Below are 141,734 nucleotides of genomic sequence, written 5' to 3' on the forward strand. Positions count from 1 at the left end.
TCCCTGGCGAGCTGCCTGGCTGGGCTTCTCCTAAAACTAATCTATCTTTCCGGTAGGATTAAAATGCTGCCGCTGCCACCCCTCTTATTGACAGAGCTTGAACCCCCCTGGGCTTGTACAAAAATCTTCCACGTGTAGGCCTACACGTGATGAGAAAACTGATAGCTGTTGAGTGCTTGAGGACGCTTTTGCACCAGAGAAACGCTCTTTCTTGAGTTAAAAACCAACTCTGAGAGGCTTGTAAAAATAAAAGAACAACACAACAGCAACCCAGTTTTATTCACTTACTACAGACTGCTTCCATCAGAGGCTTTTAGCTTTTAAATACACTCAAAAATACTTAGTAGGTTACAAAAATAGGTTGTCTTGGGCTGCAGTTTCAAGTTGCATTTAGGCACGCTTAAAAGTTTAAAGAGTTATTTATTTATTTATTTATTTATTTATTTATTTATTTATTTATTTGACACATTTCTACACCGCCCAGAACACAGGTTCTCTGGGCAGTTCACAAAACAACAAAAACAACCAATAAAAAGATCAACAAATTTCAATGCCCTAGGTGGATTGAGCATAGGCTAGTGTATCTTATTTTAATTACATTGCAGGTAAACAATAATAGAACAGTATCAGGAATATGCAAAGCACACACACAAAGAAATATGTTTCTAATGCAAAATCTGACTAACAAACTGTTCCCTGTGCTGAATTCCCTTTTCCTTGAAAACTCACCCAACACCTGATGAGAATCAAGCTTCCTTCAATCCTGTCTCTCAAGGATCCGCAGTTATTCCATGTGAAAAACCTCCACGCTGGCTTTGACTATGAGGGAGCAAAACCTCCATGGGAGGTTGACTATGAGGGAGCAAAAGCCTTTCCACACACGCTACTCTCCAACAAAGACTGCCCTTCTTATTCCAGAATTCCCAGCAACTGCTCTCTAGGTCCCACCCACCTGGTGTACTAATTGGCTGCCCTGGAGTTCACCAGCCTGTCAGTTGAGACAAGGGTTCACTCTTGTCAACTCTTTAGAGGGAGGGGAGGCTGATCACTACACAGGTATAACCTGTATTTAACCTCTACTTTTGAAGGGGGCCATATCAAATTCATAGTCATCTTCTATTCAGGTAAATATGGTACTTTTCTGAGTGGGTGCTTGGCCCCCTCACCCCCTCCTTTGGAGCTGCCAATACCAACAACAAACAAAAACAAACACCAACAATAATCAAATGTATTATGGACAGCACACCCACCCCACTTTAATCCTAACAACAACAGGGTTGTCAGGTCCAGATGGCAAAAAAAGTTGATATCCATCTCCAAAGTGAAAACAGCGGGCACTTTTCATCCCCAAAAAGTCTCCAAAAGGCTTGCATAAAATTTGCATATGTTTATTGGTATTATATATGCATATTTTAATAAAAACTGGATAATCTGAGAATAAATACATCTCACCACTGTGAAGCAGATGACCAGAAGGTGAGCTGTATGTCTGCTCAGTCCTCTGTCTAGACTCAGCCCCTAGTCTGGGTCAACATACACTAACCACTACTACGCGTTCCCTTCTTGTAGCCACGCAGGGCAACTCCTAGTATTCTGCCTGACACTACCATGCTCAAAGGTAGATTTAACAAAGTCCTGTTGCAGAGAGATTCTGCCCGCGCAACTCAGGAGCGATTGAAACAACAGAGCATATTGTCACTTTTACAGGGACATTCACAGTATGTATATTACCCCATATTTATCTAATCTTCCGGGCTGTTCTGATTATTTCTACATATGTCATCTTTTATCGGTCCATGATGACAAGATTTCTTATGTAGTCACCAAGTTCTGCCTAATTGCTAGTAGAATTTGTCAGACCATGTTAAGTAGTTCAATGGTCCAGTACTGCTATCTACTGAAGATATTAATTATCGTCTGAGTTGAGTTTTTTCTTTTTCTTTTTCTTTTGTAATGTCTTTATTAATTTTGTGTGTCTGTATTTTTCTGGTCTGTGACCTACTGCTACTGCTATTCTGCCTGGGAAATGCGTTCTGCAAATGTCGTAGGGGTCAGACATCTCTCTCAATTAGAGGAAACCGGAAAAGGATACTGTCTTGAAATGGGACTTGACGGTTGCTTTTTCTTAAGATTTGAGTTAATAGATCTGAGCAATAACTCAAAGGTCCTTGAAAAAGTTTCTGAATAGCTCTCTTATCTCCCCGGCCACCTTTGAAGGCAGCTGCCATTCGGAAACTGGTAAGGGCCATTTCTCCAGCCTCTCAGCATAGGCTCAGACTCAGCTTTTTGGCAGAAGTTCTCCAAATGGTTGACCCAGCAAATGGCATGAGGAAATGATAATCTTTCTTACACCTTCCCTAAGGGATTGTGTTCTTACAGAGGTTTTATTACATCAGGGATTCTCACTCAAACTTGGGTCCCCAGATGTTGTTGGACCACAACTCCCATCATCCTGGGATGATGGGAGTTGAGATCCAACACATCTGGAGACCCAAGGTTTGGAAGCCCTCTGTTATACCTGTTGTAACATGATTCTACAGACATATGGGGTGGAGGGAGCGGAGCAGGGGAGGAGCAGCCACTCAGCCAGAGTTTCTGCCAAGCTCACGAGTTTCCTTTCACATTGAACTGTCCAGCAGGGGACTTTACTGGGAAAGTCCCTGGGAAAACTGGCAAGCCAGTGCCTGGTTGGACCTGTACATTTCCCAAAGGCCTGAGGTCCTTTGCATAGATTCCTCCTCAGCACATAGCCTACCCCAAACCCCTTCTGCTGTGTCCAGGCTGAACAATTCCGACACATACAGTAGGAGGGAACATTAGGGTGGGTGGGCAACCGGGTCAGGGCAATAAAAAACAGCCTGGTTGTTTCCTGTCTCTTTCACAGAGGCTGGAGATGTGGAAATCAGCAAGGGAGCCTTTTTTATGCCGTGCCACCAAATACTATTTATCTATTATAATATTTATATCCCATCCCTCCAGCACTTTCTGGAGAGATGAGATTCTGTAGAACAGTTCACATTTAACTGTTTCGATGCTATGATTTATGAATTGAATGTTTTTGATATTTCAAATTTAAAAACTTAGCCGGGGGGGGGGGGCACACAAATAAAGCCAGATTTAAAACTCAGTAGAGGAAGACAACAAATAAAAACACAAAAAGGAGGGTCTTCAATTGCTTTCTAAAAACCCTAAGAAAGGGAGCCCGATGCAGTTCGTCTGGGACCTCATGGGGCTACAACTGAAAAGACCCTGTCCCTATCTCTGCCAGCCGAATCTCAGTCAGTGGCATGGCCCTAGTAGATTCCTATGACCAAATGTAATCTGACTTGCTCAAAACAGCAGATCAAGAGACAATCTGATCAACAAGAACCACAAGAACCCTCCTTTCCTCTGCATAAATTCCTACTCAGATTACATACCACAGTTAACATTGCCCTCCTGTGGCCATTCCTAGCATATATACAAATTGCAAATCCAGCCTTTCAAGTGCCAACCCCATTGAAAGCAACTAGAGGGAGAAGGATTTCTCTCTACCCACTTTCTCTACATCAACACCATGCATGATTTTATAGACCTCTATCACGTCTCCCCGCAGTGATCTTTTTTCTAAACTAAATAGCCCCAGGTGTTGTAGCCTTACTCATAAGAAAGGTGCTCTAGGCCCCTGATCATCTTGGTTGCCCTCTTCTGCACTTTTTCCAGTTCCACAATGTCCTTTTTTAGATGTGGTGACCAGAACTGTACACAGTACTCCAGGTGTGGCCGCACCATAGTTTTCTTTAAGGGCATTATAATATTAGCAGTTTTATTTCAAAGACGACTGTGGGGAGACATGATAGAGGTCTATAAAATCATGCATGGTGTGGAGAAAGTGGAAAGAGAGAAATTCTTCTCTCTCACACCTAACACTAGAACCAGGGGTCATCCCATGAAATTGACTGCCAGGAAATTTAGGACCAGCAAACTGAGGCACTTTTTCACACAACGCGTAATAAACTTGTGGAATTCTCTGCCACAAGATGTGGTGACAGCCAACAAGCTGGATGGCTTTAAGAGGGGTTTAGATAACTTCTTGGAGAAGAGGTCTATCAATGGCTACTACTAGTCAGAGGGCTATAGGCCACCTTGGCTCCAGCCTCCAAAGCAGGATGCCTCCGAGTACCAGTTGCAGGGGAGCAAGAGCAGGAGAGAAAGCATCCCCTCAACTCCTGCCTGTAGGCTTCCAGCAGCATCTGGTGGGCCACTGTGTGAAACAGGATGCTGGACTAGATGGGCCTCCTTGGGCCTGATCCAGCAGGGCTGTTCTTATGTTCTTATTTTCAAGTCCCTTCCTAATGATCCCTAACATGGAATTGGCCTTTTTCACAGCTACTGCACATTGTGTCGACACTTTCAACGAGCTGTCCACCACGACCCCAAGATCCCTCTCCTGGTCAGTCACCGACAGCAAAGATATCATCAATGTATACTTGTGGAAAGCTTTAGTCAGAATGAGACCCTATGGGTGGACAACACACACACACACACACACATCCATGTTAAGTGAGCAGCTTTGTGTCCACAACAGGCACTCATAACTGGGGAGGGGGCAGCAGCAGGTGAATGTTATGGAGGAGGGCTGGTCAACGCCCCTCGACTACTACTATGACGAATATTTATATACCACTCTTCAACCAAAGTTCTCAAAGCAGTTTACATAAAAATATAAATACATAAATAGGATGGTCCCCTGTCCCCAAAGGGCTCACAATCTTTCAAAACCCCATAAGGCAGATACCAGCCACAGCCACTGGAGTGATGCTGTGCTGGGGATGGACAGGGCCGGTTGCTCTCCCCCTGCTGAAGATAAGAGAATCACCGCTTTGAAAGGTGACTCTTTGCTCAGTTAGCAGGGGGTTCCTCTTGCACTGGTGACTGCTTGGCCATGATCAAGGGGTGCCGCTGACTGACTGGCAGGCCCAGAGCAGCTTCTCCATTCAGCCTTCGGGCCTTGGCTTTTCTTGGCTTCAAAGCTTTTCACAATGCGTAACAGACATGGAGGCCTGCCATGCTCAGCTGCCCCACTTGAATGCCTGCCTTTTGTGCCGCGCGTAAAGTAATCATTCCGAAACTGACAGCCAAGTGGAAGAACAGTCAGTGCACCGCAAGAAACCAGTTACATAATTTTTCGGCAAAGACGTTTTTCTCCAAGTCCCTGGCCCACAAGGAGGCCAATCGGGGTGCCTCACTCTGCATGAGTTGCTGCTCTCACTTCGCCTCCTTCTGGTTCGCCTCTTCTAAGGGCAGAATGTTCTCTGCATCAGATGTGATTGGATCACTCAGCCTCTCCGTTGCGGGAAAGCTGCAGAGTTTATCGGCCCTCCGAGGAGGCTGTCTGTTGTCTCTCTGCCCTAGATTTGCCTTCTCCCCAGTCAGGAGGCAGATTCAGAACAGCAGCTCCCTTAAGGGCTACCCACTTGCTGAGACGTATGCACATACAGTTCTTCGCGTATGATGTTCAATGCACATAACAGCAGGACACAGCCTGTACCCTACATTTGGCAACTCCAGTCTCCAGAATCATTGGAAAATGAACATGTGTACAGTCATTCACACAAAAACATGCATATTTGTACTCTGTATGTTTTAAAAATACGCCTGTACTGGGGTGTTTATTTTATTTTTATTTTTTACATACAGCATGTTTTTTACATAGTTTTCACAGTACATCTGTACTGTTTTTACATACTGCTTTTAAATACATCTGTACTGTTTCTGCATACATGTTTTTTAAATATTTGTATTGTGTAACTGGTTAATAGTTTTATATTAAATGTTTTGTAAAGCGCCTTGAGATTTTCAGAAAGGCCATATTAAAAAAATCTAACAATTAATCAATCAATCAATCAAAGGGATAAACCCAGTTTAACCCCATGGAATTTGTATCTAAGGAGGAGTAGTACGCTTGTCTAGGGTGGTTTTCAAGGCCACAATCCTTATGCACGTTTCGCAGCAAATCCCATTAGAATCGGTGGGACTCCTTTCCGAAGTCAGCGTGCATGGACTCAGGCGGCACAAAACTTGTAAAATAACTCGATTCCGGGTAGACCGGCTAGCATATGACATTGCGCAGGTCGCTCTTGCCCTTTCAGCCCCTGCCTGGTTGCGGAGGTCACATCCAGCCTCTGCACACCAGAGTATGCAGATCTTGGGGGTTTCAGCGCGCCTCTGCAAGGCTCCCTATGCACCTACGGGTGCTAAGATCCAGAGCAATCCAAGAGGGTTTTGTATTTTTACAGCAATTGAGAAGCGACTCCAGAGCAGACACGCGCCTGCGCAAGCCTCTCCCCGTTTGTCATCTCTTCTATGTGAGGGTGGAAAGAGCTAATCAGCCTGTCAGGATGGCCGAGCGGTCTAAGGCGCTGCGTTCAGGTCGCAGTCTCCCCTGGAGGCGTGGGTTCGAATCCCACTTCTGACAACAGCTGCTTTTTTAATCGTGTTTTTCTTCAAACCAGTTTTTATGCCTGTGCTTTTGTCTTAAGAACCCCTCGCAGCTTCCCTACTCCCTCATCCCGCGGGAAATGCAATGTGCAAAGAGCAGAGCTCAACGGGCAGCCGAGCTGAGCGCTGGGGAGTAAGATCGCGTCGAACTGGAGGGGATTTAACACGCTTCGGAGGGCGCTGGGGGACACGAGGAGCAGGCGAGCGGGCTGGTCTCCATGGCTACCAGGGGCTGCCCACCTCTCAAGCAGTCCGTGGAAGCTGTGCATTTAAGAGCAGCCGGCTCTGCCACGAGAAGCCAGTGACGAGGATATGCAGACGCCCATTTTACCCGCACGATGTTCCCACGAGTCTGCTCCGCATGCGTGATAAGGAGGTCTTCGCTATTGCTTGGCAGAGGGGCCCAGGTGCAGACAGAGCAACTCCTCACTGGGAATGGGGCAAAAGGAAAGATTGAAAGAAGCTTTGGGGGATGGAAGATATGCGGGGGGGGGGGGGGGCGTTTGAGGATTGAAGTGGGGTGGAGTTAGGGCTGCCATCTGAAAAAGAGGGAGAGGTCGCCTTTTCCTTTAAGAGCTGCACATAAGTAGGAATTTCAGCAGGTGCAGCTTTTCTCTCCCCGGGCTGCACGACAAGCTGCACCTGTTGAAATTCCCTCTCCTGTGCAGCTCTTAAAGGGACAGGCGACCTCTTTCCCCTTGGCAGCAGTTCTAAGTTCAGTAAAATGAGGGCTGGCCTGGAACTCCGCAAGTGCTGGGCGGGGGTCTGCAAGAGCCAGCGCGCGCTCTCCCTCGGGGCTTGGGCCATCCGAATAGGCTCCCAGTTCGTCTCCATTCATGCCTTGCAAAGCGGCACCTGCGGATTCCTGCCGGCGTGCGCGTGCCACACGTGTTAGCTCCAGCGGCGCGGCTGCCCACCCAACCCGCTTGCCCTCTCCTCCACTGGTCGCCTGAAGACAGCTGACTTGGCGGCCCCGAGCCTAGACTCGTGGACTCAGAAGTCCGTCGCCTGTCCTCAAGACCGCGGAACTTCTTCCAGAATCCCCGGTCCGTGCCTAAGGGCTTAGTTAGCACCCCGCCCCCCGTCGTCCGGTCCTAAGTTCCTTGTCCTGCTCGGGAGGAAGTCCCAAGAAGGCGCTCGCCGGGCTTACTGCCTGCCAAGCCAGGATCCCGGGGCTTGGAGCCTCCTCCTCCGCGTTGGGCCCTCGCTTGGCTGTGGGAGGCGGACGGCGAGTGGGAGGCGAGAAATGGCGTGTGGCGCGCGGCGCGCGTGGGAACCCAACGCGCACGTGCGTTTGGCGAGTGGGGGCACTTGGGACAGAGCCAATATTGATTGATTGATTGGAACGACTCTGCTCCTGTGCCTGGCACGCACACATGCAGCAAGTGGGGGTCCCGCCGCACTGTCCTCACCAGGCGGCGGCTGCTGGCAGAGGAGCAGCAGCGGAGTTCCTCTTGGAAGAGGTGGCACTCCTCCTCCTCGTCCTCCTCCCCCGGCAGGCAGGGCTGTGCCCGCGCCGGAAAGGGTTAAGCGCTGCCGCTGCTTGGCGACGGCTCCTGGGGAGTCGGCGGCGGCGGCGGCGCTCCTGGCTGGCCCTGCCCTCCTCCGCCCCAGCGCGCAAGCCAGCGAGAGCGCACGGGCGGACGCGCCCTCCAGGCAGGCACCGTGAGCCGCGCGTGAAGGCGCAGCAGCTCCACCGCCGGCGCCCCTCCTCGCCCTGCAGAGCCGCGGCGCGCTCGCTCCCCCGGCTGCCCCCGCCCGCCTTGCGCCCCCGCCCGGCCAGCTCTCCCTCTCCGCGGGTGCCGCCGGCAGGATGCCCGAATTCCCGGCGAAGGTCAGCACCCGCACCAGCACCCCCGCGGGGGCGCACGGTGGCTCGCTCCCCGCGCTGCGCTCCTCCGCCGTGGATGTGGATTTCCTGCGCTCCCTCTTCGGGGTCTTGATGGCCGTGGAAATCGTGAGTAGGGCCAGCCCACGCGTAGGGATGCCTCTCGCCCCGGGGTGGAGTCGAATTCTCAGGCCCCTTGTTCTTGAGCACGTGCAGAGTGCCTGGCAGAGAAACTAGTAAGGACGGTTCTAGAGGAGAAGAGGCTGCCCCCCTCCCCAAATTTTTGTTGCAGACATCGAATATGTGGGACTCCGCTTGCCCACCCATAAATGCACTTTGCCTTGCCCCCCTCCCCCAGGTTCAGACTGGCCCATAGGTCAACAAGGCATATTCCTGGGGCACCCTACCCACGCGGTGCCCCTGCGCCCCAACTCTCACCCGTAATTACCTATTCTGCTCAAAACCTGGCACCCTCCCCACATACATTCCGGCGCCCTCTCAGTGCCCCCAGTCTGGCCCTGCCCCCCCCCGCCTCCGCCTTTTGGTGCTTCCACTGGAAACCTGATCAACAGAAATTATTTTAATGACTTGTATATCACTTTTTCTAAGGGGGTGGGAGGACCCCAAGGGATTCCCAAGATACAGATAGCTACACCCTTTCTTCCTACTAAACCTGAAAGGAGAGTTGAACAAAACCTGTTTCTTCCAAATTGTTGCCTTGGGGATATCTTAACTTTCTACTCCTGAGATGTAAAGGGTACTGGGCGTGGGGAGGAACTGTTCCCTAGACACCCCCCTCCCCAGTTTTAGCCCCTCTTCCCTGCATGGAGGGAAGAGACAAGTGGGGGTGTGTGTTGAGAATGGGACATGGCTACTCCCAAGCCTTGTTACCCCAAGGATTTTGGAGTGGGGCAGTTAGTTATTTCTATGCTCCTGTGGAGGACTCAGGATGGGGTTGGTCTGGTTCTGGGTCTCCCATCCAGACACTTCAGCGGAGGTGTTTGTATCATGTGGCCCCAGACCAGGCCCTGCTGGGATCCAGTGCTTTCCCCTTGAGGGCTTTCCAGCATAGAGGGGCCACCTCCAAGCCCCCCTGAAAATCACACAGGAAGTTTTTCACAGGGGGCTTTTAAAGCCCTTGAACTCGCATCTCCTCCGGAATGGAAGGGGGGGGCATTCATATATCGGCCAGATGTACCCTGAAATCCCTGCTGTGAGTTATCAGGGAGCAGCTCACACACAAGGGGGCAAAGTGCATGTATAGATGGGTGAGCAAGGTCCCACTTATTAGATTTCTGAAACAGACATGGATGGGGGGGGCAGCCACTCTTTTGGAGCACTCCCCCGCACCCCCTCTTTGGAGCCACCCTTGCTCCTGTATCTCTAAGAACCGGAGTGGCTAATCTGAAGTACTTCCGCTATGGTTGGACTACAATTCCCATCCTCCCCAGCTGAAATAACCTATGATCGGGGTGATGGGAATTGCAGTCCGGCAGCAACAGCTGCAGGGTCTCCAGTTGTGCACTCCTGTCCTAGAATCAGAGCAGATGTTGACAGGTGCAGCTCTTCTTCCCCCTTCATGATTGGCTACCTCTGCCCCAGTCCCATCTCTTTGGAGCTCTTTCTGCTGCGTTGTTGCCTTTGTCATGGGACCAGAAATGAAGAGCGTTAAGAGTGAGGGCTGGAGCTATCAGGACAGGAACACAGGAAGCTGCCATTTACTGAGTCAGACCATTGGTCCATCTAGCTCAGTATTGTCTACACAGACAGGCAGTGGCTTCTCCAAGATTGCAGGCAGGAATCGCTCTCAGCCCTGTCTTGGAGATGCTGCCAGGGAGGGAACTGGGAACCTTCTGATGCTCTTCCCAGAATGGCTCAGTCCCCTGAGGGGAATATCTCACAGTGCTCACACATCAAGTCTCCCATTCAAATGCAACCAGGGTGGACCCTGCTTAGCTAAGGGGACAAGTCATACTTGCTACCACAAGACCAGCTCTCCTCTCCATTGACTCCTCAAGACAGGTAATCTTGGGTGCTGGAAAGCTAGGAGGATTGGGGCCTTGGCCCACGGTTGCCAAGTCTCTGGAGGGGGGCTTCTGGGACGTTGCTGCTTCCTGGCCCTTCTCATGCTAAGCACTGGGTAGGGGTCGTAATGAGTGCTTCTGAGCATGTACAGAGTGCCTTTACTGCTCCAGTCACTAACCACAGCCGGCACCATGCACACATCCAGCATCAGGGGGATGGACTTGCAAAGCAAAGATTGTGAGATTGGTCCCGGATTCACAAAGTGTTGCTTCGTTGAACAGTTAAGTTCTGGTGACTGGTTGTGCTTCCTTCCTCTGAAGGGATAAGGCCCCTCCAGAGGAACAATTATATTCTTCTATAATTGTTAACTGGATATCTGTGACCAGATGTGTTTCTGTGCCTCAACAAGACAAGTTGTTCTAGGGAGCCATTACCCCAGTAGAGGATAGTGCATGTTTCAGAAGGGTAACAAAAATGTCTTACAGTAGGGTGCTGGTTGTGTTACTGACCAGAGTGGGAAAGGCCATCTGGACATGCTCAGAGGCCCTTGTTGTTTTATATGCCTTGTGCTCAGGACGACGGGCTGATCCAAGTTGGCCTGCCCACCGCACAATTAGGAGTGTGAGCACGTTCCACTCCCCCTACCGGCATCCATCCCGCTTCTCGTGTGTGTGGGTTGTGTTGTCTGAACTGGCCCAGTAGTCCCAGCCGGCTGATCCATTTGCATACAGTCCGCTGCTATGGACAGAGATCTGTAGATCGGGGCACTGATCCAGCACCAGCGCTGGAACAGGAATGGCACGGCACAGCTCCAAGCCCCCCTGGAAACCACACAGGAAGTTTTTCACATGGGGCTTTAAAAGCCCCTTGAACTTGCATCTCCTCCAGAATGGGCCAGATTTACCCCAAAGTCCCTGCACATTATGGTGGAGCAGTTCACACACAATTTGGATTTTTCACTGCGCATTAGAGCGTAGCCCGATTTATATCCGGGGTTAAAAAAATCCACTATTTATGTCAGTTTTTTGGGACAACTTTGAGGTCGCATTAAACCTTCCCAGTAAACTTGTGGTCAAGCCTGCTGTGTGTAAACTTCCCAGGGGAGGCTCATGAAGACAAAGCAGCGGTTCTCTCACAAATTGGGCTGTGATGGTGTGGTGGTGGTGGGGAACACACACACACACACACACACACACACGGATCCATAGGCAACCTCTTCTCTGCTGGACCCATCAGTCTTGTCTGGTGAGCAATGCATAGGAAGGTGCTTTTTACTGAGTCAGAGGGTTAGTTTCATCTTGCTCTGTATTGCCTGCAGTGCCAGAGATTCTCAATGTTGGGTCCCCAGATGTTATGGGACCAACTCCCATAATCCTCAACCAAAAGCCGGTGGGGCTTATGGGAGTTGAAATCCTGCTCTACACTGACTGGCAGCAGCTCTTTGGCATTTCAGGTGGCTGTTTCCAGATCCACCTGGAGATGCTGCCAGGGACCAACCTTCAAACCAGTTGCTCAGCCACTGAGCTCTGGTCTCATCCTCACAATGGGAAGCTGCCATAAACTAAAGTGTGCCGTCAAGTCGGTGTCGACTCCTGGCGCCCACAGAGCTCTGTGGTTTTCTTTGGCAGAATACAGGAGGGGTTGACCATTGCCTCCTCCCACACAGGATGAGATGATGCCTTTCAGCATCTCCCTATATCGCTGCTGCCTGATATGGTACCAGCGGGGATTCAAACCGGCAATAGCTCAGTATTGTCTACACCAGGGATTCTCAACGATGGGTCTCCAGATGTTATTGGACTTCAACTCCCATAATCTCCAACCAAAGGCCACTGGGGCTGAGGATTATGGGAGTTGAAGTCCAGTAACATCTGGGGACCCAACGTTGAGAATCCCTGGTCTACACTGCCTGGCAGTGGGATTCTCCAGAGTTTCAGGCAGGAGTATCTCCCTGTCTTACCTGGAGATGTGGCCAGGGACTGAACCTGTGACTTCGTGCATGCAAAGCAGATGTTCTGCAGCTGAGCTATGGCCCTTCATGGTGATGGGGAGGGAGGCGGCCGCCGGCCTGCCTCTGGATCCAGCTTGGTTCCTCCAGATGTCCCATGCCCTCTAAAACAGGCATATCAGGCAGTTTTCTGATTTTGTTCATGTTGTGTGTGTTCATGGGGGAGCATTTTAAAAAGTAATGGCACCCCTACCTGTTGTCCGAAGTGGTACAGTCCATTCTCCACCTCTAGGCTCTCATTCTGCGCAGAAGTAGATGGATGGAGCCCCCTTCACGGCTGCTTCTGGCAGGTCAGCTACCTTGTCACATCTAGCCTGAGAGTTAATGGCTGGAATCTGGACCAGTGAAGCACTTTGCACAAATGTGCTGTAGAAACACAAGGGTCTTGCACTCACTAGTTGTGCAAGGTAGTTGGGAACTGGCGCTGCAGAGTACTGGCTTTGCACTGGTGCGAGTCTCCCTGCCCTGGTGCAACAAGATCCACAACCTGTGGTGTGTCGCCTCCTGGGAAGTCTCTGCCGCCATTTACATGGCAGGGAATGTTGACGCAAGAGTGCATTTTCAGGATTTTGCACAGCTGCCTGTCTTGAGGGTGTGCAACATTGCACATGAGCTTTGTTGGTCTGGATGTCAACCCACTGAGTGGTTCATTGGAAGCTGCTTTATACCACGTCAGTCCATAGGTCTAGCTCAGTATTCTCTACACTGACAGGCAGTGGAACATGGGAAGCTGCCTTATACCGAATCAGACCATTGGTCCATCTCGCTCAGTATTGTCTACACAGACTGGCAGCGGCTTCTCCCAGGTTGCAGGCAGGAATCTCTCTCAGCCCTGTCTTGGAGATGCTGCCAGGGACGCAACTTGGAATCTTCTGCTCTTCCCAGAGAGGCTCCATCCCCTGAGGGGAGTATCTTCCAGTGCTCGCACATCAAGCCTCCCATTCAAATGCAACCGGGGCAGACCCTGCTTAGCTAAGGGGACAAGTCATACTTGCTAATACAAGACCAGCTCTCCCGCCCCCGTATCCTGCACCTGACTGCCTTTGAGTACAGGAGAGGGTGTGGTGGCTTTTCCTATTTACCTTATGATGACGTGTGATTTTTGTGTGCACATCCAAAGGCTAAAGTAAAGTGGCCTCACCTGAACCCAGATCCATCCTGCATCTGATTCTCGGCAGAGAAAGACAGGAGTCTCTCTTCTCACCCAAGGTGGGAAATAACAATCCTGACTGTCTTGTCCAGTCTGGCTGCCTTGAGAATTGTGGATGAGTGGTCAGGAGCCCGACAAAAGAATGTTTCTGTTTCTCGAGGCCTGAGAATGGTCTCCTGAATGGCAGTTCACCTGCAGGTATCTGAAGCCAGAGCTTTCATGAGGTGTGTATAATAATCAGTCTCTTTCTCTCCTCTCTCCCTCTGCACACATACTATATGTGTAGAGAGAGAGAGAGAGAGACTATTTTTAAAGTTGCAAACAGAACTCCATGGAAATAATATTTGGATTCTGGAACGATACAGTTAATAAAAAAAGAACAGTATAAGTTTATTGTTGATTAACAAAACAGAAATATAATGGGCAAGACATTTTGGCTTCTGCCTTCTTCTGCTGCTCTGATGATATAGGAAAGGTGTAGAGGCTACTGTATCTTTCCTATAACATCAGAGCAGTGGAAGAAAGTGGAAGTTGAAATGTGTTGCCTGTTATATTTTTTTGTTAATCAATAATAAATTATACATATGAAAAATCTGAGGATGCAGCTTTGGCATGTGGCTGACATTGTTTCCTGATTCCCAGATCCTTATTTCAGGAGTCCCCAACCATTTGGCCATTGTGGCTAGGAATGGTGGGGGTTGTAGCCCAACTGCATCTGGGGACCCAAGGTTGGGAACCCTTGCCTGCCTTGACACACCCCTGCCCTGCGTGAGCATCCTGGATAAGGAACTGAAGTTTGCAGGAGCATCTAAGAACGGGGAACAGGGAGCCAGCTTTCAAGACTGGTGCCCTGGCTGTTTTTGTAGGCTTGCTCTGAGTAATAGAGAATTTGTGGTTTAGTCTGTGCTTTTGAGTGTGTCGTTCCCACCCACCCCATCCCTCCATAAGTCACAGGGCAAGAGACATTGAAAAACACCACCACCACACTCTTAGAATTTCAGGAAAGGGACCCTTTCATTTCAGAAAAGGCGGCTTCCCGCTATGGCTATGTTCCTTCCAGCTTAGTTTCTCAACTACATCTGCTGTTGCGTTTTCAGTGGGAGAGCATCTGCTTTGCATGCAGGAGGTCCCAGGTTTGGTCCTTGGCAGCATCTCCAAGTCGGGCTGGGAGAGATTCCTGCCTAAAACCTTGGAGAGCTGCTGCCAGTCAGTGTAGACGGTCCTGAGCTAGTTGGACCAAGGTTCCTTGGGCCATAGTGCAGTGGCCAAACGAGCATTTGGGAGACCCAGGTGCCAATCCCTACTCGGTCATGAAACTCACGGGGTGACTTTGGGGCCAGTCACCATCTCTTGGCCTATCCGACCTCACAGGGCTCTTGTGAAGATTCAGCGGTGACAGGGGGAGGAACAACCATGAATGTTGCCTTGAGGCCTTTGAAGGAAGGGTGGGAGGTAAACAGAAGAGGAGGGAGAGGCATTTGCCAAGATTCAACAGCTGAGCTGGTCAAGGTACAGTTCCACTGTTCAGTTTGTGAAACTGCAGCATGAGTTGGAGGAAGGACTGTGGGATTTACAGGCACTCGGAATATGCCGGCCATGAGAGCAATCTGGAAAGGCAGAAATGAAATGGAAGGAAGAAAGAGGTGGACTCTTGGGAATGACGCGCAAGGTCACCTGAGCCTGTCTCAGCATGGGTGTGCTGGTAAGCAAGAGTTGAGAAGCACATGATGGGCCTGGTTGTTGTTGTTCCTAAATAAGCACCATATTGTTTCTTGGTTTTTAAACCTACTTTCCTTAAGGAAAACAAGCTTATGAGATCACCCAGCATTCTGTCCCTATCAACTTTGCAATGCCTGGACCAATATGAACCAAACTGGGTACAGTTGTAGAGACACCTCAGTTGGTGGTGATGCCATCCACCCTGCTTCAAGATGGCAGATGTCTGAACGTTTGAGGTGCAAACAATCTTGACCAAATTTAGTCCAGTTATAAGTCAAAATAGTCAAAAGAAAGTAGGAAGATTAGTTCTTACTAGAACTTCTTGTTTAAAAATTAACCAAGTGGTAAAGGTGCTCAAGGGAGTCCTTTATTTATTTATTGGAGGTTTGTCAGTAGGGAAGAGGAGGGTGGCATTTGTAGCCACTGTCCAATCTGTGTTATGCAGAGCTGGTTTCTGCTGCAAGCTAGGAGAACTTTAGAGCTCATTTCGAGTATTTGAAGAGCATCCTTTTTGAGCTGTGGTGTTAATGCTGAGCTGTGAACAACAATTTTGACAGCAAGTCAAAGCCGTTTGAAGTTATCCTTGAGGATGAAATTTTGAGAATTATCCTAGATTAGGATAAATCATTTTATAGTGTGACTATTAGTATAATGGATATTTGCTTTCTTTTTGTTTTTAATACTTTAATACAATTTAAAATGTGTTTTCAGGCATTATATGGGATTCATTTGGAGCTTCAGAATCACAAAAGAAATGACTTTTTATTTTGCTCTGTATAGATGTGTGCTGTACTCAGACGCCTTTAATCTAAATATTTCATATTGTTGTTAAACAAAACAGATTTGTTTGTGTTTGCATGCTTTGAAGGTTTGCAGTTGTCATAAGCACCTCTCCCTGCTGTGTCTTTGCAGACAGCTTGTGGTTATTCTTAAGGACCGTGTGTTCCAGTCTTTTAAAGTAACAGGTACCCCCTAACTTCTGAAAAATCTATATACCACCTCAAGGTTCCCAGTGGAATTTATATTTACAGTAATATGTGCCATGTGTTGGAAGAAGGGCTGTGTATATAGGGCCACAATATGACACATGTCCAATCTAGTGTGGGCACATAGGAAGCTGCCTTTTACTGTGTCTGACCATTTGTCCACTCACCTCAGTATTGTATACACTGACTGGCAGCAGCTTGCCAGGATTTCGGGCAGGAGTCTTTCCCAGCCCTGATGCTGCCAGAGATGGAACCTGTGACTTTTTGTATGCAAAGCAGATGCTGTACCACTGAGCTTACAGCCCCATTCCCAAAGGGGAGTAACTTACAGCGCTTACATGTGGTCACCCATCCGAATGCAAACCTGGGCAGACCCTGCTTAGCAACAGGGAAAGTTCATGCTTGCTACTGGCTCCCCACCTAAAGCAGCAATTCCCAACCAGTGGCATACCGGATGTTGCTAAACTACAACTCCCATCGCCTCCAGCTGCAATCTGTTGTGGCTGCAGATGAAGGGAGTTGTTCAGTAACAGCTGGAATACCACTAGCTGGGAATCCCTGACCTCGAGGGTTGCAGGGTTGTGTCTGGCAGGGATACACAACTTGAGTATATAGCTGGTGTTGGTCAAAAGTCGGAGGGCTGAACCCAGGGCTGCAGAAAGTGCAGGGTGCTTTCCAGATTAGACCCTGCAACGGGGTCACGTCAGATCTCGGAAGTGTGCTTCCACACTTCCTGCGTCATGACACCGCAGTCCCTATGTGGACAGCAGAGTGCTGTTCACATTGCCAATGCCTTGTCTCGCATTTAATTGCTGTGATATAGAGCTAGGATGTCGTCTATTTGGTGTGGGAAAGTTGCTGTTTTTTCAGGTTGTTAGTTCCTGCGAGACTGCTCCCCCTGCTGTTTACGTTTTCAGTGCAACTTACCCGAATGGAGGCATTTTGCTGCTGTTGAGCAGCTAGTCTGGAAAGCGCCCAGTATGCCCAGTTAGTCCACTCCCAGGGAATATAAAGTGTTGTACCAAACAATTTGTCATTGCTTTGAGAAGAAGAAGGGGTGAGAAAGAAGGAAAAATCGAGGCAGGGAAAATAGAGGGCCAGGGGGTGGGAAGGAGGACAAAGAGAGGAGATGTTTTTTAAAAGCAGTAACCTCACCATCCTCCTCCTCTGGACTGCCTCCCTTCTCCCAGGGATACCTGTACCACTGGTTGAGAAACTCTGGTTTAGGAGCACCTCTCTGGTTCTTGTGCTTAAAAAGCAAAAAGGAAGCATCAATCCACAGGAAGCTGCCATATACTGAGTCAGACCATTGGTCTATCTAGCTCAGTATTGTCTTCACAGACCGGTAGCGGCTTCTATAGGTCTCTCTTTGAGCCGAATCTGGAGTATCTCCATAAGCAGGCTTCCCGGTTCCCTCCCCTCACCCTGAAGTCTGCAATGGGGTCACTGGCCAGGCCTCTTGCTATCGTGGGCACACCTTCTGTTCTTCAGAGTCTTGCCTGACGTTGCCTCTGGGTAGGGCCCCTGTTGTCAAGACAAACCATGGGCTGTGCTTTTGGCAACCGTATGTGTGTGTGTGTGTGTGTGTGTGTGTGTGTGTGTGTGTGTTTCATCTATTGTGGGGGCTGGAAGTGGAAGATGAAAAAGGAGGCATTGTCCAGGCTGAAGCAATAGCAGAGCCTCTGGGAGCCGGAGCGTTTGTGTTGGAGACAAACAATGTTGTCCCTTTAGCCACACAGCATCGCTTTCACAGCCACAAGCGATGGAGACTTCTGTAGCGTCACCGGTGGTAAATCAAGAGGCCAGACAGCTGCCTTGACCAGCACCGCTCCCCTCCCTGCCCTTTCTGGTGTGCAAACAGAGGCGTGCCCCCCCCATTGCAGACACACACACCCCGTTGCAGACATGTTCCACCCCAGCTCCCCCACCCCAGTGTCTGCTCCCGGCTGCGTAGCCTTGCTTCTTGTCTGTGTGGCCTCCTCTGAGGTTTCTCGGTCACACTCGTGTGTGACGGTCTTGAGAAATGTCTTTGTGCATAATGCAGGGCTTGACAAATATCTTGTGGTTCCCAGGTGACAGGGAACCACAGGATATAGGGTTGCCATGTCCCCCGGATTTTGGCTCCTCCAGCCGGCCGCTACATTTATTTATTTATTTTTATTTATTCGATTTCTATACCGCCCTTCCAAAAATGGCTCAGGGTGGTTTACACAGAAAAAGAAAGAAAGAATGAATTGAATGTTAATTTCCACCTGGATTTACACAGATTTCAAATGTGCTGCCCGGATTGGCTGGATTCTACTCTGGATCCGATCACATGGGAGGGCAGGGAAGGAGGAGAAAGCATACAAATCAAATGGTGCTGCATATGCAAATTATGCATATTAGGCCACCTGGATTTGGAAGCTTGAATACACAGCTACACAGGAAGCTGCCTTTTACTGAGTCAGATCCTTGGTCCATGTAGCTTGGTATTGTCTTCACGGACTGGCAGCAGCCAGGTTTCAAGTAAGGTTCTTCAAAGGTTTTCAGCAGCAGTCTTTCCCAGCCCTACCTGGAGATGCTGCCAGGGATGGAACCTGGGACCTTCTGTGTGCAAAGCAGCTGCTCTAGGGAATGTTCTGAAATGAACGGCAGGGGATGCCCACTGAAAAGCCCTGGTCCTTCCGAAGAGCCATTGGCCACTTGGAAATTCCATGGCCCTTTGGAAGAAGCAACAGAGGAAGCTGCCTTCTACCGAGTCAGGCCCTTGGTCCATCTCGCTCAGGATTGTCTACCCAGACTGGCAGCAAGGTTCTTCAAGGCAGGAGTCTTTTGCAGCCCTACCCGGAGATGTTTCCGGAGCCTTCTGTGTGCCCGCCACGGTCATGGGCAGTGTCCCCCCGAACAGGGATTCCCCGATGTTATTGACAACAACACTCATCATCCCCAAGCAAAAGCCATTACAGCTAGGAATTCTGGGAGTTGTAGTCAACAACATTTGGGAACCTGTTAGAGGCAACACTGGTCATAGGGCAAGGCAGCGTCTGGCCAAGTGTCCTCTGTAAGAGGGGTTCTCAGACTACAACTCCCAGAATCCCCAGCTGCAGTGGCCTTTGGCTGGGGATTATGGGAGTTGTAGTCCACAACATCTGGGAATCCCTTTTTCAGGGAACACTGGTCTGGCCCCTTGTTTTAGGCTCTGCAATACCTTGGGGAGCAATATTTAATAAGTGAAAATAATTAGAATATGTAGTATTAATAGAGCACCAAATGTTATGCTCCTCCGTCAGATCAACACTCTGATATTGATATTCTTGTAGCGTTACTAAATTTTGTGCTGCTGCAGCTTTCAGAATCTGCAGATGGTGTGATGCTACTCACTAAGACAGGAATGTATTTTAAGAACAGTTATTTTGGAGTGCTTTCTAATATAGATAGATTTAGATTTGCTGCTGCATGTCTTGTGTTAATGTTACTTAAGATGCTAACGTGATTAAGTCCAAGTGCTGATTTATAGGTGTTTGTGGCTAAATGTTTAAAGATAATACTCAGAGATTGTTTAGTGATAATACTCAGCTCAGTTTTGGGCAGTATACAAATATGCTACTGCTATTTATATACTGCTTTTCAACAGAAGTTCCCAAAGCGGTTTACGTAGAGAAACAGTAATAACTAAAGATGGATCCCTGCCCCCAAAGGGCTCAGTTTCCAAAAACAAGCAAACAAACAAAACCCATAAGGTAGATACCAGCAACAGCCACTGGAGGGATGCTGTGCTGGGGCTGGATAGGGCCAGTTGCTCTCCCCCTGCTCAGTATGAGAGAATCGCCATTTTAAAAGGTGCCTCTCTGCTCAGTTCGCATGCTAGATAAATAAAATGTGGTGGATATTTTAAGCATTCGATGTGTAACTAATGTGCTGTGTGACGAATGCTGGCCGTTGACCATACTGAATTGGATGGATGTGAAAGCCCTGAGTATTGTGTGTTGACAGCAACAACAACCCTGCGAGGCAGCCCTGGGGCCTTGCTAGGTCTTTTAGAGATCCTGCTGGCAATGCAACTCGATCAAACTCCACCTTAAGACTAATTATACATCTTTTAAAAAAGTCTCTGATAATATAATCAGCGTCTCTGGGACGAGCAGGCTTGCAGCTCTCTCCCCTGCTCTGTGCAGGAGCCGCCGCTGCTGCTGCTGCTGCTGCGCTTCCTTTCTGGAAGAGGGCAGGGAGGGGTCCAGTGAGGTTCGGGGCTCTGGGCCTTGGGTTGGGGGCCCGTCATGCCCCACGGGCCACCCCCTCATGATGCCCCGCCCCTGCCTGTGGCTTGGTTAAGAGAGGCTGCTCCGTTGGCTCTGGGCTGAGGCGGGATTTGAACTGGGGGCGCCCCTCCCCGGCTATCAAACTTAGCCGCCAGCTGCACCAGGCGGAGGAATCGTTGTCTGTCTTCCTCCCAGCCAAGAGCAGCCGAATCCACCAGAGCAGCGACAGGCAGATGCTCTGCAGGGCCTGTGGTTCAGCTCCAGCCCCCACAGGCCGGCCTGACAATGGGGCCCCCATCTCCAGGGGGGTGTCGCATTGCTTGGAGTGGGTGGGTAGCCATAGCAACCGGCACCAGGAGGTGACATCCAGGCTCCTGGATACCCAGGTGCTTGAGAGAGAAACAAGAGCCGATTCGAGATGCTGCCTTCCCCCTCGTATCCTGGTATCCCCCTCGTATTGCTAGCTTTGAACTGCTGCACGGGATGGGGTGCGGGGCTGTCGGTACACGCTGGCTGTACCTGTTGAATTGCTGCATGGCTGGTTGTCTCTTGCAAGGAAGCCGTGTGATGGCAGAACTTAGCAACCAACCATGCCTGTTTTAGGAGGCACTAGGCAGGGGTGGAGCAGTTGCGGGGTGAGCCAAACAGCGGGCCCCCTCCATCTACACCCCCTGCGTGTGATGTCATGTCCGCGGGGGCGTGGCTTGGGCTCCAGAGGGGCCCCGAGCGAACTCCCCCCTCCCCCTCCCACACCCTGGAGAGGGAGAGAGAGGGAAATACGTCCGATCAGGCCGCCAGCGCTGCCTGAAATGACAAGCTGAGAGCTCGCTTGGGTTCTCAGGAGCCCAGGCATGGCAGCGGGTAGTTCCCTTGGGGCTCCTCCGCAGCCTGAGCCATGCCCCCCTGCACGCTTCGGCAGCCCCTTTCATTGGCGGCCCGGGTTCTTTGAACCCGTTTGCACAGTGGTGGCTCCGCCCCAGGCTGGAGCCACCTAATGCCACAGCAAGGGAATGACTTGTCTAGGAAGCCAGAGGTCGCCAGTTCGAATCCCCGCTGGTATGTTTCCCAGACTATATGTATTGGGCATCAGCAATGTAGGACAATGTTGGAAGGCATCATCTCCTACTGCGCAGGAGGTGGCAATGGTAAACCCTTTCTGTATTCTACCAAAGACAGCCAGAGGGCTCTGTGGGTGCCAGAAGTTGACACTGACTTGACGGCACACTTTACCTTTAGGCAGGGGTGGGCCACGTTTGCCCACCCTTGCAGACTAAAGCCAAGAGTTTTTTTCTTTTTGGGTTAGTGTATCCCCCCCCCCACACCTCAAAGCTAGAAAAGCGAGGGGGGATTTGAGGGCAGTGATGGGGATAGGGTTGTGCCCCCCCCCCCACTTCACACCCCCACTTATCCCGATGCCTTCTCCTAAAGTGGCTTTTTCTGATTTAAGAGAGTGGGGGATGTTCGGCTTGGGACTCTGGCTGACTTTTGTCTGCTCTTCTTAATTCTGCAGCTCTGATAATTTCAAGACATGCTGTTTCTGTCCAAATTAATGACCCCTAAAAGGGTATATGAAATTTTGGGGTTACGGGTGGTATAGTTCAAGTTAACATTTCAGAAGTTATTCAGGAACATAGGAAGATGCTTTATACTGAGTCCATCCATTGGTCTGTCTTACTCAGGATTGTTTGAACTGACTGGCAGCGGCTCTCCAAGGTTTCAGACAGGAGTCTCTCCCAGCCCTACCTAGAGATGCTGCCAAGAACGGAACCTGGGACTTTCTGCAGGCAAGCATGCAGATGTTCTTCTACTGAGCTGTAGCCACATCCCCTAAGAGGAATACCTTGCAGTGCGCTCACATGTAGTCTCCTATCCAAATGCAAACCAGGGCTGACCCGGCTTAGCAAAGGGGACAATTCAGGCTTGCAACCACAAGGCCAGCATAAGCCACTGGGCCCCCTGGAAGTAGCATGCTCATTGGCGTGTGATTTCTGGGTGCAAAGATGAAAAGGCTTAAGTTTGGATGGAATATTTGCTGCAGAGTAATCGGAAAGGCAGGGCGTTCGTATGTCCTGTTCTTCCACACCATTAGTGTTGTGCTTATGTAGTGCTATTAATGTACAGAACAACATAGCAAGGCAGGTCCCTGCCCCAAGGAGCTTACAGTCTAAACCTACAGTGGGGAGGACAACAGAGAGGAGGGAAGCATTGAGAGCCAAATTAAATGCGTTGAATGCAAGCATGGGCCATTATGTATAGTTCCTGCACAATCCCATGCATTCTTGCGTGGGATTCTGAATTCTCTGAACTCTCGGGGAAAGACTTGTGCCTTGTGGTGGTGTAACAGACACTATCCAATAGGTGCCCAACAAAGGCCATGTGCACATTCTGCACAGCATTTGCTATTCGTAACAGAGGTGTTTGCTGGGAGGAAGCCTATAACAGTAAGCTGATTGTTGGGGAAACTGCTATTTCACTGGGACAGAGCTGCTGCTTGCTCAAAGAAAGACATCTAAATTCTGCGCAAACACTTAGGAATGTAGGAAGCTATCTTTTACCAAGTCAGACCACTGGTTCATCTAGATCAATATTGTCTACACGGAGATGCTGCCAAGGCGGGAACTTGGAACCTTCTGCTCTTCCCAGGGCAGCCCCATCCCTTAAGGGTAATATCCCACTGTGCTCACACCTGTAGTCTCCCATTTAAATGAAAACCATGGCAGACCCTGCTTAGCAAAGGGGACAATTCATGCTTGCTACCACAAGACCAGCTCTCCTCCTGGGTAATAGCTTCACAGTTACTATATTTAGAAAACAAACATACAACCTTGGGTTGAAAAGACCTTTGGGTAGCTTGTCTCCTGGAACTGAGGGTCTGGGGTCGTGAGTTTGGTGATCAACGCTCCTTTCCTTTTGTGTCCTGCAGGTGCTGGGTTGCTTGGTGTGGGCCCTGATTGCAGACACCTACTACCAACCGTACCCTTCCTATGGCTGGGTGATGTTTGTTGCGATCTTCTTCTGGTTGGTGACGGTCATACTCTTTGGGATGTACCTTTTCCAGCTTCAGCTGAAGCTCTACATGATCCCTTGGCCGATCGTGGTGAGTATTGTGTCATTTTTAATAATATCCAGCCATCCCATTCCCAGCATGATTGTCTTTTCGAGTGAATCAGCTTGCATGATATGACCAAAATATGTCAGTCTTTGTTTAGTAATCTTAGCTTCTAGCGATATCATTGGTTTAACTCGATCTAAAATGTCCTTATTCGTCATCCTCGCTGTCCATGGGATGCACAACAGTCGCCTCCAACACCACATCTCAAAAGTCTCCATCCTTCTCCTATCTGCCATCTTCGAAGTCCAAGTTTCACAGCCATGTGTAGCTATTGGAAATAGGGTTGTGCGTTTTGTTTTTTTTCTGTTTTGTTTTTGGCCCGAATCCGAAACACCCCCATTTTGTTCTTTGTTCGAAATCAGCCAATCCGAAACACCCCAATTTTGTTCTTTGTTCGAAATTGCAAAATCCAAATCCAAAATGTTTTGGATTTTAAAAAATGGCCCCAGGGAAAAACTAGTGGGCGGAGGTGGTAGTGCCCAATGGGTGGAAACTACCACCCAAATTTCAGAAGAATTGGACAAAGGGCTGGTTTTTGGTGAATTTTTGAAGTATAGGATTTTTCCCATAGGGAAGAATGGAGGTTTTAGCAAAAGTATAGCTTCATGTTGGGGGGAAAGGGGTGGCCCAGAGTAGGGTGGGTGGTAGTGCCCAGTGGGGGCAAGGAAGCTGTCAGAATTATTTCAAAGGAATTGGGCAGAAGGCTGATTTTTAAAGATGTAATGGAGTTTACGCATCTGTAAAGTCCTTCCCCATAGGGAACGATGGACCTCCATAATTCCTGCCCCATAACTACACTTGGGGGGCACCAGGGTGGCCCAGAGCGAGTGGTGGTGTAGAGCACATAGGGTGCCAACCACCCCCATAGGTTGTTAACCCATGGAGTACTGGGTTCTGTTGTTTCTGAGATGTTTTGAGTGTAGATTCAGATTCTCTGGTAGCATATGAAAGTGGATTCATGGTTTGTCATTGAAAATCTCATATGCTACCAGAGAATCTACACTCAGAACACCTCAGAAACAATAGAACCCAGCACTCCATAGGTTAGCAACCCATGGGGGTGGTTGGCACCCTATGTGCACTATACCACCACTCACTTCCGGCCACCCCAGTGCCCCCCAGGTGGAGTTATGGGTCTGCTGAAACCTCCATTATTCCCTGGGGGGGGGAACCTTAAAGAAGCATAAACTTCAACAATTCCTAAGAAATCAGCCCTTTGCCCTATTCCTTTGGAATCTGGGTTGCGGCAGGCACCCCTTGGGGCACTGCCACCTAACCCACTGTTTTTCCCCTCAGGCCCTCTTTCTGCCCCGAAACTGCCCCAAAGACATTTCAACCAGAAATTCTTTAAAAATCAGCCCTTTCCCCAATTCCTTTGGAATCTGGGTGGCAGCAGGCACCCATTGGGCCACTACTACCTGAACCACTCTTCTGCCCCCAAAGCCTCCTTTCTGCCCCGAATCCACCCCAAATAACATCAACATCACACATCAACAACAGCAGAGCTTTGGAATAAAATCAGGCAGATTTCCAAAGGTCATGCACATCCACATCCCCCCTGCCCGAAATGCAATTGATCTACACACAACAGTGTGAAACAACAGCAATGAAATGCACACTGCCCCACTGGCCAATGAGGGTAAATGCACACTGCCCTACTACATCTAGCCAATGAGGGTAAAATTTACCCTTAAATTTGCCTAAAAGGAATAAGGAGGCAATTGCCAGCAGATCAGCTCATGCTTTTGCTGGCCAATCTGTGGGCTGGAAGGGCTGGAAATTCAAACAGATGTCAAAACTCAAAATGGAGACTGAAGGAGAAAGACTGTTTGCGATTGCAAAATGGAGTTCCAAAACAGCCGAAACTACAAAACGTTTTGTATCCAAAACGAAACGCACATCCCTAATTGGAAATATTATTGCGTTGACTAGTCTGCATTTGACTGGGAGACCTAATATCTTTGCTCTTCCAAATTTTACTCATGCTGATCACTGAGGTTCTTCCAAGTGCTATACGCCTTCTGATCTCAGGAATGACCATGGCGGAATTAAAGGAAGCTGTACGAGATAGGCGTGGAGTGCACTGATAGAGAGAGAGAGAGAGAGAGAGACACTAGATTGTGGCTGCCAGGGGTGCGAAGCTGCAGGGATGGGCAGGGACACAGTCCGGGCGCTCCCCTCCTCCAGGGTCTCAGCAGGGGCACAAAGCAGCCGATAGGGGGATAGGGGAGCCATCTCTTTCGCTTCTTGCCGCATTGTTTTTTTTACAGCAGCTTCGGCTTCCACGATCCTTTCTCCTTCCTTCTATTACTCTACTTGGCCGAGAAAGTAGGAATCTCGTCCCCACCGCAGCTGCCATTATGGTTAGCCCTTTGCTTTCTGAATAGAAATCGTATGCTGCTCTTGCTATGCCCACAGTTGGCTCCATCACTGAATATGGGGTCACGATTGATTTTATCACCACTCTTCCTGTCTTCTCTTCTGTCCTTCCCTTTGTGGTTGACTGTCCAGACTGCTCTTCTGGGTGAATACCCACAGCAGGTTCAAGTTCTGTAGGATGTGGAAACTAGCGTTGACTTCTGGTAACGGAACCTCCCCGTTTATTGCCTCTGTCTAAGTGAGGCTTGTAACCGTTGGGGTGGTCCGCCCTGGGCGGCGTGGCTATGGGGCTCTGTCCATGGAGAACTCCTCCTGCACTTCTGAGTTTGTGACCACACCACAGTTGAGGAGAGGCAGCCTGCTCTTTGGGGAGCCGTGTGGTTCTGCAGGAGCTTTTGCACACATGAGGCTCCAGTGCTCTCATGTAGACCCCATTACAAGGTGACTGACCCAAGAGCTGCTCCTCTTGGGTCAGTCAGCTTGTAATAAGCCTGTCCGCTAACCGGACAAAGAGTTAACATGGTGATTCTCTTCATTTAGAGGGGGAGAGTAACTGGCCATCTTAGGTTTCTTTTTAGACTATGAGCCTATTGGGGACTGGGAGCCATTTTTTATTTTATTTTCTCTCTCTGGTGGAAAAATGGAATATGAATATTTGTTCTTGTTGTTGCTCTGAGGAAGCCCTACATGGAGTCCTTAACTCTGCAATTCCCTTGTAGGCTAGGGACAGGGAATTTTGCCGGGGCCCGGAGGAATCAAATATCAGGAGTTTTGAACTACGTTTATCACATTACTTTACTTGGGATTTTTATTTTATGGTGTATTCTTATTCAGTTTAGGCTTTAGGGGCACTGACTAGTAAAGTGACCTAAATGCTGTGTAAATATTACCAGCAGCAAGCATCTGTGCTAGTTAGCCGCTGATTAAGCACCCCTGAAATCACTGAGACAAACTAAGTCATGATAAGCTTTAGTCTCATTCATTTCTCTGGTTGACATCCAGACTAAATTACTCCCAAGTAGTTGTGTTGCAAATAGTCTTAACGAGCAAGGATTCTCAAAGAGAGGTCCCTTGATGATGTTGGACTATAACTCCCATCATCCAAATGCCATTGTGACTGAGGGTGATGGGGGCTGTAGTTCAAGTTGGAGAACCCCTGCTGTAGAGCAACTCCTGAGTAATAATGTTGAGTAACTTAGTCTGGGTGTCCGTTAATGTGACTTAATAATTACTAATTCAATCTGAATGCTGCCCAGTTATGACACCAGAAACTTCCCCGAAAGGAAAAATCAAAGGCAAGCAGGTGACTTTGTAATCTTTTTTTAGCTGGTTCCAACAACAGTATCAACTTTCCATTTAATCGACCGACAGGCCTACCTACAAGTATGTGGGGAAGTGAATATGGTGAGACTCCCCCATCTCCCCCGCCCAGCCCCTCTGTTCTAGATGTATTACTTCTGTGTTCACCTTTGGCTTATCAAGAGGGGCTACCAGGATTTCAAGTGTGTTGGTTTTAGTTCTGTTCTGATTTTTTTTCTTGTAATCTTTCAATCGTCATTTGAGTGTGCTATAAGTTGCTTTGTGTATGCCTTGAAGCCAAGAATGTGACCGAGAAACTGGACAGATAAATCTTCAGCTGTCCCCTGTTCAGCAAAGAGGCACCTTTTTAAAAAGTGGTGATTCTCTTATATTTAGCAGGGGGAGAGCAACTGGCCCTACCCAGCCCCAGCACAGCATGCCTCCAGTGGCTGTTGCTGGTGACTATTTTATATTTCCTTTTAGATTGTGGGATTACAGGCATTTCCAACACTGTAAAAAATGTTAGGAAGCTGCCTCCTATTGAGTCTGGCCATTGGTCCACCTTGCTCAGTATTGCCTGCACTGACTGGCAGCGGCTCACCAAGGTTTCAGGCAAAAGTCTCTCCCTGCTCTACCTGGAGATGTTGCCTGGGATTGAACCTGGGACCTTCTGCATGCAAAGCAGATGCTCTTCCACTGAGCCACGGCCCCATTCCCCAAGGGGAATATCTTGCAGGAGACAGAGCTCATAGAAGTCACCCATCCAAATGCAAACCAGGGCAGACCCTGCTTAGCACAGAGGACAGTTCATGTTCATTACTGCAAGACCAGCTCTCCCCTAGTTTTTGTTCTTGTTTTTAAAGGAGTGACACCATTCAAAACAAAACAAAACACCCCAACAAATTCATCCTTAAACAGGCTTCTGCAGAATTTGCAATGTAATGCTGGCATCTGAACTAAGAGAAGTGTGTTGGCGTTGTCAGGCAACGAAGCAAGCTGAGAGTAGTGAGAGGGTTAATTTTGCAGAGAGGCCGCAAGCGCCTTCCCTTCGCCCAAGAACAGCAAAGCCCCTCCTAGTCCTCCTTCCATTGTGCCAGAGCAGAAGGCAGGCACCGGGCAGCAGTGACAGTACATCCTTTGTTGCCCTTTCATAACCAGTAGGACTAGAATTCCTACGGCCATCCCAGCATCCAGGCCTGCCAACATTCCCAAACCGAATAGCAGCCCTTTGCGGCTGTTTCAGCACTAATCAGCCGAGCGTACTCTGGCGGTGGCCAGAGAACCTCCTGTCCCAGAAACAGACCCACAGAACTTAGAGGGGATTGCAGGAGACGTTTCAGAGCACCCAAAGAGTAACCCAGACTTAATACAAAAGGCAGACTCGTGGCGACTTGTTCTCCAGCAAGGCAAACCTCGCGTCCTCCTGCCTGCACAGTTCAGATGATAAACACACATGCCAGTGAATCAAACGCCGGCTCAGTCGTCAGGCCAGGGAAAAGAGCTGGTCATGTGGTCACAAGCATGACTTGTCTCCTTAGCTAAGAAGGTCTGCCCTGGTTGAACAATAGAATCTTGCTCTAAATCTCCCTTTTCTCAACTTTGGGTCCCCAGATGATGTTGGACTACAACTCCCATCATCCCCAGCTACAGTGGCCATTGTGGTTGGGGATGATGGGAGCTGCAGTCCAACTCATCTGCACTAGGCTGAGCTTACACAATATCTTGTAGCGATTCTCACAGGATTTCTCTCTGGAACTTTAACCCTTTCTTTACATCCTTTCTGAACTGTGGTGCCTGGAACAGAACGAAGTGTTCCAAATAAGTGCTTATGACTTCCCAGTCTTAGACATTATTCTTTTGTTGATGCACCCTAAAATGGATTTAGCCTTTTATATTGCAGCATTTCTGCAAATCCATGTAAATGCCTGCTTGGGGTGAAGGCAAAAGTAGCACTTTAAGTGTGGCAGAAGTGGTTTGAAGTGCTTTTGCTGTATTGTTCTCAATATAATTGAAGACACATTTGAATCTCTTGGCGCAACCTCTGGAGAAAAAGGTTCTGCAATTCCCCAGCATTCTGGGGGAAGGCCAACTATGTCGGGTACATATTGGCTAGCACCAGTGACATCACAAACATACCACCCTCCTCTCTATTCACAGTTCTGCAATTTGCTTAAAATCATGCATGGGTTTTGTTTGCAAGAGGAAGGATGAACTTGTATGTGTAAACGCTGTTTTAAAATATATTTAGGGAAAGGGAGGCACCACACTTGAATCGTGAGAGGAGTAGCAAGAGTGAATGGGTCTTGCTGTCACATTGCTCACGCTGCAAGCGATAGCAAGAAGCAAATTATGGCTTTTCACTGAGGAATTCAGCCACAACACTGGGAGGTGGAGTCAATTTCACATCAAGGTTCTGGTTTGTGATCTTGGTTATTAATGCAAAAGAGGGGTAATACCCAGACAAAAGTGTAATACAAATACAAAAAGAATGATCACTAACAATGTGAAGTTTTAATATGGCGTAACGTTACAACTTCATAAAAGATTCGGAGTCATGAAATATATTGAACAAACAACAAAGAGAGAATAAAGATAATGACAAAAATGAATACGGTGGATGAATGAGTGCTGGGTTTCTCAAACTTGAGTCATTGTGGCAGGGGATGATAGGAGTTGTAGTCCAGTGTCTGGAGACCCAAGTTTGAGAAATCCTGAGCTAGGGTTTTGTTTTCTGGGCAGTGGGCGACCATTGAACAAAGAACCACATCCTTGTAGCCAGACTCTGGCCAGGTCAGGCTAATGGGGAATTAATCAATTTTACCTTTACAAGGTTCGAGTCCTACGGTGACAGCTGTTCGAAGTATTCTGCCCGTCATCACTTGTAAGTCCCACGCAGCACTGTAGAATGAATGACCATCTCTCTTTCCTCCCACTGCCCTCCAGCTAGTGGTATTCAACACTGCAGCTGCTGTCCTGTATGCTACGGCTTTCATCACGAGCGCCGCATCGGTCGAGCCCTTCTCCTGGCCACACTCGCCAGATTACAACAGAAGAGCTGCTGCTTCGGTAGGTAACCACTTGGGCCTGCCTGTCCCGTACGTGCAGATTTGTAGCCCTGCTAGAGGTGACCTGCTAGTCTCAGTGCTTCTGCTGAACCTCTTCAAATGACTTCTGGAGCCAGTGCTGGCCCATGAAGTTTTGGTGCTTGGCCCCTTTCCTTTCTTTTTAGTCTACTTTCCTTAAGGAAAGTTAGCTTATGAGATCATCCAGCTTTCTGTATATGTTCTATCAACTTTGTAATGGACCGATTTGGACCACATTTGGTACAGCTGTAGGGACACCTCAGTGGCGTCGTTTGTAATGTCATTCACCCAATTCAAGATGGCGGTTGCATGAACATTTGAGGCAGATGTGGGCTAACTTCTGAAGATGGCAGTCATCAATTAAGATTATAGTGAAAGGAAAGTATGCAGAGTACTTTCTTACCAGAACTTCTTGTTTGGTCTTAAAATCGCCCCTGCTCCCATTTCTTCCTTCTGTATGCCTGCCATTTCCTTCCTTCCTTTTTCCTATTGGGAAGGGAAGAGAGAAAGCAAAGAGGCATCATTTTGCCCGGCTTTCCTCTTCAGGGCATCCATGAGCCAGCATCTGGGGGAACGAATGCTCCTTGTGATTATTGACAAGCTCTACACTCCTAGAGATGGAAAGCAGGTGATAACATACGTCACAAGGCTTCCAGCTTTCAGTGTGTTCTCATGCTTTGATTGTCCTGACCTGCTGCAGCCATATTTGCCAATGGTGTGTTAAAAGCTTTAAAATCATAAAAAAAACCTACTGTAAAATTGTATTGATGTCAGAGTGTCTTGTCTTATGCTTTTATTGTCCTGACCATTGGGGTTGCAGCAACTCAATTTGCCATTTATTAATTCTAAGGAATGCTGTAAGCCACTCTGAGTCTTTTGGTAAGAGCGGGATGGATATAGAAAATTAAATGCTGCTTTAAAACCATTTAAACTTTTAAATGAAATGAAAATTGGCAGGAATGTCCTCCAAGGATTACTTCATGCAGAGTACAAGAACTTGTTCCTTGTTACCCTCTGTGCAAAGATGCCTGCAAATTTACCCTAATCGTTCAGGGGGATAGGGACCAGTGTTCCCTCTAATCTAAAACATCTGTGCACAGAATAAGTTTTGTTCTGGGCTGCGGTATCAAAACAGTGTGTGTGCATGTGCATTCAGAACAGGGCCTTCCTGATTCAACCTGAGCGGGATATAAAATTAACTGAGCGGATATTTTAAAAACTTGTGCGCACGCACCTAGAGGGAACACTGGTAGGGATAGAGAAGGGGTAATGACACACAGAAAGCGGCAAGTGCAGTGATGCCATCCAGGTTTGGCAACCGGTAAATGCTGCTAAAAATCACGATGAGCATTTGTCCCCGTGGGATGGTGATGCTGACCAACTCTTGTGGGCCCAGATCATGGCCCGGGCACGGAGTGGCTGGCTTGATAATGCTCCCTGGTAGGGGGAAGCCCGCCCCCCTCCCTCCAGCCACACTGGCATGGTCTGCAACCATTTGTCCCCACAACATTCTGCCCCCCTCCCTGCCACCAACTGTACAAAAAGATGGGCCTGTCTTTCGAGGACATCGTTTGTGCCCTCGGTCCCAGCTTGTGGTGCCAACAGTGAGCTAATGCCCAGGAGCTGGGACGGCAGCTGAGGCGACGCCATCCATGACATCAGGGGCGACTCCAGAACAGCTCGCTTGGGGGAGTGAAGGGCTGGCAGAGAGTGTTGTTCGGGGAGCGAGGAGCCCAACCACATCTGGGCTCCAGGATGGGGCCCCTCCCCGTGCCCCAATGCCTCTCCTCTTGTCTTTGCAGTTTTTTGCTTGCCTTGTGATGATCGGCTACGGGGTCACTGCTTTCCTCAGCTTCCGGGCCTGGAGAGGGTATGGCAGTAACGCGGCCACCAGCCAAGCAGCCGTTTCGAATCATGCCTGAAACCTGTGGCTTCCTTTGAATCAACGTGATGGCTCTTGGCGTGGCAGCTGGGGCTGGCGGGTGCATGCTCCTCCCTCTGGCTTTCTGTTCCCAGCCCCACCTTTAGCATGGCCTGTGCCCAGCATGCCTGCTCTCTGTGTGTGTGTGTGTGTGTGTGTGTGTGTGCGTGGTGTGTCTTGTAATGCCACCTAGAGCCAGTTAAGTGTCCACCCTTCCCCACCTCGCACTAATCCACGTCCTTCACAGACTGGCTGTGCAACAGAGACAGAGCACTTGGGAAGGTCAGCAAGGGAAGAGACGATTTGGGGCTGGAGCACTCCTTCAGGATTCATTAGTGGGTAGCCACAGCATAGCTTGCATGTGCCAGCTAGAACTCGCAGAGCATCTGAGGTCTCCCCACCCACCTGTGTTCACTGCTTTCAAACAGACCCAGTGTATGCACAGAGCAGCCTTTAAAGTGTGAACTGTCAAACAGTGTGACATGAGAGATCTGGCTGTGGTGTTAAATCGGCGTTAGCCTCTTCACATGGGCAAAAGATGGGTATTAAGGTGGTGTGGCCTGTAGGTCTGGTTCACATGGATATATCTGGCTTGATGTCTGGCAACTGTGTGTGTGAATGCCCTGAAAAGGCACTGCGTGTTCAGGGGAGAGAAGAGTTCTCTCAGTCAGGATTTGAATGCTGATGGCCTAGTCATGCCTGCGGTCAGCGTGCAGGCATGAGCCAGCCCAGAGGGCGTCTGTCTCCAAGGAGGGCCGCCTTAGCACACTTCACATTTCAGCACTAAATCCACTAAAAAGCCACCCCAGCACCCCTTTTGCCAGCCACTTTGCATTTATTGTGTAAATAATGTGTAATAATTAACACATTTAGTAATAGCAAGGATGCTTCGGGTGGAAGTATACAGCAAGTATTTTATTATTGATTTCTAAACGATGAACAATTTTGTTTAAAATAAACCTAAATCTGTCACTCACTGTTGACACTTACTAGGCTCTTATTTGGTTGCTCTGTGTGAACTTTGTCTTTGAGTAGGTTTACCCTACCGCTGGATAATTGGCTTTACTCAGCCAAAGCACCTCTGTCTTGTCTGGATTACGTTTCAGCTTGTTTGCCCCCCATCCATCCCATAACATCCACCAAACACTAGTTCAGGATATCAACCACCTCCTTGCTATTTGCTGACTTCATATGATAGAGCTAGATGCCAGCAGCAGGCTGATGACATGGCAGCCCACACCAGCCACCGGATGGCTTCTCCCAGAAGTTTCATGTACTGTATTTACCTGAATCCAAGGTGAGGTGTTTTCCACATTCTTTGATGTTAGAAATGCACCACCACCACCACCCCCGCCATTTCTAACAAAAAAAACCCACCTTGGAAAACACCTTGTCTTGCAGGTAACGGCAAGCATTTTATATGGAGGAGCATTTATCATGTGAGCTCCTCTCTGCATCCGAAGTAGTACAGACCATCTACAGATTTACCTCCTCAGCTGCTGCTGTTTGTTATTTACATTTGTTCTACTAGTTAAAAGGAAGTGGATTCTGAATTTAAGACTACCCCCACCCAACGTGGTCTTAAATTCGAAGTCTGCTTCCTTTTAAGTAGTAGGACATATTTAACCAATTTTAAGAGGGGGTACTCTTCTGGGACAGAACAGACCCTTGCAGTGCCCAAGGGGTAAGAAGAAGTCCAGCATTTGTGAGAAATGCACACAATTAATTGAACTTGAAGAGGTTTGATCTCTCACACACATCAATGTAGCATCACCACAGAATTTCCTCTCAGCTCTATTCTTGGTATGAAGCTAGCTTCAGAAGCAGATACACATTAATACACGAATACAAATAATGGCAACACTGAGGCTCTTGAGAGCAGTTGTTTCTCTACCAATTGCAGACATGATGCTTCCTCTGTAGTCCTCTGAGAATTCTCAAGTCTGTGCCATGCTCTTGAGGCATTGAAAATCCATTCATTCTCTATAAAAGCTAACCCGATGCACCTAGGCCACCTTGGGCATGGTTAGATGTCGCTTCCCGCCCTCCTGTTTCTTCCTGAAGAACCTGTGCCAGTCAGGGTGTTAAAATACCTTTGAAATTAAACTGGCATTTATGGTGCAAAGGAGAAGGGCAAGGAAACTTGGGACTTGTTACTGTCTTTTAGTCCTTGTTGCTCGAACGGAAGGACCAAGACTGGACTTCAAAGAGCAAACAGCACCAAGATAAATACTGCAGTTATTTTCAGCATGGTTCACTGGGACTGTCTGCAAATGGGCGACTTGCTCATTTCAAACTTCCCACTGGCAGCATTATCTTTCATGAAGGGGATAAGATGGTTCCTCATTTGCATAGGTGGTATTTGCAAGAACAAACTACAGCTAAAAAAACACCCAACCTACTTCTTGCAATATATCATTTGCTTTTGTATGGAGATCAGCATACAGTGCAAAAGCATTACAGAACACAACCCTGAAAGGGAAATATGCAAGAGAAACATGAGAGCAGAATTTCACTGATTTGGAAGCCCTTCTCTCCCCAGATGTAGTCCAAAACAAGGATTTGCCAGGCACAGACTGATTTGCACTGTGAGCTGCTCACAGAATCAAGGCAGTAGCTCACCACACTGTGAAAACCATTTCTTCCTTGTTGGAAAAGGAGGCAATGTTTGCCTTCCACACTGCTAGCGTCTTAGAGTCCCATGGTCCCCAACAAGGGAGGCCATGAGTCTTTAAAGCATCTGAGGCTTGCAATGTGGGGACATATCTACATGTTAAATGTAAGCTGGTTTAACTCTCATGGTCTTTCCCCAATGAACCTGAAAAGCAGAAGTTCTATGAAGAAGCTGGAGGAAATCTCATCACCTCAAAAAACCACTAATTCCCAAAATTCCTTCGAAGGAAACCAAATGACAGTCATACACTGACAGCACAGGAAATATGGTCCACACTAGAGTATATACTGTACTGCTGGTAGATGCCAGGAGATCCACAAACTGTGTTTCAAAAACCACATGGTTACTTTTGTAGCTCAGGTGGGTCAAATGTGAAGGTGACCCAAAGTGACACAATAAGATCTGAGGGGTGTGACACACATTTACCATTTCTACAGAACAAACAAGAGAGTGGCTTCATGCTAAATATATATTCATATAAAATACAAGCATTATTCCCTGTTAAAAGTCAAAAGGTGGCATCTGAAATCATACTAAAAGTGTCCTGCCAGGTCAGGGTGGTGCTGAGGCTTCGCAACCTCGAGGAGGCTGTGCAGGGAGAACCATTCTAGTCATGGTGGATTCGACACTTGTCTTCCCAGGAGAGCAAAGTGGATAGACTCACCAAACAGATGATGGAACTTATTGATCTCCAGGGCACAAAATCCTATTTGGCTGGCACAGAATAAGCCCAAGTGCGAAGAGACCATTCTCCTAACAGGGCCAGGGTGGTCTTTGCTGCTGATCATACAGAAACACTAATTCACATGGGCAGCTGAGAAGAGGTTTGGGCCTGTCATGAGCCTAGGCATCATGCTCGTCTCTTCTGTTGCCTTTAGAGTTTGGAACGTCCCAAGTGAAGACGACACCTCTCAGTCAGAAGCCAGACCCTAGAATCGCAGGTTGTTCTCAGCAGGAGACACATAGGACTTGCTTAACGACGTCACCACCAATCCACTGCTTAAGTCCAGACCTCTTCCTTCTTTTTCCTAGACACAGAGGAAGAAGCAGACACAACGCAACTTTAGTTCGGTGGCAGTTCTAAACAGCAGGCGTTTCGCTGAAACGGGAAGAGTGTTCATAACAAACATAGGGGTTTTAGTTTTTGCAATACTGTGGGCAAGAAAGCCCTCGTGGAATGTGGCACCTACTGGAGAAATGGAGGATTTCAACTCTAATTAGAAACAAACCAGGATTTTAGCCGTTCTGGGTTGCTGTGGGCAGTTTCGCCAGATCTGATATCTGGCACAGCTGCCTGCCATTCATCTAGGACTTTTATATCCCATTTCCTAGTCTCTTTTGGCCAACTCATTCTTTTAATTTTATTATTAATATTTATATACGGCTTTTCAGTATATAAATTCAGTTCTCAAAGAAGAAAGCCTCACTGAATCCAGAGAGGGTTACTCTCAGGTAAGTGTGCAGAAGACTGCAGTGCTAGCTCTCTGCCATCTGCACCACAGAATCCAAATAGAAGTATCCCTTTATTAGGTTCACCGTAGATGCACAGAGCCTGGTATCTCTCCAAACAAGGGAAAGCACTGCCCCAAAGGAAGTCCACTTGGAACAGAATATTAATGTGTGTAGGTATTAACTTGGTTCTTATTGACTATAATCAAAACCTGATGGATTACAGAGGGATTTGACGAGCGGGGTGGCATGGGTTTGGGGCACTGCCCCTGCTAACTGGGCAAGAGGCAGCCTTTGGAAAGGGGTTGTGCTCTGGTGTGTTTCGAAGGCAGAGAGCAAACCGTCCCAATTTAACCAGTAGCTGCTGCTGGTGTCTCCCTGGAGTTTCTTTTTAGATTATGATCCTTTATGGGACTCATTCCTTCCTGATAAGCCCATACAGGACTGAGCTCTCTTGTAAAGTAGAAGCAAGGTGATTACATACAGCATCTTTAGTAACTCTTAAGGAAAGAGTTTGGGGAGGAGGAACGGGACAAGTTTGGAGCGTGATCTTTCTACTTCTGGCTTCAGCAAAATCACCCTTTTTGAAATTCCCTGCTTGAGGGAATTTCCCTTGGAACTAGGGTCATTTCAAATGCTATTTATTCAGACAAAACATTTTTAAAAGACCAATGTTTTCAAAGATCCACACTAACAACACTTTTGAATGCTTAGAAGTAAGTCTGCTGTGTGTCAGTTTCACCAAACATACATTCATTTGGACCACAGTATTCCAGAGATTTCCCCATACTGGTTTCTTGAGTGAAACACATGAAATTGACACACAGCTAACCAATTAAATGGACCTTCAGATCTTTCTAGTTCAGAAGTAATGTCAGCCTCCATCGGGTGGCCTGGGGCATATCACTTACAGCCTCACTTTCCACATTTGTGCCGTGGGAAAAATAATAGCCCTTGCCTGGAGGGCACTTGGGAAAATAAACACACGCCCTTCCCCACTGAGAGCCTTAGGATGCCATATGCGAATTTGTTTCTGTAAGAAATATTGTAATGTATAAGACAGCCCTAAACGTCTCTTGAATTAGAGTTCAAGTTTTCACTCTCAGAAGGAGGCAGGAGCAGGGAAGGGGCCTCTGCTCTGTGCATGCAGAAGGCCCCAGGTTCCCTCCCAGGTAGCAGGCTTCTGCCCGTGAGCTGCTACCAGTGGTAGAACACAGAACTGCCCTGGATGAACTGATGGGTCCAGCTCTACACTTGGCTGCCATCCAGACTCTTCAGTACTTACAGCTCTGTAATCCAGGAACATTTCTTTAAATGCCAGGAAGTCTGTAAAAGTGAGAAGCATGTCAAAGATGTCCCCTGCTACTTCATCCTTGTGTTGCCTGCGAAGAAGGGATATTGGATTTGTTATAAACCTGAAAAGAAGCTCCAGATTTTAAAGGGCATCCAGGTTAGAGGGGCTGCAAAAGCTAAACTATGGAAAGCCAACTTAAAAACGGCATCTCGGCCTGAATTTCCCAGAACTGCATTTGTTTAAGTTCAGAAATTGCCATCTACTATATTTGAGAATGCCTAGCTCGCACGTAAATTTATCCACCTGAACGTGTGTACAAGGATGGTTGGGTGGTAGCAGACGGAAGAGAGAGCACCGTGTAAGCAGGTTCTTGAGTTCCAACCAAACATATTAAGGATCTATTTGCTAGAGGCACTGGAGATGACATCCTTAAGAATTCACCAGCATCATGATTTACATTCGCACAAATAATGTGGGGTTGCATGGATCCTTGATCCCCAGTGGTAACTGAAGACAGACCTCCTCAGATGACCTTAACGTGCGGTGGGGATCGTGCAGAAGAAGGCGCCCTCTAAGGTTCCTCTCTTCCTGGAATTAAGTTAACCATAGAAGAATATATGTCTGCATTTGTGTATGAGTTGTCAATTCCTGTATGTCACAAACATTTCAGATCCAGGCAGGCTATTTATCAGGGGCAGGCAGGAGATTGGGATCTACTAGTACAGGGCTGGTAGGCCACTTTGGATCTCCAACTGTTGTTGAACCACAACAGCCAAAAATAAATAAATTGAATAAATTGTGACTAGTAGATCAGTACTAGTAATTCTCTGGGTGGTTTGCAGTAATTGCAAGGATTTCTGGCTCCCAATTGTTCAGGGTTTGTTTTTGTTTTTCATAAACAAAAACGTTTTTAAAATTTGCCTAAATTAGGCAGCTGAAACTAAGAAAGCCTGGGAGGAAACCAGGAGTGGGCTTTTGCGCAAAAGGCCAAGACCTTAGCTCTGATACTGAAAACACATTCCCAGGCATGCTTCCTTGGGGAGGTTATTTCCCAGTAATGGTGCCATGATGGAGAAATCCCTGCCAGAACATCACAGCCAGCATCCAAGGCTCAGCAGATCTTAAAGCACGAGGACGTAGATGTTCCTGCAGGGTCACACTGAGAGGGGGAAAAGAAAACTCTAATCTGCTCTTAAAACAACTTAAGCACAAAACAAGAATGGACAGAAGATGAAAAACAGACTCAGAGGAGTGGAGGGAAAACCAACTTACTGTAATGACAAGGTGAATGCAGACATGCTGAAACCAGGAATCCTGTCCAAGAGTTTTTCTTCAATGTATTTCTCAACTAAGCAGATCTAAAATGAGGAACACTATTTTATTATGATAATTATTTCCAGCTGAAGATTATACAAGGTCAAGTTTGTTTCCCACTGGACTGCTTTGGGGACACAGACTGGGTGTAGTTTACTGAACTTCCAACAACTGGACCATGTTTTAGGTCTGCATGCAAGAGACAATGCTGGTAGTGGTTGAATCCACTAGCTAAAATATGCAGAAATGAGTCTCTGCCTCAAAAGCAAATTCCTACTGAATTTCTGCCCATTGTCTTTAAGCGGCAGGATGTGGGATACATTCCCTGCAAACAGTTAGTTCTTTTATAAGGTGGGTGGAGAAAGGCGCAGAAAGATCAGTGTAGACTTTCAGAACCCAACTAAAAACCTGCAGCTGCTACAGATGTCTGTCAGAAGCCAGAGGTATTCCAGAGGCAGGCAATTGGGGTAGCCAGCTTTTGAGCAGCTTCTTTAGCTGTGTCTTTGTCATTAACTGGCAGGTGTTAATGCTCATTGCTATGCCATAAAAAGCTTCACTTGCAAAACTGCTATTCATGGCACAAGAACAGTCACTTGGCAAACCGCCATGGTACAGTAGTGTGGTGTGGCCACGAGAGGCCCAAGGGGGCTACGAAGCATACTGGACGGCCTACAGCATCTGTCCCAAGGTCTGATTCATGTGACCTTTGAGTATGTGATTGAAGGTCCTGCTTGTGCCTGTCTCTGGCCAGTCAGTTCTATGCACTGCTGTAAACCACAGAGCTGAGCTTTAGCTCATATGCTGGCAATCACTCAAAAGCAAAGGTCATCAACATGTGCAAATAATTTGTTTTATGAAATTTCAAAACAGGACTCACTCACTCACTTACATATTCATTAAAAATAGGAGTGTAGATCAGCTTATTTTCCTCTGTGTCGTCAAACTCTTGGTAGTACTTATCCATGAAGTTCCTTTGTATGAGCTGGAAGTCATCATCTGAAATCACAAAGCCGTTCTATAGAATGACAATCAGTGTGGCCATTTAGTGGAAACAGTAGCCACATTCATCGGTGTGCTGCCCGCAACTTGAAAGCCAGCACACTGCGTTCCACGTCAGCTGTGACAACCACAGCACAGCTGCAACCGACGGGGGCACAGGCAACCCTCACACTGGCCCCCAGAAGGGCCGTGCTTCTCAAGAGTCAGCCAGGTCTCCAGCAGCACCAAGCCTTCTTGTCACTGACACAAACCAGGTAGGGGCAGATGAAGCCCAGCGAGGAGAGCTGGCCTTGCGACAGCGAGCACGAATGGCCCCCTTTGCTAAGCAGGGGGTTCGCATTTGGCTGGGTGTCCACATGCAAGAGCTGCCTATACTTTAAGATATTCCCCTTAGAGGATGAGGCCATAGCTCAGTGGCAGAGCCTCTGCTTTGCATGCCAAGGGCCCCAGGTTCAATCTCTGGCAGCATCTCCAGGTAGACCTGGGAAAGACTCCTGCCTGAAACCTCAGAGAGCCGCTGCCAGTCAGGGTAGGCTAGATGGACCAAGGATCTGGCTCAGCAGAAGGCTGCTTCCCAGGTGCCTAAGCCTCCAGTGAGTTCTATCTGGGAAAAGGGCTGGGCAGGCAATCTGTGGCAACCACAGTTCCTGTTGGTCTTCCAGCCCAGGGCTTCCCAACTTTTTAAAACAAGTGTACCACTTCTGCTGCAGATCTTCAGCACCCTTCAGAACCCCCTTAGAGATTGTGTGTGCATGCGATTGCACGTGCACGCACACACACACACACACACATTTATATGTTACAGTTCAGGTAACAGCCACTCCCCGCTTCCACCCAAATAAAAGAACACAGCCACAATCACAATATAATTAGCTGCAAGGGAGTTACTAAAGTTTCCCCCCACCAAGATTACCCTCCATCCAACCACAACCAAAGACTGCTAATCTATGAATATTTACATACCACTTTCCAACAAAAGGGGAGAGAAAGGAGACAAGGAGGAAGTTGGCAGAGGAGGGTGCAGAGGGGACACAGACATGAGGAAGCCTTGAAAAGGACTGGCAGTGGCACGTCCAGCAGAGGAGAAAAGGGGGTTGGCAGAGGGGCAAGGAAAAGCAAAGAGCCTTGGTGAGGACAAGGAGCCTAGAAGGAAAGCAGTGGCAACACACATGCACACACGGTATGCTTCAGGCTGCTCTGCCTCCGAGCCCGCCTGCCCACCGCCAATAGCAAGCTGGCCACACCCTCTGATGGCAGAGCCTGCAATTGGCCGAGCTCTGTCAGAAGGACTCGGGACCAGATGTGGAGGAGGAGAAAGACTCCAGAGGAATCGTGAGGGCAGCAGACAGGAGCAGGGAGCTCCATCCAGCATATAGCTGAGACCCTGCTGAGTACCACCTGGGACTCTTCAAAGTACCACCAGGGGTACCCCATGCAGGGGTTGGGGACCCCTGTTCTAGTCCAACTGCAGGAATCTACAGCATCCCTGAGGGATGGCTGTCCAGGCTCTGTTTGAAAACCACCAGTGAAGGAGAGCCCACCACTGCATGAGGCAGGCTGTTCCACTGTCAAGCAGCTCCTGCCACCAAGAGACGTCTCTTAACATCTAGCCTGAATCAGCTTCCTCCTTCCTTGTACAGTATTTATTTTACTTATTAATTTTTAACTGCATCTTGTGGCACTGAAGGCGCTCTCAAGGCAGCTTACACATTAAACAAATAAGATCATTATCAATAAATAAAACAGGTAAACATTGTCTAGACATACTAAAAAAAAACACAACCTGCAATAGGATTAGAACAGCAGTTCATCAGTACAAATACCTGTGGCAATAATGTTTTAAACCACCATCTAGGAAGAACCAAAACTTACCCATTATAATGTCTTCCAAATATCCAACAACAGCATCAAATTCTGCATCGGAAGGGGAAGAACTAAGATAGGAACAAGGGCAGGTTAGATTCACATGACTACGGAAGGCACATTAACAGGACAACTCAGGGCACACCGAGTAATACTGCATTGCATTTTCATAGCAGATTAGAGTGTTATTTTAGAAATATAGGGCCTGATAAATCCCTGATACCAGGGGGCCTAAAATTTTAACAGTGGCATCTAGGCTTGGATATTCAGAGAGAGTTGTTTAATAAAATCTGTATTTGTCTCAGGTAGTCCTGTTTCTATTCTAAGTATGTTACTTGCAAAGGGGATAAGTCCATCAGTAAGACTGATAATTTTGTCAAGTGTCCATTGGCTGGCCCCCAAATTTTGGGGCTGGCTCCTAGATCCAAAGAAAATTTGTCAAGGCCTGTAGTAATCCTTACAAGCAGCCCTGTTAGGCAGGTCAGCATCACCACTTCCATTCGACAGATAAGCTAAAGCCTAGAGAACAGGAACTTGCCTAAGGCTACCTACATTGCTAAGGCAAGATTTTGTACTTCCTGGTTCTACAGCTCAGCCTCTTGGCCATTACGGTCCACTTGTTCTCACTACAGATCAGAGAACTGATCTCATCTCTGTACTTCCATTATATTCAGTGTACAGCGGTTCATTATTTGGCTGAAATAATGCATTATTTTACTAGCACCTGTCATGCTCTTTTGTACTGGAAGAACAAATGTAACAAGTCAGAGTTCTAATATTAAGTGGTTCTCCACCACTAATCAACTTGGAATTGCTCTGATTCAGTTCCAACAACAAAACTCCAGATCACTCAATGAACCTGATTAGTGGCTAACTCAGGACAGGCAAAAGGTGTCCTCCACACAATGCATCACTAGCTTGGGGACTTTATTTCTTCAAGGAGATGGCCATTAATTAGCTGTGCCCAGAGAGAAGACAATGCTGAGTTTAAGATGACCCCCTTAAAACATGCATATAAAGTAGAGGTTATATCTGTATTTACCCAAAAGGAAGAGGTCTCTGGATTCTATTGTCTCCCTGATTTCTAACATTACAGAACCTGGGGAAAAACTACTCTTGGAATCAGAAAAATGCAATAGATGGCTTTTTAAAACAAGCATTGGACAAATCCTGAAATAGACTTACATGGATACACCAAAGTTCTCTTCTTCTAACGTCTCCATCGCCGCTTTGTCACCTGTTTCACAAAATAAACCTTTAAACACCTTGACTTGTCCCTAGAACCTCATGGCTGGCAGTTGGCCAAGGCTCAAGTCTCTCTAGCAACAGTGCACTGCTCTCTCATCTGGATGCCCACCCTCCCAACCCCTGACCTCAACAGCAGTGAGGGAAATGCTCTCTGCACTTGGTTAGGAGAACTGTCAGTCGTTCATATGTTCTAAGGATGGTGCCAATTACAGATGCCAGCCCGGCTGGTGAGTCCTGGCACAGACTACGCCTTACTCTCTCAGTAGGTGTACACACGAGACAGAAAATTCTCTGTCACAAGATGTGGTGACGGCCAACAGCCTGGATGTCTTTAAGAGGGGTTTGGATAACTTCATGGAGAAGAGGTCTGTCAACAGCTACTAGTCGGAGGGCTGTGGGCCACCTCCAGCCTCAAAAGCAGGATGCCTCTGAGTACCAGTTGCAGGGAAGCAACAGCAGGAGGGAGGGCATGCACATACCTCTTGCCTGTGGGCTTCTCAGAGGCATCTGGTGGGCCACTGTGGGCAACAGGATGCTGGACTAGATGGGCCTCCTTGGGCCTGATCCAGCAGGGCCGTTCTTATGTTCTAAAACATAATAAGGCATGTTCTCCATTCCCTTGAAGGGAGGATGGCACACAAATATCTTAAACGTACACAAGTAAACAAACAGCAGCCATATTTTATTGGGGGCTTTAGTGGTCCAGAACAAAGGGCCATAAGGAATGTCTCAGAGATCAGCTTTAGAAAGAAGGGGTGGGATCCAGAGAAGCCCTAGATCGCAAGTTGTGAGCTGGCAATCATAAGCAGGGCTTCTGGACACGGGAGGGTTCTTGTATATCTGTGATATTCAAAGGCCCAACAGTACACGAATACACAGATACAAGCATTCAGGAGGAGCAGCCCAAAGTCACACTGCTCCCAGCAGCACTTTCTTGAGACAAAGCAGCTTCTGGGATTGCTATATAAGAGAATAGATGGGGATGAAAGAGGAGGGTCAGTGGCAGAGCGCCTACTCTGCATGCAGAGGGCCTCAGGTTCAACCCGACTGCAACTCCAGGTAGTGCTGGGAAAGACGGAGACCCTGGAGAGCCGTGCGGCCAGTCAGTGCAGACAATCCTGAGCTAGACGGACCAAAGCTCTGACTGGGTATAAGGCAGCTTCCTATGTTCAACCCTAGAACTCGGGGCTTTAACTATCCATAAAAATTGATTAGCAATCCAGAACTTATGGAACTCACTGCCACAAGATGTGGCAATCGCCACCAGTGTTCCCTCTAACAGGGATTCCCAGATGTTGACTACAACTCCCAGAATCCCCGAGCAAAAGCTGTTGCAGCTGGGGATTCTGGGAGTTGTAGTCAGCAACATCTGGGAATCCCTGTTAAAGGGAACCTTGATCGCCACTAGCTCCTCGGGTGGCTTTCCGGGGGCATAAAAGGAGGAGGCCTGTCAATGGCTGGCAGGGCTTTCTGGCGAATAAGTGGAGCCTCCATCTTCCCAGGCAGTCCACCTTGCTGGGGTCCCCGCCGCGCGCTTCCCCTTAGTCCTCCCTTTCCAGACACCTTTTCCGGGCTCGTACCCGTCCTCCAAGCAGCAGCCGCGCCGCTTCGATCTCCAGGCCAAGGAACGGGGCCTCCTGCCCCATAGAGTCCGCTCCAGTGGCCGAGAGATCCTCTTCCTCCTCCCGTTGCCTAGGAAACGGGCACTTCCGGGCCAGAGTCCCTTCATTCCGACCAATGACAGCGGCCGGTGGAGAGAGCCGCCTAGTTTCCTGTGCATCGGAGCATGCTCAAAAGTATTGGAGCATGCTCAGTAGGGTCAAATGAAGCTGCTTTCTGTTTCCTGCCCACAACCTCTGTCATATTGCAATTTCTTCTTAAAATATCGAAGAAAGGGTAGAGGCGGAAGCCAATCAGAGAGAGAGAGAGAGAAATGGGCGGGGCTTACCCTTCCTTTCCTGGGCAGTCGCCTGGCGGAGGCGCTGGAGTTTGAGGGAGGCGTGGCTTGGTGGAGGGCCGTCATTGCCATTCATCCCTCATTCATTCATTCGATTTCTATACCGCCCTTCTAAAAATGGCTCAGGGGGGCGACACAGAAATCGCTCAGGACATTGTGGAACTGGGAAAGGTGCAGAAGAGGGCAACCAAGATGATCAGGGGCCTAGAGCACCTTTCTTATGAGGCAAGGCTACACCTGGGGCTCTTTAGTTTAGAAAAATGACGACTGCGGGGGGACATGATAGAGGTCTGTAAAATCATGCATGGTGTGGAGAAAGTGGAGAGAGAGAAATTCTTCTCCCTCTCACATAAGACTAGAACCAGGGGTCATCCCATGAAATTGATTGCTGGGAAATCTAGGACCCACAAACGGAAGTACTTTTTCACACAACGCATAATCCACTTGTGGAATTCTCTGCCTCAAGATGTGGTGACAGCCAACAATCTGGATGGTTTTAAGAGGGGTTTGGATAACTTCATGGAGAAGAGGTCTATCAACAGCTACTAGTCGGAGGGCTGTGGGCCACCCCCAGTTTCAGAGGCAGGATGCCTCTGAGTACCAGTTGCAGGGGAGTAACAGCAGGAGAGGGCATGCCCTCAACTCCTGCCTGTAGGCTCCCAGTGGCATCTGGTGGGAAACTGTGTGACAAGATTCTGGACTAGATGGGCCTTGGGCCTGATCCAGCAGGGCTGTTCTTATGGATCCTTTGCTACAGGGTTGTGTGTGTGTGTGTGTGTTTGCTAGATCATTTTAAAATTCTTTGGTGCCCTTTAAATGGCTTACAGTTACAATTCTATCATACTTAGCAGTAAGTCCCACTCACCTTAGTGGCCCTGAATGGCCTGTTAAGTATTTGCTCATCAATTGCCAAGATTGTTCCATTGCACAACTTGCTGCATTGGAGAAGCTGCCAAGTGCTCAGTTTATTCTGGCTGCTCAGCTTCCCGCTTGAGCGTGCCTTTCCTTCCACAGGAGAACTCTTGATTGCGTGGTTACGGAGAGCACGTTTGTCCTGGCAGTGATGGACAGCTGGACTGGCTCCAGAAGAGAATAAACATTTCCCTTTTTGCAGGCAAAGCCGAATTTAATTGAGGAAGGTTTAATGGTGTCTTTTGGGTGGTTATTGGAGATGCAGATGGCTTGTCCTCAGTCACAGCTGCCGTCTCTGTGCTGGGGCCAAGTGGTCTACTGCATGCTTTGCAAGCAATTTTTAAAGAAATGCTTTAGTGATTTGCAGTAGTCAAAATCAAACACAAATCACCCATACCCAGCTCATTCCAAAGCCACCAGAGTGACCCCAAACAAATTCTGACTTCAACCCTCCTCTTGCCAGATACTTTTCAGCCTTGGTGGGCATCCTCATCATGATCCTGGCCACTATTACCCGCATTTTACAGAGTGACAAGATCCAGAGTTGTTGGATTTTGTTGTTGTGGCAGCAAAATCTCTTGCCATTAATAATGTGTGGCAGAAGCTTGTAGGAGTCAGAAGAACCAGCTTCATGAGGGGATATGTATCTATACCTTGTTTCAGGAGGAGTGGAAGTGGATAGTTTATTTTTAAAACGTGAGGCTAGAAGGCCCAATAAATGTACACAGTGATAAACATGACTTGCCTAACAGAGCACAGATAAAACAAGGTACAAAGAGTAAAACCTTGTGATACTTAAATTGAAGAGTATTATGATGAAGTTATAATTTATTTTAGTTGTAACCTTCTGGAAAAATGTATTTTTTTTTAAAGTGGCATATAAATGCATTAGATCAGTAGGATCCAGGCAGAATGAGTCTGACTCTCCAATGATAATAAGCAAAGCCCGATGAATTCTGTACACAGACACCTCAAAAAGGATGACGGCTTCTGGCAATAAACCAAGTTCACCACAGAAGGAATTGTTCCTCCTCAGGCATGGCAAGCAGGCACACTATTCACCTGGCTTGCCTAGTCCCTTATCTGTTGGGAGTCGGCCACATCTACACAGGATGGAACGTTTGCTCTGGAGACGTGTTTGCATCTGTGCTCTCCATGGGAGTGGGACACCCCTTTCCCTTGCATTGCTGGGCCCCCTGGCCCCACTGTGTTAAACTCCCCCGCTACCCTGCCCAGACATTTCTCTATCCATATGCGTCTGTTAGCCTTTGATAACACTTCATGAGTTTGACCGAGTGGCTCTGGCCCACAAAGGCTTCTGCCAGAATACATTTGTTAGTCTTCATGGTGACCTGAGAGAGGGGGAAGAGAGAATGGTTTACTTGTGGCGGCGGCAGCAGCAGGACTCACACCCTCATCACCCAGATTCCCATTCATGGGGCTGTGTAGCTTGAGATACAAAAACATGAAAGGAGGCAAAGTGTTTTATGGCACAGTGAGACCAAAACAGTGGTTCCTAATCTGGGGGTGGGTGGTGGCTATAGACATTAGTAACTACAACTCCCATCAGCCCCAACCACAATAAACTGTAGCTGGGGCTGATGGGAGCAGTAGTTCAGCAACATCTGAAGCCCCCCCAGGTTAGGAACCAGTAATTCCTTTTGAAATGTGGTCCATCTCGCATCGTTGATTTCACGATACTCCATAATGAGAACCGAAAGCGAGATGGTTTGGACAGTGGAAACAAGTAACCTTTGAGCAGCACCTTGATTCCAGCACTTCTAAAAACTCAATGTTTTTCGGGAGTTCTCTCCAACTGAAAGCAAGTACAGAATAACCATTGCTGGGTGAAAGGGGAGAACAAGTGCAACACTGAACAATTATGTCAAAGGATATCATGCAGCTATAAGAGGAAGTACTATGGGAACAGAATCAGATGCAAGGAGGGGGTAGGTAGAGAGGGAAAGCTCAGAGTCGTGCAAAGGTATGTAGGGACAGCAGCCAGCTCTGGGATGTGAAGTGCCTTTTTGGGTGTGTGTGTGTGAGGGACGGTAATTACAACCTTCTTTTTAAAAAGACTCCATTAATCCCACTATAGAAATACAAGAGAGCCAGCAAAGTCTGGGCTGCAAAAAGAGAGGAGCCAGTGCAAAGTTACAAACAATCCCATTTGGCAAATATCATGGTTAACTGGTTTTCCAACAAATAGCAGCACAAGTGTGAAATGGCCAGGCTCCAAAGAGACACAAGGGGATTTTTCACTTCTTCTATGGACACAGACACACCCTCCCACCCTTCTCCAAATGTCTCTTATCAAAACCTGCTTTTAAAACTCTCTCGTTTCAGAAATGGCTGGGCAGCTGGTTTGTGGGGGCTACTGGGATCCATAGAAACACCTGCAGAAACTTCTGGATCCTGGCCCATCCAGAACACCCTTAGCTGAACATTAAATTGAATTCATTTTCAAACAGGTATTCAGTGCAAGTCACTGACAAACTAGAAAGGGCTAAATGCAAGGGCAATTAAGATGTACAGAATCTTAATTGTTTTCAATGCTTTCAAAACTGAATTCTGCACTCTAAATCAATTTGCATAATTACCCTTGGCTGGAGTAGTTATGAGGGGCAAGGAGCTACATCAGAAACTGATGCCCCACTCTGAACTGCTGGAATGTTATTCAAATCCTACCCCCTCCAGCTTCCTGTAGGCATTGCTCACAAATACTTTCAAGCCTATCTTCACAGCTATTAAGAACTAAAAACTTGCTTTCGTTAAAAAAGAAAGAAAGAAAGAAAGAAAGAAAGAAATTCTCATAATGCACTTTTTCTGCACTACCATGGAATGAGAGATCTCTATATAAAGTTGAATGAATTTTTTGACACGTTGTATAGTTTTAGATACGGGAGTTTCAGACGCTCACAGAAACTGTATACCGTGGCTTCACACAAATACCAAGTGTGCAGATACGAGCGTAGCCAAATCTAATCATGTTAAGCGTCTGTTTCAGCAAACAGTAGGCTTGACCACCTTTAGGCTGACCTGCTATTCAAATAACATATATTTCTTTCAAAACAATATTAACATGTTTGCTCCATGTTCTTTCCAGATCTCAGTATTCTTAAAAACATACAGAACTTGCAAGAACCAATACTGAATTTTTTAAAAGCAATGACCAGCGGTACCTTAAAAACACTCAGAATATCAAACTCTTTCTAGTCCAGCACTGCAGATATGGTAAGAATTCCTCCTGAAAATTAGTTTACTTTCACAAAAAATGTAGGTACTGAAATTGAAGTAAGAAACACTATGAATGAAAATACCACCAATTTTCTGCAGTAAAAAAGAAAAGAAAAGAATGTTCTTTGGAATCACTGAGTTATCAAAAAAATTTGGATTCTTCTATAGACTCCATGCCTTCTTTACAAATTGGTTTCTTCATGTAGATTTCAAGTCTTTGAACATTTTCATATTAACTGTCCAAAAATACAGAGGGTCTCTGACCAGCAGGAAGCTACATTGACCAAGAAATATTGGCGTTTTGTTTTAGACGACCATCGGCTGCCAAAAATAAAAGGTTTTAGAGACTGATATGTTCCCATTATAGGAGATTATAAACCATATGTTTCCAGTGCAAAATCTTCAGCACACGATAAGAAAGGGGAAGGGGGCAGGAGAAGGGTGGTGGGGAGAAATAAGGGAGGGAAAGAGAATGTGAGAGAGACTCTCCAGTGGTCTTCGCTGGAGACAAACCAGTAACTCGTGTTGTACCACCAGCTTTCACTACTGCTAAAAAATAATAATCCATGGCTGAGACAGTGGAGAGAGTTAACAGGCTTCCATCTTAGGTGAAACAGGCAACTGTTCAGCTTGAGAGCGGGCCACGACTGGGCCTTCAGCACATGTGTGGACTGGTTCGGGGGTGCCTTTGTCCTTTCTGGCACTAGCTAGAATGGATTGGAGGCAAGTCCCTGGGATCAAGTTCCCCACGTGTCATGAAATGTGGGCAATCTGTCGGACTCGGGTTTGTATTTCTTGTCGACACAAGGGGCAGGTTTCCAGTTGCAAGGCACACTCCATGCACAGGTCACTAAAAAGGACAAGGGTACAAGGGAGGTTACTATGGCAGTTTCTGTTGGCATAGAAGTATGCAAGTTTTAGGATTAAACAGAACATTTCCTCAGGAACAATAATCCTTCCAGTAGCTAAATAAAGATAAATCTGAACTGATGGGGTCTCTTCTAACCATTGTCTCATTTCTTTAAAAGAAATAAAATGGACTTATTTAAGTCCATTTTTGTTGACATGGTTTAATAAGACAGATGCGTTGGCATGCAGAAGGTCTCAGGTTCAATCCCTGGCAGCATCTCTAGGTAGGGTTCAGACTTTTGCCTGAAACCCAGGAGAGCCGCTGCCAGTCAGTGTAGACAACCCTGAGCTAGATGGACCAAGGGTCTGACTCGGTATAAGGCAGCCTCCCATGTTCCTAAATCCAAGAACTGACTTGGGGCAGGAGGTCTGTGTGCAGCTTGTGCAATCCCAGCTTTTCAGTTTTGTTTGAATAGTGGTTACTACACCGATACTGATTTATTACACGGATACTTATTTTAAGAAATAAAACCCAAACTTTATCTTCATTGTCCTGTAACTTGGACCTGATCTATGCTTTCAGCAGAACAAATTGGGAATTAGTCCTGAGGGGAGAGCATGGGTGGTACCATTTCAGACTGCAAGCAAAGACCCCTCTCCCGTCAACCTTTTAATGTTGCCCTACCGAGGAAAAACTCCTTTCAAGTAGAAAACAAATGCAGCAAGAAGAAAGCTGGCCTAGAACTACTCTCCCTGCTGTACTGCTTTTCCCCTTCCAGGGAGGGTTTTTTGTTTTGTTTTTTTAAACTGAGGCGAAGGAAGAGAAAAAAATTATGCAAAAACAGCACTCTCCACCTGTAGTCTGAAGTGACACAGTCTGCTCTACCACAACATCTGGCTGCATACATAAATCAGATTGCTAAGACTTTTGAAGGCTGGAACGAAGAAATGCCCTGCTGGATCAGCCCAGAGGCCCATCTAGGCCAGCATCCCGCTTCACTCAGCAGCCAACAAGTAGGGAAAAGAAAGCAACCACCCGCTCCTGCAGGTGTCCACCAGCAGCTGGTGTTCAGGGCCATGCCTCCTCTGATGGAAATATTCAGTTATCCAGGCTAGTAAGAAGTTGCATCTTGCATACACAGGCCCCATAGCATAATAATAAAAGTCACCATAGTACCTGTGTCCACATGGCCTGAGTTCTGTGTCTGCTATTTCATCGCAGCAGAGGGTGCAGCAGTTTTCTCGGATGCTTACTTGCTTTAACAAGGCCAGGCGCCGATGTCTGAAAACGAGAAGGAGACAAACGTTACTCTGGACTAACTGATTCAGCCAATGGGAGTTGTAGTCCAACAACACCCAAGGTTGGGAACCCCTGCACTAAGAGACGGGCATTCTGTCCAGCGATTGCACTGCCGAAGGTCCTCTGTGGATGCCCCTCGCTACATCCGACCAACATCTGAATGGCACTTGGTTGGGAAGCAGTCCATGACCTTGGAACTTGCTGCCAAAGCAGGCCTGTCACGCTTCTTCTTTCACGGTCTTCTTCCAAAAGGATTTGGCTCAAAAGGTTTTTGAACTTTTAATTTTTATTATTGTACATCGTTGGAAGCCACTTGGAGCATTTTTAAGAGAAAGATGGAGTACACATTTTAAAAATAAAGCAATCAAGCACAAATTCTATTGTCCAACATGAAAGTTGGTCTCTGGAAGATCTAATATTGTCATTTAAAGGAACAAAAATTATTACCAGGGAAAAAAAGAAATGGCTAGCCCTTGGATGGAGAAGGAAGTCATAGGAAGCTGCCATATACTGGTCCATCTAGCTCAGTATTGTCTACACAGACTGGCAGCGGCTTCTCCAAAGTTGCAGGCAGGAATCTCTCTCAACCCTGTCTTGGAGATGCTGCCAGGGAGGGAACTTGGAACCTTCTGCTCTTCCCAGAGCGGCTTCATCCCCTGAGGGGATTAGCTTGCAGTGCTCACACTTCTAGGCTTCCATTCATATGCAACCAGGACAGACCCAGGATATAAAGGATCTCCCTCTTTCCTTCATTCCCTTTTAGAAACAGCTTCTTCATGAAACACCACAAAACCCCCAGTTCACAGAAACTAGCTAAATTATGAAGAATTCATTAAATCCAATCAAAAATAATCCATAGGATTTATGGATTTATTTTTCACAGAATTTTGCTCCAAATATATCCCTTGGAACTGAAGGTGCTTTCCATTTCCCCACATTACTTTCAGTCAGAATTTTTTCAATGCAATATTTTAAAAAGCCCAGAGCACAATTGGCTAGTCCAGTTATAGGTGGCATTGTTCAAAATTGCAGCTGACAACTTCAAAACAACAAAAGCTTCACAGAATCCATTATATACAAACATTTCAAACCCAACAAGGCACAAACTTTATCCTAGCTCTTCAGTTTCATGCCCGGACAAGTAGAAAACATTACCTTGGTAAAATTATTTTCTCGTCTGCTGTCAGGAAGGCATGATCATTAAAGGTGCTAAATTTAGCTGATGGTGGATATTTGAAAGGCTTTGCTCCGAAGTTGAATTCACACTGTTGATAAGACATGAAACTAGCTGCTGCAAAGAAGCCAGACCTACAAAGCAAAAGGATTAGATCAGAGACAAACTGTCTGACACTCAAATGCCCTTCCTATAAGACTGAGAAAGGCCACAATTTGTAGAATTGTCCAAAATATCAGAGAGCTCACAGACAAGACACCTTGGCTGGAAGTCTCTGTGAATCGAATGATTTTACTAGCTGTGGATATTTTCCAGTCTAGTTGGAAGGGCTGACTAGTTCAGATTGCACCCAATTTCCTACATTCTAACTGTCCAGAAGTGTCCCAAGGAAGCCCAGAGATGAACGAGACAGAAAGGCAATCTGTAAGGCTTCAGAATAAAAATCTCAGGGAATAGGAGCTAGAAGAGGGAAGGAAAGAACAGCTCTCAGAGCTAAGCCAGCAAGATGTGTGTGCAGGGGTGGGCAGGGGAGGATGGAAAAGGGTCGAAGCAAGGCAAAGCTGTGTGCATATTTTCTCTTCTAGGCACTGAACATCTTCAGACAGCTCTTACTTGTGCTCCTTATGGCTAGTACAGCAGGTAGGTTAATGCACGTTTGCAACAAAACAAAAAAATCTGAATGATCTACTTGCAAATACTGAGAAAGGCTAACAGCCCTCAAGAGGACTCTCTACTTACACAGCAGAAGAGAAGACTTGCTTCTCAGCAGGAAGCTGGTTTCCATTTAAATAAAAAATCATTTTCTTGTCTTGCAGGTCTAGCAAAAATCCTATTGTGTCACCTTAAGTCAAACACAAAACATACAAGGCAGTTACAAATCTGATTAAATATATACACACCCGATGTAAACCTTTTGCAATAAGAACTGCCTCAAGACAGGTTTGATTTATGTGAAGGAGGAATATTTAGACTCTGAATTTGAAGGGCCCTCAGGTATAATCTAATCCAAAGCTCTGCAGTGCCAGGACTCCACAGATTCAGGACATATCTGTGCTGCCACAAAAATCCACTCCCACTTGGAGTGGGATGTTGTATGCAATGGATTGCCGCATACAGAACAGTTCACCTGCTTGGGTAACTCCATTTTAGTTTCTCCTTCCCTCCTCCTCTGTTTCTTTTAATCTCATTTATGGAAAAAATTGCCACATGTCTTCATAGGCCTGATATAGCTTTTGTATTACATAGGAACTTAGGAAAGTGCCTTATACCGAGTCAAGCCCTTGGTCCATCTAGCTCAGTATTGTCTACACTGACTGGCAGCGGCTTCTCCAAGGTTTCAGGTCTTTCCCAGCCCTACAGGGATGCTGCCAGGGACTGAACCTGGGACCTTCTGCATGCCCAGCAGATACTCTTCCACTGGGCTACAGCCCCAACCATGTTGTTTGCAAATTGGAGGGCAGCCCTGAGGATGCATGCTCCTCTCTAGCATGAATCCCACCTCTTTTCCCTTGTTGGGCCTAACTGTGGTTTAGTGTTGCATCTATACCACTAACCATGGTCAACAATAAGCAGGGGTTCTGGCTTTGGCAGAAGTTGCTTACACTTCTAATTTATTCCTAACGTACTGAATCAAGAGCACAGGAAGCAGATGTGTGGACATGCCCAGAAGTCACCAGTTTAGGAAAGAAACCCCCACAACATCTCTGGGTAATCTGTTCCATTATCCAAACATTCTTAGAGTCAGACTGAAAAAAAATAAATCACACTCATTTCCCTGGGCCTCCTTGTTCTTCCCTCAATAGTATGGAAAAATGGATTTCAATTTAGGGCTAGTTTAGTTGTCTAGCAGAATCCAGTGAAAGTTTTTTTTCTCAGCTGTACTGACTTCAGGCTAAGAGTGGGGAGCTGGAAGTCCAAATGCTTCTCAAAGCAAAACCCCCAACTCCTGTGGATAGAAGATGAGCAAGTCAGAGGAACACCCCCACCCGAGTTTTCATTGGCCCACTAATTTTCCTGTTGCTGGAAAAAGTGTTCCCCATCTCCCACTATGAGGAAGCATTCAAACCTACAAACTGCCACCTCCCATCGCCTAAGACGGTACAGTCCAAGAAGAGTTTTACCAACCGATTCTGCTGAATGCATGAATTCCCTTCAAGGACCATCTAAAATGGTAGGTGCGAGGCAGAAAACTCTAGGAAGCTACTAAAAAATACTAGTCTATTCCATCCCAGGAGAGCCCTAGAACAACTTCCCAGCAAAGACAAGACAACAACAGGTGTGATAAAGGTGGGCCAAGTACCTTCCTTCCAGCATGGGTGAGAATGCGGTTTACTTCTGGCATTATACCAAATCAGCTGCCGGCAGCCGTCATATGCACAGGAGTACTCATCGTCCCCAATACCATAACCTTCCTTCAGGGAAAACGGAACACAGAATTAAATCTTCTTGGACATGACAAAATTAGTAGGAAGAATTTTTTTTTAAAAAAACGAGCCAACATCTATACTGTAACAGAAATCTCCCTGTTGATGACCCTGCCTTTATTTCCCTCCCCGTGTTGATGCAACACAGATCTTTACAATCTGGGAAGATTGTAGGCCTCTTAGGGCAAAGACCTGTCCTCTCAGATGTTTTAAAGCCTAGGCCCAGGGATGGTGCAACAACAACCAGCAACAAGACAACGAGGCTATTCTCATGGGCAGTAGAAACAAGGTGTGTGGCTCCCAGCGGCAAGCCCTCTTATTCTCCCCCGCCCCTTAAATGAGGTTAGTGGAGTGAATGCTCCGCCAACCCCGTTTACTTGGCCGTGTGTCGCCGCAGCAACTCAAGAGGAGACCCCCAACTGGGAGGCTACAACAAGCCTCTTGGCATCGGGGGGGGGCTCCCCAGAATGCCCCATGCACTAGTGCAGGGCATTCTGGGACTTTCGGGGGCCAATATGTGTGTGTTTGGGGTATAACTAGATCACTAGATATCACTAAGTATACTAGATCACAGCATAACCTATTCACCAAATAATCTGTTTGTCGTCTTTCCAGAATTCTTACTGTTAACATTACAGCCACAAAACCAGCAAATATTTAAAAATACAAACCAAAACACCTGAGATGTTTAAAAGGGCATTTAAGCCAAAGTCACAGAAAACCCCAAACAGTTTCTACCTGGTGCCAAAAAGATAGTGGCAGGGAGACCTCTCTGGGGAGAATATTCCACAAGTGTGGAGCCACCACAGATCTCAAAAAGACAGGGAGACCAGGAAAGGATCTCCAACACCAATCTAATCCGAAGGAGTTGGATGCAGAACGTTTGACTTCTTTTTTTGTGGATGCGATTCCACATGTCAGCTGTCAAATTGCTATTTCCACTATGCTTTCTTTTAAACTCAAAAAAATGGGTATGTTCTAAAATGCAGCATTAGTTTTAGCTCAACCTGATATAACCTCTTGGTTCTTTTATGTTATGTTGTGGTTGCAACAATAAACTTATTACTTACTTACCAATCTAAGTGTACCAGTTCATAGGGCAGAAGATGGTACTTCTAGGTCACTTACATGATTGAGAAATTTGCTGTCTTTGGTGGCCCATCCTATCTGCATAACTCCAGAGGTTATGACCATGACTTCATAATACCAAACCCCGGAATCCACACAGAAGGTACATCGGACGCTTTCAAAAGATGAGGCGTCACACCGGGCCTTTAAAAAAAAAAAGAATGATAATGTGTCTTCCAAAAGAAGGTAACGCAGCAGGACAAGCTGGGATCCACATGGAAATCCTGAGTCTTATGCTGCCTGCATTCACTTTGAGGCAACTGATTAATTATCTGGAATGAAAAACTAAACGATTTCATGTTTAACACAGTTATCAGTCTACTTTCAATCTTGTAAGCACTCAAATTCTATGCAGTCACCACAATGTAGCAAGCACACCCAACAGATCTGGAGTAGTGAGCTAACCAAACTCTGCCCCTAGAAAAATCTGAATTCTACAATGGGAATAAGATGATGTAGATCACAACTAGTTGCTTATTGTTTTGTTACTGTCAGACCAAGAAAGACATGCACCAGACAGGACAGGGGCAGTCTTATTGCAGCCCCAGCCCTCCGAGACAGGGAGCAGGCAGCAGCGCAGATGGAGGAGGCATGCAGAGATTCAGGTCTGACTCAGTGCCACAAAAGTATGCTTGCCCAGGCTGCAGGCTTGCCACCCCTGCTATTAAGATATCTACATCTATGAGTACTTTGCATGGCTTTCGTTTGTTTGATCAGCTTTAGAGAGTTATATCCTGCCCCTCTTTGCCTTCAAAAGGGCTCCCAGGTGGTTTACAGTTATTAACACAGTAATCCAAAAACAAAATCTAGCTTAATGCAATTTACCTTCCCCCAACACCAAAAGGACAACCTACAAGATGTTTAACACACCCTTGAAGAATATACCATCATCTACTCTTTTTCACAGATTTAGTGTGCTTCCTCTCTTATAGAGCTTAGACACACAGCCTTGTCAGTAAGAGCAGCAAAATGAACCAAAAGGCTGAGTTTAGCCATCTGCTTACTGTGAATAGGTCTATCACTATGGTTTGGCCTATTGGGAGTGCCCTTTTTTGGTCAAAACAATGCTAATGCTCCTTTCATGGCTGTGGAGGCTTCATGAAGGAGCAATTCAGCTGCAGGAGTCCAAGGTGTATGTATGCATGTGAGCGAGCAGAGTGTGTGTGTGTGTGTTTTGCATGCACGTGTGCACATGGATGAAGGGAGTTTCTAGATGAGAACTGGTGTCAACCTTGAAGGCTCTGCGCACATTTCTCTATTGGAATCTGATGCAAGGAAGGTCAATGGATCTCCTACTTTGCAGAGTACCTAATGCCTCTAATACAGCCCTGCATGTACGTTTGCAATTAAATGCAAAACTTAGAAGATATTACAAGTGTCCAAAGTGCTCGCTCTCTCTCTCTCTCTCTCTCTCTCTCTCTCTCTCTCTCTCTCACACACACACACACACACACACACACACACACACACACGAGAAAATAAACCCTGGAGCGGGTTTAGCACAGCGGTAAACATGTAATATCTTAGGAACAAACACAAAACCTACCTCCAACCCATGTGGCGAGATCTTAAGGTATTCACTAACATCATTACTATTCAGCATGGCCTTTATGTTGGTCAAGTCAACTTTCTCATATGTAAACTGTCTGCCTTCTTTCAAGACTACAAAAAAAAAAAAAAAAAGGTGGGGGGAGACAAGTGAACACTTTGTGTCAGTAATACAGATCACAGACCGGATAATCAGAGGAGGTTGCTTGTGTAGGTGCTACTCTTCATGTACAGAGTTACACATGAAAACAAAACTGTAATCCACCCCCCACTCCACTGCACAGCATATCTAAAAGCTTTACCGTGAATTTGAAGAGTACATCTGGCATTAAAAAAAACAGGCTGGTGTCTGATATTTCTGATATTTGATATTTCTGCTATTACTCTAGAGAGTTTTTGGCATTTGCCTCATGTGACAGCAGAAGCAGGCTCTGCACATGGGAGCTTTCTCCCAGAGGCCCCTCTGGGGGGAAAGAAGCCCTCCCATCAACAGAGGGTGTAGTGCAAAAAGTTGAAATGGGAATCAAACCATGCCTGCAGGCTCACACTCTTGAGGATGCTGATATGCCAAGGGAGAACTGAAGTGTCTACCTTCTAGGCAATAGCAAGACTCCTTCCTATGCACTGGCTAAACGGAAATTCTTGTTAGAGGTAAGCAAGAACCCACTGAGAGTAGGTTGCCTCTGCTGTCACATGAGACAAATGCCAAAATGCTCTGGAGAAGTAATCACAGACCAGCTTGTTTTTCATATGTTTTGTTTTTTTAACCGCCTTGGGATTGTTTTAATGAAAGGCGGCATATACATTTAACAATAAATAAATATGCCAACTACGCTCTTCAAAATCCAAGTAGCAATGGAGCTACTTCCCTAGCAGGGAGAGTCATGCCTCTGCCACCACACAAAGGTGGCTCTGAACAGGGCCTCGGCCAGGGGCCTTCCTATAGCCCTGGGCTCCCAGCAAGTACCCGGGTTGGCCAACCCAGATGCTAGGGCCAGTACTGCAACTGAGCAACCAGAAAGGGACTAGAGCCCTGCCCTCCCCTGCTTTGTGGCTTTTAAAGTCTATTGTCCGACTCCAAAGAGCAACCAGATCTTTGTCAGGGGCCAGACTCTGCAGCTTATAAAGAGCGGCAGCCCAACAAAGACTGAATGGAGGCAGAAGGAGAAGTGAAGGCTGGCTTCCTGTAAAGGCTGGCTTCACAGGAAGCCAGCCTTCGGACATTCCCCAGAGTGGTATGATTGCCACGGTCCTTTGATTGATCCCATTACACTCCCGGTAACATCTGCAAGCTCTCAAGGTCTGCAATGATTTATGCTCAGTTCACTGGTGTTTCACTGCACTAATTGATTATTGCTTTAATGATTATTAAAACATTAATAATGTTTATTAATGCTAATTGCTAACTGGGCAATAATGCTCCCCTGCTAACTGCTAACTTTATTAATGTTTCCCTGCTAACTGGGCAAAGAGGCACCTTTTACCGTGGTGATTCTCTTTATTTAGCTGGGGGAGAGTAATAATAATAATAATTTAAATGTTTTATAGTTGTCTTAGAGTCCTGTAAATCACCCTGGAACTAATGTGTGAAAGCCAGATATATATTTCCATCTACATAGCTGGGGTGGGTAGCATATGTTCAGGGCAACTTATCAAGAGAGCCACAGTCTCCAATGAGGATTTGTCTAGAAAAATATTAAGAAGAGCCGATTAAACAAGTGCCAGGACAAGAAGCAGAGTATTTCCACCGATCTGTTTCCTTTCCTTTTGCTGGAAGCAGGAACATGCTACCATGTCTGCTGGGGGGCATACATCCCCTGCAACAAGCCACAGCAAGCAGAACCAACACATTGCACATCTCAGTCTCTCCCCCCCACCCCGCATTAAATTGTATCTAGCAGTCTTGTTTGCCCTCAGAGCCCACATGTGACAACGAGGGATAATTTAAACCTTTGCATCTGAAAGGGTTTTTGGACTTTTGCTCAAGGCATACCCCAGCCTACCTTCAGTGCCTCAAAGGCTCACAAGCCCCAGTTCAGCAGCACTGAGCTGCTGATGCCACACAGACCACAGTGCAAGGAGAGAAAGGAAGTGTTTTCAGAACATTCCAGTTCTGAGAGCCACATTACATATCCATTATACGGGTCGTTCAAGTCAATAGCTGCTCAATGCCAAGTCAAAACCTGGTGTCTTTGAACCCAGACCTCTTTACTACAGAAAACAAGAGTCTTACTTACATAGATTGTCTAAACTCCACTGGGCACAGAATCCAACTTGGCGCTTTAAGTAGTCCGGATTATCTGTCCATTTTTCTAGCAAGGCAAGCTGGTCACTGATGCACGTGTCAGAAACCGTCATTTTGTTTTCACCTAGATTTGCAACACAAAGAGCGACATTTGTGGGGGAGGAAAGCTCAACAGAAATGGAAGAAGAAAATTGCTGAAACACAAAGAGACTTGGCTTTCTAAAGCTCCACATGAGAAAACAAAAAGCATCCATTTCTTCTCTTGATTTCATGAAGAGGAAACCATGCAGCATTCAAGTGACTGACTGGTGGGTTTAGTCACCAGCAGTTTGGCGATTAGCTAAGGAAAACCACTTTTCCAAGCAGCAGACGCATCTGTGGGATTTCTCTTCATGTTTTCTGAAGAAGGCATGTGTGACAATAGCAGCAAAGGGCCATTATTTCTCCTTCCCTGCCCATTCAGCATCAACCAGTCCTGCACTCCCAATAACCAAGATAGCGCCTCCTTTCAGAATGTTGCAACCATAAATCAGGATGCAAATTCAGGACCACAAGTCGTGCCCCTTCCCTGTCATCACACCATATTCCCATCGGGCCACTTTGTGCTCCCTCTGCAGCAGAGGAAGCTTTTAACTGGTAAACAGTAAACATGCTGTTTGGTTCTTTCCAGGCAACCAACACGTCTCCTGCTCCAAATCTCTGCTGAAGCTTAGCAGCAGGGGTGGGAGCGCCGTTGTCATGCTCTGAAGGCCCACAAGGAGTGATGCTCTAAGACCTGGAGGGAGGAAACGGAGCCAACCAAGACCTGCTGCCCTTGTCAGGTATGCAGTATGTTCTTGAAACCAAAGGAGAGGAACACTCGCGACCCCAGGGGCTTGAGATAGGAGTGAGCCAACACACTTACTTGTTTGTGCAAACTTTTCCAGGGCTATTAGTGCAAAAAGCATTACTGTTGGGTGGGACTGGAAATCCTAGAACAGAGAGAGGGGGGAAAATACATTTTGGACACGGTACTCCTCTGCATGGCCTTAAATAAATAAATAAATAAATAAATAAATAAATAATACACACATACACACACACACACACACACACACTTTTTTTCCTGACTGGTCCAACAAAGGAAAAAACATTTGTATTGCCAAAACAGAATTATTATTTTCTGTCATAAGGAGAGTGATCTAAGCACAAGATTTATTTCGGAGACCAGGCATCGAACACCTAGACACCAAGTTTCTTAAGGAAAAAACCAAGTGTTCAGGATCTGGGGGGTGGGGGGTATGCCTATTTGTTTCCAGGTGCAATTCAAGGTGCTGGTACCTTTAAAGCCCTAAATGGCCTGGGCCCCAGGTACCTTAGGGACCACCTGCTCCCAGCTGAACCTACCCACCTGACTAGATAGGCTGGGAGGGCTCTGCTCCACGTGCCAACACCTACTGAGGCTCATTTATCGAGCACGTGGGACAGGGCCTTCTCAGTGACTGCCCCCAGGTTGTGGAATCCACTCGCGGTTGAGATCCACATGGATCCCACACTCTCAGGCTTTTGGAGGAATCTGAAGACCACCCTTTTAACACAGATTTTTGGCCCATGAGCTGTCCTTGGCTCTCTTTTTGTGTTCCTATTTTAGCAGTTTGTTTTTATTGAAGTTTTATTACTGCTTTTCTTGTTGTTAATCACCTTGGTGTCTCTGGACAAAGGGCAGTATAGAAATATAAATAATAAATAATGTGACCTTATTGAAGGTCATAGCAGAAAGGCAGTGAAATGCCACACACACACACACACACACACACACACACACACACACACACACACACAGAGACTTCCAAAGTTCTGGTCGCCAGGGGTGTCTCTGGACTTCGGGCAAGGAGACTCTTTGAAGCCTGCCTTGTAGTTTGGAGAAGCCAAGTTTCTTTCCCCACTTCTTGGAACTGCACTGCAAATGGGAGGAGAGTCCACCTCCCTCCCAAGCCAGCAAAGGGTTTGGAAAAGAGGCAGAGTTTCAAGTCACATGCACTGAGTTTTGATAAGAAACACATCCACAGCTTTTCTTATTCAAAATATTAGCTCATGAAATAAATATAGCCAGGAGAGAAGACTCCACATTTCCCTGGAGCTCCATGACCAACTCAGGACAACCTTGGAAGAGAGGTGGGTCTTTCTTTTACTTGAGCTGATGTTTGAATAAGAAGTGGAACAGCGGACTCATCCAAAGCCCTGTGCACCTGATTCAAGAGTTCTCCTACTGAGAAGCAGAGAAAAGAGAAGCGATAGTGGTGGGGAAAGAAAAACCAAAGAGATTCCTAGTGGGGGGAGGGGTAGGGGTGGCGGTGGCTGCCATTTGAGGGACAAACGGATGCTTGCTTCGTAAGCCAAGAGGCTTAACTAGTAAACCAAATCGATACCCAGGGACTTGCGTATGGGGAGGTATAAAAATGTGTTTTGTGGACCCTTCTACACCCTGCCACTATTGCCCACCTTCCTGTCCAGGGAGGTCTCTTACAGAGTATAAATATGCTGGGAAAGTACCAGCAAATTCACCGGACCACTTCCAGAAGGCAGGATGCGGAGAAAGCAGCCAGACACAGTTATGTCCTTCTCTTAACAGAGGTGGAGTTCGGCTAGATTAGCTCATCTGGGCCAGTACTTTCTACTCTGGCAGCGATCCAGGGCTGGATCCCTCCCAGCTCTGCTAATTGTAATCCTTACTGTTGGAGATGCCAGGAACTGAAGCTGGAGCTTTCTGTGTGCAAAGCATCTGCTCTATCAGAGCTCTTTCCCCATATTCCTGCATTTCCTTCACTCACATCTCTCCACCTAGAAACAATGAGGCGGCCTTGGCCCTGCGCTGTGAGCCAGTTCCCGCGGAGAAAACACTGCACCATATTCAAGGGCACTGACCACTCTCGTGCTCACATAACACACAGCAGTTTAAGGAGGAACAAGTTATAATATTGCTTTAACACTGCCACTTACCAAGCTCTGCAATAAGTATTCCAGGATTCCCGGGCTGAGTAAACCTACACTTGCTGGGCCTGCAAGAACACTAAAAATGAAACACGTGCATCGAAGCTGCTGCATTAGCTTTTTAAAAGGTCACTGCCAAAGATCTTAGCGCTATATTTTCTTTATAGAAGGTAGAAATCATACAAGAAAAAGAGAACAAAAAAGTCAATTTGTTAAGTTAAGTAGGAATTTCAGGGGTTTTCAAGTAGTTAAGATCTTAGAAAGCCAAATGCAGCAGAGGAATCCATCTATGGCTAGATGCTAATAAGCACCGACATCTAGCAGTCAGAGGTATGTTGGGTTCAGCCAGGGAGGGGTCTGCACATTTCAGCTGAGCTTGAGAGGTCCCCATTGTTTCAAGCAGCCAGCAAAGCTCAGAGTTCCTGGCTCCTCCAGGGAGGCAAAGTAAGGGTACCTTTTACAGCAGAAGAACACGAGGTGGTGTAAATGCATGTAGAATTTCTTTCCCTCCAACGCACAAAACTGATGCTGTCTGCCAGCACGGGATCACAACTTGGCACACATTTGAAATAAGAATTCTCTGCCTCCCTGCATGGCCACTAGTTCTCCCTCCATCTGCCCCCACAAGCTTCTGTGAGGAATACACTACAATACACTGGATGTTTCTCCTGCTGGTCATGAGAATTAAACTTCTGGTCACCACTGGCAATCTGGAGACCATAAGCAGCATTCTGATTGGTCAGTCGTGACCCAGCAACATTAAAACCCACAAGGCAAGTGAATCATGACTAAATTCCAATGGGAGTCAGTCATGACTAATAGCCTGAATGCTGCCCCATATTTGCAAACAGCTGGGTACTGCCCAGCCAGAGTACAGACTTGTTAGACTCACTGCTGAATGAAAACACTGGGCCTCTAAAAATTGCCATGGAGGGGGCAGATGCAATGTATACGATTTCTAGTTATCTGCAATAGATTCTCTCCAGCTAGGCTTCTCCCCCTCCCCACCCCCACCCAGCCCCCCAACACCCTCTCCAGGATAAGTTACCCATCCCAACAGGTACAGAAGAATACTAACACATTCCTTACCAGCAAGCTTTTCTGCCAAACAGCCTAGGACTGCGGTTGTGTTCCGATGTTTGGCAGGATGACAGGCATCCTGGCGAGCAACGGCTCCATTTAAACTCAGGATTTCTGTTAACTTCGTCAGTGCATCCTAAACAGAAAAATGAACATGCTACGGAGTGAAACAATACAGAAAGGCGCGCTCTCTTCTGCTCTGCTCAACACAGGCTAATCCAACATTTGTCTCCAATGAACCCTAATTATAGTGCAAGAAATCCACCGATATAGAAAATTAGAAACCGTTAAGTGTGAAAACAAAGTGGACTTTCATACTGTACATCTTTGTTTCCAACTGCTTCCATTGCGTGAGGGCAACACAAACTGAATTCGCAAGATTTTAACAAGTCAAGAGAAATACTAAGGAATGGACATGCAGCTCAGACACCTTATTTCCTTTGTCTGTGCCTTAAGTAAAGGGTTAGTTCCTGAAAGCTACAGAATGGGTTCACATGATGAGCCGGCTCATCATGCGATCGGGGCAAGGATGTCATTGCGCTGTCAGACATCCTGGAATTGCATTTAAGGGGATGATTCAGATGATCATCCTCACATATGATTACAGGATGTCACGACAATGTGATGTGACATCCTGCAATGATGTCAGGGTAGGCATGCTCTCATGTCCTCACGCAAAGAGCTGGCTCAAAACCATTCGGTATAAAGCTGCCGTCCTGAAATTGCATGCTATTAAAATGCACCCCCAAGGTCCATGGGACTAATTCAGAACAAGTTAACTATCCCAGCCAAAGGAAATCACAAGCATCGTTCGACAAGATGTTTATCCTTGGCCCAGTGCAGATGCAACACTGAACCATGGTTTAGCATGATGCAAATAAGCTGAAGAGAGCCCTGAGCTTGTCATGCTTCCCTCATCCATCTCCTCCTCTCTCTTCCATGCGGGGAGAATTAAAGCTTTTGCTTTCACTTTAACACAAACTGTAGTTCTGCATTACATACATCCAAAGTCTGCTTGCTAATTAACTACAGTTAGAACAAGTCAGGATATCAAACAAGCAAAGAGTGGTTTGATATCCCAGCTTGTTTGAAATTGGGTTTGTGAAACCATAGTTTCCTGAGTAACTGAAACTGTGGTTTGCCTTAAAATGAAAGTGAAAATTTTCATTCGCCTTGTACATGAGAGAGAAGGAGTGGGAGGGGAGAGGGTGCAAGCCTGCAGTTCCCTTATCCTTATTCATGTAGTGCTAAACCACCTTGAGCCATTTTTGGAAGGGCGGTATATTGAACAAACAAGCAAACAAACAAACAAAACAAATAAAACAAACAAACCAGAGATTGTCATTACATCTGAACTAGGCCCTGAATTCCTATTATCACAAGATCTTTGAATGAAAGGAGAATCCAAACAGGAATATTCTAATTCGAGGATTTTAAGTTGAATGATTGGTTTCATGATTAACTTATAACAACATTTGGCTCAACAAAACATGATCGTAAAAATTCTAATCTATTTCAGTGGCTGCGTTCTGGACATGCTTTCATGCTGCATAGTTCTATGGAAATAGTTTATGGGCAAAAGGTCTCAACTGACAGGACACAAAACAAGCATGATCAATATCCTTGCAAAATGATGAAATGTTTGTGAATTTGGAATGTTGGAATTTGGCAAGCAAACAGTGGCATGCACACACACACCCCATTTCAATATATAATCCAAATGTATTCTTGTTTTTAAGAATCAGATTGTGCCCACTCCCTGCAAGATAGGGCAAGTACTGCATAATTGTGTGTCAGTTTCACTGACATGCTGTTTGCAGAATGTTTTTCAGTTTCACTCATTTCTTTATACAGCACACTAAATTGATACAAACCTTAACATACATCTACCTCTTTCTAAAGCGACACAGAACGGATTACTTGTTTCTTAAGATCTGTGCTCTTAGCAGAAGCAGCTTTACAGCAGTGACTTATACAAATGAAATCAGGCTACTGATACACATTTATTTAACTTACTTTTGTTGGCAACGGACACTCATCCAATAGTAAAGTTATAACAGCTGGTCCCAAAGGATCTTCTAATGGAATAACTCTAATTAAGGATTGGACAACTTCCAGCCAGCCATCATCTGTCAACCACAAAACAGAGGCTCAGACAACTATTTTAGACCGGTACTGATAAATGGAGACAGTCACAATCTACAACAGCATTTTAAACATTCATTTGCACAGTCATAGCTCAAAAAGTTAACTACCAGTTGCTGGTCTAGATTGCTGTGACTAAGTCAAAGCTAGTAGCTCCTGAAAATAGCACAAATATTCATTGCTCCAGGGAATAGAAACTCCTGCGACCCAAGATTCTAACTAGCGATACTGGGGGCTGACTCCATAAGCTTTGGCATGCAAAACACAAGCAACCCCTCTAAGCACAACATTTTTAAATGGAATCAATTCACAGCTGCAATGTATAAGGTAACATTAGTGTTATGTACAAACCAGCCCTTAATAAGCTACTAAGATTCACATGAGATGGTCTGGTTTTGCTTCGTCACTACAATGCCCCCATTGGAGTTCCTTCACTTTTGGATGACTCAGTGGACGACACCAAGCGTTGAACTAGCCATATCTGCATAACCCCACCCTATCTGCATATCTTCATTCCAGGTTCCACCATTGGTGTGTCAATGGCATGACACAGAATTCAGGAAATGGCTTCGATAGATGTTGACTAGTGAAATGCTCACTTATGATGCGGAGGAGAGCTAGCCTTGTGGTAGTGAACAGGAATTGTCCCTTTGTTAAGCAGGGTCCACCTTGGTTTGTGTTAGGATGGGAAACTACATGTGAGCCTTATAAGACATTCCCCATAGGGGATGGGGAACTGGCTTCAATAGATGTTGACTAGTGAAATGCTCACTATGACGGGGAGGAGTTCAGTGGCAGAGGACCACATACTTGGGCTGGGAGAGACTCCTGCTTGAAACCTTGGAAAGCCACTGCCAAACAGATTGTCCCCATCCCTCTGCCTCGCCACCTTTGGGAAGGCAATGAATCTCAAATGCCTCCTTCCTCCCCACTCCCAAAGCCAGCTCCTGGGTTGGGTGATAGGGGGCAAAGAGATCAGAAACACATTGCTCTCCTTCCAGAGGGGAAAGGAGAGGCAGTGCATATATTGCCTCCTCAAAACTGCTTTCCAGCATTCTCTCCACATGGAAGCTGTGAGTCTGCTATCACAGTTCCTATCATTTCTATACAAAGTGACTAATACATGGCTTGCCATTCAAATAGGATAATCTGAATCCTCACAAGTTTCTGCTCTTGAATTTTTTTTGGTCAGATCTGATTCATGAGCAACATTGCCTTGTCTTGGCTCCTTTCTTCAAACATCTCAGCAGGAAAAGAAGGGAGAAGTCAGAGTGACTGAGGCTCAAAGCAGACTCTGTGTCACTTTTTGCTTTTTCTTTCAAAGATATTAAAAAATATTTAGATTTGTTACATACAATGAATAAGATCACAAAGGACCACTGCACACTGAACAAAGAGTTAAGAATGTTAGGAACAGAGGAAGCTGCCTTACACTGAGTCAGACCGTTGGTCCATCTAACTCAGCATTGTCTGCACAGACTGGCAGTGGCTTCTCCAACTGTTCCAGAGATAAGTCTTTTGCAGTCTTAACCTGGAGATACTGCCAGGGATTGAACCTGGGACCTTCTGCATGCAAGCTGATGCAACTGAGTTACAGCCTCATAAAGCATCAGGGAAACATTTCAATGGAGCACAGTCATGAAACCGACATGCCTGTAGCCCATTCTGAGAGGTTAGCCACAATTCTCAGGTTATGTTTCTAGGAATCAAGCTAATATACAGTAAAATTGCATGAGTGGGTTCTTATGTCATCCATTCAGGTGCTGTCACCAGAGGAGGGGGATTTGGATCTCGGCAGCTGCCTCATGAAGCAGAATGCTTAAAAGGGACTGCAGCCTGGAGGTAGCAAAATACATCTGGAGGGACTCCTCCCAGTAGGTTCCTTAGTCTATAATTACAGTTTTCCTTTTAATTTGGAAGCAAACGGCCTAGCTGTTCCCTTAGCTATTCCAAGGCTTGCTCAGTAGCTCATTGCAAAAGAGAAATAAGCCTGTGAGCTTGGGCCATGTGGCATCTGGCAGGTGGATTGAGCAACAGCATACCTCATAAATTTAGCCAGATTAGACAGGTACACATATTCAGCTAATTACAATTTTACTGAGCTCATTGTCAAGTCATAGGATTATTTAGATAAAGACTGTAAACTGCCGCAACCCTAGGAAATAAACACCCAATGCAACTTTAAATTTCTTTTCAGAGCAAAATGGTTTCTCAGACTGTAACTAGAGTGCCACACAGAAAGTACAAAAAATACCTGTTTCTGCCATTTCATGCAATGTCATCATTGAATAAGGAGGTTCCTGATCACTGAAAGGAAAAACATGGTAAGTCATTATCAAAGTTCTTGTCAGTGTGCACTGAATTAAGCTACAGTACTACAGTCCTGTGGAGGTTTTCCATCGCTGGCTGTGCAGCAGTCAAGTCCTATATCCATAATGGGGAGCATTCATTGCTCACAACTGAAAATCAGGAAGCCTGATAGATCATGGCTACAATCCAGAAAGTTAAATGCATCCATTCTGTTGAAAACACACTTTTGTACAACCCATAGACCAAGGGCCAGGAATCTGCATTCACAGATGTGCCTGAAGGATTCATTTACCAGCCCTCTGACAGAGTTTGAGACACCGTAGAAAATACAACTTTGTTGTGGTGGGATCTGCTGGAGTGAAAATGAAAACAAGGCTTCCAACTTGCAGGCAAAACCTCTTATTCCACACAGCAGAGACCCTCTCTAGACTACTGCCCTAATCAGGAATGACCCAAGATGGCTTTAAGGAAATTGAAACTGTATAAATACAGTAGAGCAGAACAGTTATTAGTGACAGAGTGAACTATAGCTGCAAACTATACTAAGAGCTTTCACAAAGCACAGGGGTCTGTGCCCAACAATTAAAAGGAAAAAAGGTAATACCACCTGTAGAACCGGAGGGAAGAGGGGAAACAGCTCTCGGTTCTGAACAGACTGCACATTGCTTTGTACTCTGGCTTAAGGCCAGCTGCAACACGTCAAATGTGCTTGTATGTGGTTGGTTTTTTAAGATCCACACACCTACATAATCAAGAACACAGAAAAATCCTTGAACCTAAGGGCAGAGCTGGATGTTACAAATGCAAAGCTGTTGCCAAAAACAGAAGCCCTATTTGGAGTCTCCCAGTTCCCCTTTGAAAACATCTAGTACAACTGACTCCACATCCTGCTATCAAAATGCTGGGCATTTTCTCATCCCTACCAGAGGCAGCCAACGAAGGACAGAAGGCAAGCATACCAGGCGTTATGGATGCTCAACACAGGACTTTCCTTTTTAGCAGCAGCCTTATATTTCATTCCGCCGCAAGCTGAGAAGGGAATTTACTGCCCATTAGACATGGCTGTAGAGCCCGAGTACCAGCCACTACTGGTATCTAGAGATATGGATGTTGAGATGTGATGAATGTCAAAGGGCCTAGGAAGGGAAAGGACACTTTGCCAAAGCATATAATCCTCCAGGTGACATACCCCTCTCAATCTGGGATGGGGGGGGGATCACAAATCTATTTTTCACTTCATCTACAACCACATAAATTTAGCCATATTAGAAAGGTACACATATTAAGCTAATTACAATTTTACTGAGCTCAGTGTCAAGTCGTCATATTATTTAGACAACGGCCATAAATTGCCTCAACCCTAGGAAATAAACATTCAGTGCAAGCCAAAAGTCGCTTATCCAAGTAGTGACCATCCCCTGCTGACCAATGTTGATTTATTTTACTGTATTTACCCTGCTTCTTCAAAAGCATTTTCAAGGTGGCATGTAACATGAAAACCAACACAATGCATCAACAAAAAGTGACACAACAACAAGCAGGACATTAAAAGCAGCACTAATACAAGCATCCTAGAAGTAAAGTAAGTAAAGTTGTGCCATCAAGTCGGTATCGACTCCTGGCACCCACAGAGCCCTGTGGTGGTCTTTGGCAGAATACAGGAGGGGTTGACCATTGCCTCCTCCCACGCAGTGTGAGATGATGCCTTTCAGCATCTTCCTATATTGCTGCTGCCCGATACAGGTGTTTCCCATAGTCTGGGAAACATACCAGTGGGGATTCGAACCAGCAACAGCGCTAGTTTTTAAGTTATCCCCCGCCCTCTGCCTTCAAACCGGCCCCCGCCGGTTCCATGCACATCTCTGCTTTTCTTCTAATCCAGACCTCAATGCAGCATATACAGGGTTCTCTGTCAGTCTGCATCCAGGCACTAATTAGACCTGACCTGTTTAACTTCAGCAAAGTGGCCACACTACCTGCCTCTGGACCATGCTCTGGGACCAACAGAAGCTCTGTTCCTGCCAGAAAGGCAAGATAGATCTAGAGCAGGCAAGCAGAAAAGAACCAGGTGATCATCCAGCACTAAGGTGTTATGAAAGAACATTTTGACAGTTGCAGAGATTGTCTAGATAATAAAGCAGGAAGGAAACTGTCAACACCCTTGTTGAAATTAAGATACAACTATTTTTTTAAAAAACTGGTAAGAAAATTTAATCCAGGAAAGGAAACATGAAGGGTTTGTAAGGACAAACACACCATCATTGTAAGGAGGTGTAGTTTTCAGGGTAATTATTTTTTGGCTACCTATGTAGCAGAAGGTACTTTGCCCTTGGGCAGGGGTGCTTGCATCCCTCCTCCTCCTGGTACAGGTCACTTGCCCAAGAGTTACTCCGCCCCCTCTACCTGACCTCTCCAACTGTGCCCATTTTCTTTGCTTAACACGACTGTTTTTCCATACATAAACAATCCCTATGATTCATTTAAGCTTCCTAGTGACAAGCATGATTGTTTGACAGAAATGAGCACAGGCAAGCTACTATGTGGATTTCTTCTAAACCTGGACCAAAAGGTTTCTTAAGTCAAGAATTAAAAACTGTTCAAGCATCTCAAAGCGTGAACATATGAACAGTCTATCTAGTCCAGTATCCCATTGCCCACAGGCAAGAGGTAAGAGCATGCCCTCTCTCCTGCTTCTGCTCCCCTACAACTGGTATTTAGAGGCATCTTACCTCTGAGGCTGGAGGTGGCCTATAGCCACCAGACTAGCAGCCATTGATAGACCTGACAGAAGAAACTTTATTTACGATCAATGAACAGATGCAATAGATCTAATAAGACAAAATCGTCAAGATAAAATACAAACAAACAGCTCAAATTCAATCTAGAGATAAAGGTGGCCACTAGAAACAGTACCAAAAGAAATGCAAGGAGTCAATGTTAAGGGATGCAAAAAGAGTTTATAGGAACATACGGTAGGAAGCTGCCTTATATGGAGTCAGACCATTGGCCCATCTAGCTCAGTATTGTCTACCCAGACTGGCAGCAGCTTCTCCCAGGTTGCAGGCAGGCATCTCTCTCAGCCCTATCTTGGAGATGCTGCCAGGAAGGGAACTTGGAATCTTCTGTATGCAAGCATGCAGATGCTCTTCCCAGAGTGGCTCCATCCCCTAAGGGAAATATCTTACAATGCTCACACATGTAGTCTCCCATTCATCTGCAACCAGGGCAGACCTGCTTAGCAAAGGAGACAATTCATGCTTGCTACCACAAGACCAGCTCTGGAGCATACAGCTAGAAGTGTCAAGGAGAATAACAAAGAATTATTTAAATATATCAGAGCCAGAAAACTTGCCAGGGAGGTGGTTGGCCCCTTAGATGATGAGGGTGTGAAAGGGATTATTAAGGAGGATAACGAGACTGCAGAGAAGCTGAATGAGTTCTTTGCATCAGTCTTCACGGTGGAGGAAACTGACCATATACCTGCTTCAAAACCAAGCTTCTCAGGCTTGAAGGCTGAAGAACTAGGCCAATTTGAGGTGATGAGACAGGATGTTTTAAACTGCCTTGAACAATGAAAAATTAACAAATTGCTAGGGCCAGATGGCATCCACCCAAGAGTTCTGAAGGTGAGACTGCTGATCTCCTAGCAAAAATATGTAATTTGTCCCTACAATCAGGCTCTGTACTGGAGGACTGGAAAGTAGCTAATGTAACTCCCATTTTCAAAAAGGGATCCAGGGGGGATACAAGCCGGTTAGCTTAACTTCGGTGCCGGGTAAATTGATGGAAAACACACTTAAGGACAAAATTGTGAAACATATAGAAGAACAGGCCTTGCTGAAGGAGAACAGCATGGCTTCCGCAATGGCAAGACGTGCCTCACTAGCAGCCATGGGATAACGGGGGAGGTTCAACTGTGGATTGGGAACTGGTTAAAGGACAGGACACAGAGGGTAGGAATAAATGGACAGTTTTCACAATGGAGGGAAGTAAGAAGTGAAATCCAAAACAGATTGTGTGGAACTCCAAAAAGGATCTCTCCAAACTGGGTGCAGTACCTCCTCCTCTTTAATAGGAGGGGGATTGCTAGATGCTTAGCACTGAGTCATGGTCAAAGGTTAACCTGAGACCTAGAGGATTAGCATAGCCACAGGGGTTGAGGTAGGGATCAAGATAAGGGGCCCCTCCAGGGGCTGCTGCCTGTTGGAAAGGACAGGGAGAAAACCAGCCCTCTTTCCCCTGAGTGTAACTTGGGAGGTAGGGGGAAAAAACCCTCATTAAGTGGCTGCTGCAGCAGAATAGCACTAAGGACAATTTTAGGCTTGAGCCAATTAGTGCTGTGCAGGAGGGAGGTGAGGCTGTAGTTGCAGTAGCAGGCAGGAGGAGACCTCACCTCACAATGATGCTCAGAGGAGTTCTAAGGAGCAATTGAGACTCTCAGTTTGTGGACTGAAAAAGGCAGTTAGGGTCCCTTGTCCCCCCCCCCACTTTCTTGGGGGGGGTTCCTTTTCTTTGAGGGGCAGGGAAATTGCGGCGGCACTGTTTAAGGGCCTTCTTTTGACCACCCCCGCCCCAATGCTTTCTGTGGGAACCTGCTAAGGTGTCCCCAGGTTGCTAACTGCCCATGCCCAGTTGTAGAAAGGGGAAAGGCTCACCGGTAGAAGGATGAATGCAGATTAGAATTTGGGCAGGAGCCCAGGTGTATGTCTGATCAGGAGCGGAAGACAGGAAGGAACTGGGAGTCACACCTGAGCATGCTGGGAGAAGGGGGACGGACTTCAGCTACTTGAAAAACACCTGAGATTTCCTGTCTTATCGGGAGCAAGGAGTGGAAGTTAACCCTTTGTGAGCCGTGACCTCCTACTTTGAGGGAGAAAACCCAACTTCACATATACACTGATGGGGTCTGAGCTGTAGGTGACTGACCAGGAAAGATTTTGGGGTCGTGGTGGACAGCTGTTGACTCAGGCAGCTGTGAAGAAGGCAAATTCCATACTAGGGATCATTAAGAAGGGGACTGAAAATAAAAATGCAAATATGATAATGCCCTTATACAAATCTATGGTGTGTCCACATTTGGAGTACTGCATACAGTTCTGGTCACCAAATCTTGAGGACACTGTAGAACTGGAAAAGGTGCAGAAGAGGGCAACCAAGATGATCAGGGGCCTGAAGCAGCTTCCTTATGAGGCAAGGCTACAGCATCTGGGGCTTTTTAGTTTGGAAAAGAGGCGATACAGGGAGACATGATAGAGGTGTATAAAAATTATGCATGGAGCAGAGTGAGTGGATAGAGAAATTTTTCTCCCTCTTTCACAACTCTAGATCCAGGGGCCATCCCATGAAAGTGATGACCAGGAAATTTAGGGCCAACAAAAGGAAGTACTTTTTTCACACAGCACATAATTCATCTATGGAATTCTCTGCCATGGGATGTGGTGATGGCCACTAACTTGGATGGATTTAAAAGGGGCTTGGACAAGTTCATGGAGGACAGATCTATCAGTGACTACTAGCTGGTAGCTATAGGCCACCTCTAGTCTCAGAGGCAAGATGCTGCTAAATACCAATTGAAGGAGAGCAATAGCTAGAGAGAGGGCCTGCTCTCAGCTCTTGCCTGTGGACTTCTCAGAGGCATCTGGTGGGCCACTGTGGGAAACAGGATGTTGGACTAGATGGGTCAGCAGGGCTATTTTTATGTAGACTGCACACAGAAAATTGCTTCTTGGAAAGTGATCTCGTATTTTTAAGTCTCCTGTGTTGAAAGCATGCTAGAGAGAAGGTGAAGGACTGGCCCAGACAGTATTTGCACCTTTGAGCCAGATCTTTATTTCATGTCTATGGAGGAGACTAATAACCCAATCCCATGCAGGTTTATTCAGAAGCAAGTCCCACAGAATTCAATGGGATTTACTCGCAAGAATACTGTGTATATGATTTCAGCCTATAAGAAAATAGGTCCACAAGGGAACGATAAGTAAACATACCGAAAAATTGACTTAAAATAGAGCAAGAGTAGGCAACCTTGGCTCTCAAAAAATTGTGGCTGGGGATGATGGGTGTTGTAGTTCAACAACTTGAAGCTGCCTATCCCTGAAAAAACAGGTTGCTTACCTGTAAGTAATGATCTGGATGTGATCCGTTGTATTCATAAGAACTGGGTTTCTGCGCCTGCGCAGGGACCTCCCGGGCTGACTAGCTAGCTCCTCTTTGCGCCCCGCCCATCTGCACGTGCTCTGCTTATTCCGTTGGAATTGACGGTTGGGGCGCTTCTCCTTCAGTTTTCTTGCAGACCGCCACACCGTGACGACCCGCATATTAGGAAGCACCAACCCCTACATTCTGCAGTGGGGCCGGCTGGGAGGGACTTATGAATACAACGGATCACATCCAGATCATTAGTTACAGGTAAGCAACCTGTTTATCTGGATTGTGATCCATTGTATCCATAAGAACTGGGTGTTTAGCAAGCTACCCCATAAGGAGGCGGGTGCAGAAGACCCATAGCTATGCCAACACTCGCTTCAAGACAGACCTCCCAAAATTTGCCTCCTTAGCCATTCGCAGATCCAGTGCATAATGTTTAACAAATGGCAGATGTGACGACCATGTTGCCGCCAAGCAGACGTCCGCCAGTCTAATGCCTGACAGATGCGCCGCGGACGTCGCATAAGCTCTGGTAGAGTGCGCACGCACCGTCCTGGGCGGTGTCACCTTCTGGCTCTTATAGGCCAGAAATATGAGCTCTACAAGCCAATGTGCAAGTCTCTGTCGTGAAACTGGACGGCCCTTGCTACGTCCCCTAAAGGTGACAAACAACTTTTTAGTTCTCCTAAATTCATGAGTCCTTTCTAAATAATACAGGAGTGCCCTTCGCACATCCAATGTGTGGAGTGCTCTTTCCAAGTCCGACTCCGCATTGGCGAAGAAAGTGGGCAATACTATGTCCTGATTCAGGTGGAACTCCGACACCACTTTAGGTAGGAATTTCGGATCAAAACGCAACACCACCTTGTGTGGATAGAACTGAGTGTACGGTTTGTCCATCCTCAAGGCTGTCATTTCGCCTACCCTTTTCGCCGATGTTATGGCCACTAGGAAGGCAACCTTCAGAGTCAGACACTTTATTGGGATAGACACCAGCGGCTCAAATGGGGCTTCAGTCAGGGCAGAGAGCACTAAGGACAGACTCCATTGTTCCATTGGACTACGAACAGGTGGGTATAGATTATTAACTCCCTTTAGGAAACGCTTGCACTCTGGGTGGGAGAAGACTGTGTACCCATCCCATCCCTTGTGTTTTGAAGAGACCGCTGCCAAATGTAGTTTGATGGACACATTCGCCAAGCCATTCATTTTTAGTGAAGTCAGGTAACGCAGAACGTCACGCGATGTTGCATGCATGGGCGCTACACCCTTTCCTTTCATATAGACTCTGAAGTGCCGCCATTTACAGGCGTAGCTGCGTCTAGTCGTCTCACGCCTGCTATTTAGTAAAATGTCCTTCAAAAGTTGATCCTCCAGGCGGTCATCTTCAGTGACTGCACTTTGGGGTGTAACACCCTTCCCTGTTCTCTTTGCAACAGGTCTGGAACCCGAGGGAACCTGTAATAAGTTGACCCTGACATTTGTAGAAGTGTGGCAAACCACGGCTGGCGTGGCCACCATGGGGCCAGGAGTATGCACCTTGCCTTGTCTCGCATTATTCTTGCGATTACACGACCCATCAACGGTAGTGGGGGAAATAGGTAAAGCAGTCCTGTTCTCCACATATGCTGAAAAGCATCTCCCAGTGATCCTTGGCCTATGCCCGCACGTGAACAGAAGTTGGCACACTTTCTGTTGGCAGTCGTGGCAAACATGTCTATCGATGGGACCCCCTAGGTTATGAACACCTTTTCCAGTTGTAAGGGGTTTATCTCCCACTCGTGTCTCTGATTGAAGCTGATGTCCCTGCTGAGCCTGTCGGCCAGACAGTTCTCCACACCCCTTATGTGGATCGCCAGTGGGTGCACTGAATGCTGTACGCACCAATCCCATTTCTTCTGTGCTAGCAGGCAAAGAGATAAGGACACTGTCCCCCCTTGGTGGTTGAGGTAGGCAATTGCCGTTGTGTTGTCCAACTCTAGTTGTACTGTTCTCCCCCGTATCACTGGTTCGAACGCCCTCAACCCCAAGAACACAGCCATTAGTTCCAAGTAATTTATATGTTGGCGACTTTGTAATTGAGTCCATTGGCCCTGGACGCAGGTCCCGGCGCAATGCGCACCCCAACGTGTCATTGACGCATCGGTCGTTATCTGTGAGGTGGGTATTCTGGACACAAATCCAACTCCCATCCCCAAATTGTTCCGATCCAGCCACCACTGTAGGCTGGCAAGAGTACACGGCGGCAGTGTTAAATGCATATTCTGGCCATCCACATTGGGTCGGAAATTTCTGAGAAACCAATGCTGCAACGTGCGCATGTGGAGCCGTGTGTGTTCCACTGTCGCGGTGCAAGATGCCATCAATCCCAACAATCGTTGGATTTGAACCGCTGGCTGTCGTGGCGACCTCTGAAAGAGCAGTATGAGAGTCCGTATCTGAGCAACCCGTTCCTCCGGTAAGAATGCCCTTTGCTTTTCCAGGTCCAGAACCGCCCCAATGAAATCTACACTGGTTCTTGGTTCCAGCCTCGACTTCTTCCAATTCACATTGATCCCGAGGTCCTGTAATAAGTCTAACAACTCCTGCACCTGATGAACTAGCATGCCCTTGTCGTGGCTCACCACCAGCCAATCGTCCAAGTATGGATAGAGCCTTAGGCCCCGCGTCCTGAGGTATGCCACTACCACTGCCATCACCTTGGTGAATACTCTGGGCGCTGTGGAGAGTCCAAAGGGCAGCACCGCATACTGATAAATCTGTGCCCCTACCGTAAACCTGAGATATTTGCGGTGACTCCCCTGGATCCCTATGTGGAAGTAGGCGTCTTTCAGATCCAGGGTCACCGCCCAACGCTCGTCGACCAACAGGGGAAGAATGCCCTGTAAAGTCACCATTCTGAATTTCCTGGTCCGTATGTAAAGATTGAGACCTCTCAGGTCCATTATTGCTCTGATTCCCCCATCTCTCTTGGGAATCTGAAAATAACGGGAATAGTAACCCTTCAGCCTGTCCATCCATTGCACTGGTGCAATTGCTTGTTTTTCCAGCAACACCCTGACTTCCTCCTGGAGAACTTCCGTGGCTGGCGTGTGAACCAGTCCCGAAAAAGGAGGCCTTTTCTCGAATTCCAATGCATATCCCGTCTGAACTATCCTTAGAACCCAGTGATCGGATGTTATGTTGTGCCATGCTTGAGCACGGCTTGCCAGTTTGATGCTGTACCTGGCAACTACAGGGCCGATGTTTTGAGTCCTGGATGTCTCCTTTGGCTGTGTCGGAATTTGAAGCGTCTGGTTGCTGGGACAATAGTGCCATGGACGGACAATCCCATCAAAAGTTCTGCTTCGTGGTGTCATCACCTTGCCGAGCAGTTTTCCCTTTAGCCTTATGGTTGAATCCCCTATTGCGCTGATAGGGTTTATATTGTTTCCTATATTCCCTTCTGTCACGATACCTCTCAGGCTTTCGCTGATAGTAAGTACGGGTTCGCAAAGATGTGCTGGACCCACTTGAAGGTGTCATGAATGTACGCGCCGTGAATTTTGACTTTTTCAAAGTCTCCATTGACGAGTCTGTTTCCTCGTGGAATAAACCCTTTCCATCAAAGGGTAAAGACTCCACTTTCTCTTTCATATCAGCCTGCAGGCTCGCCAAACGCAGCCATGCATGCCTCCGCAAACTTAATGCTGTCACCATTGCCCTAGATTCAGTCTTGGACAAGTGTTTAAAGGCACTCAATTGTTGGCGTGTAACAGCCGTAGTCTTTTCAAAAGTATCATTAAATCTCCATTGAAATTCCTCTGGAGATAACGATGCCGAATCCTGCATTAAAGCATCCCAAAGAAGATGGTTATATCTTGCCATGCACGTCGCATAATTAGCTATACGTATTGCTAGACAGGAGGTGCTATAGATTTTGCGACCCATAAAATCGATCTTCCTGCCTTCTTTATCTCCCGGCGTGGAATGACGGTGTGCACCCTTAGATGATGATGCGCAACTCACAACCAAGGAGTTTGGCACGGGGTGTTGTAGTAGGTAAGTGTTATCCTGCTCAGTCACCCTATATAAATTTTCAATACGTTTAGAGGTCGGGGCCCCGACCCCCACCGTGTCCCATGCCACCCTGGCGGCCTTACTTATGCCCGGAATCATGGTGAGGGCAACACGGTGCGATGTCTTGGAGCTCCTCATCATATTATAGACGGGATCCGCCACATCAGCATCCGGGGATTTTATGTCCATTCCTAGCGCCTCTGCAATGTCCCTTAATAGGACATGATAGGCTTTCAATTCCTCAGTTGGAGAGGTTGAGAGCTTAGGAGGAACATCTGACGGTGGGTCCGATCTGCGGCTGATATCATCTCCTTCAGAACTAGGGCCAGATTTGTCATCTCCACTATCATCAGAGGGAGACGAGGATGGTTCAGAAGGCGGAGGCGTAGCTTTTCTCTTCCTTTTACCCGCAGGCTTCTCTGGCGGCCGAGGATGGATGTCTACTAGCTGAGGGTTCACCGCAAGGTAAGTTTGAGCTTGAGTTAACTGTTGCTGTACAGGCAAATTGATTGCTGGAGCCTGAGTCGGCATTGCCACCTGAGCTGGAGCTGTCAAACCCATAGGTGTTACTCGGGCAGGAGCTGTTATCTGGGCAGGAGTTGCCACCTGTGGCTCTGGTACCACCAGCGGTTGAGTAGCGTCCACTGGCTGCGTTCCTGCACGCATGCCCTGCTCTGCCTTCCAGCGTAAAAACTCTGCATAGTCATTAGGGAGATTATGTCAAAATCCGCAAGTATGGGTTGGTTGAATTGACGGTGTTGGGAACCCTTCCACAGCTCCCTGCTCACGTGGCTGGTTAGGCACCGGACCCTCGTCCAAGTCCACAGACACAAACCCACGAAAAGTCGCAGCCGAAGGGGTGCTGGAAGTCGACTCCAAGAGTTCCCGTAGGCTGTCATCTCGTCCAGCCAGCCCTGGAGTCCTCGGTGTCGAGGGAGACTGAGCTGGCATAATTGCTGGCGATAGCAGATGAGGAACAGTTCTCAACGTCGATGCCATCAACATCGACGAAGGAGTGGAGCTCATATTCAAAAACTGTTCCGGCATCGTCAATGTCAGAGGCGCTGTATACATCATCTGGTCAAGCGTTGTCGACTCCGATACCGGGACGAGCGAACGCGCAGCTGTCGGCATTGACCTCGACTCCAATGTTGTCGGTCTCGGCATCAATCCCGATGTCGATATAGGGGCCATGGTGAGTTGGGTTGGTGTCAACGTCGAAGTCGATGTTGAAGACACTGTTATACCGACCGTCGACATAGACGGCGGTGCCTCAGGAGACTCAGCCGAGTCTTCATCATAGACCTGCATCGCAGCCGGCGAAGGAGTTTGCTGACGAGGCGTCTCTTGGTGCCGATCCTCCTTCTCCAACGCACGACGATCTTTGTCTCTGTGCTTTCGCTTCCTAGAGACCTCCTTCGGTTTCTTAAATAGAGTATCCACAGCGGCTTTAGACTGCACCTCGGCAGACCCGCTGGAACTCGGCTTCGGAGAGCCCGATGTTTCACGTGCCTTCGACATCGAAGGCATCCCCAACATTGATCCGGAGCTGGTCAACATCGAAGGCCTCGGCGTCGGCGGCCGAAGAGCTTCCTCATATAACGCCGCTTGTAGCCTCAAAGCTCTGTTCTGCCTTGTCTGTTTCGAGAAGGAACAGCAAATTTTGCACGCAGCCAAGTTATGTTCCTCTCCCAGACACATCAAGCATGCGTCATGGTAATCAGTGGAGGGCAATTTTGCCCGGCATTTTTCACAGCGCTTGAAAGTTTTCTTAGTTTCCATCCCTCTCGCAACTGTTTCAGTCAGCCACTGGAAGCGAGTATGGTAACAAACAATCCAAAAACCGTTAACAAGTCCGTTTGCCGATCCGGGTCAAAGCCGTTTAACTTTACGAAAGATTAAGGATTAAAGACAAAGTCCAAAGAAGCAAGTCGTTTTCCGTTCCGAGATTCAATCTGAGTTTTCAAACAGTAATCGATAAGCAATAGAGTAGTCAAAAAACAGTCCTAATTTTCTCTACGAGGAGCAACAGCCAAGAGGTGTATACGCTTTGGCGGTCTGCAAGAAAACTGAAGGAGAAGCGCCCCAACCGTCAATTCCAACGGAATAAGCAGAGCACGTGCAGACGGGCGGGGCGCAAAGAGGAGCTAGCTAGTCAGCCCGGGAGGTCCCTGCGCAGGAGCAGAAACCCAGTTCTTATGGATACAATGGATCACAATCCAGATCAGAGTATGTCTTCAGCCATGTGTATTTGCACATGCGCACACACATGCCCGTTGTGTGTCCCTGAAGAGGCATGCTGGAATCCCAAATTCAGAAGGGAGTTCAGGAAGAAACAGCCTCCTTTCAACATGCAGTGCCCCATCTTACAATCTAGTGGTCACTGCCAAAATACACTGAGAACTGAGTTTAAGGGAACCCCCCAGAAGCATTTACCAGCTGTACTGCATTGCCTCTTGTAGAAAAGTGGTGCTGTGCAAGAAAATCTATGCTTGCTGTCTGAAGGCTGCAAAACTACCTCTGGCCTTGTCTAGCGTCCTATTTGCAACTTTTGCACTCATGTTAGAACTGTACAAGCTTCATCAGGAAATAAAGACTGTCTGCCATTTGGCTCCATCCTCCCTGAACTGGTGCAGGGCTCTGCAGTGACTGCAGCTCAACAGAACCTGACTGCATTAGGTTACTGGCCTGAGTTGAGTTACACTGAAACGTAAGACTGAGTTCAAAATGAGCAGCTCAGGGAATATTCATAAAAAGGAGGAGGAGAGCAGAAGCCAAGATGAATTTAGTGTCTCACTCATGGATCTCTCCCGAAATATTCAAGGTTCCTCCACTGAGGTTGCCTCCAGATTCATTCATTGCATTTATATACTGCCCTATATAAAATATCAGGGTGGTTTACATTCCAATCAAACAACCATGTCAGGATATATTTCCTGCAAGGTGCTGTAAGGAGACTAAAACAAAGTGCAAGTCACCGTTTGCAGCAAGTAGAGAGACTGGCAACAGGTGTAGCCAATTAGGATATGTAAAAAGGTCGTGAATGCTGACCAGATGTGATTGGCTAGAGCTAGTATAACAATAGAGCTCAAGCATGAGTCACTTGTCCACCCGGCTGCTGTTATCTATGTGCCTGCTGTAACTGTACCTATGTGTATCTGGACCTGCTGAGACTACATATCATGTGAGTGTCCTGTACTTCAATACAATCTACGTTTGACTTTTACTCATGTGTCTGCAAGTTCTTGCTGCAATAAGAATTGGGGGCTAGCAACTTACTCTGCTACAACAGGGCAGCGCCAACAAACCACAACCTAAAAATCATATAAACAGATTAAAACTACAATAAAACTTTAAAACATCATCAACTAAAAGCCTGATAGAACAGGTGTGTTTGATAAAACAGGTGTGTTTAAAAACAGACTAGAGATGGGGAGATTCTGATTTCATTCGCGTGTTTGTTCCAGAGCCTCGGGGCCACCCTAGAGAAGGCCCGGTTTGGGGTTGCTACCAAGAGAGTCAGTGGCAACCGCAACCGGACCCCTCCTGATGATCTTAATAGGCGGCGTGGTTCATGAATAAGGGGGCTGTCTCTTAAACACAATAAATTGTAGCTGCGGCTGATGGAGTTATAGTTCAGCAACATCTGGAGACCCCCAGGTTGGGAACAACTGATCCAAGGGATTATCAGTCTTGACACAAAATCAATCACTCCCCCCACCCCCAATATGATTTCCACAGCTTGCCCAAGAGAGCCTCTGCCAAATGCAATGCAAGAATGAGGTAGGTTCATCATTAGGATAATGCGTTTCAGGAAGCACTTACTTGTCTACCAGTGTCCGAATTACTGCTAGTGTGTCAAGTACTAATCCATCTACATTATGTTTCTTCCTCCTTGGTTCATGTGGCCCCCGTCCCCGTCGAGGGGGCCTTACTGGGTCCCTCAGATGGCTCCTTGTTTCAGATGCAGGTATTCGGCTGCTCTCTGCCTGGCGACTCCTGGATTCCGCATTGTCTTCTGCCCCACTGTCCTCTCGACAAACACAGGAATTGCCCATGTTGCTAGCCCCCAAGGTTTGCAGCAAACAAGGAATGTGCCGCTCGAGGGTCAGCTGTAAACCCTGGAGAAGGCTTCTGCTCGCATAGAACACAACCAAAGCAACAACAATCATCTAGACAGTTTTAAAAGCAATGTTTTTTGGATCCTGAATTGCAGCCTTTGCATTGTATGAGTTTGTAACCACCGGAATGGACGAGAAATGGTTGGTTTAGTTTCCAACATCATCATTGGAGATACACATTGGTCATCCAAAAGGAGATCTGGAAGGAAAGGGAAAAAGCATCACCATCAGTTTTCTAGATTTAAATTGGATTATAGTAGTAATCAAGCCGCTTTCCCAGCAGTATCATCATCTATGATATGGCCTTTCCTTTGGCATACCACCACACCTTAAATTCACTAATAACCATTCTTCAAGAGATGGAACTTGCTACCCAACCCTGCCCATTTACTCCAGGATTTGTTACAGTCCCTCGGCCTTCCATTCCTAGTCTGTCACCATCTATCCCATTCACAAACTTTCAGCCATAGGCCTGCATAAAGACCAATCCACTGCCAATTCCCCAGCATATCCCCACCATGAAGCACCAAAAACATCCTATAAGGGTCTGAGTTCTCAAAAGATACAAAACATCTGGGAGAGGGCAGTTGCACTTCTTCCTAACACCTTCCCAAAGCACCTTTTGAATGGGAGGGGGGGGTGTCTTGATAGGACCAGATGCTAAAGTGCTTCCTACTCCTTCAGGTGGATCCAGACCTAGATGCAGGGAATTGATACAGGGCCGATGCAGGGGGTGGGGGCTGCAGAGTTAGAAAGATATTTCAAGTTCCCAGATGCCAGCTGCAAGTTGAGACACCTATTAACAGGTAAAGTTACTAGGCGTTGAACCAAATTTCAAGAATCTCAGGCAGCCAGACACCCAGTTTCTTCCCCAGTCCTGGTAGGGCTAATTTGCTTCACATAAGCAGTTGCCTCTCCTACATGGTTTTATTTAAAATAGTTATATCCTGCCTCTCCTGCCATTCAAGGTAGCTTACAAAAACAAAGCAAGACTGGAGTTGCGCCTGTTTTTACACTTAGAAACACAACTATTACTGGATAACCCCCATCATGCAATAATAGTTGCATTTCTAAGTGTAAACAGATCAACAGCTCTAAGACATTCAACTTCAGTGAACATTACATCCTACTGCAAATTTCAGCTTCTTGGCTGATGGAGCAATTTACACATAAAGATGGATTTTATATGAGAAGTGGTGGCGGGCGGGCGGGGGCGGACAATACAGAGCACCAGGCCTTCCCTGTGGACCAGTGCTTTGCTTCAACAACTCACACAGTTATCTTGTAAGAGAAATAATTGTTACTATCCCTCAAGAACTTGTTTTTCTGAAACCACCACTGATAAGAGCTTTGTCACCACATGAAAAACCACCTATTAATGGAAGGGATTCCAGTATCATTGTTTTTTTACACACCAATTTTTCTTTTCTTTTCAACAAATACTAGCACATGTACAGGTGAAACTCGAAAAATTAGAATATCGTGCAAAAGTTCATTAATTTCAGTAATGCAAATTAAAAGGTGAAACTGATATATGAGATAGACGCATTACATGCAAAGCGAGATAAGTCAAGCCTTAATTTGTTATAATTGTGATGATCATGGCGTACAGCTCGTGAGAACCCCAAATCCACAATCCCAGAAAATTAGAATATTACATGCAACCAATAAAACAAGGATTGTAAATAGAACAATATCGGACCTCTGAAAAGTATAAGCATGCATATGTATTCAGTACTTGGTTTGGGCCCCTTTTACAGCAATTACTGCCTCAATGCGGCGTGGCATGGATGCTATCAGCCTGTGGCACTGCTGAGGTGTTATGGAAGACCAGGATGCTTCAATAGCGGCCTTCAGCTCTTCTGCATTGTTTGGTCTCATGTCTCTCATCCTTCTCTTGGCAATGCCCCATAGATTCTCTATGGGGTTCAGGTCAGGCGAGTCTGCTGGCCAATCAAGCACAGTAATCCCATGGTCATTGAACCAGGTTTTGGTACTTTTGGCTGTGTGGGCAGGTGCCAAGTCCTGCTGGAAAATGAAGTCAGCATCCCCATACAGCTCGTCTGCGGAAGGAAGCATGAAGTGCTCCAAAATCTCCTGATAGACGGCTGCGTTGACCCTGGACTTAATGAAGCACAGTGGACCAACACCAGCAGATGACATGGCTCCCCAAATCAACACAGACTGTGGAAACTTCACACTAGACTTCAAGCATCTTGCATTGTGTGCCTCTCCATTCTCCCTCCAGACTCTGGGTCCTTGGTTTCCAAATGAGATGCAAAAGTTGCTCTCATCAGAAAAGAGGACTTTGGACCACTGAGCAACAGACCAGTTCTTTTTTTCTTGAGCCCAGGTAAGATGCTTCTGACGTTGTTTGTTGTTCAGGAGCGGCTTGACAAGAGGAATACGACATTTGAAGCCCATGTTCAGGATCCGTCTGTGTGTGGTGGCTCTTGATGCACTAACTCCAGCCTCAGTCCACTCCTTGTGAAAGTCTCCAACACTTTTGAATGGCCTTTTCCTGACAATCCTCTCCAGGCTGCGGTCATCCCTGCTGCTTGTGCACCTTTTTCTTCCACACTTTCCCCTTCCACATAACTTTCTATTAATGTGCTTTGATACAGCACTTTGGGAACATCCAACTTCTTTTGCAATTACCTTTTGAGGCTTTCCCTCCTTCTGGAGGGTGTCAATGATGGTTTTCTGCACAACTGTCAAGTCAGCAGTCTTTCCCATGATTGTGATTCCTAATGAACCAGACTGAGAGACCATTTAAAGGCTCGGGAACCCTTTGCAGGTGTTATGGATTGATTAGCTGATTGGAGTGGGACACCTGGTGCCTAGACTGTAGAACCTTTTCACAATATTCTAATTTTCTGGGATTGTGGATTTGGGGTTCTCATGAGCTGTACGCCATGATCATCACAATTATAACAAATTAAGGCTTGACTTATCTCGCTTTGCATGTAATGCGTCTATCTCATATATCAGTTTCACCTTTTAATTTGCATTACTGAAATTAATGAACTTTTGCATGATATTCTAATTTTTCGAGTTTCACCAGTATAAAACTGTGCAACAATGGAAAAGAACAAATAAGAAAGACTCAAATATAAGCCAGAAATTGAGAGCCATTTGCAGTTATACACAAGTCCAGTGTTAAGAAAAGACTGGATTCCGGTATCCTGAGAATGATAATTCCCCATGGCTTACATTAATTAGCCTCCAGGAGGTACAGAGAGCAGAAGACTCGCAACACTCATCATTAGACAGTGATTTTGAAACTGTATTCAACAAAGGCATCTGCTGATGAGCTGGCATGTTGTCAGGGATTCAGGGCATGGCTGCAGAGCCTGGCAACTTACCCTGCCCACAAAAATGAGCCCCAAAGGAGACCAAGGCTCTCCTCTGCCAGGGTATTTATTAGATTACTGGCCCTCTCACTGAGCAGGTATCGACACATCCACTTGCCAGTGGTGAGTATCCCCAGCCCTCTGGCAAGCAGGACACCCAGCACCACATCGGTCTCCCCCCCATTTCCACTGCCATTTTTGAGAACAGCAGGAATCCTGAGGAGAGGAGCAAATCTTGTGCCACTAGCACTGGGAGATGGAGATGATACTGTTTCTTACCTTCTCCATCTCCCAGTGCAAGCGAGAGAAGACCCACTTCTCTCCTAAGCCCTCTGCTCTGCCTGTGTGCCCAGAAAGGATCTGAAGGAGGGGAGGGGATTGGTGGCAACCACAAGTAGTGGCTGGCTCAGGGATGGATTACTGCATAGGCAAAGTAGGCACTTGCCTACAGCGGCAAATTCTGAGGGGCGGCAAATCAGCCTGGCTGGCGCCGAGACAATCTCTTGTGAGGATCCGGAGCTCTCTGCTGCTGCCTCCAAGGGCTCCATCCCCTTGGTCCTGCCGAGTCTGCCCATTCCCATCTCTGCTCGCAGCGACCATCCCACCTCCCTAAGCAAGGAAGCTTTTTCTACGGTGGGGGGAGCACAGAGAGGATCCCGGTGAGGTGGCGGCAGCGGCAGCCCGGGATCTCTGGGGTGCCATGGGCAGTGCTGAACTGTTGCTTGCACCGCTCAGTCAAGCTGTGGGGAGTGCAGGAGGCGTGCAGCAGCTTGCGAGAAGCTTATCGGCAGCTGCAAAGCATGTCTGGGATGTAGTTTGGCCCTCCAAACCCCGCACAGAGCAGCCTGGGCAAGTGAATTACAACTCCCCGCAGACCCCTTGGCACACCTCTCTGCTGCCGTGGGTGAGAGCGCAGTGAAGCCTGAATGCCACCCGCCGCCGCCAAGAACAACCCTGGCCAGAAGCCCAAGGTGCGCGGAGGGCAGCCCAGGAAAGGGCTCCTCTCCCAGTTGTTAGTGCAAGAAGAGAAGGGGGTGTGGGGTGGGAAGGGCAGTGGGAAATCCCAGGGGCTGCAGGCTTCTCCTTCACTTTGCTGTCGCTGAGGGAACCAGTAAGTGTGGGGAGCAGAGCGAGGCAGACAGAGAGGGATGGCAAACCCTTGGTTGCCTACAGGCAGCAAAAAGCTTAATCCGCCCATGGGCTGGCTAGTCAGATAAGCCTAAATCTGCCAACCCCTGTGACTGAGGAACATTTACGGAAACCTAGGGCTCCCAAGGACGCAATTTGAAGACCACTTGTTTCAAGTCATCCTGCATTTTGATGCCCAAGACAGAACAGGCGTCTGCATTTAAATTCCTATAGGGCAGATGATCATGATCAGACCTGGCTTCTCCGGTCTGATAACATGGCTTGACAAATCCCAAGTACCACGGAGTCATGACACCTAGAAATTTAACTGTGGCATCTAGACTAGGATATTCAGAAGTAGAATTATTAAATAAAATCTTTATTTGGCCAAGAGAACCCTGTTTCTGTTCAAAGCCAGTTACTTTGAAAGAGAAGCCCATTGAACTGTCCCTTCTACAATGTCTGTCATGAAGTCTGGCAATTTTGTCAAGTACCCCTTGTCTGGCTCCTCAATGCTGGGGCCGGTTCCAGGATCCAAAAAAGTTTTGTCAACCTCTGAAAGAGTCAGCAAGTCTTCCAACTACCACCAGTTATCAGAGGAGCACACACATTTGAAAGTGCTAACATGAATTACATCAGACTTGCTACTGCTGGTTCCGTAATTTAAAGAATCATGAGTACGCCAACTAGCAAGCTGCTGTCAGCTGCTGTTTCTTAACCATTACGTGTATTTTTAGCAACACGATTGCCAAACAGATTGCAGCAGACATACATTCTTTAAGCAAGAGTTCTATTTCTGTGGGCTCCAGGCACAACACAGGATCCCTCAACACCTGATACTTTCCTTTTATTTTGTTTGAGGTTGGGCGGGGGAAGAGGAGAAGGAAACAGTACCTGTTATCTACCAGCTTAGTGAACTGTAAAAACTCAACTTCTAAAAATGAAAAGCTATTTTTCTGAAAGGATCGAGTCTCTCAGGAACTCTAGCAATTAACCGCCACCATTTGTGCAGGCCACCTCACTTAGCAGAAGTGGCTGCTGGGCCCTTGGAGTTTTGCTATTTCAGGATGTACAGGAGAAAGTGGGAAAATAAGTACAAGCTGTAAGCAAGCCTAGTTCCACCTTGGGAAGCCAAGCCACTTTTTCAGGTGGCCTGAGAGGGTCCTAGCGGAAGTAGCCTAAAAGGCTACAGAAAACGAAACTGGTAGCGTCAGCAGACTCCTAGAAACTACAGACATATTATTGACTCTAAGAGAAATCCCCCTGACATGTTTTGCTCAAGGCTTAGAAATTAAGGACATTTTGGTTGCAACTGCTTCACTGAGGGTGAAACTCCCAGTCAGTTTCTGTGACTGCCAGCAGGTCACCCACCACAATTTCCTACTCCAACCTCTCATTTTAAGAAATGCAGAACTCCAGCTTCTGCCCCCCCCCCCCAAAAGGGGAAAAAAGCCAAACTTGCAACAGAACAAAGCATAGAGGTCTATCCACATTTAATTTCTATAGGAAGCTCTGTTAATCAAGCCTCTCTGACATCATCCAGCACAGCTGGAGACACCTCTTAGAAGGCATCTATATTACATCTTGACATTTTTCTAGTTCAAACAATCCAGCAGGAAAATGGCTGCAGTCCAGTTGTCTCTGTAATGTGTAGTGAAAGGATCAATGATTCACAGCCTCAGGTATTTTGTTACACTCAACTATAATCACCTCATCATGGAAAAAAGTCCACCTGCTTTGAATCTGTGCCAAGAAGCCAAAGTTGAACAGAGGGAGGATTTCAGCTATCAAGCTACTTCTCTTTTCTGTTTTCACTCCAGTTGAGTAATGGCTAGATTTCCCCTTCCTCTGCCCTGTCCAGACACAACCCACAGCTCTAAGAGCACTAGCCCTCAAAAGCTACTAAAGAAACTGCCTTTGCATTCTGAGGGTGGGGAGGACTGGACAGTTGTCTCCCAAGAAAAACACATGGAGGAACAAGCTATTGGGATCTGAAAGGCTGGTTACGTCATACTATGCTATCACACTGTACCAGGAGTGCCATTATATTCCGGTTTTAACCACTCCATGAAGAGCTTGGCAATTTACTAAAGTGCATAAACTACTGACTAAAAACCAAACAGGAATTAGGTTATCCCCCCACCCTAGTTCACAATAAGTGGCTCCAATTTACAAAACTTTTCCATACGCCTCACATTAAGCACACAATTAGCCCTACTGGCAAAATACAAACTATTCATTTGCTCCATGACCAAGTACGCAGCAGTCTTCAGACTGTACTTGAGGCTAACTCTGTTAGGTCCCTCCTCTCTGCAGGGAGTGGAGCTTGGGCGGTGTGAACATGCACATTCATATCTTATCAGCATCTGGCCTACCCACAATTAAAGCTTTCAGACTTGCTGCTTACGAGCAGGTCATAAGCAAGCCAGTGGTGGCTGAAGGCTCCGTACCCCCAAGCTAGAGAAGAGGCAGCATGATGAGATGGTGCAAGAGCAAGGAGTGAAGCAGCACAAAGAGTGGCCAGAGGGTAGGAACCAAGTGGAGGCAGCAGTGAATGGACTGAAACTGGGTAAGCTGAAGGTTTCTCGTTTCTGCTGCTCATGCACAGGAGAAAGTAATAGTTCCATTCTATTCTGTCCTGGCCAGACAGACCTCACTAGAAATACAGAGTTCAGTTCTGGGCCCTGCATTTTAAGGATATTAATCAACTTGAACAGATTCAGAGCAGGGCAACAAGGATCGTGAGGGGTCTGCAAACGGTTGAAGGAGCTGGGTATATTTAGCCGGGAAAAGTGGAGACTAAAGCGAGATATGACAGACATCTTCAAATAGCTGAAGGGCTGGAACACAGAAGCAGTAGATTTGTTTGCTGTTGCACCTTGAGGACACAACCAAAGTGCAGATTTAGGCTAGATACTAAAGAAGAACTTCCAAATTCATTCCCTTGTATCAAAATTTGAAACCATGTACTACCTGCTGTGACTTTTTAATGAGTTCTCTGTAGATAAAATATCTCATATTCATGCCGACATAGACTCAGACCCCACAATTAGTGCAGTGTCTGATGTGGAGGTATCCAGCAACTCCTCTTATGTGGTTAGGCTGGATCACTCTCAGTTTGTGACTCCTGAAGATGTGGACATGTTGCTTGGAACAGTGCAGCCTGCCCCCTGTTCTCTTGACCCTGGTCCGACATGGCTTATTCTATCTGGCAGGGGGGTTGTTGTAGAAGGCCTGGTAGATATTATAAATGCTTCTCTGAGAGAGGGCAGGATGCCTCATCTTAAGGAGACAATCATCAGACCTCTTCTGAAGAAGCCTGCATTGGATCCCTCAGAGTTAAGCAACTATAGGCCAACCTTCCATGGCTGGGCAAGTTAATTGAGAGGGTGGTGGCCTCCCAGCTCCAGACAGTTTTGGAGGAAACAGATTATCTAGACTCATTGGGCAATGGAAAGCCCAAAATGTCCTTGGAAAGGATATTTAGATGCTGTGACATGTCTATACCTACAAAGATTAGAATCATTCGGACAATGGTTTCCCCCGCAACAATCTATGGATGTGAAAGCTGGACTTTGAAGAAGGATAGAAAAAGCATTGACGCTTTTGAACTTTGGTGCTGGAGAAGACTTTTGAAAAGACCATGGACAGCCAGAAAAACAAACAAATGGATCATAGAACAGATCAATCCAGAATTTTCACTCAAGGCACAAATGACCAAGCTCAAACTATCATACTTCGGACACATTATGCAAAATCTCCGTTGAGAAGTCCATAATGCTGGGAAAGGTTGAGGGAAAGAGAAGAGGACCAGCAGCAAGATGGATAGACTTGATTAGGACAGCATTGAATGCTCCACTGAGAAACCTTCAAGGTCAAGTTGAAGACAGATAAAGGTCCTGGAGAGACTCTATGTGGTCGCTAAGAGTCAACACCAACTTGATGGCACTTAATCAATCAATCAATCAATCAATGGGGTGGAGACTGCCTTGGTCAGCCTGATGGATGATCTCCAATTAGGAACTGACAGATGGAGCATGACCCTGTTGGTCCTTTTGGATCTCTCTATGGCTTTCGATACTATTGACCATAGTATCCTCCTGGAGCGTCTGAGGGTGTTGGGGGTGGCAGATACTGCTTTGCAGTGGTTCCACAACTACCTCTCGGGCAGATTCCAGATAGTGTCCCTTGGAGACCTTTGCTCTTCAAAATCTGAACTTTAATATGGTGTCCCCCAGGGCTCCATACTATCTCCAGCGCTTTTAAACATCTACATGAAACTGCTGGGAGAGAGCATCAGGAGATTTGGTGCAGGGTCAGTATGCTGACGACACCCAAATCTATTCCTCCATGTCAACATCATCAGGAGAAGGCGTAACCTCCCTAAATGCCTGCCTGGAGGCAGTGATGGGCGGGGTTGGAACTCGGAAGACAATTTTGATCTGCTGGTTCTGGATGGGGTCATGCTTCACCCAAAAGGAACAGGTATGCAGTTTGGAAGTGCTTCTGGATCCAAACCTCTCCCTGGTGTCTTAGGTTGAAGCAGTAGCCAGAGGTGCTTTCTATCAGCTTTGGCTGATACGTCAGTGGCATCCGTTTCTTGAGATAAATGACCTCAGTACAGTGGTACATATGCTGGTAATCTCTAGACTTGATTACTACAATATGCACTCTATTTGGGGCTGCCTTTGTAGGTAGTCTGGAAACCACAGCTCGGAAACTCAAGCCATATTGCCGCTTTGTGAGCGGTAACATAGTCCTCTGTAACTTGTTAGTCTTGGTAATTTAATATTGTTGCTCATTAACTATTATCTTCTCTTCCTGTACCCCCAAACCCTTCAATAACCCTCATTTTATTTTTGAACTTTAACCTCTCCATTCAGTTCTTTCTGTGACTGAAGCTTTGAACAAATTTATTCTGAAGGTGGGACTGCTCGACTTAGCTATTTATAATAATATATAATTAATATATAACAATATATATAATATAATAAGTTAGCTAATCCTGCCACCCCGCACGCCTAAAACATAGCTCGGGGGCCCCGCCAATTCCCTGGGAACAGTTCCATTCACACGCCACATTTTGTGACAGTGGGGCGACACAGATGGGTAGGTGCTAACTGGTGCAAAGGGCAGGGCTAGTCTCCTCTGCAGCACTGGCCATCCCTTTCCTTTCTCTCAAACAGGTGAATGGTCGTCATCAGCCACTCTGAGGAAAAATAAAGCACAGTTACTTGAAGACACTGTTGCAGTGAGGGCAAATTCTGCCTCCACGCATTAGGTGACCAGGGCCTCACTGACAGGATACAGCATGTATGTGATACAATCCATCTCCCTGGAGTTTGCAACTCACAAGGTCTTCCTTCACACATAACATTCACCTTAATGGCAAGCAAAAGAACACTACCCACGTCCTTAAAATAAAGTTAAGTCTGTTATATTCAAAATGTTCCTAAAAGATCACCTTATAGAAACATACCTCCGGTGATCCTATGGGGCCAGTTTTTATGAACCGTAACAGTGGGTTCATAAATACTGCCAGAATGTGGCCACGTCCATAACTGGAAAGCACGTGGATCAGACAAACAATGCCATTGTCCCCCTGGAGTCTGGCAGTACAACCATGATGGAGCCTACTAGGGATGTGCAAGGAACCGATTCGGAGGCCCTTTTTTCCTTTTCCGCCAGGCTTTTACCCTGTTGTTTACCTATTTTTTTGTTTGTTCCCCCTGTTAGTTACTTTAGTTTTATTTAGAATGTAATTTTAATTCTGTCTTGTTTTGCATGTTTTTGTACACCGCCCAGAGTCTTCGGCATGGGCGGTATATCAAATGTTTCTGATAAATAAATAAATAAATAAATAAAATGGTTCAAAAGGCGGCTGGTTCCACCAGTTAGATGGCGGGTGGGGGTGGGGTGCTGCTTTAAGAGTGGGGGAGGGTGCACCTACCCCTCCCTCCGCCGGTGCTCCTTTTTCTAAAGTTCACCATGTGCGCGCCCGTGCCTGGCGCATTGGATACTTCTGATTGTAGGGGGCAATGGGGCGGCAGGGAAGTACGCTGTTGCCCCAATGAACTTTAGAAAAAAGGAGCGCCGACAGGGGAAGAGCGGAGGGAGGGGCAAGTGTACCCCCCCCCCCACCATCAAACCACCCCCACCTGGTTCCATGCACATCCCTAGAGCCTACCTCTTCTGCTTCTCTATGAAGTACTGCTCTTGTTATATTTTTATGACTCAAGCAGGCAAGCCAAGAGCAGTTACTCATGCAGAGAGGTAACAGGCAACCCCATCAGAGGACAGATAATTCTACTGTATCAGAAAGAACTGAATGATCCAGTCACTTCCAGCTGAGGCTGGCTGAAAAGAGACAACACTAGACAGTGAATCAGAGAGACAGTGGGCAGCCTCCTCCACAGATGGATACTCTGGTTTCAAAGGAACCTTTTCTTAAACACTTTCAGAAGTACACAGAATTTGGGAATTACTAGCTGACATCCAGACTAAGTTACTCAAAGGACTACTTAATTTCAATAGGACTTCCATTGAGTATAATATAGTCAGGATGTCAGCCACTGATACTTAAAGAGAGAGGGGAACCAGCTGCCAATCTTCCCTTGATCATCTCAAGAGCAGATACCTAGCATGAGAACCTTTGGGTAACATTCCCAGTCCAACATGGAAATGACGATATTCTTCCCCTCTGCTTTTTTGGAAAACAAAGCCCATGGATCTTCCCACTTACCTCTTCTTATTTGCAATATGTAGCATATATCTTTTCTCCAGAGGAGGAACCCTCCCCTGTGAGACCTTCCCCATGCCATTATCACATTGTTTCAGTTTCCCCCTGGCTCCTTTAAGAAACTTACTGCCAGTAAGTCTGGGGAAACCACACCTTCTAGGCACATATGTTCAAGACTATAAGAGGAGGAACTGGTAAAAACCATGAGATTTCTCCCTCCACGCTCAACACAACATTATTGTTGCCAACAGACAGACAAGAAGTAGGAGTTACTCCTCCTCCAAGAATGGTACCAAGCCAGATTTGCACTTCCTTTTAAATTCACCCATCAGAAGAAAAAAGGCTAAGTGAAGAGAAGCTACAGTTTTCACTCTACTGAGGAGGAATGAATTGGGCAGGGATGGTGATGGGAAGACCCTGTGACAGCATTTAACAGGCTTGACATGCCTTGACAATATTAGAAAAGCAGAGTTTAATTTGGGAAGAGTAGGAAGGCAGGTAAGGATGGAGGTTGCAGTATGGTTCTCAAAGATGAACATCCAGGATACAGTCCATTTCCCTAAGAGTAAGTGTTCAGGATACCCAATGCACATTTGCTACTCAAAATCTGCTTCCTTGTAATTTCAACCTACTGGTTCTATTCTTACTCTCAAAAGCAATAGAAAATTTGTTTGCTCTATGTTCCATGAGACAGTCGTTCAGATATTTGAAGACAGGTATTATCACCACCTTAAGTGGCACAGCGGGGAAATGCTTGACTAACAAGCAGAAGGTTGCCGGTTCAAATCCCTGCTGGTACTATATCGGGCAGCAGCGATATAGGAAGATGTTGAAAGGCATCATCTCATAGGAGGAGGCAATGGTAAATCCTTCCTGTATTCTACCAAAGAAAACCACAGAGCTCTGTGGGCGCCAGGAGTCAAAATCAACTCGACAGCACACTTTACCTTTATCTCCCCAGTCTTACAGCAGCCTTACAGCAGCAAAAGAACAATACATTTATTGTGCTACAGTACAGTATAAGCATTTGGGGACCAAAATCCACATCAGATACTTTATCCTATGAAAGGCTACATCACAATAAACTTGTCAGCCTTTATGGTGCTGTGGACTTGTGGTTTCATCCTACTCTGAGGTGGGTAATAGTATATGGTTGTACAAGTAGTACACATGCAGATACAAACATTCCCTTTCCTTAACCTCTGGCACAACACAAAAATCCTTAAAGAACAAATCAACATTATTAATACTACTAAGACTTCAAAGTCCAGCAGGTCTACTCCATCTTCTCTCCTTACAATTTTTATACAAATTATAAAATCATAATGCAAATAATATCTATATCATTAACTGTTATGACAACAGTTGCCACTTAATATACTGCTTTGGTGTGTTCTAAACAATTCACAAACATTTCTGTATAAGGGGGAAACCAGTTAGGAAGAGAGCTGGTCCTGTGGCAGCAAGTGTGAATAGTCCTCTTTGCTAAGCTGGGTCCACCCTGGACCATTTGAATGGGAGACTGCATGTGAACACTGTTAGGTATTCCTCTCAGGGGATGAGACTGTTCTGGGAAGAGCATCTGCATGCTTACATGCAGAAGGTTCCAAGTTCTCTCCTCGGCATCTTCAGGTAAGGCTGAGTGAGACTCCTGCCTGCAACTTTGAAGAAGATACTGCCAGTCTGTAGACAATACTGAGCTAGATGGATCAATGGTCTGACTCAGTACAAGGCAGCTTCTGATGTTCCTATATGGCATATATAGCTTAGTACCTACCTACACAACCCAGCGAAGACAGAAAGTCCACTAGCATTTCAGTTATTTAGTAGCAACCATATGAGGGTTAAAGAGAGTGTGCATGGCCAGGGGATTGTGAGAGGTAACCATGTTCTAAAAGAAGGCAGTATTATTTTTAATAAGGGCTTGGCTTATTATGTAGTAGCCCCTTTCAGAAGGGTAGCAGCCACATGTTACAACAGAAGTAACCAAGAGTCTTATGGTATCTAAAACAAATACCACATAATCCCTTTCACGCTGTTCTCCCTTTTATAATTAATAAGGTATACTTCGTGATTCATGAATTTCAAGGAGCTGAAATGACTGTTTTCTTCTGGTTTTGTCTTGGCTGTTCTTAGGACCATTTTAAGCGTAGCAGTACTATAATACTCCCCTTTGATGCTTCATTTGTTCTTCTTCTGAAAATAAAGTTACTCTCTCAAGGACAAGAAACACAATAAAATGTGTGGCTCTTCCAGGTGCCACAGGGCTCCTTAGAAAGAAAAAATTTCTCATTCTTACTGGTACCTGTGGCTTTTAGATTTGTGTTCCTAATGCCACAAGCCCATTTAAAAACAAAAAAAGGAACTTGCTTATCAATGTGTACTTGGGGTTTCTGTTCCTAGCACCACAAGACAGCCCAATTATTATTGCTAGGAACAGAAACCCAAAAGCCACACATTGGTAGTAAACCATTTCTTTTTCCACATCATCGTCAATGATTATTATAAATGGTGAAGAAGAAGAAATGGTTTACTACCAATGAATATTATTACTATTATCATCTATTGGGCAGTCTTGTGGCACTAGGAACAGAAACCCAAAAGCTACGCACTGGTAGTAAACCATTTCTTCTTGATCATAATCATCATGAAGAAATGGTTTACTACCCATGTGTGGCTTTTGGGTTTCTGCTCCTAGCACCACAACCCTGCCCAATGAATATTATCACTATTATCATTTATTGGGCAGTCTTTTGGCACTAGGAACAGAAACCCCAAAGCTACACTTGGGTAGTAAACCATTTCTTCTTCTTCATCTATTTTATCATCACCATCGTTATTATTATTAAATGAAGAAGAAGAAGAAATGGTTCACCACCACAGTGTGGCTTTGGGGTTTCTGTCCCTAGTACCACAACCAGCCCAGACGCCACAGAAGCCACAGCACTAAGAGGAGGATTCCCGGCCAGCGTGTGGCTTTCGGAGCCGTGCTCCTTCCCAGCACCCCAAGACGCCTTAGGAAGAATCCAGAGGAATCTCCTCGAGCAGGGCTTCTACGAACCCCACACAGCCACAGGACCGGCGGTTGGGCTTTCGTGTGGTTCCACCAGACTCCGACTTGGCCACTGCTGCCTCTCCACACCGAGCGCTGCGCCAGGCGCTCTACAAATCGAGGAGGAGGAAGAGGAAGGAAACCCCCCCACGAGCGGGCTCCCTCCCTCCCTCCCGCCGCCGCCCCGCCCTCGGCCAAGCCTCACCACGGCCAGGTCGGCCGGCTCTCCCCCGGTCCTCCGGCTGCCTTTCCTCCTCTCAGTGCGACGGGCCGGGGAGCCGGCGAGCGGGGCCGCCCCTTTGTGCCATGATCGCCATCATCATCATCGCCGCCACCGCCTCGCCCGCCAGTCGCTGGGTCCGGAAAGATGGAGGCGGCCCCGACGCGCCTTCCCCCATCGCCGCGCGGCAGCTCCGCCCCGCCCCTCCCGCTCCGTCTCCACGGGCAACGGGCCACGCCCCCCTCCGCCGGACCCCGTCCCGCAGCTCCCTCGCGCGCGGCCACGCCCACCGCGACCAGGGGCTTGACCAATCGCGCAGCGCGCCAGCCTCGGCCCTTGGCTTTTCGTCCGTCCAATCATAGCGCGGCTTTTAAAAGCGTTGCACACACCCCCAACACACACCGCAAAAAAAGTGGGGGGAAGGAAAAAGGAGCCTCAGAGAAGGTGGAGGAAGGACCGCGGGAATGGAAGGCAGCGTCCGATTGGGGGCCTCGGCGGCGGAAGAGGCGGGGTCTGGTCACAAAGGTGGGCTGGGAAGGAAGAGGAAGTGCCGCGGAGGGGCCCATGGCGGAGAGGTGGGTACTGCGGCGACTGTCGGGAGGCCCAGGCTGGCCACACGCCGCCCAGGGCGAGTGGGACGGGCGGTTGCGTTGCACGTTTGTCTCGATAGAGTTCTTCTCCTTTCTCTCCTTATTTTTAGCATAGCTGTGTTTGTTTCAGCAGTCCGTTTTTATTGAATCTCGATTGCTGTTTCTGTCACGTTCACCGCCCTGCCAGGGGTCTTCGGAAGAAAGGCGGTATAAAAATATAAGCAGGCAATCATATTGGCCTTTATTGGGGTAATTCCTCCATGGGGCGCAGTGGAGTATAAATGTGGTAGAATAAATAATTAACACAACATGTTGAGATGATAGGATATTGGTAATGATATTGTAGTAATATTGGTTGAATATATTTCTATACTGCCCAAAACTTGCATCTCTGGGTGTCTTACAATTAAAATCTTGTAAACATTAAAATCATTTAGCACCCAGCATTAAAAGTATTAAAACTATACATCTAATTAATAGTCTGGGTGAACAAATGTCTCCAGTGCCTTTTAAAAAGTTTCCACGGATGGGGAGGCTCGGAACTCAACAGGGAGTGGATTCCAAAGCCCAGGGGCCGCAATGGAGGAGGCTGGTTGAGTGGGGTGGGGGGGGGGCAACCGTAGACGTACCTCCATATAATAGTGATATTGGATAATGTCACTATATTATTTACTTACATATCCTGTTTATATACTGCCTGATGTTTATTTCTAGGTGGTGCACAGAATAACAAACATAAAACTGAGTAAAAACAATTTCATAGAATAAAAACAGTTTCCTTTATTACTGTAATATTACTATACTAGTATTTTTAAGCCCGTTATAACGGGCGCTAGCTTTCTCTCACGCCTTTTAGGGTTTTGTTTTTTTTGTTTTGTTTTTTAATACTTTTCTGAGGCCGGGACCGGGGGGTGGAGCGGTGGCCCTAGAAATCCTTTTTTAAAAATGCAGCCGCGGCCGACGACGCCGACCTACCACCCTCCCTCCCAACTGCCGAGCCCACCTTACCCCGGCCCGTGTCAGTCGGGCGAAGATAATCCTTAATTTCAGAGGCAGAGAGGAGCTTGCAAATAGAGCTCCTCTCTGTGCAAAGGCTGTGCCGGAACTGGCAGCATGGACGTAAAGGACGCAGTAGGTGTCCTTTGTGCCCAAAACGCCATTTGGGGAAGAGGCTTTGCACAGAGAGGAGCTCTGCTTGCGAGCTCCTCTCTGCCTCTGAATTTAAGGTCTATCTGCACCCGAATGACACGGGCCGGGGTAAGGTGGGCTCAGCAGTTGGGTGGGAGGGTGGTAGGTCGGCGGCGTCGGCCGCGGCTGCATTTTTTCCTCCCTCCCGCCCGGCTCCGACAGCAGCGCCAGGCCTCGGCGGCGGCTCTGCCACCGCCTCAGCCGGCTTCTCCCGCCGCCTCTTCCCCCCGCCCGGCTTCAGCGGCGCGGCCAGGCCTGGGCCGCGCTGCTGCCTCTGCCAGTGTTCCCCGCCGGCGCTTACCCGGCTTCTTCGGGGCGGCCGCTTCTGGCCGCCCAAGATGGCCGCCGGGTGCTGGCGGTCGTGTCTCCCAGCTCTGTTCTGGGCATGCACTCCGCGCATGCCCAGAACAGGCGAGGCACGAACGCACGCTTGGTGTCCGTCCATGGACGGACACCAAGCATTTTATTAGAGAGGATAATAGTGGTATTGTAGTAATATCACTGTAATATTGCTACTAGTTGTTAATAGCACTTAGGGTAGTGATAAATTGATGGGTGTTTTTTTAAAAAACACTGACCTTCTTTAATGTCCTGCCATCCGCTGTACTTGAGGAAAGCTATCCACTTACTGAGGGCATTTGCGCTTGTGAAGCAGGTAATGCTGAAATAGTGGGATGTGTGTTTTAGTATTGCATTTACTATAGAGATATTCACTCCACTTCTGTTACACCTGTCTTAGTAAAAATGCCAGGTAGGGCCAATGAATTTTATGTATCCCTTCTCCTATCTGACCAGTACCCAGTTATTTCTGACAGTATGGCTAAGTTTTGCCATTTATTTATTTATTTACTACATTTATAAACTGCCCCATCTGAAGGCTTTGGGCAGTGTACAACAAACTTGATAACACTACTTGATAAAAGCTGATTAAATTGATTTTAGTACTGTGTGTTTTCTTTTTGATGAGCTCTAAATCTAGGATGAAACTTATATCCTGGTGTATTGTGTATCTTCTGCTGGTCTAGCTAAATAGTTTCATAGAGGCCATCGTTCAGTGGCAGAGCATCTGTTTTGCATGCAGAAGGTCCCAATTTCACTCCCTGGCAGCATCTTCAGGTAGAGCTGGGAAAGACCCCTATGTGAAACACTGGAACATCTGGGGGCTGGTACATTTCTGGGGCTTAACTACAAGTGTGGGCAAATAGGTTGTTGGAGAAGGCTGCTGACTGACCTGTAGATTTCCCAGGGGCTTCTCTGGCCCCTGTGAGAAATAGGATGTTGGAGAGGGAGGGCCATTTGTCTGATTTGGTAGTGGTGCTCTTATGTAGTAGCAAGAGAGAGATGGCACAGGAGTTGGTGAAATGGAGGAGCTGCAAATGAGAAGGGGGCATATCTCAGGAACACATCTGCATATCTTGTAGGTGAGGGTGGAGATGCTAATATTCTGTACTGGTTAATTCTCTCACCCTTCCTTTATTACACACTAATAAAAAACAAGACAAATATGGAGGCCAATTTCCTTTTTTAGGGGACAGAATGTATTTTAGTTATTCTGTTACATTTTAGTTAGACATTTTTTTCCAAGGAGCTTAGGTTCTCCCTAATGTTCCAAGGTTCTCCTCTCTTATCCTAGGATATTAGAGTTGGAAAGGACTTTGGGGGTCATCTAGTTCAGCCTCCTGCTCAGAGTAGGGGACTGCTTGAACATCTCAGACACATGGCTGTCCAGTCTCTGCTTGAAAACCTCGGTAGGGAACAGATTGTTCTTCTGTTGAACAGTTCTTAAAGTTGGGACATGCCAACCAATGTTTGGCCTGGATCTGCTCCCTTGTCATTTGAACCCCTTGGTTTTAGTCCTGCCCTGAAGATCAACAGAGGACAAGTCATCTTCTGTGTGACAACCCTTCAGATAGTTGAAGAGGAGTGGACTATCATGTCTCCTCCCAGGCTAAACACAGCCAGCTTCTTCAACCTTTCCTCACAGCACTGGGTTTCCAGACACCTCCAGTGTTCTCTCTAATTTTTTCCATGTGTGTGCAGAATGAGTTTTGTTCTGGGCAGCAGTATCAAGGCAGTGTGCACACAATTGCATTCATGGTGGGGCCTTCCTGATTCAACCTGAGTGGGATCTAAAATTAACTGAGCAGACACACACACAAACTTGTGAGCATGTGTGCACGCATTAGAGGGAACACTGGACCCCTCCCCATCTTTGCTGCCCTCCTCTGAACTCATCCTAGTTCGTGAATAATCCAACTGAACCATACAAGAGGAGTTGCTCGACACCTCCATAACAGACTTGCAACCAACGTGGAAGCCAGATCAGCTTGAATTGGAGAGGGGTTTAGATAAATTCATGGAGGACAGGTCTATCGATGGCTACTATGCAGAAGTTGAGTCATTCTCACCTTCTTCACAGAGTAATAAAGCTGCCAGAAAGGCTAATGAGATTTCAGGCTGCATGAACAGAGACATCCTGTCCAGGTCTTAAGAAGCAATAGTTCCACCACTCAATTCTGCACTGGTAGACCTCTTGATGTTTCTGTTTATGGAGCCTGAGATCTCGCCTTTTTGGCAGTGTTATCACTCTGTGAGGAAGGTGAGAATGACTTCCCTTAGGTCATCAAGTGAGATTCCTGGCTGGGGGGGGGGGCGGTCTCCCTGGCCCTGGTCTGACACTTTAATCAGTACATTGCATCAGCTCTCTAATTCAGTGCTTCTGTAGGTAGAATGGAACCTGAAGATCTGATCTGTTCTCTTGACCCTACTCGCTTTTAACACACACCTGGTTTTATGTGTCTGTGTCACTACTGGCTGTCTGGAAACAGCACTGTGGAGGTCACTTTCTTTTGCATAGTTTATTGGTGGCCAGTCTCTTCTGCAAGTGCTCCACAAGCTGAGTCAGGATGAGAAAATCCCTCTCTGGTGCCCAGTCTGGCCACACCGCCTGGGGAGCAGGATGGAGTGGGGGCTCATTATATGGCTGTTTGGATATAATTCTCTTCTCCATCCTTATTAGGATGAACAGCTCTGCTGGATGAGGCCCAAGGAAGCCTATCTAGTCCAATATTCTGTTTCACACAGGGGCCCACCAGATGCCTCTGGGAAGCCCACAGGCAAGAGCTGTGGGCATGCCCTCTATCCTGCTCTATCCTCACCTGAACATAAATCCCTGCAACTGGGATTTAGAGGCATCTTGCCTCTGAGGCTGGAGGTGGCCTATAGCCACCAGACTAGTAGTCATGGATAGACCTGTCCTCTGTGAATTTGTCTCTCTGTATCCGTTCAGTCATGTCCGACTCTCAGTCACTCTATGGATCAATGTACTCCATGCCATCCTATCTCATACAGCTTCCTTTAATTCCTGCCATGGTCATTCCAGTGTCATTTTTTTATACTATCCAGCCACCGAATACAAAGCCCTTGTACTGTCTAATTTGTCTAAGCCCCTCTTAAAGCCAGCCAGGCTAGTGGCCATCACCACATCCCATGGCAGAGAATTCCATAAGTTAATAAGAATGAATCTTCTTAACATGGCTGTGTTTTTGTTTCAGCAGTTTGTCTTTATTGAAGCTTTATTACACTATTTGTCTTGTTAACCGCCCTGGGGTCTTTGGACAAAAGCAATATAAATATAAGCAATACAATAAACACCTAAGCAGCCGCCCTTGTCTTCCTCAACCATGGTGCCATGTTGTGCATTTGTCTGGCTCCATGGAAGCAAATTCCAGCACAGTGTGGAGGAGTCAGGCAGGAGATGCAAGGGGGCCTTGGACTGGATGACCTGGTTCTCGAGGGGGAGGTCTGGGCTATCCCACTCCAGGCTGGCCATTGGGGGGATCGCATGATTTAGTGCTACTCCATAATACAGTAGTCTCACCTGAACATAAATCTCGCATGGCAGGGAGACGGGTTCTAGCTGAAGTTCTCCTCGTCATGCTTGTTTTTTTTCCCATGGAGAAAACTTTCGGAACGTGGGAAGCCTCCTACCAAGTCAGACCCTTGGTCCATCTAGCTCAGGATTGTAACTTGTCTACACAGACTGGCAGCTGCTTCCCCAAAGTTGCAGGCAGGAATCTTTCCCAGCTCTATCTCGGAGATGCTGCCAGGGAGGGAACCTGGGACCAAGTTCCTTGTCCCCAAAGGGCTCACAGCTTAAGAAGAATCACTGGGGAGACACCAGGAACAGCTGTGTTGGGGTTAAAAAGGAGCAATGCTTTGTTGGGGTTAAAAAGGGCCAGGTGCTGTTGCCCCCCTAAAAATAAGAGAATTGCCACTTTGAAAGGTGCCCCTTAAGCCTAGTTGGCATGGAGGAATATTCATTGATGTAAGCTCCTCCCCCATCTGCAGTCTCAGTGGTGTGGCTTTTATGTAAATTTGCCCCCTCCAGTGAGGGGGTCTGCAGGACCACCTGCTCCTGTCCGGAGGTGCTGCAAACCTTTCCTTTCTGTGGCATGCATGTGACAGGTTAATGATCTATAGCAGGAGTAGGCAGTATGCAGTTCTTCAGATGTTGCTGAACTACCACTCCCACTTTGAACTACCACTCCCCAGCCACCATTGATTACAGCTGGAGGTGATGGGAGCTGTTGTTCAGCAACATCTGGAGAATCTCACGTTTCCTACTCCCTGATTCACAGTGCACTTTGGATGTTTTGTCTGAGTGGCTGAGAACTAGAAACATCCAAGAGAAACTTATTTACAAATTAAATAAATAAATAAATATGCTGCCCCAAACTTTAGTCTCTGGGTGGTTTACAATAACATAAAACCAGTTTAAAACATATGTGGAAACTTAAAAACAATTTAACAACTTAAAAATAACCATAAATTAAAACCTCAAAATATTAGGAAGCTGAGAAAGCTTGGGCAAAAAGATGGGTTTTCAGGTGTTTTTTGAAAATTGCCAGAGATGGGGCAATTTTAACTTGCATTAAAAGCACCAGAGATATTATTCAAATATCTGCAAAGTGCTGTGGCGCTCGGGAGGTTTGTCGCATGACTATATCTGGGGGGTGATAGCCTGCTTCACTGGCTGTGATACCGGTAAAGGGTGTGGCTTGTGAGTCTGCTTGATAACATCTGACTAGCTGTATATTCTGAGCCTGAACAGTATATGATTGTGGTGCTGATAATTTAGTGCTGCAAGCATTGCATTCCACCAGACACTTCCCCCTCTTGTTGTCTCCACGTTTTTAAAAACAGTTTGTCTGATAACATTTTGCTTTAAGTGGAAGCCACAGGGGGTTAGAACAAAGAGGTATGTGGAATCTAAACTTTGGATTGCGAGCATTTTTGGGACAGGGAACAGTTTTCTCACTTTTTTGTTGTCTTTAGCATTTGTGTTATGCCACCATTCTTCACATTTTGAATTGGCAGCTTACAATTTTAAAATCTAGTATTTGAGAACTTCTGTTGAAACACAGTACATGCATAAATACATGATGATAAACAGTTCTGCATCTTGATATCATGATGATCTGTAAAAAGCCTTTCTCTGGCTTTATACAAAATGCTGCTTTATCCACTAGGCTGTACTGCTCAGACAGTTCTTGGCCAGGAAGTGCACTGTGCTTGCAGGAAATGAGATCCTGATCCTGATCTTCCTCTCTGCACAGGCTGCTCCACCATGGATGGAGGAGAAGGTAGTGCTGACCTGGTGATTAACAAAAGGTTCGTTTCGGAGGCAGAGCTAGAAGAGCGGCGCAAAAGGAGGCAGGAAGAATGGGAGAAGGTTCGAAAACCCGAAGACCCCGAAGGTATTTGACTGCTGGGATGGAGAACTTTAGGAAAAGGGCAGTAAGAGACCTTGGCAAGGACCAGTCAAACCTTGGATGCTAACCACTCAAGGGAGGAGAGCTGGTCATGTGGTAGCAAGCATGAATTGGCCCCTTTGCTAAGCAGAGTCTCCTCTAGTTTGCATTTGAATGGGAGGCTACATGTGTGAGCACTGTAAGATCTTCCCTTTGGGGATGGGGCTGTTCTGGGAAGAGCATCTGTGTGGTTCCAAGGTTCCTCACTGGTATCTCCAAGATACAGCTGAGAGGGACTCCTGCCTGCAACTTTGGAGAAGCCGCTGCCAGTCTGTGTAGACAGTGTTGAGCTAGATGGACCAAGGGTCTGATTTGGTAGAAGGCAGATTCCTATGTTCCCAACCTGAAATATATTCACACTGGCCCAGTTAAAACAACAACAAAATTTATATATCTCTTTTTAACAAAAGTGTCCAAAGCGCTTTACATAGAGAAATAATAACTAAATAAATAAGATGGATCCCTGTCCCCAAAGGGCTCACAATCTAAAAAGAAACATAAGATACACCAGCAACAGTCACTGGAGGGGTACTGTGTTGGGGGTGGATAGGGCCAGTTCTCCCCCTGCTAAATAAAGAGAATTGCAACGTTAAAAAGGTGCCTTGTTGCCTAGTTAGTGTCCCTTGGGCTTCCATGCTTTCTCCTCCTCTTGCATGTACTAATCCTGGCTTGCAGCAACTAGAGTTTGCCAGCTGAGTCTTATTGGACAAATTATGGTCACTGCAGATTCTACTTTGCCTTCCAACTGAAGCTAGAGAACCATGTTTTGGAAGGAGCTGTAGCCCAATATTATTTTCTGAGGTACATTGACTATGTCGGCAGGAGCAGTCAGAACTTCTAGCCTTTGAAGAGTTCTGTCCAGTGAACCATAGAACTCTAAAGGCAAATGGCAAGAGACTCTAAGGCAGGCCTGCTCAACTTAGCTCCCCCCCAGCTGTGTTTGGATTACAACTCCTATAATCTCCAGCTACAGCAGCCAAAAGCCAGGGATTATGGGAGTTGTAGGCCAACATCTGCAGGAGAGCCAAAGTTGAGTAGCCATTCTCTAAGGACACGTGAAGACTCGAGGGCTGTTCTCATGGTCCTCGGAAGGGTAGGAGATTCGTCCTTTGAGTTCAGCAGCACTCTCATTTCCTGCTCATCTGGAAATAAAAAGCAAGGTAGGAGGGGGAGGAAGTGATTGTGTACAAGACACGCTGGGTGTGAGGGCTTTTCTTCCTACCTCATTCAACAGCTGAGGATGACTGAGCCTAACAATTTCAATTATGAAATTACAATCCTGAACTTGGGTAGGACACACCTCCTACCCCACTGAGGATCGTGAGAACAGCCCTAGATGAATGCCAAAGATGAAATGGGGACTGAGAGCATAGTGCTAGGCATATTTACCCAAGAGTAAGTTGCACTGTGTTAAGTGGATCTTATTCCCATGTCAATGTGCAGGATTGCAGCCTTGGTTTGATATTGTCTTGGGCTGCAATCCTATGCACGTGTACCTGGGATCAAGCTCCGTCGAACTTCATCTTAAGTAATGCATCTTACTTCTGCATTGGATTGCAGTGTAAGGGCTACTTGGGTACGAAGCAATCATTCACTGAATATTCTGCCTCAGTTTTTAAGCAAAAGAATGCTTACTGGGGTGGTACCAAACTTTATGTGAAAAAGGAACTAGAGATAGCTAGAAGAGTTATGGAAGGATACCCTAGACCAGGGGTGGTGATTAGAAATATTCCTATACTGGTTTTCAACAAACAGTTCTCAAAGCAAGTTTACACAGAAAAAAGAATAAGGTGGTTTCCTATCCCAAAAGAAAGATGGGCAGCAGCAACAGTCACTGGAGAGTCACTTTAGGGACAGGTAAGAGTGTCACCTGTGCCTCTCTGCTCGTTTAGCAGGGGTGCCAAGCTTTGGTCCCCAGATGTTGTTGGACTGCAGTTCGCAGCATCCCTAGCCACAATGGCTGAAGGGAGTGATGGGTTTTATCCTAACATCTGAGTATCCAAGCTTAGGAACCTATGGCCTAGGAGAAGACGACTGTTCCTGCTTGTGTCTGCTTCATGGAAATCATGAGCAGAGCCCCATGTATCAGCTGGCAACTGATAGCAACTTGCCTGATAATCTCAGGCAAATCATCAAATAGAAGTACTTTTTCACACTGCGTATAATCAACTTGTGGAATTCTCTGCCACAAGATGTGGTGACAGCCAAAAACCTGGATGGTTTTAAGAGGAGTTTGGATAACTTCATGGAGGAGAGGTCTATCATTGGCTACTAGTTGGAGGACTATAGGCCACCTCCAGCCTCAAAGGCAGGATGCCTCTGAGTACCAGTTGCAGGGGAGTAACAGCAGGAGAGAGGGCATGCCTTCAACTCCTGCCTGTAGGCTTCCAGTGGCATCTGGTGGGCCACTGTGTGAAACAGGATGCTGGACTAGATGGGCCTTCCTGGGTCTGATCCAGCAGGTCTGTTCTAGTGTTATCTCCAGCAGGTGACCCATAAGGGAGGCTTACAAAGTTTGGTTCTCTTTTTCCTTTAGAGCAGATGTAACTAACAATTGTGTAGGGAGCTAGTAACTTCTCTGGACTGATATGCAAAGTTGACGGAGAATATTCTGGGAGTGAATCTTCTCCCAAACAACTTGCTTTCAAAGCAGTCGCCTGGAAAGTGTCTGCTTATCTGTTGCTCTTCCACCTCCCAGAATGTCCTGAAGAGGTTTACGACCCCCGGTCGCTTTATGAAAGACTTCAAGAACAGAAGGACAAGAAGCAGCAGGAGTTTGAGGAGCAATTCAAATTCAGTAAGTTCTGACCCAGGGATGTGTTCCTTTTCTTCAGTACTTCTTGATGAAATTTTTGCCCAAGCAGGCAAAGATGAGCTTCTTATAGAGCTTATTTTCATTTTAGGTCAATGCCGGAATTATGGAAGGGATGGAGGGTAGTGTCTGAAATGTGCAAAATATGTCAGTAACTGAATCAGAGTTTTTGGACATCACTTCTGATTCCGTTACCAGTGTATTTTGCACATTTCAGACACAATTTAAGGGTTTTGTAAAAATATGGAGATATAAGTGATAGAGAGGTAGATAGATAGCCAGTCAGTGGCTGTATATAATATCAAGCTGAAAATTTCATTTATGGCTACAGTCTTTGAACAAGCAGTAACGTGTATGTTTCCGTTACCCTTGGACTTGCCCGTTTGTTAAAAAGCATTACTATTCTCTTTTATAAAGCACTGAAAAGCTGCATTAACCAGAGTGGCTGTAAAACATCCGTTGCTGCCTCCTGGTCCCTTGGCTCTATTGGGTTTCTGAGTAGTCTGTTGTCTTCTCAAGGCCTGTTCTTTTTTTCTCCTCCTTCAGAAAATATGGTCCGAGGCCTAGACGAAGACGAGACCAAATTCCTCGATGAGGTTTCTCGACAGCAAGTGCTAATAGAAAAGCAGCGAAGAGAGGAAGATCTGAAGGAGCTGAGCGAGTACCGAATATCCTTTGCTCTGGAGCGACTTTTCTCACCCTGCTTCAAAATGTAAAAAGTGGCAGGCAGCTGGGTCATGAAGAGCATGTGGGAATGTCATGAGCTGAAGAGCTTCTCGTTACCTTGTGTAGTTACCTGTGTTTAAGTGGCATAGTCTCTTTCATTGCCATGGCGGTGAAAAGGCAGACCTAGTGACTGTGTGGTGCTTATTATTTGAAATGTTTACCCCAGGGTTCTCAGAATTGGGTCCCCAGATGTAAGTCTGGTCTCGCAGTGGTGAGCTTGAATTGTCCCCTTTGTTGAGTAGGGTTTGCATTTGGCTGGGTGATAACATGTGAACGCTGTCTATTACAAGATATTCCCTTGGGGGCAGGATTGGGCTGCAGCTAGGTGGATGCATGCCAAAGGTTCCAGGATCAATCCAATCCCTGGCAGCATCTCCAGGTAGGCTGAGAGAAACTCCTGCCTGAAACCTTGGAGAAGCCGCCTACAGTCAGTGTAGACAGTACTGATCCGGATGGCTCAGTGGTCTGGCACTGTATAATAAAAATGCTCATATCATAATGCCCTTATACAAATCTATGGTGCAGCCACATTTGAAGTACTGTGTACAGTTTCAGTCACCATATCTGAAGGGCATTATAGAATGGGGAAAGGTGCAGAAGAGGGCAACCAAGATGATCAGGGCCTGGTGCATCTTCATTATGAGGTAAGGATGCAGCATCTGGGGCTTTTTAGTTTGGAGACGAGGTAACTACGGGGAGACATGATAGAGGTGTATAGAATTATGCATGGAGCGGAGAGTGTGGACAGAGAGAAATTTCCCAGTCTCTCACAACACTAGAACCAGGGGTCATCCCATGAAACTGATGGTCAGGATATTTAGGACCAACAAAAGGAAGTACTTTTTCTCCCAGGGCACAATCTATGGAATTCCCTGCCGGGGAAGCAAGCTGGCCTGCGGCCTGTGCCCCTGCTGGGTAGTTTGCGGAGGCTGCCAAAACAACCTCAACAGCCTTTTTGCAGGACACCTGGTTAATTTAGGTGCACATTCACAGGAAGCTTCCTTTCTAGCACAATAACACAAACGCAACTACAGTTGGTGTCCTAGAGGGAGGTGGCTCCCTAGAGAGCCCCATACTCTCAGCAGGAAGGTAATTCTTTCGCTGAGCACTTGTAAATTGAAGCATCCCATGCACTTTAAAATGCAAGGGTTAGAGGTGCTAAAACTCTGTAGCTCAGGGATTTCCCAACATATTGGGTCCCCATATGTTGTGGGACCACACTCCCTTCACCCCATGGGGATCGTGGGAGTTGTAGTCCATCCAGCAACACCTGGGGACCCAAGGTTGGGAACCCCAAATTAGTCAGCAGGACAATCTGCAAGCTAAATGCATTGGCTCCTGCTTCTGACCCCTTGCTGCAGCCCCATTTCTGAACCTAGTGCTAGTTCCTGAAAGTGTTGGACTTGAAACCCTTGGCGCTTCTGGCCACCTTAGGAATAGATGTTGAAGGCAAGCAGGGAGGTCTTATTTCTGCATATATACCTATTGCAGGTAAATCAGCTTATAACTGTATCATGGCTAAATGTTTTGTTTGAGAGCGGAGGAAAGTAAGGCTCATTGTTGTCCCAGACAGAACTGTATAGCAACTGTTAGCAGTTCCATCAGAATTGCTCATATTTCATCTTACCCAGTTGTTTCCATGGAGCCTTTGGCCCAGATCCCTAGCCCCACACATTCTGTTGCAGCTAAGCCTGGCTCTGTATCAGTGAAATAATCTCATTTTCTTTCCCAGTTCCCCCCTGCCTCTGCTCCAGCCCCCTTCCTGCAGAGGGCTATAGCTCAGTGGTAGAGCATCTGCTTTGCAAGCAGAAGGTCCTAGGTTCAGTCCCTGGCAGCGACTCCAGGCAGGACTGGGAAAGACCTCTGAGATCCTTGCAGAGATGCCACCAGTCAGAGCAGACAGTTGTTCAACTAGATGGAGCCTTTGACTCAGTAGAAGACAGCTTTAAGTGTTCATCTGTTGTTTTCCTTATGTTTGTTTTAAGATTATGGGCCCCTTGGGACAGGGCAGAGACCGAGTTCTCTGCAGAAGACCATGAGTGCAGATGATACTGTAAATACAGCACTATCCTCAGTCCAGTTCAGGACTTCTTCTTATAGGAAGGGTACATTGCAGCTCCTGTGTCCAGTATCTTAACGGATTTGACTGCTGCCTTTACTAAGTCAGACCTTTGGTCTATCTAGCTCAGTATTGTCTACTACACAGAAAATGGAGATACTGCGAAGGATTGAACCTAGGACCTTCTGCATGCAAAGCAGATGCTCTTCTACTGAGCTGTGGCCCCTTCCCCTAAAGAGAATAGCTTACATTGAGCTTACTGTAAGTGAGCTTACAAAGCTCACTTGTAGTTGCCCATCCAAATGCAAACTGGGGCAGGTTCTGCTTAGCAAAGGCGACAATTCAAGGCCCGCTCTCCTCTCCTACTTCTCTTATTGATGTGTGCTCTTTTACCGTCCGTTGTGCTTGACTGTGTACATTGTTGTCAAGCCTTAGGTCTGCCTGAACCAGAAAAGGTGAGGCAGAAGCTATTTAACGGAGCAGTTTGCTTTCCAAAGCATGCTCATGTTCAAAAGGATGCTTTAGCAGATGCTGTTCGTGAGACTCTCCACAAGGGAGCATCAGAGAACTGCTTTCAAAAGTGATCGGGAAGTTGTGACATGACAGTAGTTGAGATGAGGAAGTTAGAACTGCCAAAGGCTGGGTCATGTGCCCAGGAAGCTGAATAATGCTGCAGGATATACAGTTCACTGGTGTGACCAATTAAAGCTTGCAGACTTGTAGGAAAGTACATCCCGAAAAGATCAGTCTCAGTTTTTCTGTACAGGTTTCAAGAACATTCCTGCACAAGCCTTCCAAGACCATGTTCTTCATTGTAAGGCTTAGTGGCCAGTGGCAGCCCCCATTAAATAGTGCGGGTCCCTGACAGATGGTTGGTTGGGCTTGCGTGAAGCTTGGGCCATAGCCAAGAACTCTGTACAGTCCCCTGGCATCTGGAGGTGACCATGGGCATGTGGTAATGACCACCCGTTAGGATGGCTTTAAAAGGGGTTTGGACAAATTCTTGGAGGACAGGTCTATCCATGGCTACTGGTCTTGATGGCTATGGGCTACCTCCAGGCTCAGAGGCAGGGTGCCTCCAAATACCAGTGTTGGGAGCAGCGGCAGGAGATGGAGCATGCTTTCATCTCCTGGTTATGTGGCTTCTCAAGGCATCTGGTGGGCTGCTGTGGGAAACGGGATGCTGGACCTAGATGGGCCTTGGGTCTGATCCAGCAGGGCTGTGTTTATGACCATTCCCATCATGCAGTGCTATGTTTTTCCCAGTGCCAGGGGACTGCTTGAAGGGAAACGGAGCCCGCTTGAGCCCCTGCACCATCTTGGGAGGCATGTGCAGTGGCCTTCTCCATTGCTGCCCCGCGGCTTGGGAATGTACTCCGTGTTGAAATAAGAGCATCCCCATCTCTGACAGCTTTTTAAGAAGTTGTAAAGATGCATCTGTTCACCCAGGCTTTTAATTAGATTTACTGCTTTAATGTTTCAATGTTGTTTTTATTGTAGACCCCCCAGAGATGTAAGTTTTGGGCAGTATATAAATACAATATAGTGCTGGAGGAAAGCCCTAGGAAGGGCTACACTCTCCTTGAGTTCTTAAAGGGAGGAGTCCATCTCTCTTCAAGGGCCCTCTCCATACTGAGAAAAGTGCAGTACTGTGTGAAGGCCAGCACAGTGGGAAATGGCCCTCATAGTGAAGATACAGTATTTGGCCAAAGTGGCCCTCACCTGGAAAATAGCGAAGGTCACTGTTCCAAGATATCAGTGTTAACAAAGCACATGGGCTTCTGATACTGCTGCAATTGCAGGCACTGACCCAAGAGGGGTTTCATTCTTGGTTTGGTTTCTTACATGCCAGTCGCTCCTTCTCCAATTCTGTTCAGCCCTTAACCTTGAATCCACAGCACTTTGGCAAAGGTGGGAGTCAGTGCCGACCCCAAGAAAGAGGCAGAGAAGAAACTGCCCGTGAAGCCAGTGGAAAACAAGAGCAAGTTCTCTCAGGCAAAGCTGTTGGCAGGCGCTGTGAAACATAGAAGGTAAGCCCGCCAAACATCTGCCTGCGGAGGCTTTGGAGTGTGACAAAGTGAGGGAGGCTCTGCTGTCTCAATTGGCCAAACCAGGGAAAGCGAAGGCCCTGCAAGCTGCGGAGCGCAAAGCCCTCCGATACCCTCCCATCTTCTCAGTGCTGGGATTATAAGCATATTTATTCGGGAGTCTAGGAATGAATCTTTATCAAGTGAAAAGCCCATCTGCAGAGAGCTGCCTTTCAAAAAGCCAAATCCTGCCTAGATCCCAGAACCAGCCCAACTTGGCACGGGCTTCCATGTCCCATGTGGTGGTGGTGGTGCATGAGTAAGAGGAGAAGCCAGCTCTTAAGGTGCTGACATGCAGGAGAGCCTTCAACTCTGCTTCCTTCTTGATGTTGTGTTTTTTCTTGCAGTTCAGAAGGTACCAGCAGTGTGAAAAGATTGAAGCTTGATCCAGATCCTGACCATGACAAGGTTCCCGGTACGTGTCTGTGCATGGATGCCGGGCCAAGCTCCTTGTCGAGTTAGCTGTGTGTTGGCTGGGTTGTCTTTTGTGGGCATAAGCCTATTCAGGTGTTGAGTTGTACCTGCATTCAAATGCCTATCCATGTGTTTGTGCAGCTGTACATACATTCATTTCAAAAGTGAGTCTGGGTACAGGCCCCTCAAATGCATGGCTCAGAGAGGCACTGTACTGTTCCTTCTAAACATAGCATGTGAATGAGTGTGCATAAGAAGAGCTTTTCCGGGTCAGGTCCAGGCCGATCTCATCCAGCACCCCGTTGCCCACAGTAGCTCACCAGATGCTTCTGAGAAGCTCACATGGAGGAAATGAAGATATGCCCTCTCTCCTGCTGTTATTTAGCAGGAGGTATTTAGCAATACCAATATTTAGGAGGTATTTTGCAACTGGTATTTAGAAGCATCTTGCCTCTGAGGCTGGAGGTGGCCTATAGCCCTCGGACTAGTAGACCGTTAGACCTGATAGACCTGTCCTCTGTTAGTTTGTCTAAGTCCCTTTTAAAGCCATCCAAGCTGGTGGCCATCACCACATCCTGTGGCAGAGAACTCCACAAATTAATTATGCCCTGTGTGATAAACTCCTTCCTTTTGTCAGTCCTATATTTTCCTGGCCATCAGTTTCATGGGCTGACCCCACTGGCTCTAGGGTTGTGAGGGGGAGAAAAATTCCTCTCTCTCCACACCATGCATAACTTACAGCTCATATAAGTGTTGAGCATAACATCTGCCTAGGGCTATCTAGCCTCCATTGATTGCAGCAGGTGGCTTCCTGCTGTTACATACTGTAGGTAGAGTCTTGGAGAGGGACACGCTTTCTTCCTCGCTCCTCATAAGGAATTCCTTACTGACTCCCCTTTCAAACAAAATTAAGAACATAAGAGAAGCGTATTGTTTAGATCAGACCAGAGATTCCCAGGGTCCCTTGGGTCCTTAGGTGGTGTTGGACTGGGAATGGTGGGAGTTGTAGTTCAGTGACAGCTGGCGAGCCAAGGTTGCCTACCCCTGTCCTTGGACAACCAGAGTTCCTTCCAAGGCAGGCTTGCTGGGGAAAGCTGAGAGCCTGAAGCTTGCTGGAACACATCCTTGAGTTGTTGCTACAGCTGAGCTGAGCTTTGACTCTTCGCTTCTGGAGCAGAGCGGAGCTGCCTGGGAAGTTGTGTAACTGAAGACCCAAGCACCTCCTGGATCTCCATCTGCTCCATTCTCTCCACTTCCAACAATCTCTGGGCTAATTAGTGATGGGAGGCTGGCTGTATCCTTCCCCCTGAAATGTTCATCACTCTCCCACATGCTTGACGGGATTTGCCACTTGGTCCATGCTTTGCTTTTGTGTGGCTGTCATGGCATGAAGTGAGTGAAGGGAAACGGAGTTCGTAGAGTGGCTACCCTTCTTCTGACCTGACAACCGGGTAGGCAGTTATGCCTGGGGATGATGGGAGTTGTAGTTCAGCGACAGCAGGAGAGCCAAAGTGGGTCAGAAATGTATTCCCAGGTCATTTTTGCCCAGACTCACTGCAAAGGGGCAAGCAGAAGAAAGAGATGGATGCCAAGTGTGTGTTGCCATCCAAGCCTTCCACAGCTTGGAGCATGTTGTTCTTTTCAACCTGTCCAGGTTGCCTGTCTCTCCCTGTGCTTGCCCCTACCCGAGCTCCACAGGCTGTCATTCTCCTGGTTGGGGATAAGAGTCCCCTGTCCCCAGACAACCAGAGTTCCTTCCAAGGCAAGCTTGCTGGGGAAAGTTGAGAGAACTGGCAAAGGAGAGACTGAAGCCTCCTGGTTGGGGATAAGAATCCCCAACCGTTCTGGTTCTTCACTTATAGCCCACTCTTCCTTCAAGGAGCACAGAGCAGTGTACATGGTTATGTTGTTCCTTGCAACAACCCTGCGAGGTAGGTTATGCTGGGACAGAAGTGACTGGCCCAGAGCCACCTAGTGAGTTGCTTGGTTGATTTGAACTCGGTCTTCCCAGTGCTAGTCATAGGAACATAGGAAGCTGCCTTATACTGAATTGGACCATTGGTCTATCTAGCTCAGTATTGTCTACACAGACTGGCAGTAGCTTCTCCAAGATTTCCGACAGGAGTCTCTCTCGGCCCTATCTGGAGATGCCGGAGGGAACTTGGAACCTTCTGCATGCAGGTGCTTTTCCTGGAGGGGTTCCATCCCCAAGGCAGGTTTTCTTAACTTTTGGTCCTGAGATGTTGTTGGACTACAACTCCCATCATCCCCGCCATGTCCTTGGTGGCTGGGGGTGATGGGGGTTCAACAACATCTGGGGACCCAAGGTTTAGAAACCCTACTCTAAGGGTGTGCACAGACTGGTTCGCCATCGAAACTAGGCTGGTTTGATGGTGAACTGGTTCAAGCTGGTTCATCGGTTCGACAGGCCCAGCCAGTTGGTCCAACCAAACTGCCATGAATGGTCCATGCACATCCCTATGCTGCCCTAAGGGGAATATCTTACAGTGCTAACATGTAGTCTCTCATTCCAACCACCGCTGTACCACACTAACTCTTTCTGACCATGGGACCTTCTCCATGGGACCATTCTGAGCATCTCCAGCTGGGCGAATGACAGCTCCGGGCATGGTAGGGAGAAGGGAAGGCACCTGATCTACTGCTAAAGCCTCTTTATGTAGCAAAATAAAGTCAAATACCACTCAGGTCTTTGGGCAGTGCATATCCAGTAATACCTGTTTTTCTTTAAAATGTGCCCCCCCCCACCATCCCAGTGCACTTATCAGTGGACACCTCCACATCATATGGTGTATATCGGCCTTTTCCGCTTTGCCTTTCCTTTGATCTTGATTTACATTATAAACATGTCACAGACTTAAACTAGCAACAGTTCTGGGGTCTTAGGACAAAGGTGGTATATAAATAAATCCATAGCTGATTGTCTTAATGCCGTGGTTCCCGACCTATGGTACTCCAGATGTTGATAAACTACAACTCCCATCATCCCCAGGTACAATGTATTGTGGTTGGGGATGGTGGGAGTTGTAGTTCAGCAACATCTGGAATAGGCTGGGAACCCCTGCCCTAATGCCAAGAGAGGGCAGGATGCCATAGAGGTCTGAGGATGGAAATCCCTATGCTAGTGCTTGAGGTTCCTACGTTCAGACAGTCTTTCAAACAAATTGGAAGTGTGGATCGTAACCGGATCCAGCTCCTGCTCTCTTCTCGGGTAACAGCCTGCCTTTATTTCCCCCCTCCTTCCAGAAAAGCCGTCTTGTGTCCCTCTGGGCAGCAACTCCATGAGCGGATCTGCACTCCATTGCCCCTCGGCTGCCGTGTGCATTGGAATCCTGCCTGGCCTCGGGGCCTACTCAGGAAGCAGTGACTCGGAGTCCAGCTCAGACAGCGAAGGCACCATCAACTCCACTGGCAAGATCGTCTCCTCGGTATTCCGTGGCAGCAATTTCTTTGATGCCCCTCTGTAGGGTCCTTCCTAGCCCTGTAGATGCTCAAGTGGGACTTCTTTTCTTTTGTCGCCCTCCGAACTTCCAACTTCTCCAGTCTCTCTCTTTCAGATAATACCAAAATAATGTACTGATGCCGTCTCTGTGGCTGTGTGTCTCTCTATTTTTCTTCCTCTGTGTTCCGTTTGGGGATGGGGATCTGTGTCATAAACTTCTACCCAGAAATACATGAGTTGGAACAAAAGACTGGAGACTTTTGAGGTTCAGGAATGGAGAGAAGAACCTTGTCCCTTAAGGCAGGGATTCTCAAATCTGAGTCCCCAGATGTTGTTGGACTTTAGCTCTCATGGCCTTTGGCTATTGTGGCTAGAGACTATGGGAGCAGAAGCCGAGCAACATCTAGGGACCCAAGTTGGAGAACCTTGCCTTAAGAGTTTGTAGAAGCAGAGAGAATGCTGGGGATGTTAGCAAGCTGGTTTTTAAGAAGTATTATTGTTGGGGCCTGGATGTCTGGCAGGCTTGGGTGTGTGGGCTGGCACTCTCTTTAGTTTCAAGTGTTGGTTTTTATTGTATATCTGGGAAGTGTGGAGGAGAGCAAAATCGAGCAGATGGTGAGAAGCAAAATGCCTTGACACTGTATGAAAGTTTTAGTGTTGCATCTGATTAAAGAAATCCTGAATGCATTTTTTAAAAATCTTGACTGTTACCATTCACAATTATTCACTCTTCCAGTCCTTCTGCTGTACTTGGCTCCGACTCCTCGCCATACATCTCGGAGGAGGCTGAACTCCTCATCCTGTGGCATTCAGTCTCTCTGTGTTGCTAGGAACCCTCTGCTTCCCTCAAAGGCTCTTGGGGGTTTCTCAGCAAGTTCAGGAATGAGCCTTGATTTCTGCAGATTCTTGCGAAAATGAGTAGCTTCCTTAGGGGTGGCTCTTCCAGAAGGCTGGGTAAGACAACTGCCTCAAGGAGCTTCCTATTGGGCACAAGTGCGAAGGCACTCTTCTTTAAGGGCAAGTTCACACACAAAGCAGATTGCTTGCTGCTTTGTATTGGCTATGGTTCTAGGATAGGTTTGGAAACCCAGGTCCCTGGATATTGGAGTGCAATGCTCCTCATTCCCATAACAATGGTATTGGTTAATTGGTTCCCCTGTGCAAAATGACTGCAATTTTATCAAATTGTTCAGAGACAGGAATAAAGAAGAGGTGACAACAGGCAGGAATCTCCAAGTTTAACAATGTTATCACCAGTTTTCCATCTGTAGGTGTGCCACAAATCCCGATGAGCATTCATGCCCTGAGATGCTACTGATGGCCAAAATGTGTGGGTCTGGCTCACAGACTAGGGGGAGAATCCTGTCCAAGTGTGTCCTCTCCTCCTTGCTATGATATTTGGGGGGGTGGGGGCAGCAGGCTGCAACGTGTGTGTATGTGTGCGCGCGCGTGCTCTTTCTCAGAACTAGTGCTGTTTGTCTGATACCAGCTAAATAACAGCAAAGGGAAGGCCCATATAAGAAAACTGACACCCAACTTTACCATCAAAGCCAAGAGGTAAGTAATAGAAACAATACTGTTTTGCTTTAAACTTGTCCTTGTGTCTGTCTAGGAGGGAGCACTGCCCTAGGAGGGATGTGGCATCTTTCCAGGGAAATGGCTTAGCCAATAACGCCTAATGGAGTGTAAGAAAAAGACTAATTGCCAATGCATCGGCTAATAAAGACAGGCTTCTTGACTCTTCTGTGGAAGCGTGCAAATCTAAGCCAGTGCCAGCACAAAGCAGTCATTAGAGACGAAGAAGGGGAGTAGATTAATTTACGATCACTAGCTCAAAACAAGCTTAGGTTTGGGTGGTTTTTGTGGATAAAGATGCAGCCAGTTGAAACTCTTGCACCTTAACTGAGATGCAGTGCGCCTCTCAGTTAAGGTGGCCATGTGTAGGGCCAGCGTGACAGGCAAAGCCGAAGGGTCTCAATGTATGGATGGGATGGTGGTGGTGCTTGGAGGAGGGATTTAGATCTGTTAGGCACTAGGATATGTTTGGGGGCAAGCAAAGCCTGTATAAAGAGACAGGTTCCACTTGAACCAAGATGGAACCGGACTGCTGTTATGGCAATTAAAATTTTAAAAAGTCACAGAGCAGCTTTTAAAATGACCCCGGGGGATTGCTGACAGGAACTGGGTGCTATCTGGATCGGCAAGCAAAATTCCCTAAGGTGCGAGGGTGCAAGCGTTTGAGATACACCAGAAGTGGACAGAGTAGAACCAGATGGAAATACTTGGCAGCTGGTCAAAAAGACAGTAACTGAGTGAGCACATCCCAACACCAGGTAAGCGAGTCTGCGTATAAGGGTCTATATGCCTGTGCCAGAGGTCTCTGAGCCAAGTTGGGTGAGCTGGAGTGCTTGCTTGCTAATGAAAACATAGTGGGCATAATGAAGCAATCGGAGAGGTGTCAAAAAGAGAGAGAGGAGATAAGAGGTGACTTCAATTACCCTCACATAGACCAGGCAAACTTATTTGTGGGTATTGACAGAGGCCAGTTTTTTAGACATGCTAAATGACTGTGCCGTAGCACACTTGGTCACAGAACCTGCCTTGCTGACAGTTGTGTGAACAAGCTTATAATCTTTTAAGCGCAGCGTGCAGTCCAGACCATGCCAGGAAGCTGTTAAGAGTCCAAGTTTGTTTATTAACCTGAGTATAACAAATATAACATGTACACAGTATAAAAAATGAACACAGTATGGGAGATAACAAGTACAGCACATCCATAAACTCTCCACACTTCTTTGGGCGATGAGAGTGTGAACTTCACGGCTTGGAAAAAGCATGTTGTAAAAATTGTTCTCTTGTTCCACAAAGATCATACAAAGTACATTCAAATACTTAAAAGTTGGCTTTCGGGGGAACAATGGGGAAAAGTCTGTGTGGGCCCAGGAATCCAATGCACTGATTCAGAAGCTTCTCATGTTGTGAATGATTTAGGGGAGGGGTCTGGGTTCTTTGTTAAGTGAAGTCCATCCAATAAAAAGTACAAATTGTATGAAACCACATGAGACATGCAGCTGTCTGCCATCAACGAGTTTGGGGGACATGCAGGCAACAAGTGAGACTGGGGGCCCTAGGCAGGCTCCGAATTGATGGGGGGCAGGTTTTGATGTTTGAAGTACTGGACTACTTGTTGGGGCAGCTCGGCTAGCACGGCTTTGGCCAATGTCTCCTTCGGTGCCTGAAACACAAGGAAAGACAGCGTGAAAAGAGGACCTAAGGCCACAGAGATAACTTTCATCTTACTTGAAACCCAATGCTTTTAAAAGTTAAAATGGTACACATCAAATATTTTGTTTATCTTACAATCAAGGGTGAGTGGGCAGGTAGGCAAGCTCTCCTGAGAGTCGCTGGATAGCCATGGGGACAGGGTGTGGGGGGAGAAAACAGGTGCACTTGTTGGTGGAGCTGTGCCAGTAGAGCCGCAGCGGTGGGCAGAGTTGTGCTGGGAGCAGGAGCCGGCATGCAGAGCTAAGCAGCGTGGGGGGGGGGGGCGCCCGGGCGGAGCTAAGCAGCGGGCGGGGGGAATGAAGCTCCAGTCCAGGGCAAAAGTGTGATGCAGGGTGAGGGGGGTTAATACTTTCCTGTGTGCTGTTTCCATCTTGAAAACTGACCCACACACAGCAAAGAAAAAATCACAATGCCTCCCCTCAGGCACCCCCAAGCAACCCTTCTGCACTCACACTGCGGAATTCACGGAATGGTACGAACTGGACGATATCGCGCACAGCCTCTTCTCCTGTGTAGGACCGGAGCACACGGTTGTCTCCATCCAGGAACTCCATGGCTGCAAAGTCTGCATTCCCCACACCTACAATGATGATTGACATGGGCAGCTTGGAGGCCTGCACCACTGCGTGCCTCGTCTCGTCCATGTCGCTGATAACACCGTCGGTGATGATCAACAGGATGAAGTATTGCTGAAGAGACACAAGTAGAGGGGAGGGTGAAAAATCAGAACAGGGATTTGGAGGCATTTGTAGATCTGCACCAGGGTTCCCTGTAAGGGGATTCCCAGAGGTTGACTACGGCTCCCACAATCCCTTTGGCAGCTGGAGACTGTGGGAGTTGTAGTCAACAGCATCTGGGCATCCCCTCTTCCAGGGAGCAGTGGTCAGTACCACATGAGGATGTAGGGGTACTGACCATCCACTCAGGAGCTGAAATGGCCCTGCTCTCACAGCGGCGGGCCTATGATGAGGCCTGTTGAGACGGCTGCTGCCTCGGTTGGTGGATTTTCAGCATCATTCTGGGTGGCAGAGTGGAAGACAGTCCTGACACAGAGGGCATAATCTGCTGGGAGGTGCCGTTAGGCTGGCCTCACTCAATGGCAGAAGACCCTCTGCTTCCTCCCAGACCCGTTTTAGCCCAGGTGGACAAGACCAACTGCTTGAGTCCATCTACTAATGAGTAAAGAGTTGAAAAACAGAGTCACCATCTAAGATTGTCTTTGGCTGTCTTTGTTGTTATGAGCTGGGAGAACACTCTTCAGGAGCAACGATCAGCTTTGTTCCCAAAGAGCGTCGGCTTTCTGGCCCAAAGGGATTGCATGGCCTGACCACAGCAGCCCCCCTGGGTCCCAGCCCTATCCAGCTAGCCTAGTCTGTTTCTCCAGAGCCCCAACTGGAGTGGTAGGGGCCAGGGGCGCCAGTCACCTTAGATACAGTTTCCAGAAGACTACAGGGGACACAGTGTGGGAAAAACTGGGCCGGGGGGTTGTGGATTTCACAAAGGTCCCCTACCGTTCCCGCCTCAACTCAAGCACTCCTTCCTTCCTTCCTCCCCCCCCCTTCCAAGTTTCCCCAGACACCTGATAACTGAGCATTAAAACTGAAGCCACATTTCACTCTTGCTAACTTCAAACTACAAAAGTCTTTACTATTAAAATGAGGGGAAAGAGAGAACCACCCACCCTTTCTATCAGGGATTTTAATTCAGGGAAGGGTACTTAAAACAAACCTTTTCTACCCTTTGAAGAGGTGGAGTTTGCAGTAGAACTGGTTTCTTCCGAGCTGCCATTCCCTGCATCCCACAAAATGCTCCAGGCACAGCACTGGTCCAGGACACTGTGTATGTGTCTGTGCATGTGTATTGGGGGCGGGATGACAACTCCTAGGAGCTGCTGTGCCTGAAGAAGGTCCCAAGTTCCCTCCCTGGCAGGCAGAGGCACTCTTACCCCTGGACTTCCAGGCTGAAGTCCAGGGCCTCCACACCCCCTGGGGCCCACCAAATCCTCTTTAGTCTGTCCTGGGTCTACATGTTAGAAAATGAAGCTTAACTTGCAGCAGGGGGCCTCCAAAGGACACAAGGTCCAGGCTTCAAAATTACCTAGATGCACCTCTGCTGGCAGCATCTCCAAGATAGGGCTGGGAGAGACTCCTGCCTACAACCTTGGAGAAGCCGCTGCCAGTCTGGGTAGACAATACTGAGCTGGATGGACCAAGGGTCTGACTCAGTATATGGCAGCTTCCTATGTTCCTATCCACTATGGAGCAGCAAAACCTATCAGCTCACCTTTGCCCTTTAAAAATCTGCCCCAACCCTGCTTCAATCCAGCCCTTCTCCCAAGCAAAATAAACGCAGGAACCTGTCCTGACCTAGCAGCATCATTTGGGAACTTAGAGGGACTCCTCATCCTATGCAGTACATGCAATTTTATGGGGACGCCAGGCGTCCATGTCCCAGTGTGTGCATATTGGGCCAGTGGATAGAAGCCACAGGTCCTTGATATGCTACTGGAGCTGCCACTTGCTTTCCCTCCGCATGTCACACACAGGAAAGGTGGGCACCTGTGTGTGTGCCAGAAACTCGGAGGTCGGGAGATTCGATTACTTTACACATTTTTACCAGAAGACAGTATATAAACAAAGACCTAAAGGAAAAGGAAGGAAGGAAAACAGGAATCTACTGCAGGGAGCAGAGCTGGTTAGTCCCATTTGCTAAACAAGGTCTGCCCTGGTTTGCATTTGGAGGGGAAACTACATATAAGCATTGTCTGCCATAAGATATTGCCTTGAGGGGATGCAGCTATAGTTCAGTCGTAGAGTATCTGCGTAGCAGGCAGAAGAACCCAGCTTCAATCCCCATCAGCATCTCTCAAGTGCTATTTCACACTGTGCTTTTACTTTGAATCCCCTCTGGAAGAGGGTGTGTGTGTCCGCACATCGGCCAGATTCTCCCCGAAGTCCGTGCAAGATCTTTGGGAGCATTTTTACACACCACTTGGATTTTTATTTCCTTAGCCTAATTTATGTCTGGGGTAAAAAACCAAACCAAACCCTGAATTTCAGTGACCTTTTCTGGATAAAGCGAGAGCGGCTTTTGAGATGCAAAAAGGAAGCAGCCCTGATTCGTGTTCCAAGTGCCTTTGCTTGTGGGATACGCTTTCGGCAAACCTGCGTGGATGGGGATGATGGGAGTTGTAGTTCAACAACAGCATGCAGAAGGTTCCAAGTTCCCTCCCTGGCAGCATCTCCAAGATAGGGCTGAGAGAGATTCCTGCCTGCAACCTTGGAGAAGCCGCTGCCAGTCTGGGTAGACAATACTGAGCTGGATGGACCAAGGGTCTGACTCAGTATATGGCAGCTTCCTATGTTCCTAACAGGTGGAGGACCATGTTTGCCCACCCCTGGTCTACAGTGACTGGCAGCAACTCTCCAAGGTTTCAGGCAAGAGACTTCCTCAGCCCTACTTGGAGATGCTGCCAGGGGTTGAATTTGGAACCTCCTGCTACAAGTCCCCAGCAGAAACTACAAAATGGAGCAGAGGCGTTCTTACCCTTGGACTCTGAGTCTGAAGTCCAGGGGCTCCACACCCCCTGGAGCCCCCCAAATGCTCTTTAGTCTGTCCTGGGTGGTGTGGTTTGTGCCCTCAAGAACCTATGTGTCAAAAAAAAATGATGCTGAACTTGTAGCCAGGGCGGGGGTGCTCCAAAGGCCTTTAGAACCAGGCTCCAAAATTACCGAGGTGCCCCTCTGAAATGGAGCAACGGGGCTGGGAACCCAAGAGGGGAGACTGCAGATGCTCTGCCACCTGTTCCCCCTCATCTCTTCAGCCCACTCCCATCTGCCCTCTTTTTAAATTATTATTTATTTTACATTTATATCCCGCTCGTCCTCCAAGGAGCCCAGAGTGGTGTGCTACGTACTTGAGTTTCTCCTCACAACAACCCTGTGAAGTAGGTTAGGCTAAGAGAGAAGTGACTGCCCCAGAGTCACCCAGCAAGTAGCATGGCTGAATGGGGATTTGAACTCGGGTCTCCCTGGTCCTAGTCCAGCACTCGAACCACTACACCACGCTGGCTCTTGCTCTTTCTGCCTCAAAGGGCTCCCTCCCTTCCTGGCCTCACCAGCACCGCTGCCCGTTTGCTTCCCCCTACTCCATGCCCTCCCATCAAAAAGAGAGCCCGTGTGGCATGGGGCAGGAATTCCCAACCTGGGGCCCCCAGCTGCTGTTGGACGACAATCCCCATCATAAGCAACAGCAGGAGGACTGCAGTGTGAGACCTTCGTCTTGGAGCATCTTTGTGCTTCTCGGCTCCTGAATTAGTCAATGCCTGCCGGGGGGGCGGAGGGGGGCCTCTAATTGCGGGTTTGCCCTTCATAGCAGAAGCAAATGTGTAAAAAAAAAATTTTTTTTACTGCAATTGTTCTCATAACAAAAATTAAATTAACCCCTGCTAACTGGGCAGAGGCACCTTTTAAGGTGGTGAGTCTCTTTATATAGCAGGGGGAGAGTAACTGGCCCTCTCCACCCCCAGCACAGCATCCCTCCAGTGATTGTTGCAGGTGTCTATCTCATGTTTCTTTTTAGATTGTGAGCCCTTTGGGGACAGGGATCCATCTTATTTATTTGTTATTTATCTGTGTAAACCGCCCTGAGCCATTTTTGGAAGGGCGGTATAGAAATAGAATAAAATAAATAAATAAATACATGAATAACTGTGCTCTGGCTGTAAAGAAGAGACCAGTAATTAGTGTTTCTCCCCCCCACCCCCCACCACCACCAAAAGGCTGCAGGAGCTGGCTAATTAAAGGGCTCTGCCATCTCCCTGCAAGGACACAAGTCGTGGAGAAACAGAAGCATAAAGCAGAAGAAACGAACGATGAGAAGTTGCCAGGAGAAGCCTCAGCAATGCTCTGCCAGCCCACACTGGACAGGCTGGCAACTGTGTTTTCTTACAAAGAACCAACACAAATCGAGTCTGGAAAAAGACAGAGGACAGGACGGAAAACACAGAAAGGCAAATGTCTGGCAACAGCCTCAACTGGATCCTCTATAAACACTGAGCGAAGAGATGGTGTGCATTCTGGCAAAGGGTGGCTCACAACATGAATAAAACAGATAGAATATAGAATTAAAACATAATGAAGTTAAAAGATCAGACTAAAACCACAATTAACATAACACATTTTAAAAGTGGAAATTAAAAGTTATCCATAAAAAGCTAAACACTAAGAAAACTGCCAGATAAAAGCCGTATTTTGTTATTAGAAGTAAAATAAAATGTAAAATAAACATTCAGTCTGCTAGCAATCCAATTTTGGGATTCTCACTCCAGTGGCCAAAGCCAGGGGAGTTGCTGGCTGATTCAAAGATACAGGGCCACAGCCCCACTTTTGATATTCAAACAATCATATCCGCTCCCAAGAATAACTACGTCTATTTTTTAAAGTCTCTAATATTCTAATCCAGCATCAAGGTGGAAGCAGCAGAGAGCCGGGCAAGGTCCCAGCTCTCCCTCGTGCTCCGTGCAGGCGCTTCCACTCCTGTGCTTCCTTTCTGGAAGGGGTGAGGGAGCAGGGAGGGGGCTGATGAGATCTGGGGGGCCCCATGGCGCCCTCGGCTCAAGCTCTTCAAACCACCATCTCTATTGCTTTGTGTCTGGAACAAACATTTTTCCCCCCTCTCCTCCCTTTAAGGATGAATGGCTCCTTTGCAATCCTCTGTTGCTATGGTGAAAATACAAGCACATTTTAAAAACCAGACCCGTCTCCCGCTGTGTAGAAGTCTGGCCTGAGGTGGGCTGCTGGAGGGATTAATTCAATGTGGAAAAGCAGAAGGAACCACAATCAATGGAGTTTCTTTGGAGACCACTCAGATTGTCCATATTTTTAAAAAAAGCATGAGCACCTGAGGATGGGGGGAGGCAACAAAGCAAAAAGCAAATCATCAAGGACCACAAGTTTACTCGAAGTGTCCCAGGAGCAAATGTGGGTACACAGAATCTAATTGGGCTCCAAGCTGAGATATATTTCTGGAGGGAGATTTTGTTTTGCTACACGGTGTTTGTATGCAGCCAAAAAAATGTCTCAGAGCAGGGCCACACAACTTCAGCCCTCCTGCAGATGTCAGACTACAACTCCCATAATCACTGACCATTGGCAACTGTGGCTGGGTATGATGGGAGTTGTAGTCCAAAACCAGATGGAAGACCAAAGTTGTGCATGGGGAGCGTTGCCATATTCTGGCTCTTCAAATCTGGGCACCCTGAGTTGCATATTATGTAAACTGGCTTGCAAATACTTTGCATAGTATGCAAATTAGCAGCTGCACTTTCCAACTGACTTGTATTTGCTCTGGATATCAACCAACAATAGTTGGGGAAGGTATCTTTGCCTGACCATTTTCCTTGGCATATTAACAGCAGCAATAGAGCACAGCTTTTTAATTAAGGCTGCAATTCTTTACGCACTTATTTGAGAGAAGATCTGATTGCAACCAATGGTGCTTGCTTCTAAGTAGGCATGCATTGAACGCAAAGCCAAGAAAGTCCTTTAACACTGCAATACACAGCCTGGTAGGCAGGCAGTGATTCACATCAAACTCAAGCTACTCTCAACTGATCGACAAACAAGGCAACATTCCTCAGGGGATGACTGTACTTGTGAAAGTGAAATCCTCCCAGGGAGCCTCCTGTGCTCTTCCTCTCTTAACAAAGCTGGTCAGAACCTGGGACCTTCCCCATGCAAAACAGCTACAGCCCCTCCCCAAGCTCTGCTCACCTCCATTTCACTCAGCTACACACCTTTTGCGCTAAAAACCAAGGCTCACCCACCCATCAGGCTCTGCTGCAGGGCAACACCCTTTCATAGTCTTTAATTCAAGCTTCCACTGGTCAACAGCAGCCAATCGCAAGAAAGCATCTAAATACACAGAGCCAAGTTCTTTAAAAGACAAACAGTGAGATGTTGGATTTGGGGGGTTCCATTCTCCAAATAAAGCCCCATTATTTAAAGCCCCTTCAGATAAAGTCCCTCTAAAGCACCTCCTTTGAAGGAGGGGCTGCTGCTGCCTCTTCTCAGCCGACATCTATTTGTAAGAAGGCTGTTCTTAAGAGACACGCTATTGACTGAGCTCTCCATTACCGCAAGAGTTGAAAGTAGGGAAAGTGGCGGGGCGGGAATCAGGTCTGTCAATAATGTTTTGCATCTTTGCACAAGATCTGGCTCCAATTTGCTCAGGAAAAACCTGCTCTCTTCATGCACACAAACCCTCCCTTGATGTGTCTCCCAGCACATTAGTGCTGAAGTGAGGGTCCAATTTGCACATCATTAGCACTCCTTTGTTCTAGATAACGAGACCTGAGGATACTTCTCCTCAGCAAAGGATCTTGAATTCTGGCGGGGTGGGGGGTGGATTTGAAATAATAGAAGGCAGTGAATCTAAAGGAAACTGCATCAAGTTCAGAGGATTCCCCAAAAGATAAGCACAGGAGGACCCCAAGAGATACAGCAATTGGCTGATTTTTTAAGGAGACGCTTTTAATGCAGATGGGAATCTGAATAAGGGAGTGTAGAAAGAGGAGGTGGAGGAGCAGAAGCTGGAAAGTTTGTGCAAAAACCTTCCAACAGAGTTCTCTCCCTCTCTCACTCACTTTTATGCATCTTTGGATTACAAACCTAAATCCAAATTATTGCAAATGGTTCCAATGAATGCCACTCAACCTTCATGTTGTTTCCCCGCTGCTGCAAGAAGGGAGAATATAGGAACATAGGAAGCTGGGAGTCAGACTGTAGGTCCATCTAGCTCAGTATTGTCTACACAGACTGGCAGCAGCTTCTCCAAGGTGGCAGGCAGGAGTCTCTCTCAGCCCGATCTTGGAGATGCTGCCAGGGAGGGAACTTGGGACCTTCTGCATGCAAAGTAGATGCTCCACCACTGAGCTGGGTTTATTGTGGCTGGGTATCCTGGGAGTTGTAGTTCAGCAACATCTGGAGGGCCGCAATTTGGGGAAGCCTGATCTAGGCATTTATGCACTGTGGCTTGGGATCATGGGAGTTGTAGTCCAACAATCTCTAGGGACCCCTGGCTGAGAACCCCCGGCTGCATCTCACTTGAGGGGCCGGGGAACAGAAACAATGCCTCCTCTTCAAAGCAGGCTTTTTGCGAACCCTTTCAGAAGAGTGAGAGTTAGAGGGGTTCTGTGACCCAAGAGAGGCTGCAGAAGCAGACCCCGCGGCTAGCAGGAAATGGAATTCAGCACCTAATGATCCGTTCCCCAATGTCCTCTGCCCCTAGGAGATTGCAAAGTGCCCTGCTGAGGTCCTGAGACAAGTGAGGAGCATAACTGGGGAAAGAAACGTGAACTTACAGTTGCAAACTCCTGCTGGGTCGCTTGGGCAGCAAAGCGGGCCACGTGATTAATGATGGGGGAGAAGTTTGTTGGTCCGTAGAAACGGATGTGAGGCAGGCAGGCGGAGTATGCTTGGACGATGCCTTCGACACCTTGGGGGCACCAAAACAGAAGCAGAATTACAGGCAGGGACACAGTTTCAGTTTAGTTCAGATCAGACAAAGTTCAATTGGAATTAGCAGGACTTAAGTTAGCCATGACTAACCAGTCTGCAGACTGCCCATGCTTTCCTGCGATAAATTTATCTCTATGCTCAATTAGGAACATATACTGAGGAACATAGGCAGCTGCCATATACTGAGTCAGACCCTTGGTCCATCTAGCTCAGTATTGTCTTCACAGACTGGCAGTGGCTTCTCCAAGGTTGTAGGCAGGGATATCTCTCTCAGCCCTATCCTGGAGATGCTGCCAGGGAGGGAACTGGGAACCTAGATGCTCTTCCCAGAGCAGCTCCATCCCCTGAGGGGGAATATCTTGCAGTGTGCACACTTCTAGTCTCCATATGCAACCAGGGCAGACCCTGCTTAGCAAAGGGGACCAGTCATGTTTGCTACCACAAGACCAGCTCTCCAATTACCAACTGCATCCTGAACTTTGGAGCATCTTCAGGCAAGGAACCCAATGAAACTGCCTTACACAGAGTCAGACCATTGTTCCATCCACCCTAGTATTATCTCCTCAGACTGGAAGCAACTCTCCAAGGGTTAGGAACAATAGGAAGTGGCCTTCTATTGAATCAGACCCTTGATCCATCTCGCTCAGTGTTACCTACTCTGACTGGCAGCAACTCTCCAAGGTTTCAGGCTGGAGTCTCTCTCAGCCCTACCTGGAGATGCTTCCAGGGAATGAACCTGGGACCTTCTGCATGCTAAACGGATGCGCTTCCACTGAGCATCCCGGTCCATCTGAAGCCCCAACCCAGTTAGACGGAAGGTTTTCCAGCCACTCTACCAGAGATCCTTTTAAGTGGCCCGGTGGGGAACTGAACCTGGGACCTTCTCTCTGCAAGGACATGCAGCTCCACCACTGGGCTATGGCCCAGGCATTGTGAGATCAGAACCTTCACTAGCCTCATGAAAAGGAGAGCATGTGTGAAATGGAGACGCAATCTCAGCCCTAGGCTGAACCCACCTGTTTTTCTAGCCTAGCTAAGGAACAGGCTCTTAGAGAAGGATGCACTTACCGAGGCAGAAAGGGTTTGTGGGGTTGAAGTTAATGGCAAACTCATGAGAAACCTGGAAGGGGAAGAAAAAGCAAGAATCATACTGTCTTCCATAAGGCTGGCAAAATGCTACCTCTATTGCAGGGTGAATCATCATGAGTTCAGAAAGTGAACCTCTATGTTACATTTGAGGCTTTTTGTGTCAAACTGGAAGTTTGTTTATTATTTATTTTATTCAACATCTTTTTATACTGCCCAAAACTTACGTCTCTGGTTTGGTTTACAACAAAATAAAAACAGAAAGTAAAACACTAGTGAAAACAAAAACAAAAAGTTTAAAACATTACAACAATCAGAGGCGTATCTAGGGAAAATAGCGCCTAGAGCAAACACTGAAATTGCGCCCCCTGTCCAAGCATCTTGACACCCATCTTTCAGATAACTTTACCATAATATCAGCTGAAAAATACAAGTCAGGCTCGTTAATCTTTTAATCTTTCAAAAACTATTTTAGCAGTGGACTTAACCAGACCAAAAAATGCTGGAAAACTACAAATTTCAGTATGCTGAGGCTCATGAAATACCCAAATACTATGTGGAGGTGTACTTGGAAAACTAAACAGAAGTGCCTGCCTAATTCTCTACTATGTATTGTAGCATCACCATTACATAAGTTTTAAAAATCAATTGAGAATTTGACTTTTCCCAGATACTCTGTAAATAATTAAAGGATATGCAGAGTAAACTGTATCACTGCTTGGAATATATTCTAGTCTTTCAGAAAGACAGTTAAAATGAGAGAAAGAGAGCAAGAAACTCCCACTGGGCCTTAATATTAAGGATTTCACACTGATTCAAAGACAAATTCACCATTAATAGCCATATTAGCAAGACATCACATTTAACTCACTTATCACAAGAAGCAAAGTAAGAGCAAATGAATACAATCCTAGCTCATAAGCATCAGCTCAGTATTCACAAGCCCTGATTCTCTGTACATAGTGCCAATGTGCGGTGGCCATTTTTAAAAATCTTTTTTTAAAAAATGGCCACTGAAAACAAAATGGCCACCGCGCATGCTCAAATGGCCTCTGCAAGGCCTGGCAAGACCTAGGGCCTCACAGAGGCCATTTGAGCATGCACGGTGGCTATTTTGTTTTTGGCAGCCATTGTTGTTGTTTTTAAAATTAATTTTACAAAATGGCGCCCCCCTTCAAGTGGCGCTCAGGGCACGTGCCCTGCCTGCCCTACCTCTAGATACGCCCCTGACAACAATTTAAAGATTTTAAAACAATATTTTAAAAGAGCATTAAAACCATTAAAACAATATTAATTAAAAGCCTGGGTGAACAGATGCGCCTTTAAAGACTTTTTAAAAGCTGTCAGAGATAGGGAGGCTCTTATTTCACTAGGGAGCGCCATTCCATCCCCAAAAGATGGTGTAGTGTGGCAGAAACCATTCTTTGGCTTCTGCTAGTCCCCTTGCTTGCTCACACCCTAGACAGGAGGCATAACTGAACCCACAGGAGCTGAAAGATCCATCCAATGCAAGGCACAATCCTTGTGTAAGTCTAGCCTTCTTTTCCAAAAGCTTTCAGCTAAAGTGCCCAAGGGCAATTCTAAGGGTAACGGAATCAGGCACTTTACCACTTCTGCAATGACTGTAGCCATAAGCAAATCTTCAAACTGATATTATATAGACCCACTGGCAAGAGAACATCTCCTATGTAAGGCCATTTTTTAAAAATCAAACTCTTAAATATTATAGTATCCAAAATATGAAAAATACTTGGGTAACAGAATCATAATTTCTAGACCTCTTTTCTGATTCCGTTACCAGCATATTTTGCATGCTTCAGACACGGAGGCTATTCATCTGCGCATGCAAAGGGCTAAGGGAGGCCAGCCCGGTTTTGCACACGCGTGTGAGCCACTGGGATTGGGCCGCTCCCAGTGGCTACATGGCAGCAAACCCAACTATTCAGCCACCCTTTAAAATGAGGTTATCCACCTTAAGTGGCGCAGCGGGAAATGCTTAACTAACAAGTCAGAGGCTGCCAGTTCAAATCCCTGCAGGTACTATGTCGGGCAGCAGCGACATAGGAAGATGCTGAAAGGCCATCATCTCACACTGTGCGGGAGGAGGCAATGGTCAACCCCTCCTGTATTCTACCAAAGAAAACCACAGGTCTCTGTGGGCGCCAGGAGTCGAAATCGACTTGACGGTACACTTTACCTTTACCTTAAAAAGAGGTTAAGGGACCAAGTGCATTATCAGAGCTGGGCGGGGGGCGATGTCCGCTGGCACGTCCCAGTACCCCAACCCTCAGAGCTGCTGGGAGAGCCGCTGGTCGTCTGGGCGGGCAATCCACCCGCCCATGGAAGGGAGGATGATTGACTGTGGGGGAAGTAGGTTTAACCCGGCTTCCCCACAGCCTGCCTGTGAGCCCTTCTCATGGATCGTGAGAAGAGGCTCGCTATCTTCAATATTTAAGGGGTTTGTAAAAATATAGCCTTATAATAGGGGATGTTCTCTTGCCGGTGACTATATGTACTATCAACCTGAAAATCTGCTCACAGCTACAGTAATTGAAAATGTGGTAACACGCCTGATAAGTAAAGTCTGTTGAAGTTCCCATGCAGATATGCCTTCCTCGTGCATTGAAGCTAGCATGCATCACATTTCATTTCGGTCCCTAACCACACAATAACTGTAACCACGTGTCCTTTCTTCTCCCAGAACTGCAGGCACAGGATTTCTGTGCCCCTTAATAAACAAGGAGTTTTCACACCCTAAGGTGGGTAGGGAGGAACCTGGAGAAGGAAATAAAGTTGTGAAGTGACCAGATGGATGTGGTCACAGGTTTCATTTGTGTGAAGAAATGTCTATTTTTGATATTAAGCCTTATGGGTCACCACATGCGTGAGTGCATTTTACAGGTTTTTGTCATCCTTTCGCCCAGTTCCTGCAGGGGAGATTGCGTAAGGTTCTCTTTGCAGAGCGGTTAGCATTTCAAGATGTTCTCTGACATTTTCAACCCGACTTTTTGCATGCAAAATATCTTATTCATATCAGCTCTTTGAAAGCGTTTGGCGGCACCATGGCAACAAGAGCATATGGAGAACAAAGCATGATTTATATGTCTCTTATCTTTAATGATCATCCCCGTTTCTATTCTGGTCCCTGCTGTACAATAGGCGCTGTTATATACTGCCCATGGAAATGCAGATTGCAATCCCCAAGTTATGGATGTGAAATTAAGAGGAGACATTCGCAAAAGTGGGGGCAGAAATCACAGAGACTGGTTAAGGACAACCATGATGGAAGGTTGGGTTCTGCACTACAACTTCCTACAACTAATGAAGTCAAATCCTGAGATTTGAATATATTATGCCTATAGGCACATTACGCACATGCTTAAGAACATAAAATTGTAAGAACAGCCCTGCTGTATCAGCCCATCTAGTCCCGCATCCTGTTTCACATAGAGGCCCACCAGATGCCTCTAGGGAGCCCACAGGCAAGAGCTGAGGGCAGGCCCTCTCTCCTGCTGTTGCTCCCCTGCAACTGGTACTCAGAGGCATCTTGCCTCTGAGGTCGGAGGTGGCCTATAGCCCTCCGACTGGTAGCCATTCATAGACTTGTCCTCCTTGACTTTGCCTTTCAAACCGTGGTTAGCCCTATGTCAACACCGAGCGACAGTGGTTTCATCTCAGAAGAAAATTGTTTGCCAACTTTCGATACAAACTGAAAGGAGACATTTCTCCTTGGCCTTTTCCTCTCCCTGCGTCAATAAGGCACAAAGGATCTGCAAGTCTGACATGATAGGGGGCGAACCTTTCAGGTGTTCTGAGTTTTTGCTTATTTTTTGTTTCTGCTTATGGTCAGCTCCATGAGTTAATCAGGTGAGCAAATGTCAATCTGTGATTGAAACTTTAATTCAGGGTTTCTCAAACCTGGGTCCTCAGGTGTTGCTGGACTACAACTCCCATCATCCCCAGCCACAATGGCCATCAGCTGGGGATGAAGGGAGTTGTAGTCCAACAACCTCTGGGGATCGGAGGTTGAGAACCCATGCTTTAATCAACTATTCAGGCTTTAATCAGCTATTCCATTCCCTTCCAGCCCTCAGCTGTACCACACATGCTTCTGTATGAAATGCAACCCTATCCTGCCTGGATTACTACTTTTTAAAAAACTCATTTGGATAGAAAGAGCACTTTTTGCCTTAAATCTTCAAAAACAAAGCAGCACATCCACACACACACCACCACCACCACGTGGATTTTGTTCACTTTATTTTCATTCCCATTAAAATGTCAGCGTTCAACTCCCCCCCCCCCCCAATTCCAGTAACAACAAATTGGTCGCCTTGAGAACTGAAAGATGTTTACGGAACTCGTTGTAACAAAAGAAAATGACAGACATCACGTCTAACGGTTAAGGAGGGATGAGTCACCTCCAGGCAGTACAAAGAGTGCCTGATCCGGCACTTATCCTCACTGCACCTCTACCCAAAGTGCATCAAATTGCCATTTCTTCAGCCCCAAAAAAACCCTGTTAAAAAAAAAAAGGAAACGCACATTGATTTTTACTGGAGATCTTGGCCATTGTGACAGCAGCCAGGACTTTATAAAAAGACTCGGAGACTCAGCACTGGCGCCAAGAGACTGGTGTAGATGTAGATGAACACAAGGGCAGCCCTTTCATGGGGCGAGGTGAGACGGTTGCCTCAGGCAGCAGATGCCCCTGGCCACTGCCACCAGAGCAACGGATGGGGCCGATCTGATCCTTGCAAGCTTTGTATGGAGCACCTCACCCTCATGCTCCTCGCAAAGCAGGGGCACCGGAAGCTCGCCCACGGCTGGGGCACAAGCTCCCACCGGTAGCCCCTACTACACTGAAATGGCGCAAAATGCACAGGTGCCTGAAGCACACCATGGCTAGCAACAGGAGAGGGTGTGCTCAGACCCTCTCCTGGTCGATCCCAGTCAGCGCTTGAAGAGGATAAAAACAGGAATAAAACTTCAATAAAAGCAAACTGCTAAAACAAAAACACAGCTACGACAGAGAGAGAGAGAGCTGGGGGCCTAAAATGTGTTTAAAATTTTTATTTCTGTTGTTGTAAACTGCTTTGAACTTTTTCAGAAAAGTTCTACAGGCAAACTTTGCTATCCTCAGACCTGATATCCACAGTTCCACGTATCTGAGATTGGGAAATTGACAACCGACCTCAGCATGTGCAGTGTGTGTGTGGGAAAGAGTTAATTTTGTATATCTGCAGTGTCGGAGTGGCTGGGAATAACCTCAAAGGTCATTTCTGGCCACCATTTTCTTAAAAGGAGCCATTTTGTGGCTCTTTATAAAAAATTCTGCAATTTTATTTTATTTTTGCAGAAAAATGGGGGAATTGAGACTTTGTAGGGAGGGGCATTCCTGTACAGCTGGAGACCTGCAGTAGGGCACCCCCCCCATTTTTTGTGTGTTTTGCACAATTTCCCCCCCATTTTTCCAGCATCCAGGAACCTAATGGCCCATTCCCTTAATGCCCCATTATCTGCGGTTCCGTTATCCGCAGTTGTATCAGAGAATGGAACCCCAACAGATAACAGGGTTCACTTGCATCCACATCTGTTAATAAACAAGCATGGCTCTAGCTGCAGCCACTCTAGACACAAACATGACTCTTTCTCTGCAATCTGCTCCTGCCCCGTTATTCTAGTCTCGGAATCAACTTTCCAAACCGTGCCTGGTCCCAGATGCTCTCAGCACTTGCCAAAGGACCAGGGGGTAATACTGAAAGCTTCATTCCACATAAGGATATATAGGCATTGTAAACAAGAAACACATTCACAACAATGGAAGCATATTTACCTTCCAGTCTGGTGGCAGCTGGGCACCAAACCCCAAGGCCGGAAACATTTTATCTCTACAAAATAATGATAAAAAGAAAAGAGTGAGACAGAAAGGCAGGAAAAGTAAATTGTGTCAGGGTCGGACCTTTCCCTCCATTCCTAAATCCAACTGTGATGAAAATGAATACTGTATTCTGAAACCCAAATAAACTACGTTGCTTCAGTAAAGATGTAGATATTTCCTTATTCAGCATATAATTTCTCCTAAATTATGGGAGAGGGTAAAGAAGCTATGCAGAAAATGAATGATCTGAAGGACTATATCACAGAATTCTCCCAGTTGTCAGGTTAGGTAACAAGGGCAATATCCTAGCTGTAAGAGTTGTTAGACAGTGGAACAGCCTGTCTCATGAAGCGGTTCACTGGAGGTTTTCAGAGGCTGGATGGCCCTCTCTTGGGCATATGCGTAGCAGATTCCGGCACGGACTAGGGGGTTGGAGTAGAAGACCTCCAAAGATCCCTTCCAATTCTATGATTCTATTACTATCTTCTGCCTGGATTGCCTTCTCAGTCCTCTGATGTTTGGGACTTGACCAGGCAGTGATCAACGTTTCATGCATTTCTCCACTGGCAGAGAGGTTACAAATGAACATAAATAAATAAATAAAAAGGTGACTAGATTGATGGATTCTGTGCCAGGGAACACAGCCCACGTGGAATCCTGTGATGTTGTCCAATTGCTGGGGAATGGGCTATCGCTATGGGATTGTCCTAAAGTTCCCAAAATCGGTTCCCCAGAAGATGTTGCTGGATTACAACTCCCATCATTCCTTCAGCCATCCTAGTTAGGGATAATGGGAGTTGCAGTCCAACAATTTCTGGGGAGCTAAGGTTGGGGATCCCTGCCTGACAGCTATGCCGGGTCAGAATCTGGGATTCGGCAAAAGAGCTGATGATCCTCCTTAATGTCCATTGAGGTTTCTTTAATGGGAGATTATATCTGGAATGTGGAGAAGCCATCAGAGCTTGGGATGGAGTCTTCAAGCTGCGGAGAGGGGCCAGATGGAAGGTGCCGAGACTGAATGAAGGGGTGGGTGGGTGTGGGTGTGCAGTGGCATGAGAGAGAAAGCATATTATGGGATGCAGGGTGGGGATCTGAAAGGAGGTAGCAGATTTTCTAGCTAGCAGGAGTTGCCTTCCCTCAACACTAAACTTGTATATTTGAAAAAAAGCCAAATATTATGAAGACCCCAGAAGCGCCCAGTGATCTCGCCTCCACAGCAAGACAGTATCTAGGTAGTTTGGCCCCTGGAACTTCTCACCACTTGAGAAAGTGGGAAATACATAACAATATTTTTTATTACAAATCTGTGGCAAACATTAGGAGAAGCTACTTTGTGAGCCAATTTTGGCTGAAAAGTAGGGTGTACATAACATAGGGTGTCAGACAAATGAGCCCTGTAAATAGCATAATTTACATATTTCATTTATATTCTGCATTTTTATTTTATCATAGAAGGGGTGGAGAATAGGGAGTATGAAGTCTCCCCTTTGCTAAGCAGGGTCCACCCTGGTTTGCATTTGGATGAGTGACATATGAGCACTGACTGCTACAAGGCATTCCCCCGGCTGCATCCAAACAGGGACTCTACCACTGAACTACGGGTGGGGCCCCAGCTGAGTGGTAGAGCCCCTTCTTGTATGTAGAAGGTCCCCAGGTTCAATCTCGGACAGCATCACCAGATAGGGCTGAGAGAGGCTGCCAGTCAGTGTAGACAAGACTGAGCTAGATCAGCCAAGGGTCTGACTCAGTAGGAGGAAGCTTCCTATGTTCTTAACTCAAGGTGATGTGCCTGGAGTTCCTAGGCGGTCCCCCATCCAGACACTGACCAAACCTAGACCTGCTTAGCTTCAGCAAAGTGGCTGCATCATGAACCCTCAGGCTGAAGAACAGCTTTTTCTGTTCCTGAGACTTGTAGCATTTCAATGAGGAATGAGCAGGTGTATGCACTTAACAGCAGTCAAACTGGTATACACCAAAGTCCACCTCTAGTCCAATACCCTGACCCCAGAAGGACCAGCTAGGAGGAGGGCATGGAGGTAGTAAGCCTCCTTTTTTGTTTTCTCGTCTGCAGCTTTTGGTACTCAAGGTATGCTGCCTCTGAACCTGGAGGCTCATTGACCTATTGTGGCTAAGAGCCGACGAACCTAGCCTCCGTTAATTCTGCTTAGGACAAATGAGGAATCTGCAGAGGCCTGATCCGGAGAGGGGAGGTAGCACTTACGTGTCATAGTCCTGGATGATCTGTCCCACTGCCCAGATGGCTGAAAGGTATTCGTTGGTTCCCATGGGACTGATGAAATGCAAAGAGGTGGGGTCTCGGGGATTCCCATTTGATGCTGTGAAGTCAATTCCAACCTGAAAGGAAAGATCAGAGTTGTCCTTATGAGACACCCCTCTGGGAGCTGCTCTGGGGGGTTCAACAATACTGACTGCGGAACCACATTTACGGTTCAGATTGCTGAACCCAGACTGTTGAATGATTTATGGCTGTTGCTTTTTGGTTCTTATTGTTTTAACTGATTTTAACAACAACAAATTTTTATATGCCGCTCTTCAATCAAAGTTCTCAAAGCGGTCTACATAGAAAGATAAACGATACATCAATAAGATGGTTGCCTGTCCCCAAAGGGCTCACAATCTAAAATGAAATTTAAGGTTGGCACCAGAAATAGCCACTGGAGGGATGCTGTGCTGGGGTCGGATAGGGCAAATTGCTCTCCTCCTGCTAAATATAAGAGAGTCGTCACTTTAAAAGGTGCCTCTTTGCTCAGTTAGCAGGGGTTTAATGTTTTGATGTGGTTTTATGGAGGTTTATTGCATTTTAATTTTTGTAAACTGCCTTGGGATGAGTTTTATGAAAGGTGGTATAGAAATTGAACAATAGTTAAATAAAATATAAACTTAAAATTAAATTAAATATAAATATAAAATATAAACAAAAACTCCCATCATCTCCAGCCACTATGGTTAATGCCTGCCACAACACCAAAGTGTGATAGTTTTCATATTACTTTATCTTGTTTATTACTGGAAGCTGCTTTGAATTCTTGAGAAGAAAGAGGGGGGTGCCATTGGTTTTGTAAAAAAAATTACCTACATACACTGCAGAAGAAAACCACAACGCTGTCCGGTTACTCAAGCTTCAGAAAGAGGATTCCAGATTCCTGGTTTTGTTTATCTGGCTGCCAGAAAAACGGCTATTTCCTCTTTTCGTGCCAGCAAACCTTTATGCAAGAGTTTGCCGCGCGTGTATAACGTTCCCGTTTCTATGGCAACGCCTCCCCCCTTCCCCATTATGTCTCTTTAGACCAAATCAGCGAATAAAAATTTAAGTCCCGCCCTTGTGTGTTTGTGTGCAGCAGACACAGAACTCTGACGGCTGCACTCTGAAATAGAAAGTTGGGACCATTTGAGTGCCATTTACATTATGAAACCAGCTGAACTTAAAGCTCTTGACCCTCTAAGTTCAAATCCTGCGAACATCCCGCCACAATGCGAAAGCAAGAAGACTCAACCCTGCACGCAAGTCACACGTCAGAAAACATTCGAGAGGATAAACACTGAACTTGTAGCCCAGAAGGTCCGGGTAAAATTAATGCAGGTTCAGAGAAGCGGGCAAGTCCATCCACAAAATCATCAGAGATTCGGCTGCGGAACAAACCAAGCCTCCAATCTTCTTCTTGGGTCAGCCCAAGCACTCAGTGGGAATATGCAAAACGACTTGAATCAGTTTAATGCAGAGGGTCACCGCGTTTTCCCATCCCCAAGAATAAGAGAAGCAAAACAGTCAAGGGACCTTTTATGAGGTCAATGTCCCCATTAAAAAGTGCAGCGGCCTCTGCTCAAGTAAGGAGGTTACCAAGGAAGCATGAATAATAAGTAAAGGCGGATGTGGGCCTGGAATCAAGCAGGATTCATCAGGAAACGGCTGACATGCTGGAAACCAGACTGCTTACACAGACCGGCAGCTAAGGATGTGCAAGAACCACGGTTCAAAGACATTTCGGGAGCAGGGCCCGGGAACTTTAAGAAAGAGGAGAGGAGGTCTTTCCCTGCTCTCCATTGCCCCATGCAACTTCCCTAGAAGCCCTGCACTGCGTCACTACACACATGGGGTCCGTGCATGCTGATGCCATACGCAAGGACATGCTCTCCTCTTTCTTAAAATTCCTGGGCCCCGCTCCCGACATATGCTTGAACAGCGGTTCATGCACATCCCTTCTGGCAGCGGCTTCTCCAAGGCTGCAGGTAGTGGTCTCTCTCAGCCCTATCTTGGAGATGCTGCCAGGGAGGGAACTTGGAAGCTCCTGCTCTTCCCAGAGCGGCTCCATCCCCTGAGGGGAACCTCTTCCAGGGCCCACACATGTAGTCTCCCATTCAAATGCAACCAGGGTGGGCCCTGCTTAGCAAAGGGAACAATCCATGCTTGCTCCCACAAGACCAGATCTTCTCCCATATAGGAGGTAGTTGCATCAGATACAGGTGTGTAGAGGGGTGTAGGGGATAGCAAGTGTCGCCCCCCATGGGTACCACCCCACTGCCCACTATTGCTGCCCTTCCTCTCGCAACAGGGGCACAGTGATCACCTCCCCTCCCCTGTTGGGACAAACCTCTTCTTCTTCCCCTGCCTGACTTGAGCTAGGAACTCCCCCTGCCCGCCTCCCACTGCCTGACTTGGTGGCATTTTGGAGACGTCCCCACACATCTCCACTAGTGTCTCAGCAGCCTGGCCCAATACTGAGCACCCACCCATAGACAGGGGGAGAGTCATCACACTGTCCTTCTCAGGCCCCTGCATAGAGGCAGCTTATTTCTACATGGCTGGCCTAAACAAGCCAATTTCCAACCATTAAGCGTTCCTGATGCCTTAATTAATGTTTCCAACCAAGAGGCCTCCAAGAGCGACTATACTGCTCCCTTCATTTGACTTAATTGACGGGAAAAGACCCTTACCGTAAACATTAACTGACAGCCACCAAGGATGTAGTCCAGGAAAGAGTAATCTCTGGTGATCTTAAAAAAGGTTGGGGAATTGGGGAAGGAGAGGGGAGACAGGAGAGAGGAAACACATTTAATACAGTGCAAGACAAACAAACAAATATTTATCTACCGCTTCTCAACAAATGTTCCCAAAGTGGTTACATAGATAAAATAAACTAAAATGGCTCCCTGTCCCCAAAGGGCTCAAAATCTAAAAAAAGAAACATAAGATAAGACACCAGCAACAGCCACTGGAGGGATGCTGTGATGGGGATGGATAAGGCCAGATGCTCTCTCCTGGCTAAATAAAGAGAATCGCCACTTTAAAAGGTGCTTGCACAGAAATGCAGGCAGAACTTTCAAGGCCACAAACCACCTTTTGGCTCTGTGGCACTGATCCTTGGATAACCGTGCAGCAGTGACCTTCACTATTTTTCACTTTGGCAGAAAGAGAGTGTGTGTGTGCGCGCGTGCATTTCTCATCATGCTGACCTCTGCACAGCACTGCATTTTCCCCAGGGCTGGAAAGGGCCTTTTAAGGGAAACTGAGCTCTGTCAAGCCTCAGTACTGTCTTGGAAAGTACTCACAGAGTGCTTGGAATTATGGTCCTTCTCAGGGCTGTTCCTGTGGAAGTGTATGGGAAAAGCACTGGGAAGGACTACCCTTTCCAGCACTCTGTGTGCACCTTCCAAGATTATGCTGGGGCTTGAGAGGGCTCCGTTTCCCTTTAAGGTGCACCACTGGTACTAGGAAACGTGCAGCACTGTGTGTTGGGGACGGTAATCTCCAAGCCGTGCCAGGGGCTGTGCAGAGTATACAGCTTCGGGGGCAGCTTTGCACAGGCTGTAGCAATTTGTCACAGAACTGCACCTCAGAGAAGGAAGACAGGGTATTTAGCCCTTTCTCTGCCCCCCCAAATCCCCCTGACCCACCCCAGTCTAGAAAACGATGGGAGGTATTGGAAGGAAAGCCCCATTTCTCTGTTCCTGACCACTCCCGCTCAAAGCTACTTTTCCTTACAAGCAGTGGCCATCAGGTTTTAAGAATAGGTTCCAGCACCATGCTTACTTTGGCCCAAATAGTTTACACAGAATACTCACTTCGCAGGATTTCACTATGATAATGCCAGAGTTTTTGTAGCTCCTTTTCTTCTTCTGCTTTTTGGGGTTAATGCATTCAAATTCTACCTGTAACAGACATGGAGGAAAGAAAGACACAGCCCTGTGAATACACGGCATCCTAAAAATGGATTCTCACGTTCACCCTATAAAAGGCTGGAAGCGGGTACACATGGTATACATACCAATCTGCTACCGTCGTCAGATACCCAGGGCTGCAGGTAACCCACATAACCATTTTGTATCAACAGAACCAAAATGGTACATACAGAATCAAATTAATTGGCTTCCAAGATCAACACTTTAAACAAATCTCAAATTCTGGAGGCCTGGCGAGTGGTTTCAGAGAGGCTGATGCTGAAAGCTTAGAAGAGCTGAAGCGAAGCCGATGTTAACTTGATCATTCCCTTGGATGGGAAACCATGGGGACAGAAGAGCTGGAAACAAATAAAGAATATGGGATTTTCCAGCAGGGGCCGAAAGAACATTCACAGAAAGGTGAATTGGAACTTGTCAGATGGGCAGTTCTTGTGGCTTCCAAGTTTA

General features: G+C 47.0%; 5 protein-coding genes and 1 non-coding gene across 11 annotated transcripts in view; 3 read left to right on the plus strand and 3 right to left on the minus strand.

Moving 5' to 3' along the window:
* The first annotated feature begins 6,374 nt into the window (after window positions 1-6,374).
* Window positions 6,375-6,457, plus strand: TRNAL-CAG (transfer RNA leucine (anticodon CAG)). The gene has a single exon. It is a non-coding gene; the product is annotated as a tRNA-Leu (tRNA).
* A 3-nt stretch (window positions 6,458-6,460) lies between these two features.
* PLLP (plasmolipin) lies at window positions 6,461-33,207 on the plus strand. Of its 2 annotated transcripts, none has more exons than XM_053270707.1 (4): window positions 6,461-6,887; window positions 23,361-23,534; window positions 30,171-30,293; window positions 32,113-33,207. In XM_053270707.1, exons 1-4 carry the CDS (start codon window positions 6,819-6,821, stop codon window positions 32,230-32,232), a joined length of 486 nt encoding a protein of 161 aa, XP_053126682.1. In that variant the 5' UTR covers window positions 6,461-6,818; the 3' UTR covers window positions 32,233-33,207. The 2 variants fall into 2 exon arrangements, with proteins under 2 accessions (XP_053126682.1, XP_053126681.1); XM_053270706.1 differs by lacking the exon at window positions 6,461-6,887 and adding an exon at window positions 7,838-8,437.
* A 2,153-nt stretch (window positions 33,208-35,360) lies between these two features.
* ARL2BP (ADP ribosylation factor like GTPase 2 binding protein) lies at window positions 35,361-44,791 on the minus strand. Of its 2 annotated transcripts, none has more exons than XM_053270705.1 (7): window positions 44,653-44,791; window positions 43,010-43,061; window positions 41,834-41,895; window positions 39,852-39,958; window positions 38,921-39,006; window positions 37,640-37,736; window positions 35,361-35,933 (listed from the first exon to the last, which is right to left on the minus strand). In XM_053270705.1, the coding sequence occupies exons 2-7, from the start codon at window positions 43,045-43,047 to the stop codon at window positions 35,835-35,837; spliced, it is 489 nt and encodes a 162-aa protein (XP_053126680.1). In that variant the 5' UTR covers window positions 43,048-43,061; window positions 44,653-44,791; the 3' UTR covers window positions 35,361-35,834. The 2 variants fall into 2 exon arrangements, with proteins under 2 accessions (XP_053126680.1, XP_053126679.1); XM_053270704.1 differs by having other exon boundaries at window positions 44,636-44,780.
* A 4,190-nt stretch (window positions 44,792-48,981) lies between these two features.
* On the minus strand, window positions 48,982-97,354 carry RSPRY1 (ring finger and SPRY domain containing 1). Its single transcript, XM_053270414.1, has 15 exons — window positions 97,155-97,354; window positions 82,382-82,876; window positions 68,295-68,347; window positions 65,912-66,024; window positions 63,905-64,031; window positions 62,825-62,883; window positions 60,750-60,816; window positions 59,838-59,969; window positions 57,599-57,714; window positions 56,053-56,196; window positions 54,801-54,912; window positions 53,240-53,342; window positions 52,483-52,635; window positions 51,205-51,309; window positions 48,982-50,028 (listed from the first exon to the last, which is right to left on the minus strand). The coding sequence occupies exons 2-15, from the start codon at window positions 82,726-82,728 to the stop codon at window positions 49,932-49,934; spliced, it is 1,728 nt and encodes a 575-aa protein (XP_053126389.1). The 5' UTR covers window positions 82,729-82,876; window positions 97,155-97,354; the 3' UTR covers window positions 48,982-49,931.
* Window positions 97,355-97,669: 315 nt separating this feature from the next.
* Window positions 97,670-117,005, plus strand: PSME3IP1 (proteasome activator subunit 3 interacting protein 1). Its single transcript, XM_053270420.1, has 7 exons — window positions 97,670-97,694; window positions 104,566-104,706; window positions 107,459-107,557; window positions 108,119-108,240; window positions 112,254-112,387; window positions 112,792-112,859; window positions 116,123-117,005. Exons 2-7 carry the CDS (start codon window positions 104,577-104,579, stop codon window positions 116,341-116,343), a joined length of 774 nt encoding a protein of 257 aa, XP_053126395.1. The 5' UTR covers window positions 97,670-97,694; window positions 104,566-104,576; the 3' UTR covers window positions 116,344-117,005.
* A 1,987-nt stretch (window positions 117,006-118,992) lies between these two features.
* Window positions 118,993-141,734, minus strand: part of CPNE2 (copine 2) — a 102,897-nt gene continuing 80,155 nt past the window's right edge. For all 4 annotated transcript variants that reach the window (XM_053270418.1, XM_053270415.1, XM_053270417.1 and 1 more), the window contains exons 9-16: window positions 141,171-141,257; window positions 140,043-140,102; window positions 137,311-137,444; window positions 135,045-135,099; window positions 129,191-129,242; window positions 127,966-128,099; window positions 120,056-120,292; window positions 118,993-119,553 (exon numbers count right to left, since the gene is read on the minus strand). In XM_053270418.1, the coding sequence (XP_053126393.1) occupies window positions 119,446-119,553; window positions 120,056-120,292; window positions 127,966-128,099; window positions 129,191-129,242; window positions 135,045-135,099; window positions 137,311-137,444; window positions 140,043-140,102; window positions 141,171-141,257 (867 nt within the window). In that variant the 3' untranslated portion in view covers window positions 118,993-119,445. The remainder of the gene's footprint in view (window positions 119,554-120,055; window positions 120,293-127,965; window positions 128,100-129,190; window positions 129,243-135,044; window positions 135,100-137,310; window positions 137,445-140,042; window positions 140,103-141,170; window positions 141,258-141,734) is intronic.

Source organism: Hemicordylus capensis, chromosome 9, assembly GCF_027244095.1.
Source record: "Hemicordylus capensis ecotype Gifberg chromosome 9, rHemCap1.1.pri, whole genome shotgun sequence".
Taxonomy (NCBI): Eukaryota; Metazoa; Chordata; class Lepidosauria; order Squamata; family Cordylidae; genus Hemicordylus; species Hemicordylus capensis.

Coding starts and splice junctions, on each gene's coding strand:
- PLLP (XM_053270706.1), top strand. CDS start 8,294: ATGCCCGAATTCCCGGCGAAGGTCAGCACCCGCACCAGCACCCCCGCG. Junction 8,438..23,360: donor TCTTGATGGCCGTGGAAATC/GTGAGTAGGGCC, acceptor TGTGTCCTGCAG/GTGCTGGGTTGCTTGGTGTG. Junction 30,294..32,112: donor ACAGAAGAGCTGCTGCTTCG/GTAGGTAACCAC, acceptor TTGTCTTTGCAG/TTTTTTGCTTGCCTTGTGAT.
- ARL2BP (XM_053270705.1), bottom strand. CDS start 43,047: ATGGAGACGTTAGAAGAAGAGAACTTTGGTGTATCCAT. Junction 41,896..43,009: donor GAGAACTTTGGTGTATCCAT/GTAAGTCTATTT, acceptor TTCCTATCTTAG/TTCTTCCCCTTCCGATGCAG. Junction 39,007..39,851: donor CTCCTATTTTTAATGAATAT/GTAAGTGAGTGA, acceptor TCCTCATTTTAG/ATCTGCTTAGTTGAGAAATA.
- RSPRY1 (XM_053270414.1), bottom strand. CDS start 82,728: ATGATTGTTGTTGCTTTGGTTGTGTTCTATGCGAGCAGAAGCCTTCTC. Junction 68,348..82,381: donor ATTCGGACACTGGTAGACAA/GTAAGTGCTTCC, acceptor TTTTCCTTTCAG/TGATCAGGAACCTCCTTATT. Junction 64,032..65,911: donor AGTGTCCGTTGCCAACAAAA/GTAAGTTAAATA, acceptor TTTTCTGTTTAG/GATGCACTGACGAAGTTAAC.
- PSME3IP1 (XM_053270420.1), top strand. CDS start 104,577: ATGGATGGAGGAGAAGGTAGTGCTGACCTGGTGATTAACAAAAGGTTC. Junction 108,241..112,253: donor AGGAGCTGAGCGAGTACCGA/ATATCCTTTGCT, acceptor CCTTGAATCCAC/AGCACTTTGGCAAAGGTGGG. Junction 112,388..112,791: donor GGCGCTGTGAAACATAGAAG/GTAAGCCCGCCA, acceptor TTTTTCTTGCAG/TTCAGAAGGTACCAGCAGTG.